This window comes from Lissotriton helveticus, chromosome 12, assembly GCF_964261635.1.
Source record: "Lissotriton helveticus chromosome 12, aLisHel1.1, whole genome shotgun sequence".
NCBI classification, from domain to species: domain Eukaryota; kingdom Metazoa; phylum Chordata; class Amphibia; order Caudata; family Salamandridae; genus Lissotriton; species Lissotriton helveticus.
The window spans coordinates 124742372-124886550 of NC_136073.1; the positions used below are offsets into that span (position 1 = coordinate 124742372).

Below are 144179 nucleotides of genomic sequence, written 5' to 3' on the forward strand. Positions count from 1 at the left end.
CCCCCGGCCTCAATCCCCCTGGAGGCCGTAGATCACCTCGGGATTGGGCTCAGGCCTCCTTACACCAAGCTCTGCCTCTGTTCCAGCACGCTCCGCTCCCCACAGGTCTTTATGTAGAACGTTGGCCTGGCCTCTGGACTCCGCTACTCTCGACAACTCCTCGCTCCCCGGAGCCACGGGGACCCCACGTCCTCTGTCGGGAGGCTCCAGAGACTCCTCGGGTTCACTGCTCTCAATTTCATGCTGATGCCCTGCTTTCTCGGGGGCGGAAGGAGGAAAAGGCGCGGCGAAGATGCAGCGACACGTCTCACTCCGTCGCCATCTTGGACACGCCCCACTCGACTTGGGTTTTGACACATTAAGGTACAGACCTGCTTAAACCTTTTGAAAGGGATAGTTTGAGTTATATATGTTGAATATTTGTTGTTTTTGTCTTGTTTGGTTTAGGTAAAGATTGGTTATTTTTCTAAACTGGTGGGGTGTCCATTTGTAGTGTTTTCACTGTGTTATTATGTGTGTTATGTACAAATGCTCTACACTTCGCCTCTGAGATAAGCCCAACTGCTTGTGCCAAGCTACCAAGGGGGTGAGCAGTGGTTATCCTGGGCGTGTAACTCCCTTACCCTGACTAGAAGGAAAGGCCCTATTTGGACAGGGTGCACACCACTGACACAAACTCTCTTGTGTGATTGCATTCTGTTGATTTCTTTTAGAGAAGAAGACAATTGTTATTTGCTGTTGTAATATATTTAGCTGTGAGCAGGTTGATGAAAAGCTGATTGTTGTTTGTTGTCTACATCACAAGGTGCTGCGATGTTATCAATTGTTGACCTGGAGCACAATTTGCAAGCGGAAAATTGCATTTGGGTTGAAAAATAATTGTATGCTTATTTGAAAATTAAATGCTTTAAAGTCGTATGAGATTTGTTTACAGGATATTTGCAAATACCTCTCGGAGGGGGAAAGAGGCCCCGCCAGAGGGTATCTGTTATATCCTCTTAAGTGTCTTTATCTGTAATCTCATTATATGGTAATACACGTTGGACTAGACACATGTATTTGGCTTGAACAGTGGCACATGATCACTGAGAAAGAAGGTGCATTAGCGTTTCCACTTTATGGTACATTTAATGTGATCATTGAAAATTTGAGGAGAATATTATATGAAATGAAACCACAACCTAAATCCACCAATTTAGAGTGCTTAATGCTTGGGAACCCGCAGACCATGCAAGCGAAAGGGAAACATATCAGGGTTGAATGAGGAAGGCAGTGCACACTTATACTGACGCAAGGTGGAATGCAGAGCAGAAATGCTGGACGATGGACATGATTGAAGGATTGGAATTATATCCCCTATTGGAAGCTGGAGAAGGGGCTGGTAAGAAAAGGAAGGGCAACATTAAGGAAGTGGGGAAAAGAGTGATGATGATGATAGCGATACTAGTGATAGTGTTTTAGATGCACTGATGTCTGAGCAACCACCTCCGTATAATGAGACTTGATATGGAGAAGATGAGGGAGATGCTGTCAGAGGTATTACAAGAGTGCGCACCTCACCAGTGAGTATAAGTTCTAATGTCATAGGTATTTCTCCTGAGCAGAAAGAACAGAGCATGAGGAGAACTATTACAGTAAATCAAAGAACGATGGGTGGAAACTCAGGGACTTGCGTTTCTGGGACTTCCACTGGTTGTGCTATTCCAGATGCACCTACAGTCCCTGTTACAATTGGTCCTGTGGTTTCTATATACAAACCTGCTTCAGGAGGAGATGAGGCACAGATTTAAGTCACCCCTACTCAACAGCTGATTTCAGAGGTTGTGCATGTGAGACAGAGGGTGGGAGAATTTGTTCCGTGAATCCCAATTAATGCAAGTTTTCCTTGTGCTACTAGTGCGGATCCACCTGTACATCAGGGTGGATTTGTACCTTTGAAGTCATTCCATGGGTTATCAGGCTTGAGTTTACTTACTTGAGAACTGCCTTTAAACATACAGAATAGCATTTCTAAAGTGGTGTCTAAACCTCCGTATGAACGTCCTCGTCTTAATGCCCAGGAATTGGAAGACCTTTTGAAAGTTTTAATGACACATTGAATGGTAGCGGAAATACAGAAGTGAGTCAGGGAACTCTACAGTCCACATTGAAAGAGAACTTGGTAGACATTGGAAATTAAAATTGGAATTAGATGAGATGATTACTGGGTGTCTTGCACTGGATTGAATAGAAACATATCAACAGAATTAACTTTTGTTCATGAGTAAGGTAATTACTAAAAGGGCAAATTATCTGATTTGGCTAAAAGGTAAAAGGTATGAGGTTGATTTGGAACGGACAAAGGCTTTGCAGAAGAGCCATTGGCCCACCTCTAATAATCAGGATCATATGTGAATACCGGGAATGAAAATGCATATTGAACGATTAATTCACAATATTAGAATTTGGAGTGAATTAGAGAAATGGGAGGTTAAAAGGTGCAAAAGGTGACTTCTAAAAATACGTCAGGAGTGCCCCCTCCGCTTTAAGGTGGAGAAAAGAGAGCCACAAGCTTCCCTTTGTGGGAGGTACCTACTGGAGGGTATGTCTATGTACCTTGGAGTAGGAGTGATCTTGCGGCATTTACTAATTAATTTCAAGATTGAGAGAGACACCTGTGGAGTGGATTTGCAAAAATATCAAAGGTTTTGTGGACTGATTTGAACACTTTGTTTGACATTGTGGTTCTGAGCGATTTATGGCTGGCATGTAAGATAGCCATAGAGTGGCCCAAAAAAGAGCCACCAAGAGATTCTGTGACTAATGGTCCTTCAATTATGGTGATGAGGAAGTACGACCAGGTAATGACATGGTTGGATTTCAAGGTGCCACCTCAAGATATTTATTGGGTGAAGATTGACCGTACACACAGGAACTGAAAGAGACAATTCATGCCTATTAACAGAGATGTTGCAGGCTTTCAAACTGTATAGTGGAATGGAGACATTGGAGCCTAAAGATATGGGACATTTTGTGTCCACGTTTGAGACCTGAGATAAGCATGATGATACAACAACATTCCATTTGCTGGCAAAACAAGTCTGTGGGTGAAATTTAGCGATGTGCTGAATATTGCAATCATGAAATTGAGATGAGGCAGACAGAACTGAAGGAAAAATTGATAATGGCACAAATGAAAGCTACACAGAGAGGAATACAAAATGTACTGTTTACGGGAAATGCCCCTCTGATGCAGGGAGCGTATCAGCAGAGAACTCCAGCGATGCAGGCTGGAGATGAATTTCAGTCACCAGGTAGAGGTCAAGATTTCCCTTTAAATACAAGTACTGGAATTGATGTGGCTACATTGAAGAAGTCAAATCTGTGTCATGGTTGCAACAGGTTGGGGCATTGAAAGCATAAATGTCATTTTAATCCTGCAAATGCTGCAGATCAGGGCCAGAAAATAGGGACTGGTTCACTTAAGAATAAACCTATGCAGCAACAAAATTTACCTAGAGTGAGATCTCTGAACTTAACCGTGCTACAAGCTTAATTGATGCAGGTTCCCCAAACCCCAATGACACAGCAAGTTACTGGTGGTCCTAGATTTTCCACAAATCATGCCCTTCCGTTGCTCCCATTTAATGCCTTGCGGATGTTGGTTCAGGCCCTCGTCTTGTCTCGGCTTGATTACGCGAATGCAGTCTTTTTGTGTGCTCCACAGGGAACCATTAAGAGATTACAGATTGCCCAGAATTGTGCGGCCCGTCTCTTGCTGAACATCCCTAAGTGGAATTCTGTTAAGTTGGCACTGGGTCTGCTGCACTGGCTCCCTATTCAAGAAAGAATCAGGTTCAAAGCCATGTGCATTGTCCATAAGTCAATCTCTGGTAATGGCCCCTCTTTGATGCAGCCCATGGTGCAACTTTATTGTGCCAAGAGACTATTAAGATCTAATGATAAGCGATTGCTCGTAGTCCCTAGGATTAAACAGGCCCGGTCTGGAGGCCGGCTGTTTTCCTATAATGCAGCCAAATTGTGGAATCAGCTCCCGGATGTCATCATTAACTGTGTATGTTCCACACTCTGTTGAGATTCTGTTGACCAGAACAAGGACACAGCATCTTACGAATACCAACTGACCCGGTATGAGCAGATCATACTGATGGGTGATAATGTAACTTTGAAAAGGTGCTCTGTGTTAAATCCTGCCCCTCTGTTGCCTCTCCCTGACACTGAAAACAAGGAAGGTGAAGTGGAGCATGATGCCCTCGATGTCACTGAACTATGCACCAAGCTTAGATCTGACATACAGGATGAACCACTATCCGAATCTGATTACAAATTGTTTGCGGATGGCTCATGTGTACGAGACCATGAAGGAAATTTGAGAGTTGCTCATTGAGTTCGTACTGTTTTGTGAGCGGTAGAAGCTGCTTCGTTACAAGGAGTATTCTCTGCACAAGTGACTGAATTGACTGCTCTTACTAGAGCATGTTGTGTATCAGTTCAGTTCAGTTGAGAGTGATTACATTTACAGATAGCCAGTATGGCTTTGGTTTGGTTCATGACTTCAGACAGCTATGGTCCCAAAGGGGATTTATGACATCATCAGGGTCCCCTATCCATTATGGCGAACAGGTGAGAATGAGAAGACTGTTGGAGGCTCTGCAATTGCATACACAAGTTGCAGTCATGAAATGTTCTGCATATTGCAAGGGAGATGATTATGTGACCATTGGCAACAGATATGCGGATGAGGTTGCAAGATACTGTGCTTACAATGCTTGTACATTCAATGGAGGGTATGTCTATGAAGGAACAGATGCGACCAATTACATAATTGTACTTACAATTGCTGATACCTGGGAAGAAGTTAAGCGCTTGCAAGAGGAAGCGACTGAGTCAGAGCAGCAGAGTTGGGTGAGTTCAGGTTGCTTTAAGAGGGATGAAGATGAAATTTGGGTTGCAGTGGTCGACAGACTTGTGTTGTCAAACAGTTTGTTGCCTCCAATGGCACAGCATTATAATGGCCGATACTTATAAGGAGGGATGCTATGGTGCAGTTGTGTTGGCTGATGTGATTTAACCCAAGTTTCAGGCTGATGTTTGAAGCGTTGTGTCACATTTGTGTTGTGTGCCAACAGAACAATGTAGGGAAAAGAGCTGCAGTGAGAGTGAGCCATATAGGGAGGTCAGGTGGTCACTTTAATACGATGCAGTTAGATTTTATAGAGATGCCTGTGTGTAATAGGCTAAGATATGTGCTGGGTGTTGTATGACTCTTTTCCCGATGGGTTTAGGTATATCCTACATGCAGATGTGATAGTCCCACAGTGGCTAAGTTGTTGTTGAGGGAGCTGATTCCTAGGTTTGCCTTCCTGAACTTTGTTGAAATCTGAAATAGCGAAGTATTAAAGATGTTGTGTGCTGCTCTGCAAATTGACCAAAAGCTGCATTATAGTTATCGACCTGAGGATTCAGGTTTGGTGGAACACTGAAATCTAGACTTGCCAAAGTGTGTGCTTCTACATCATTTAAATGTGTTGATGAGTCTGTGCAACAAACCTGATCGTAGGGCAGGAGTGTCTCCTCATGAGATCCTCTGGGGAAGGGCAATGATATTGCCAGCTGTACCTGCCAATGCACTGGTCAATATTACAGATGACTTGATATTGGACTACAGTATGGGACTCACTGACATGATGTGTTCTGTCTCTCACCAGGTTTAAGCTGCTACAGTTCCACCACATCAGTAGCAGTGCCATGACCTTAGTCCCAGAGACTTGGTCTTGGTGGAGAAGCATGTGCGGAAGTCTTGCTTGGAGCCTCATTGGCCTGGACCTAACAAGTCATTCTGATGGCTACAACCTCTGTGAAGTGTGGCGGTCTCCCTAACTGGATTCACACTGCCCACACTCTGAGGGTTCCATGTCCTCTTGACAAAATAACAGTGCCTCTACCAGAAGAGTCAGTGGTGGTCATGAAACCACGGGAAAAGGTTAGTCAAGCCATGGGGGAATAATCTGCAACTGAAATAGCACTTGATCAGTCTAATGAAGGTCTTAAAGAACTGGATGTTGAAGCTGATGAAGGAGAATGAAACCCAGTAGTTGTTGCAGAACCAGATTCAGACCCCGACGAAGGGCCAAGTGTTAGGGAACCCCGGGGGCTTGGGGGCAACAGAAAAACATTGGCCAAGAAGGCAGGAGAGAGGAAGACTGGTTCCACAAGGAGAAAGTGGTCTTCCTAGTATCCCATAAGAAACAGGATTTAGATCTGAATGAAGGAGGTGAAAAGTCAGTACTAAGAAGATCCAAGAGAGCGAGAGTACCAAGTGGCAGATACACATCTCCTTTATGGACATATTTCATTGCAAATGACAGGGAGACAGAGTTCTGGAAAATCTGGGATCACTGTGAAAAATCAGTTGAAACTACATTTTGATCTTACATTTGAACTTCCTTTATTGGCAAGACTGAGTGCATTGAAACATCTTATCTTGGATGTAACTGAATTTCCTCTTTTTGATGCAATTGAGTTTCCTGTCCTAGTTAATGAACTAAAACATTTAATTCTGGGACTGATAGTGAATGAAATTGAACCTTATCTTATCAAGTACACTGCATACTTTTATAGGGAATAAAGAAGAGTACAGAGACCAGAGGCATTGCTGAAGTAGCGTAGGGCTGAGGAAGCCTCGTGAAGACCTTGTATATATTTTGATATTATGTGGATATTGGTTTTGCTGTTTGTACAGGTGGAAATCGACAGAGAAAATTCTGCAGCTGCTATATTCTACCCAAGAGTTAGATTCCAATGTAGAAATGGAAGCCAATACCAATAATAATACTAATACTGATGGGCGTAGATGCATCATAACAGGCACATTAATAGACATAGTTGTTGTATTAATCATTGTACTCACTGGGCTATAGTCAGTCACATATAAGACAGCAGATGTTAGGCCTACTCTTGCCCCTACTGCATCACGTCTTAATGATAGAGAACAACAAGTGTGCGGAGTTTAGGAGATACATGTGGATGCATGCAGAGGGGATTATACTTCAAGTGTTTATTTTAGACTGCTTTATGAATATATAGACACTTTGGGCCAGATGTATGACTATGAGCAATAGTGACTCTCAATTTGTGAGAAGCGACAGGTGCTTGGGAAGACACTGGAAGTGGGTTTTCTGCTATACACAGGGGATTTGGCAATTTTAGGAAGTGGTCTTTTAGGTGTCATCTTGAAACCTTTCGTGATTGTCGTTTTTTGTGCAATATTGCTATTCATGATTTTTAAAGAATGCCAGTATGCACAGGTTTTCCGAGGAAGACAATGGCGAAGAGAAAGAGAGTGCATGTGGAATTGGAGGAAGGCCAGAGCAGCTACTACGATTACATAAGGCATTTAAAGGAGTTGTTGGAAATTGTCCTTTTTGCAGGGTGATCCTCAAACTTTTTACTTCTTCCTCCTATTTTTTCCTGACCTGTCTTTGTTCGTTTTAGGAGTTTGGGCACTTTACCTTTGCTGATCAGTGCTAAAGTGCATATGCTTTCCCTGTAAATTGTTATGATGGATTGATGTTTCCATGATTGACATATTTCATTTACTGGTAAGTCCCTAGTAGAGTGCACTCTGTGTGCCCAGGGCTTCTGAATCAACTGCTGCTAGTGGACCTACAGCACTGATTGTGCCACCCACATGAGCAGCCTGTAAATGTAACTCAGACATGCCACTGCAGTGTCTGTGCGCAGTTTGGTACTACCTTGTCGACCTGCCAAGTGCACCCTCTTGCCCGGCCCTAATCTTCCCTTTTTTTTTACATGTAAGCCCAATGTACCCCTGTGGGTAGGGTACAGTGTACGTAAAAGGTAGAACATGCATGTGACATGTGCTGATAGTGAAATACTGCCAATTTCACTATTTACAGGCTGTCTTTCCCATCGGATATAATGGGGAGTTTACTTATAACATGTTATTAGTATAACTGCCAATGGGACAAGATACGAAAATAGAGTTTAGTATGCCTGAACTCAGAATATAAAAATGCATCTTTTAGTAAAGATGATTTTTATATTGTGTGTTTGAAAATACCACCTTTAAAAAGTGGGTATTTTCCTGCTTAGCCATCCTCTGTGCCTGTGCTGGTTTGTGGATTGACTGTCTGGATTTTGAGTGACAGGGGCTGGGGATGTGCATTCTCTCAGACGGCCACCGGGGGGGTTGATGTGTGCCCTGCCTTTCCTGAATGAGTCAGGACTGGGCTAAATAGATCTGGGCTGCATTCAGAGTAGGGGAGGGGTTATCACTAGCACCTGAATAGGCCGGATCTGCATTTCGAATGGTGGGAGGAGATTTCCCTTGCACCTGAATAAGCCCTGCCTGCCTTATACCAGGCTGTCTCCACCTCCTGCCAGGAAGCTGCACCAGAGAGGACAGGACTGGTTTTGGCTGAGCACAGAGTCTCTCGGCACCAAGAGAACAATGAAATTTGCTGTATAAATAGTGTGGCCCAGACTCCAGTATTTTAGATGACTTCTGAGCTAAGGAACCTGCTAGGAAGAAGGGCTGGAAAAGCTGTCAGGAGGAATTGCCACTTTGCTGCGTGCTCTGCTGTGTTGGCCTGCTGCTTGCTGCTTCTATCTTGGGCAAGGAAAGGACTGGAGTGTACTTTTATAATCCTGCTGTTAGAGTTTTCTCCAAGGGCTTGAGGTAGAGCTTGCCTCCTGTTGGAAGTCTCAGGGATAGAAAAGACTTGAGAGAGAACTATTTTGGACCGTGAAGACTGCCAAGAAGAAGAGCTGGAGAAGCTGTGAGGAGGAACTACCACTTTCCTGAGTGCTTTGCTGTGTTGGCCTGCAGTGGCTGCTGCTGTCTTGGGCAGTGAAAGGACTGGACTGAACTTTCTGCAACTTCCTTTTTGTGAGTTTCTCCAAGGGCTTGAGGTAGAGCTTGCCCCCTGTTCAAGAAGTCTCCGGAGCAGCAAAGACTTCAAGTTCATCTGTTACCAGCACTGGGGACAGTGTGTTTTGTGCTACAACAAAGAAAAAGCAACCAGACTTAGTCAATGACGCTGCTGCCGACTCCGTGTCCTGAAGGCACCGCAGAGGGCACCGCCGCACTTTGCACCACAACCCTGATGTCACCTACGCTGCCACCTTATGCCTCTGCCGAGCTGCTGCTTGCGCCGCGACCTGTGGGCACTGCACTCCGCATCACCTTGCTTCATGCCGCCGCCCTGGTATCACCGAGGACATCACTCCACACCAACATTGATGCCCCTGCTTGCACCGTGGTTCGAGGGCCACGCTCGAATGTTACCAGATGCACCATCCTCATCCCGCACCACAGCTGGTGCCAGCCGATGACAGCGCCGCTTGCACAGTGACCCGTCTGCACCATGACAAGCACCGCATCACTTCGTACAGCAGCCCTGGTCTCACCAACGCTGCTGGATGACCGTCACTGAGCCTCTGTCTGCACCACGACCTGAGGGCACAGCACGCCGTACCTCTGCACTTCGCACTGCAGCCCTGATGCCTGCCAATGCCAGCGCTCTCGACTTCAACCGCGAGGAGTTTGATCTGCAACTGAGTGGCTTCAAGGGCCTGATGACTCCTGCACTGACCTCCGGAACTGACGCATGCGGACTTCGGCTCTTTGGGGCTCAGCGAGAGGTCGTCGGCACCCTACATTTCTAAATGTACTGTTTTACGGGTCTTCCCAAAACCGTAGCTGGCCCGCTGTTTGGATTGGTTGTTCACGACGCCATGATAGCCCCCGACGCAGTCATCGACTTCAAGGAACTGTATTTGAAGTCTATTTTGATTATTGAAGATTTCTGAGAACTGTATGGTGGATTTTAATCTTTTTTAGACTTGTTTTGGCTATATAAAAATAGTGAATATTTTTTTTAACTGGTGTGGTTTCCTTTTGTAGTGCTTTCACTGTATTACTGTACTTTACACATTACCTCTAAATTAAGCCTGACTGCTCGTGCCAAGCTACCAAGTTGGTGAACAGGGGTTATTTTAGGAGTACAACTCCCTTATCCTGACTAGAAGGAAGGGTCCCTACTTGCACAAAGGTACAAAACCTTGCCAACTAGAGACCCCCATTTCTAACAGGAGTCGAGATGGAAAATGATTAAAACCATAAGGTTTTGATTGGTCTCATCTGATAATCTGGAAAAGATCTGATCATTATCTGTGATGGCTTGGTTGCCATCAGAGGGGAGATTGGAGTAGGATAATTTTGCTCTACCCTTTTATATTGATATGGCGACATATATGCAGGTTGGTATTATGCCTATAACGTGGACAGTTGTTATTTCAAATAATAAAGGCGTATCCATGTTTGAAAGTACAATATGTATATGAATTATCTTGCATGTTACTGGTGCATTTTATATGTGTGCTGTACAATTTATATACTTTTGAAAGTAACCTGCTAAGTCAGCGTGACAGTGGGCCTTAATCCTACAGTTGGGACATTTAACATTGAATATGAAAGCTTTCTTAGATATGTTTTTATTCTTTCGCATGTGCAGATCAAAGCATTCTTAGTTAGTGAAGGAACATTGTATTTTAAAATAGTGAGGAAAGGAAGAACTGGCAAGGTCAATTAAAGGTAATAAAAATACAAGGGAGTGCTACCAGTTGGTGATATCTGTCGAAGGGATAATTTCAAGGACGACTCAGAAGCGGAGACTGGAAAATAGGAGTATCGTAGCAGGCGCTAAGACTCTTCATGGGAAATGGAAATAACAAGGTAGTTTGATGTGAGGTCATGTGTTTCGAACTTTCTGTGTGTTTCTTATTAGTGAACTTACTTGGAAGTTAAACAGATGCCTTTAGACTTTGAGAGGTACAGATCTCTCCTGACTTCTATTTGTGCGGCTTCAGGCTATACACAATCTATTGCTTAAGGGACTTCTACTGAGGTTCAGAAGCTGACACCTTTTCCTGCTTTGGTTCAATAGGGTTTCCCCAATTTTTTGTTTAGAGTAGGGAGAGGTAGATGCTGCAAACCTTTTCGAGGTATGGGGAGAAGGATCGAAACCATTCATCAACCTACCAGATTTTATTTTCAATCTTTTGCATTGCAATCACAGAGATTTTGATTTGTTCTTTGTTGCTAAGGGCCAATATTGTACCTTGATTTTGTCTTCCCCTAATAATCTTGTCATCTACTGTATGTTTTTTGTGATTGATTTGTTACTCTGGCTTTGAGTTTGTAATAAATCCTTTTTCAACTTTAATATACAGACTCCGACTTTCAATGTGTGGTCAAATTGGTCACACTCTCTTTGAGATTTAAAATTTACTGTAACCTCTTTTTCTGTCAGTCTACAACAAAGGTTCATCGACTTAAGGAAATTGAAAGGATTGGCCCAGAGCATTCACAAGTGCCTGTATTCTGCCTACAACAGTAGTCCTAATCCAGGGCAGCTTCTGCACAAGCAAACTGATCGGGCAGAAGGGATGGCAGCCTAGGATGGTCACCCTTGTTCATTGCTTCTGCGAGTGTCATGTCACATACTGTTAAATTCATTCACATTGCAAATACTCAGGGCCTGATTCACAAAGGGCTCCGCAATCCTGGGGGAGATTCTGTCCTGAGTGAGGAGACTCCTCCATGACTGCGGGGCCTCCAACAAGATTGCAAAGGTCCTTTGTGAATCAGGCCCTCACTGTTCACCTTGCTGGTTCAAAAGCATAACTTACAACACTAGTTTACATCAGGTTTCAGTGCTTAATTTGAGTCTGAGGTTGCAGGTGGGGCTCAATGGCATTCCTTTGGGGGATCTGCCCTGTTTTTTCTCTCATCAGATTTTTACCCAGTGCAAGAGAGAGAAAAAAACAAACTCTGGAAAGAAGGAGAAGAAGAAATATGGAAGACCTGTGACAAAATGTAAATGAAAAAGAACTTGAAAGAGTAAGATACAGAGGCAGCAAGTGTGTGGCAGTGGATGACAGAAGCACGAGGTGGAAATAAAACTACATGCAGCCTACATAGAGAAAAGGCAGAGTGTGCATGACTAGTTTGGTCGGTTCCATAGGGCCGACCAAACAGTCAGGGCCCACAACCTTGGGCAAGCCACTCCTCCACGACCTGACCAACCTCCCACCCTAACCAGACATGCCTTTCTGCTGTCTCACCGTGCGAGAAGCAGAAACATAAAATTGTATTTAAAATACCAGTTCACGTTTCTGCTTCTCGAACTGCGAGAAAGCAGTGAGGGGACGCTCCTCCGCCCTATAGGAGGAACTGCCCCTGGTCTCTAGTCTTAACACATTTTGAGTAAATAGAAAAAATACATATATGACATTATTTTACTGGGTGCATCATTCAATGTCAACCCTTTATAATTCTTTTGTGAGTCAAGGGGAGGTGTGGTAACTCCATGAAATGGCTCCAAATGGCTTCACCATATGTGACGGACACCTTTGGCTTGTGTTGACATTTTACCTAAAATCAATTTCTATTTTGGGACTAACAGATGCACTTTGACAAGTTCGGCCTGTCCATTACACTTAAGCTGGCTGCAATAGGGCGGATGGTGCTTGCTGGTTTGGGACTTAAACACTATATGTGACCTGCTGCTTCCATATTAGCATTAATAAAGGTAAACATATTTTTAAACTTGACTTTATCGCCATAGTAGATATGCTTGCAGGGCTAGATTTAGCACTGGTGGAGCATGGTGCAAAAATCTTTGTTGGTACCCTCCAGTAACTTACTTCTCTGCGGATTCCCCACTACCACCCTCATCTCTCCATAGCCCCTCCATCATATGTATTTAATTTATTTTCATGGTGTCAGAGCACTTTATATCACACATATTATGCAAGAAAATAAATCACGCGTGTGCAAATCAATGTATAGAAAATGTTACATGAAGGTGCCGGAGTCAGATGCTTGTCTGGAGAAGCACAAACTCAAGATTCAAAATGTAGCACATTGGTTGGGGTTGGCTTTACTGATAAGAATATATTTCTTTGCAGAGAAACCTTTCTTTTTTTAGCAACCTTCAGATAATAAAAGTCTGGGGAAAACTTAAGTTTCTAACCTGTGCCTCCCAGTGTGCATGCAGCTCTTTGATGCCGGTTCATTGCTCACTGTGCTGCATGAGGGATTGTAACTTATGAACCGTAAGTAACAAAAGGATCTCTGTAACAAAAGCAGTAACCCACTGACCTATCTACATAAAATACAATTCTGTGATCTGTAAGGTACACATGCTTTTCAGCAGGCACACTAGCCAGCTGCACTACTTTATGGTGAGTCAAAACTGTGACAAAACAAACCCCCATCTCTCTCCAGCAGGTACAACAGTTAACAGAGTTATCTTGACATTTTTATTATTGCATCAAAATTGCTGAACCACAAGGAACTCTGCAGCAGGTGCTTTGAACAGTGTAAGACATTTCAAAATACAGTGCCCCCCTCCCCTGAGCTCAGTGTGGTGGCACGAGTTGCACCGCGCTAAAGCCAGCCTTGTATATATATATCCCAGTCTCCTATATAAACAGGTATGGGCATTAACAGGAACGTCTACACTTTCTCATACTATCCCAATGGTCTCTTGACATTTCCAATTTATGATAATCCAATGTCTCAAAAGTTCCAGAGTGCAAGAGGGAAGGCGAATATGTTAAAAAGGAGCATAGATCATCACCTTGTATAAAAACTTCAGGAGTATTGCTGCTATTTTGAGGCCATTTTTCGACCATAATATTGCAATTGAGTATAATATCTGCACTTTACATCATTTTGTGGACATAGCACCCTGAGATAAGGTAGCACACATAAAGGTGCTGAAATGTCAACCATAAGCACCCTGAACACCACAGAAATTTCTAATTTCTCATACCCAAACTGAAAACGTGGCTGTGATGACTACATCAACCCAAACCACCTTCTGCTGGTTTCAGCCAAAACAACCCCAATCACAGCATCAGCCCAAACCCAATAAATATAGGCCCGTTCATAGCTCCTAATAAAACTACGCCAACAAAAAAACCCGCTGTTTTAGCTTCCACCTAAGCACTCCAAATGCAGGATAGGGCCAAACCAAAAACCCACAGGTTCCATCACAACTCCTACCATAACTATGCCTACCAACAAAGCCTAGTCTCACATTAACCCAACTAATGCCAATCACAATCCCAACGACTCCAACAACCATAACCCAGCTACCACAGCACTAACAGAAACCTTAGCTAGAACCACAACTGTAAGAGCAACCAAAAAGTCACAAAACACTTAAATACAGTCACAACAAACTCACCCACCACTACTGCAGTCAGAACGCTAACAACCCCAAACCCATCCACAAAACCTGTCACAGCTACTTCAAAAACCAATATCCAAACCACACTTCCATCCCAAATTACATTAACATCAAAAAATACAAGAATATATCAAACACATCTCACTGTTATTAAAATATTTAAATCGTTTTTAATGAATTGTTCTAAGATAAAACATACAGACTAAATACAGAAGGGAGAAGAGCAAATGCTTAATGGAATATGATGAAGCTGAGAGGGTATAGCACGATTTGCTATAGAGTTATAATGTCAAGATATCATAACGGCATAACATAATGACACTGATTCATAGGTACCCTCCCCCCAGAAACATATCATTGTCTGAACAGTGAAGGATGTATTTTATGGGACACACTTGTTTCAATTGGTCTTAAAGCTAACCTGTCTGAATGGAAAGACCTCTCTAAACTCTCAGTCCAAGCCTGGTGGGATTGGGCCCAATTTAATAGCGAGTGCGGATAATTCTCTAAACACCTACCTAAAAACCCCATGGAAGAAAAGCAAAAGATTTGCTCAAAGCTAGACTTGTACGTTGCCAATCATGGATTACCTTACCACCCAATACCCACACCCACCCCTAAACCCTAAAAACTCCTTTACCACCCATAAACCCTAAAAACACCCTTACCACCTAATACCCTTACACACCACCAAACCCTAGAATCACCCTTCCGGCCCAATGCCCTAACCCACCTTTAAACCCTACAAATACCCTTACCAACAAATACCCTTAACCACTCCTAAATCCTAAAAATTACCTCACCAGCCAATACCCTTACCCAACCCTAAACCCTAAAAACACACACACCACCTAGTACCCTTTAGCCACCCTAAAACACCCTTATCGCCCAATTGACTTACCGAACCCTTTAGGCTTAGCCTAAAGATACCCCTACCAACCAATACCCTCACTGATCACAATCCCTAAAAATGCCCTTACCACTCAACACCCTTACCCACCCATAAACCCTAAAAAATACCCTTCCCACCCAATACCCCTACCCACCCCTAAACCCTAAAAACAGCTTTACCACCCAATACCCTTACCAACCTCTAACCCCTAAAACACACTTATCACCCATAAACCCTAAAAACGCCCTTACCACCCAATATCCTTACCCACCACTTATCCCTGAAATCAATCAATCAAGGATTGGTAACGGGCACCTACTCACCTGTGAGGGTCTCAAGGCGCTGGGGGGAGGTGGAGAGCTATGGTCATTCAACAAGCCAGATCTTGAAGTCCTTCCTGAAATGGGGTAGCGTAGGAGATAGCCTGTGGTGGAGGGGTAGGGTGTTTCAGGTCTTGGCAGCAAGGAAGGAGAAGGTATTTCCTCCGGTTCGGTCTTGCGGACCCGTGGGACGGTGGGCAGGGCGAGCTGGGCAGAGCGGAGGTGCCTTTTGAGTGCATGAAAGGAGAAGAGGCTGTTCAGGTATGCTGGTTCGGCATTGTGGAGGGCCTTGTAAGCATAGTTGAGGAGTCTGAAGGTTATTCTTCTGTCTGCCAGGAGAAAGTGGGGTTTCCAGAGGTATTGAGTAATGTGGCTGCGCAGGGGGAGGTCGAAGACCGGTCTGGCTGCGCCGTTCTGGACATTCTGGAGCTTGCAGAGGTTTTTCTGGGTAACGCCAGCATAGAGTGCATTGCAGTAGTCGAGTCTGCTACTAATGAGCGCACGAGTGACGGTCTTTCTGGATTCGCTGGGGATCCTTCTGAGGGTCTTTCGCAGCAGACGGAGGGTATTGAAACAGGCCGATGAGACTGAGTTGATCTGGCGGTCCATAGTGAGTGATGCGTCTAGTATGATGCAGAGATTTTGCGCGTTGCCAGCCGGGGTGGGAGGAATTCCTAGTGCAGAGGACCACCAGGTATCATTCCATGTGGAAAAGGTGGATCTCAGGATGAGTTGAGCTTAAGGCAGCTATTCTTCATTCAGAAAGACCATCTGGGGGAGGTCGAAGACCGGTCTGGCTGCGCCGTTCTGGACATTCTGGAGCTTGCAGAGGTTTTTCTGGGTAACGCCAGCATAGAGTGCATTGCAGTAGTCGAGTCTGCTACTAATGAGCGCACGAGTGACGGTCTTTCTGGATTCGCTGGGGATCCTTCTGAGGGTCTTTCGCAGCAGACGGAGGGTATTGAAACAGGCCGATGAGACTGAGTTGATCTGGCGGTCCATAGTGAGTGATGCGTCTAGTATGATGCAGAGATTTTGCGCGTTGCCAGCCGGGGTGGGAGGAATTCCTAGTGCAGAGGACCACCAGGTATCATTCCATGTGGAAAAGGTGGATCTCAGGATGAGTTGAGCTTAAGGCAGCTATTCTTCATTCAGGTGGTGACGGCGCTCATTCCTCCTTGGAAGTTGTGCCTGGTTACATTGGGTTTGGTGATGAAGGAGAGGATCTGCTGTGTTTCTTAAGCGTAGGAGACGGTGTTGAGTCCGTGGTGCCTGACGATGGTTACAAGGGGGTCCATGTAGATGTTAAAGATGGTGGGGTTGAGAGAGGAGCCCTGGGGCACCGCTCACCCTTACCACCCAATGCCTTACCCACCCCTAAACCCTAAAAATTCCCTTCCCACCCAGTACCTGTACCCATCCCCAAAACCCTAAAAATACCATTACCATCCAATACCCTTACCCACCACAAACCCTAAAAGCATCCTTACCATCCAATACCCTAACCCACCCTTAAACCTTAAAAACACCCTTAACACCCAATTCCCACCCCCTAAACCTTAAAGATACCCTTACCAGTCAATACCCTTACCCACCCCAAACCCTAAAAATACCCTTACCATCTAATACCCCTACCTACCCTAAACCCTAAAAACACACTTCCCACCAATACCATTGCCGATCCCTCAATCCTAAAAATACCCTTACCCTTGGACTTGGCCCTTTTTGCAGGGTCATCTCTGCAATTTTTACCTTCCTCTTGTACTTTTTCTGACCTGTTGTGGGCTGTTTTATGACTTTGGGCACTTTACCACTGCTGATCAGTGCTAGATTGCATTTGTTCTCACCATTAAAAATTGATGTATGGATTAGTGACTCCGTGATTGGCTGGTTTGGTATACTTGTCAGGCCCTAGTACAGTGCACTGAGTGTGCCCAGGGCTTGTAAATCAAATGCTGCTGGTGGGCTTGCAGCACTGGTTGAGCCACCCACAAAAGCAGCCTGTCAATGTGTGTCTCAGGTCTGCCATTACAGAACCTGTGTGCAGTCTAGTACTGTCATGTTGACTGAGCACCCACTTGCCAGTCCCTAAACCTTCCATTTTCTGCATATTAGTCACCCCTATGGTAGGCCCAAGGGCAGGGTGCATTGTAGGTAAAAGGTAGGACATGTCCTAGTGTGTGTGGCATGTCCTAATAGTGAATTACAGCCATTTTTGTTTTTCACTATTACAAGGCAACCTGTTCCTCATAGGTCATAATGGACAGTTTGATTATAACATCTTATAATCCTAACTGACTCAGGGAACTAGGTATAAATTCAAGTTTAGTATGCCTGAATGATAAAATGCATTGTTTAGTAAAGTTGGTTTTTAACATTCTGTGTTTGAAAATACCATGTTTAGAAAGTAGGTATTTTCTTGTCTAACCATCCAAGCCTGCCTCTGCTAGGTTGTGTATTCCTTGTCTGGAGTTTGAGTGGAGGGCTGGGGTATTCCAGGGTGAGTCAGCACAGGCCTGAATAGAGAGATCTGCATGCAGATGGGAGGGAGGAGATGCACCTGGGACCTGAATAGGGCTGTGCCTTCTCTCCACAATGCTGACTCCGCCTCCTGTGGTGCGTCTGAAGTCCCTGGCCTGCACTGTGACAGGAAAGAAGGAGTCTTGTCAACAAAGTGCTCCAGGACTGGCCAGAACTGGTTTGACTAGGCGAAGGCCTCTCTGCCTTCAGAGAACAAAGGGAAAATTAATATAAAAGAGGGGACCCAGACCCCGGAACTTTAGATCACTTTTGGGAAACAAGAAGAAACCTTTGCTGAGGAGAGGAACCAGAGGAACTGAGGAAGAGACTATCCCTATGCTGAGTGCTGTCTGATGGATTGGCCTGCAGTGGTTGCCTGACTGCCAAAGAAAGGAGAAAGGACTTTGTGCTACTTTCATTCAACTTGTGAAGGATCACCAAGGGCTTGAGATAGAGCTTGCCTCCTGCTGAAGTCTCAGGGAAAACAGACTTCACCCACCAGCTCCCCAAGAGTTCTTTGGAAGCGCCTGCAGTTGTGTTGGGCTTTCTGAGGGACTGTGTGTCGCAAGGAGCTGGAAGAGCGACTCAAGGAGAAGAAGCGTGTCGCCAAACTGCCGCTGTTGCTTCACAACGCGAAAGCGCCTCGCATCACCGGAGAAGAGGATCGACATCGCACCAGACGCCACTGCATCATCGGAGAAGTGTGTCGCTGCCACAGCCACTGACGTCGCATCGCTGGGAAAGCATGTTGCCGCTGAAGTCGTCGCATCATTGCCGAAGCACCTCGCATCACCAGAGAAGAGGATCGACGTTGCATCAGACCCTGCCTCATCACCAGGAAGCGTGTTGCAAGGCCTGTCATGGCTCAGAAGAATCGTTGAGTCGCCGCACGGCCGTCAGGCGTGCATGCATCGTGTCGCATCAAGAAGAAGACGCTATTTTGTTTCATTGCACCGGATCTTCATCGTATCACAGCGCTGTTGGTCGCATTGACACGGAAGAGCAGTAAGAAACCGATGCATCACCTTCCCACGCCAAGAAGAACCGACGCATCCCCTGCATATCAGTAGGGACCCGACGCATCACCGTTCTTGCATGTAAGGAACCGATGCATCACCTTCCCTGCAACACTTTTGTTGTATAGCGTTAGCATCCAAAGGTACATTGAACTCAAAGTGTCGCATTTTACATCTTAAGAGAAGTAAGCTAATTCTACCATTTTTAAAGTACAGTATTGTGGATTTTTGTCGTTTATGGGCTTGTGTTAGGTCTGTATAAAAATACTTATTTTTATACTACAACTTGTGTGGTGTCCATCTGTAGTGGTGTCACAGGGTTACTGTATGTGTTCACAAATGCGTTACACGCTGCCTCTGAGATAAGCCTGTCTGCTTGTGCCGACAAACCCCTACCGACACCCTTAAAACTATACCCTATTATGTGTGTGTGTGCATATATATATATATATATATATATATATATATATATATATATATATATATATATATATATATATATATATATATATATATTACCTTAAATAGACTTACCATGTATTGTATTGTAATTGCATTTATATAGTGTTTTTAAAGGCATGCATGGTAAATTCATATGCGTGATAAAAGGTGCCTGGTAGAGGTACTGCTTGCTAATTCCCAGGTGTAAAGGCTGTCACCCCACCCCATATAACAACTTCCCTGCCCCCTCCTCCCCGGTCACTCTCTCTCCATCCATCATCCCCGCCCCTTCCTCTATTGTTTCTTCTTTCTGTCTCTTCCCTTGCCACCCTCTCATCGCTCTTTCCCCTTTTTTCTCCATATCTTGTTAGGACTCTGGGTAATGCACCGTTTAATTCTCTGCCAATGCTCTCATCCCAAACCCATCTCTGCAGCGCTGGCTGGCAGTAGCCCGGATGGCAGGTGCTTCTCAGAGCAGGACAGACGTCTCCCTCACGCCCTCCGCGCCTGCTGTGAGCCCAGGCGAGAGGCCTCTGTGCTCAGGGGCTCTCCGGCGCGGGTGCAGAGGATGCTGTCGGATGACTTCTCGAGAAAGCCACAACCGTCGGCCACCGCAGCTGTCAGCAAACACTTACACTGCAGCTCACAGCTGCAGCAGCAGCAACACCAAACCCCATCCCTGCTGCCAAGGCTGCCCTGCGTCCCATGCGAGGAGACATCGAAACGGACACAGGTAGGATGGGGAGTGGGCCCAGGGGGCGAAGGGCTTGGAGCCCGGAAGAGTGGGGGTTACTGAAAGTGTGGGGTATTGGTGTCTCCACGTCCTGCTGGAACTGGCAGGTACTGTATGTTTAAAAATATCTTGGGTGAATCAGCACAGTCACTTTAAAAGTATGTGTGGTGGGACTTTAAAAAAGAGCCTTTGTCAGGGTTACTCAGAGGAGCTTCCTTCACTGCTAAATGTTGTGATTTAAGTCACCCTGGGCACTAGAGCTGGCAGATTCGGTGTTTCGTGTCCCCTTTTCTGACAGTTTCTGGGGCAAACCGTAGCAAATCATGTCTTCTCGAGTACACTAGGACTTACAAAATGTGTTACAAGGTATTTGGGCAATCTCCCCCACGATGCTTTAGAGCATGGTGCAGGTTTAGTAGATTTGCTTTGCTGGTGTTCTGTTCATAGTTTATTGGTAGAATGCAGCACCCACTTTCCTGTATTTTCAGGATAGGGTGATGGTGCATGCAACAGCTCTCGTGATGCTATGAAGAGGATGCCTCATGTCCAGGCACTGTAACACAAGCAATGCTAGGAATGTATGTACTGCATGCTACCCTTCCTCCCAACTCCCATCCAGCTCTATTGGTATGGATAGGCTTGGGCCTTCCCAAGGCCTGGAATGAAACATGTCGGCTGTAAAAGAACCAAAAGCACGGAAACCAAGCACCAAGAGTAACCATTGATGATTCCGCCAATTCAAAGACAGCTTGTAACACATCCATGAATTCTAGTAACAGCAGAATACAGAATAGTGACATACGTTTTGTGCCTGACGATTATCTTAGCCATAACTTAATTCTGTGACTGTTTGATATTTTGGTCTTCGATATTTTTTGGGGCCAAAACCCTGGGACAGGGTGTTATTGACTAGATTCAGGCCAGATCAGGAGACAGCCCTCCTTTCTGATGGACCAGTTCGATCCCAAATGTATTCTGGTTTGTCCTTGTGATGGGCACTCCCTGCAACCACCGCAACACTTTGTTTTTTTGTAGGGTTTATTGTAGCTACACCAGAAGGTTTTAAATTCAGTTTCTGTCTCCAAACATATCTTGGCACTTTTATTTTTGGAGATGCTTTCCACATCTGAGGTATGTGTGGTTGTTTTTATGAAACATACTCTTTCTTCAGTGCAGGCAAACACTCTTGTTTTAGTTGTTCTGAATACTGCTGTTAATTTTGTGGTCCAGCCTGAAGGTTTCACTGACATTCATTCGGAGAGTGAGCCCTCTGTCTCCACATAGGTTTTTGTATTCTGTGATTGTTCTGTATTCTTTTCTGCTGGTTCGCTGTTCTGCCACTTTAGATTGTGTGTTACAGTAATAGCTTGACTGCTTATAGGAGGTCTATAAAGTGGTGCCTTGCTATAGTGTGTTATGATTTTGGATTAAACTTAGATGTGTTCCAGATATATATTTCCTATTCCCATGTGAACTAAAACTGCCCTAAAAATTTACATAAATTTCAACTAAATGCCTTGTTGGAGTCGAGTAATGTGCTGGCCCTAGTTTTTCGAACACTAGCGGCCACATGCATCAACCTATTTAGGAAGTGCAAACGGTGCGAATCGGTAAATTCGGCCGTTTGCGATTCCTAAATAAGTTTTTGGGATTCATCATACATTTTTGTGAAATTCGCTATTTTTAGTGATTTCCAAAAATGCGATTGCTTTTAAGGAATCGCAAATTTGCGATTCCTTAAAAGCAATGCATCATTGTTTTTCAAATTGCGAATTAGCAATTAGGGGGTGCAAATTACCACGAGGTTGAACCTCGTGGTAATTTGCGAAAAGTTATGAAAATGCTCAAAAATGCATTTTTTAAACTTTCATGTTACAGACACACATGTCCTTAGCAGATGTGTTTGTGAAACATGCACTTTAAAATACATTTAAGGGGTGCAGGGGAGGGTCCTTTGGACCCCCCTCTGCACCCTTGGAATGCATTAACAAATTGCGAATCGCATTTTCAAATTCGCAATTTGTAAATGCCTTCCCATTGACTCCTATGGGCCTTTTGGCCCATAGGAATCAATGGGATTTGCGAAATCGCAATTAGGAATTCGCATAATATTTGCGATTCGGTAAAAATTGCGATTTTTACCGAATCGCAAATATTATGCGAATAAAATGATGCATCCCATTTTGCGATTCCTTATTTGCGATTCCCTAAAATTCTCAAATAAGGAATCGCAAAACCTTACAATGATGCATGTGGCCGATGGCATATTAAACATAGCTATAGCATGGCTGTCTCTCAACCTGGGATGGAACAATGCTGGACAGAATTAACTAACTGTGTAACAACTTTAGCTAGCTTTAAGGCCAAGAATTAGAAAGTTCACCCGTTTTTGGAAAGTTGCTGGCACCCCATGCAGGCTAAATGGAAATACTTGAAAACTGGAACAAACCATCAGAGGTGAAGAATGCAGTTTCCCCTACTCTCACAGGTCCAAAGTCTAAAGCAGTAATGCACTGGATTCCCCGAGCTGTTTATCAGTTCAGCAACTTGAGGAAGTGGGTAAGTTTCAAATGTAACAAATCTTCTTAGATGGAAGACTTCTAGGAGGTTTGCTTTGTGCAACAATGCATCCTTTTTTAGCAATAGCTTCCCTACAAGTTCTAATGCAGTGAGCCAATGAAAGATCAGAGGCAGTCTTGATAGCAGAGTCTAAAGTTAGGTTATTATGTTGCTTTACCCACTTCTGTGTCCCAGTCTAGGGGCATTTAAATTGCTCCAAATACATCTTCTCTAGGATACACACTTTAGAGCATGTTCTGGGCTGAGCCGCTTATTGGCTAGGTCTTTAAAGTGATTATACAAAGCTCTAAGCAGTTCGCCATAAACTTTGCATCTGGACAGTAGCTATTTCTAGGCTTTCCTGGGTAAAAACTGCTCCATATGCTGTTGTACCGCAAGGATTGGCGGTGTGGTGGCTGCTTGTAATTTAAGCATTAGGTGTGGAGCTAAGTACTGAACATATCTTTCTGTAGACCACACCACACCTTGTGCTATTCTTTAGAAGTTCATAAAAAGCACAATTTGGGGTCCTCTCCAGCCATATATATTTTGTAACTCTATAGATGACATGTCACTAACACCCCTCAGTTGGGCCAGAATGTCCACCTGATTTCCCAAAGCAGAGACTTGACTAATTTCTTGTCATTGAGTCGATAGAGTTTGGTGCATATTCTCTCTCTTGCTGAGCAGTCGTTCCAAGGGCCTTCAGCCAGTTGACGAATTATGGGCTCTATTTATGTACTCCTAGGATCCTAAGTCTGACACCATTTTGTGGGGGGGGGGAGGAGTTATTAAAGCAATAGAGAAATACATTTTATTTTTAGAATCTTCAAATAAACTGACATTGCTCCATTATGTCTGGTAGAGTTTGTCTCAAGTCATCTTTAACTCCCAGTTGTTCTTCTGTCTTTTAGGTACCGTTTCTATTCACCTTCCAGGCCATTCTCTGAGAAATAAAATAAGCGAGGTTCAGGTACATATGAGACCAATTAAAGGAAGAAAACATTAAGAAGATTCCTCTCTGGTTTCTGTTTTCTTCTTTTCTTTTTTTTATTCTTCCCGTCATTACCTTTTTATGTTCAAATAAAGTGTCAACAACCAAATATATATATGTTTTGTGGAACATCACTAAATATATTACTGCATTCTTTATCAAGGAGAATAGGGCACTTTTTTCCATCTAACCTCAGGAAAGAAATGAGTGATTTTATAATTTCCAGGTTTTTCATTTCTGTAAAGGTTATGCAGTGTTTTAGCGCTATTGTACAGTGGATAAAGACGCCAGTCTCCAGTTGCCCTTGTCTCATTGCTAAGACTTATCTTTCCAGGTACACCTCCCTATCCTTTATGTGCACCATCTTCCAACTTCCCAAAAATGTACCTTGCCCAACCACAGTCTTGCTGGCCTGTGGCAGGAGGTCTGTCTACATCGGCACTGCAAGGCGTCCACCAATCCTCTGTCTACTTGTCTTTATGTTCAGTTGTTTCTTCTTGCCAGCCGCCTGCCTCCTCTTCCCTCTGTCCCATCCTGGTTCCACTTAGTGGCAGCGCCACTGGTCCTCTCGTCCTCCCATGGACCTACAGCCTCCTCCTCCTCTCTCTGGATCTTTCCATCCTACCTCTGTGGATCCATCCTCATTAGCCCTTCTTTCCTTTCTAATCTGCCCTCCTTTCCTCACCAACACTCCTCTAGTCTGCATTGTCTTTTTTTCCTTTCTGATGCTGGTGTCTTTTTTTTCTTCCACAGCCACCATCGGGACACAGTAAGAACCAAGACATCGTAGGACGTTGTAAACAGGAAAGTGAACCCTGCTACAAGAAGGTTTTTGCAAGAAAACGTGTGCCCCCTAATCCTGCTAAGGTGAAACCAATTTGCACATCTTCTATCTTTGTTCAGAAGTCTCCTTACAAAAATCAAATGCCAGAAAAATGTTGTTTCCCCATCATTGATGGGAGAATAGGGTCAAGCGTCTGAATAAATTGCCTGCCATAATAAAACGCTGCCAATATAAACTAAAATGGCACATGGGTAAGCACATGTTTAAAGACATTCTGAAATGTGAAGTTCTGAGAGTTAGTTGTGTAAATCAGAATCCAGTCATCAAGCTCAGGAAAGGTCTTCTGAAATAATCCAACAACAAATTTACATGCATCAGACCTTTCCAAACCTTCTTTCACACCAAGGATACCCAAATGTTTGCATTGTTGTCTGCTTTCCAAGTCTTCCACCTTTGCCTTTGTGCCTTTAATTTGTGTAGGTTCCCAGCTGCTGTCTCGTTTCAAAATTAGTTCCTCAGTTTCAGTTGCTGTTTTTCAATTTCATCAATCTGATTTATATCAGTGCTAATTGAGTCTACAATTGATTTTACAGAAGCTCGAGTATTCAAATTATCAGACATAAATTTTGCAAAATGAGATTCTGTCTCAGTTTTGTGAGCCAGAAGAAGATGATGTATCTCCCCCAAGGAAAGCTCTCTTTTTTATCAGCTCTCTGTTGATCAACCAGATTTATCAAAAGTAGCATCTTCTCTTTGAGTAGAATTAAACATATTCTCTTTGAACAGAGATTGTGTTTATGGGACAATACGAAGCTACTCCTCAGTTCTCACTGTTCCAACCACATTTGCTTTACTATAGACCAATTCTCATCTCACTTGCATATATTCTTAGCTGCCACAGTTTCTTATGGCCCTTATTACATTTTTAACTTGTCAGTCACCCTACTTTTATTTAAGTGGATGCACTTTTTAACACACCAGTGGTCAATTCTCCTTTTTTACAGAGCTAGAGAGTTCCAGTAGCTCCTGATTTCCAGCACATCGTTTTACTGTACTTAGTTCTTTATACTTCGGGGCAGATTTACAAGCCCCGTGCGCTACATTCGTGCCGCCATTGCGTCACTTTTGTGACACATCGGTGGCGTAAACGCTGCGCCACGTTGCACCCTATTTACAACGTGGCGCATCTAGGGAAATGCGTCACGTTGTAAAGCCCTGCGCCACATGAAACCTGCGTCAGGTTTCATGTGGGCGATCCGGCGCAGGGTGGGCGTTCCGGTGCAGGAATGCCTCAGAAAAGTGCCTGAGTGAAATCTACAAGATTTCACTCAGTCACTCTTCCGACCCCACTGCGTCAAAACCTTGCGCCTGCTTGAAGCAGGTGTAAGGCGTGACGCACCATGTTGAGGATAGGCCAGGTTGGAACAGTGCTGGAGGTGCGTCGCACCCTCGACACAACTCCAGCATTGCGCCAACCTTACGCCGGCAGATGCGACACGCATCTGTTTATCCTTGCGCCATGAAGCGGTGCATTGTAAATGCTGCGCATCTGTGGTGGTGCAAGGGCAAACCTGCGTCACGCATCTTTCCTGGCGCATCCCTGCTGATTTGCAGAGATGCGCCAGGAAACATAAATATGCCCCTTCGTATTGTGTTAAAGTGTTAATATTATCTCGTTTGATGCCTGTATTGGACCCTCCTCCACCTCCATCTCCATCATTTTGGTCCATTCCACCAATAACCCTTCATGAACTATTATCTTGATTAAATTAGTAGGCCCAAACTCTTGAAATTGATGACCATATCCCACAGACTTGGATTCTAGATCCTAATCTGTTATAGTTTGTATCTTGGTGTCAGAGATGTGTGACAAAAATTATGTTCAACTTATTTACAGATTCTTATCACTGTGCTCTATCGGAACACATCACCTTTAAGTCATTTTGCTCATCTTTAGTTCATGTTACCTCTGTTACAGGTTCAGTCCAATCATCACTGAATGAATTCAAATTAGTTGAATTTCTCATGAAATATGAAGAGTGTACACATCACTAGAGACAGCTGTAAGCTTTGCATTGTTAACATTATTGCTTGGGGGTTTCCAAAATGTTACTGTGTTGAATCAAACTTTAATCAATTTCTGGTGTCAGTTCCTATATCATCAACATCACACCAGTACTGCCTCCTCCAGTTTTGCACCCAATATGAACTCCACTAGAGGAGGAAGCTGCCCCTCTGAACCTGTCTGTTCTTTTTTGATGAAACAAGTCTCTCTAATTCAGCTGCATCGCCGTCTGCAGTCATGCTGTTAAAGCTCACCCAGCTCCTACTTTCCTGTGCTTCTGCCCCTCTTCTATCAAGAAGTCCAGGGTGATGAGAACGCCCTATTGAAAGTCGCACCCAAGGTAGCACCTTCTCATCTGACACCCTTTGCCGTCCCTTCTGCAATTCGAGAGTCCCTTGATTTCATCTTTGGTGGGTAGTACAGACCTGGCAACTTCGTGTCGCACCCTCAACACCAAGCACCACCAACGGCCACCATTATCGGCTTCAACTCTGCTGAGTTTGACAATACAACAACAAGTAGCACTGCAAAAGGGAGGACTTAAAATATGCATCTGTAGTGTTTACTGTTTTTAAGCCCATGGTATTCTAGATCATCAAATCTATATAGCAGCCAATTCTAGAAATCCATGAGACCGATATCACTTTCCTTCTCAGGATACAACAGGGATAGGAGACGCGATGTCAACTGACCACCGTCAACACCTGGACCCCAGCGTCCTCTGTTTTTCAACTTTACTATCTGTGACCAGAAAAAAATTGCACATTAGTCAAGAGGTAAATGTACTATATTCTTGGTCCCGCACACCTTTCCGTACGAGGGCATCTTTATTGATAGTGTTTTAGGTTCCCACAAACACTGACAATATATTCACAGGAGCTTCATTGTTTTTCAAGGCTGAGCTCACTAATGACACAAGTCGGTGACATGCAAGACCGGCGGACCCTGTGATGCAGGATTCCCCCAAAGGGTGGGTGAGTGCCCAGCGTCTTTTTAAAAGAGGAACATTGACTGATACTGAATTGTTTTAGGAGGGACTGTGGCACTATCGTCCGGGGTATGGCCTTTTAATTGATGAGTTAATGTTAGCATTTCACCCCCATTTTCCAAGAGTATTGGTCTATATTTGATTTAGTGATTGCAATGAAGGTCTCCCTTCTTCTCACAGTGTTTGATAAATGAGCTGGGAAGCCATGCTTCTGTGGTGAAGAGACACATGTCTTCTGTATACATTGGATTGGCTAGTAGCTTCAGGAGACAGGCATTGATCAAAACGCAATTTCGTAGAAGGGAGCTTGTTTGAAAAGACCATTGAAGAGTCTAGGTCCCGGTGGGAATGATTCTGCTCCATGGAGCAACTGCTGTTTGTGATTTTTTGGCTTCTTCTGGTGAACAAAGGAGTGTTTGAGAATGTGGATTGGGTCTCTCTTGCAGCTCTGAGAAGTACCTGGTTATTACGTAGGTTTGTCTTTATAGAAATGGAGTAGAGAAGTCACTGATAGTGGTTGAGATTACTGAGGCCAATGTAGAATGACTACTGGAAGAGCCTATGGGCAGGAGCGGAGACTCCTACAATCAATCAATCAATTAGGTTTCTTATAAAGTATCTCTACTCACCCGTTAGGGTCTCAAGGCGCTCAAGACTCCTTGCTAAGAGATGCCACCCCACAGGATCTGCCTGGTGTGGGTGGAGAGAGCTTTCTTCTGCACCTGCCAACCTTACCTCATGCTCCCATTTATTACTGCTAGATGAAGGTGGGAGCATTGATCTATTCAAAGCCAGACTAGGTGACTCAATTCAAATTGTCTTTATTTGATCTTCCGAGGATAGATCATAAAAGATACGCACAATAATAGATAAAAAAAACTACATTATAATCAACACGTTAAAAAAATAGCAGCCACATTTTTCTTTTAAAATTATAATCACAAATATCTTGATGTACAATGAATAAAATAACAGGGCAAGAAGGCTAATTTAGCGCAGATGAAGTGACGGTGCAACAGTACTGGATCCAAAAATAGTAGCAAATAAGTAAAGATTTATTGAAATTTGCATCAGTGATGATCATATAAAAATCATTTTCAGAGGGGTAATTGCTAAAAAGAGCACTAGAATACTTGTAAATAAATAGTGAGAATTAGTATCAACAATGAATATTTAAAAAGACAATTCAAATACAGTGATTGCCGTGTCTCTAAAGTGCTTTTGTATCAAAACCAAATGAACAATTACAGGAGTGGACCCGTTAACCCAGGTGAGACCAGGTAAAGTTTGCAACAAACAACGTCTCAGCTGGAAATCATTTAACAAAGGCAATTCAGAATAGTATTGTACATCACACAGGACAAGAGAGAAAGAAAGGGAGACCACAACGGGAATGGTAAAGCAAAACAAGTATTATTTGTAGGTAGTTGTGACAGCACTACAGTACAATTCAATATATGGTGACCATAACACACGAATTACCACAACAGCGCCAAAGTTCTGTGCTGGGTAGTCGATGGCGTTTCAACCTGATTAATTTCAGGTCATCATCGTTATCTTTCGCTTCAATAACGCCTCGCCCATATTCGATTTACTCACCCAGAGGCCAGGCAACCATATTGATTGATCCCTCTTGGCTGGACCTTTAGGCCACCCTGCATGACCTGTTATATGTATACTTCAGCACTATTGTTGAAACTAGTGACCATTGTCCTGATGATGACCTGAAATCAATCAGGTTGAAACGCCGTTGACTACCCAGCACAGAACTTTGGCGCTGTTTGTGGTCAATTTATTTATCCCAAATCAAAAATACTGACTGTATATATTTGTATTGTATTAAAGACCACATTGTTATTTGTTCTTACTTTTTCGCCGTTCACACTGTAATATTTTTACCCCTGTGTCACTCCGCCGTTCACTGTCACTAGGACGCCCAGTGCTCACTCGTGTGTTATGGTCACCATATATTGAATTGTACTGTAATGCTGTTACAACTACATACAAATATTACTTGTTTGGCTTTACCATTCCCGTTGTGGTCTCCCTTTATTTTTCTTTGTATCAAAACAGCATACTCTTTCTCTTGACTAAAGTGCACTTCAGAAAACTCGCAACTCGCAACTGCAAAGCAGGCGTTACAGTTATTGAGTTGCTGTAGATAATAAAGGGCCACTTTACACTTATAAAATGTATGTCTGCGCAGTAGCGGTAATAGGAACTTTCTAGTAAAAGGGAGATAAAATTGGCAGAAAAAGACAAAATGTAAAATAGTTTGACTCGATTGCTCATCACATGGACAGATGGCAACAGTTTCGGAAGAATATTGGCCTAGAGGGAAACATATTGATAGAGCGCGCGGGTCACCCGACCAATAATTTCGCCACTTCCGGCTTCGGGCCCATATATTTCAAATCACCATATACATTGATCGGATGACCTCACGGTCTGCTATCAAATATTTGGGGAGTTCCTTTCGTTATCCTTCAGCGTACCCGACTTACCATCCACCGATACGGGTACCTATGACCACAATGGATCAGGGAGCTAGCTGTAAAAGGAAAGGCAGCAAAATACAAACCCCACAAATAACATTCAATACTCTTCGTAAAATGACCACGGACAACTGGAAGTTTAAAGTCTTTATCTAATTTAATAAAATTCAGAGAGTATCAAATTCACAGTAATTAAGCAATCGATAATCAGAATAACAGAAAGTACATAGCTGAATAGCAAATAAGTCAGTGCAACCATTTATAAACTAATGGAACCAGGACACACTTAAATGAAGGATCAGGAATTAGAACGTTTAAGATGAATCACTAAAGATGGGATAGGCTTTGATTAGGACTAGTATTCTAGAATTATCTCAAAGAATATGAGACAGGAGTTCGGGACATTTATATAACTATAGGAGAGTCTATGGAGAGAGACACGCTATGCTTTAAGGCAAAAGTTCTTTAGACAGTTTAAGTAAGGAGGTTCTAGACCATATCAGGAAATGACAAACTGTAATGCAAAATATAATTTCTAACAGGTAGGGTAACATAGGAACACGTTATGAAACCAAAGCAAATAACTTTATGATTCAAAGGTTGCGGAAAAGCATGGAAAATTAACATATGCAAAGGTATGTCTTTATTGAAGCAAAAGACAGAAATTCAGAAAGGTGCAAGGTTCAGAGTTTTCAGAGTGATATTTACCTAGACTGGTGTGGAAACCAAACCCTGGCCACGGGTCAGTTAAGGACAGGAACCCCTCAAGGAAGGATACCCCTCAATGGACAGCAGGTGCAGAATGGACACCCAGGACAGGACAGGAAACCCTCAGATTAGGAATCAGGACAGGACCCTCAGGACAGGACCCTCAGGACAGGACCGGCACCCGCAGTTCGGAAGCAACGCCTGCACTCCACCCTCTCTGCAGCTATCGATCACGACCCCGATTGGGTCAGCGAACTCCCAGCAAAGTGCTCCGCCAGCACTTTAAGGTTTAGTAAAACCTTAGTCTATGGTCAATTTCGGACAGAGTGCTCCGCAGTACTCTGTATCTTCAGTCACCTATTGAGTGCGTTGGGTCAGTGACAGGTCAGCTAAACCAGACAAGTCGGACAATTTCCCTAGGTGAACCCGGGGTAGATATACTGTTTTGGGACGGTGTACCACCCCCCAATGTTGCAAAGTGTCAGAATCCCTCAATTTGGATTGGTCCTAAGGTAGGGTCTGGGTAACACACCAATCAGAGTAGACTATTTGGAGGCCTAATTTACATCTCTGGGCACCGCCTAGCAAGATTGGGGTTCCCATGAGAAAGCCGCACAGAATACAATGAAAGAATACATTTCGATACAATAGAACATAATCATGATGTTTCTGCTGGGTGAAGGTGCCCTTTCCCAGGATGGCTCTGGCATCAACCTTTCTTTGGCCTGAGTTCAATGCCATGGCTGCTTCTAGATTCTGCGCAGAAATACCCTCCAAGATGGACTCCCCAGCCCAGCACCCCTCCGAGTCGAGGATACATGAAAAGTAAGCGAAAACAAATTAAAACATAGAAGTGACGGTATAAAAACACATCATTGGTTTTGTACTTTAAACTTATCATTATAAAAATATACTATGCAGTTTAAATGTTAGCAACATATACACACTCACAAGAGCATCACCACGTTATTCACGAAAGCTGTGTATTACGCATGTGCACCCTTTCCCACCAAACTTATAACTACGTCAGGTCACGTGAGTGTGACTGACGCATGCGCAGAAGCCATTTACCAAGCGGCGGCCATGTTTAGGAACACGGATTAGTTGTATTAGAAATACACGTACGCAAGCTTCCTCTACTTCGTTCGAATATAAAATAAAAGATTAGTAAGACGTACACATTTTATTAATTGATTACACACGGGCGAGGTTCATGACTCGAGCAAGTCGCGATGCGAAGCTTGCTCTATCAATCCCCTCTTTGATGATATTTACTATCATCACAAAAATAATGGAACCAGATGCCAACTTCTTCACACTTTATACAACTCTATCTCTTCCAACAAGCGATTCAGCTTCTCTTTCTCATTTTTGGTAGGGTGAGAATTTTTCACCTTTTTGTATATCTGATTATTCATTTCCTTTAGTTCAAGCTCATCCACACTTCGTTTCACTCCTCTGGCATTCACTTGATGCTTTCTGGTGTGCTTACGGCTTTTGCAACAGACAAATATGAAAAATAGGATAAGACCTATAATTCCAATTGGCATCAGTACCTTGAACAATAAGCTTTTACCTAAACTAGCAAGCCAATGACCTACATTTGAGAGACCATCTACCAGTCTCTTCCAGGCACTGTCAACCTCGAGTGGTTTGAGTTCCTTTTCCAAATTAGTAATGTTTTTCACATATCTTTTGAGCTGCACACTTTTGTCCGGAATATAAGTGCAACAATGTTGCGCCTTCAACATCCGGCAGACTCCGCCCTCTTTTGCTAATAAGGTGTCAAGAGCAAGTCTGTTCTGCAAAACCATTGATCTGATCGCAACCATTTCGGTATTGACCAGCAGAAATCCATGAGCTGTGTCCGTAGACAACACATCCACTATAGTGGACAATTTGCAAATTCTGTGAGTGTTCAGAACCACTCCCACTCCAGGTATCAGTGCACTGAAAATACTACCCATTATTTCACCTACGCTTTCTCTTTTACTACGCACTAAGCCATTAGTATTTTCACTGCTTCCAGCAACTTCATTCACATGGTATATTTTCGGGAAGACAATGCCAAAATAGCAGCTTCCATACCAGTGATCCGGCAATTTGAAATAAGCCTTGTCTCCACATATATAATAAATTCCAGGAAACACAGGCTCTGACCCATTTTTGAAACCCCATCCTCCAATTACCTTGTAATTATGTTCACATTCACTGGAACCAATGAAAATGTTATTATAATAGCTAGTCTTCTCGCGGTGAAGACATAGCTTTCCTTTCCTTTCAAAATCCAGCAACAGAGCAGGTCCCGCCCCACCATTTGAGGTGCCTTCCATGTCCTCAGCCCATTTTGGCGTTTTCTGTCTTTCGTCATCTGCCTTTCTTTGTATTTTTATTCTCCTCTTCTCTGCCATGTTCAGGAACATCTTTTCCTGTTCTTTTCCTGTGCGTCACCTATGTCGATATTACCTATAGTCAGAAAGTATTCGCCCATGTAGCGAGTAACGTCACTTTAGGTATGTACAGGATTCATGTTCCCACGTATAGGAAGTTCAGAAAAGATCACGTCATTGTTAGAGTAATAGTACTGTAACGGTCCTCTTTTGTAAAATAAGCTTGCTAAAATGCTACAGGATATTCCGTATGTCAGCGGCAGGTGATGGTATGTCACACCTTCAGCTACAGAGGTAGGTAGCTTCATGCAGACATAGCAATCTTCAATTTCCATAGTCTCTACATAGTGTATTAACAAGTTTGCGAAAACATTTAAATGTGTCTTATTCTTAACTCCATGATAATGTAGTCCTCCCTCATCTGATGCTTCTAGGTCTCGTTTTGTTTGTTTGAGTGCTCTCTCATGTCTTGCTACACTCTGTGTTGTCAGTTCTTCATTGTCAGTATTTACAATCTCAGTAGGGTCAACATTAGTATTTTTGCTCACCGCAAAAGGAATAAAAACTGTTAGACCTATCCAAACTAATATCACTATCATTATACTACATACACATACCTTGCAGCATGTTTTGCAACAACTGCGACTAGGTCTACCATTCACGTTTGAATCAGACATTTTGGCTCAGAAGAAGTTTCTCGACCCCTCTTTGTCTCTTTGCACGAGTAGCTTACTTTGTGCAATTTCACGGTGGCTCGTCTTCTTCTTCGGCAGAGTACTCAGCGACTGGTTCTCCGTCGCTTTCGTCAGTTATATCAAGATCTTCAAATTCCTCCAAAACGAGCGTCCATTCAGGAGACTTGTACTTTTTGTTTTGTCTTTTTATTCGATCGCTCCTTCTTTTGGAAGTGTCTTCTGGTTGTTCTGCTATGCGAGAACTTCTCCTTTCTTCTGCACGTTTTTCTTCTACCGTTTTTATCCTCAGTCTCAATTTCTTTATGAATCCGGGCTCAATATGCTTTCTTTTCTTAAGTCTTTTAGTTGGCACTGGGACTTCGTTCTCTTCTCTTGCCCTTTTATTTTCACTAGTTCCAGGACTTGCATCTATTTCTTCTGCCTGGTTACTAATCTGGCCTTGTTCAGGAGAGTTTTGTTTTTGCTTATCAAATGTCTCTGCTTCTGTTTCCTGAACACGTTCTTCTAATCCTATCTGATCATGTTCGAGCACTTCGTTCCCTTGATTTTCTTCCGCTCGAATCTCTTTACTAGGTATAATCTGTCCCTTTTCGATATCAGGAGTCAGTGGAGGAGTATCGATCACTTGTTCTGTCCCTGTCTGACCTTCTCCTTCCTCAGTTTTGATGTGAATCTCAATAGTCTGAGGTTCTTCGCCTGTGCCTTGCTTTTCCTCTCTATTCCACTCTCTACCTTTCCAAATTCGTTCTCTTGTTCTGATTGGGTCTTCGGTGAGGTCAATCAAGGGTATCCACTCATCTGGCCATATGCTTGGCAGCTCGTCATCAGCTACTTCTGGACCAACTTCTGGGAACCCCTCAGCAGGCTGGACTCTTGGTAGCTCGTCATCAACTACTCCTGGACCAACGTCTGCGGACCCCTCAGCTTGACTGGTACTGGGCTGTACGTCGTCAGTTACTTCTGGTCTTGCTTCTGCAGGTCCCTCCACTGGACGGCCTCCTTCTCCAGGCTCCTCGTCTGGTAATACCTTCTGGGTGTGGCTGGCGTGGATCCAATGGGAAACACCTGCACACTTCACTGCTGTGGTCGTTACCAGGATCACTTGGCGCTTCTGTCCCCACCTTGGTTCCAGGCAGCTCGACCGAGTATGCTTCTTTATTTTGACCCAGTCCCCGGGAACCAGTTTGTGGAGAGGAGTCGTTGGATTGGCGACGGCGTCTTCTCCGATCTGGCGAGAGATATAACGCACTTGGTCACCTAATCTCTTGCAGTATTCAAGCACCAAATCATCAGTAATACTCAACAATTTGCTTCCTGGTACCCATGCTTGTCTCATCACTCTTCCCATCAGGATTTCATGAGGGCTCAGGCCTGTCTTCTGGTCTGGAATACTTCGGAGTCCCATCAGAACCAGAGGCAGGGCCTTTACCCAGGTCATGCCAGATGCATCACACAATTTCGCTAGTCTTGTTTTGATAGTCCCGTTTATTTGTTCCACTACTCCAGATGCCTCTGGATGATATGCACAGTGGAGTTTTTGCGAGATCCCAAATGCCTTACAGAGTTGGTCGATCACATCATTCTGAAAATGTCGGCCTCTATCTGATTCAATAGTGACTGGAACCCCAAATCTAGGTATCAGTTCTTTCAGTAAACACTTTGCTACTGTCAGTGCGTCACTTTGGGGAGTAGGGTAAGCTTCCACCCACTTTGAAAATAGGCAGACAATGACAAGGACATAACGCTTCCCCTCACAACGTGGCATGGTGATGAAATCAACCTGTATTCTCACAAAGGGACCCCCTGACCTCCCAATTTTCCCCAGTTCCACCATTGTTCTCTTGCCTGGATTCATCTGTTGACATGACAGGCACCTCTGGCAGAGGGACTCTGCTACTTTCCTGAATTTTTTACTGTACCAAGTCTGTTGGAATACCAGAATCATGGCGTCCCTACCAATGTGTGATCCCTCATGTATCAATCTCGCCATTGTGCCAAGCAAGTGTCTGGGTAACACAGGCATACCATTTGGGCCCAAGATGACACCATCCTCACGTCTTGGTCTACACCCTTCTTCCTTCCACTTCTCTCTCTCTTGCCAGGGTGCCGCCTGCTGCCATTCTCTCACTTCATCCCATGTAGGCACTTCTTCAAACACTCGAAGTTGGCAGCTGTTTCCGGGCCCCCCCCGTTTTGGATTTATGATATATCGATCCCTGGCGCATAATTGTGCCACTCGATCAGCAAAATCATTTCCCAAAGATACAGGGTCAAAGTCCTTCTTATGGGCAACACACTTGACCACTGCCAATTCCTTTGGTAATTGGATTGCCTCTAAAAGGTCTTGAACAACTTTTCCATTTCGAATAGGGGTACCTGATGAAGTCAGGAACTCCCTCTGTAGCCATAATTGGCCAAAGTCATGCACAACTCCAAAACAGTACTGACTGTCAGTATACACTGTTAGGCGTACGTTTTTCCCCAATTTGCAAGCTTTTATCATAGCGATCAATTCGGCTACTTGTGCAGACTTTACTTCAAATAAATAACCTGCTTCTACAATTTTGGTTAAGGAGACTACCGCATAGGCAGCACTCAGGCCTCCTTGTTCATGTCTTAGGCATGAACCATCCACAAACAATTCCATGTCATGTTTAGGCAAAGGTGTTTCTTTAATGTCTGGGCGTGGTTTTGTGCAAAATTCTGTTAAATCAATGCAGTTATGCTCATCTTCCTCCCCATCTTCCATATCCATTGAGTTGGGAAGCAGAGTTGCGGGGTTCAGAATGTTGCACCTGACAATTGTTATATTTGCAGCACCCACGAGAATCCTCTCGTATTTAGTCAGCCGACTAGGGGTGAGATACTGAGTTTTCGTTCTCGTTAGCAAAATTACCACTCCATGTGGAACATACACAGTTACAGGATGTCCCATGACAATGGATTCACTCTGCTCTAAACTTGTGCAAGTAGCAGCTACTGCTTTCAGACATCCTGGTAATCGAGTAGCCACTGGATCCAGGGTGGCAGAGAAATATGCCACTGGCCTTCTGGTTGTGCCATGTTCTTGGGTTAGGACTGACAACGCGCAATTATCGCGAGTGTCACAGAACAGGGCAAATTCCTTGGAATAGTCTGGCATTCCCAACGCAGGGGCTGTACACAGACAATCTCGCAATTTTGTGAAAGCTGTTAAGCTTTCATCATCCCATTCTACAATATCTGGTGTTCCTCTCTTGGTCATTTTTATCAAGGGCCTAGCTAGGCCTGCAAATCCCACAATCCATTGCCTGCAGTATCCTATCACTCCAAGGAACATTCTGATTTCTTTCTGAGTACGGGGTAACTGCATCTTTTGAATTATTCTCACTCTTTCTGATGTTACTTTCCTGATGCCTTTCTCTATCTGGTGCCCCAGATATTTCACTGATTTTGCACAGAACTGTAATTTTTCAGGGGCCACTTTATGTCCCTTCTCACTCAGGTGATTCAGTAGGGCAATGGTGTCAATCACACAGTCCTTATGACTTTTGGACGCCACCAAGAGGTCGTCAATGTATTGCACCAAGACAGAATTTCCAGGTAAGACCAAAGTTTCCAAGCATTTTTTCAAGATCTGATTAAAGATAGAGGGGCTCTCTGTGTACCCCTGGGGGACCCTGTTCCAGACATACACGTGACTGTTGAAAGCAAATGAGAAAAGAAATTTGCTGTCTGGATGCAAGGGAATGGAAAAGAATGCATGACATAGGTCTATCACAGTGAACCACTCAGCATCCCAGGGAATCTGGTACAGAATCACTGCTGGGTTCGGGACAATTGGGCAGCAGGGAACCACTATCTTGTTTACCTTTCTTAGGTCCTGAACTACTCTGTACTTGCCACTAGGCTTTTTGATGCCCATTATCGGTGAGTTGCATGGGCTACTCATTACTTCCTGTATGATGTTTCCTTCTAGCAATTTTTGTATTTTCAGGGCAACACCTGCTCTCACTTCTGCATTCATTCTGTAGGGTTTAGTATTAGGGTATACTGCATTGTCCTTTATTGCTATCTGTATGGGGTCTACGTTTTTCATTAATCCTACATCTTTTCCGGTAAAGTCCCATACCTCTGGCTTCACTGTTTCTTGGAGTTCTTTGGGCAAATCCTGCATAGCCATTCGTTTAATTTCTGAGTCGGGTCTGATTAACATTAATTTATAAATGCCATCTTCGTCTGGGGTCTGAATTTCAACACCCTTTGGTGTGCAAAAGATGGTACAGTTCATTTTGCACAGCAAATCACGTCCCAGTAAGTTCACTGGACTGGTGTCACAAACGACAAATCTATGCATTTCTTTAAAGTTTCCAATTGAGATCTCCATGGGCTCGGTAACAGGAGTACTAATCAATTGATTAGATACACCCACTACTTGGATGGCTTCTCCCGAGAGGGGTAGGTTTGGAACGTCCACTGTTCTCACAGTAGAACGGGTAGCGCCAGTGTCCAACAGAAAAGTGACATCATTTCCGTCAACCTTTCCTTCAATGTATGGCCCCGACTGGTCTACCGGTAAGGAGGCGCCAAGTACGCACTCCTCGTCCTCCCCTCTCAGGCCCCGTCAGTATTGGTCATCACAAAGGAAGGTATCATTTAGTAAATACTGCGAAGTTGCTGTATTTCTGTTCTCATTGCTTCCCCAGACTTCTACGTCATCACCCTGCGTGGATTTTCCCTTAAATACTTGCTTTGGTGCTCGGGGCAACTGAATCGTTTTTACCTGTTGTTGGGTCTTTCTTGGTCTTTCATTCTGCGTCTGTGGAGTTAAATCAGGTGTTTTGGAGTTATCATCCGGCAAATAGGGACACTCGTCTCGCCAGTGTCCAATTTCTCCGCACTGGTGGCAGGGAAATTTCTTCTTAGCCTCCTCCCTGCTCATTTTGGGCCGGGGCTTTCCTCCACCCCCTCCCCCAGGACCTTGGTTCTGAGTAGTTTTGGCCATTTTATTCAATTGTTTTTCCTGCTGTTCTGCGAGCTTCACTTGAGCCCACATAACCTTCTCCTTGAGAGCCTTTTTCTTTTCTGCCATCTCGTCCTCACAGTACTTTGCGTACCGTAGGACCTCATCCATCTTTTTAGTATGCCAACAGATTTTGTTATCTTTTATCTACTGACAAATTTCGGGTCTTAAACCATTTACAAACCTGTAAATAAAATGTGTCATATCCTTCATCTCGATGTTATCTATACCACTGTATGTTTTGAACACCTGCAACAGCCTTTCATAAAAGGAGTGCACTGTCTCGTCTCTTTCCTGCGTGGTTCTGTCTATCTTGGTCCAATCAGTTTCCTTTGCTGGCACTTTTAGTTTCAGATGCTGAATTACTTGTTCATATTTTCTCATCACTTCTTTCGATGGTTCCCCTGTTTTGTCATCTCTCAGATATTCCTCATTAGGCCAAGCTATGGCTATTTTACACTCGGTCCACAGATCTACCAGGACCACAATGTCAAAGAACCCATCCAGGTCTTTCCACAGGCATTTTTGCACCTTTACGAACCTTTCCACCTGCCTGTACCAGTCAACTGGCTTTTCGCGCAATTTCGGGAAATCGTTAGTAAAGGACACAATATCCTGTCTGGACCATGGAACGTGCACATACTTTCCACCTGGTACTTCGCGCATAGGGCATAACTGTTCTGGTTTCTCAGCTTCTTTTAGCAAGAATTCGGGAGTTGCCTGCCTAGACCTGGCCTCATCCTTTTTCTTGGCCCATCTGGCTTTCCACCTTTCCACATCTCCCCATTTTTCCAATACTGTCAATAATTCTTTGACCTGTGCTTTCTTCCCCGACATATTCAAGTTTTCCAAATCTTTGTCTGAGAAATCTGCCCTGTATGGTTTTCGCAGCGGTTTCGATCTTGAAATGTCTATTCCCATGCTAGCAGCCGTGTCTGTCAGTTTTTCAAGAAGTACTCTGGTACTTCGGGTGAGACTCTTACAGATAAACAGCATTTCGTCTTCAGAGTAGGTATTTAATCTGTCTAATCCTACGTTTCCTGCCATCAATTCCTCTATTTCTATTCTCAGCTTGTAGAGATCTAAAGGTTTCGTTGGGGACGCCTCTTTTTCCAATTCTTGACTCCATCTTTCGATTTCTTCAGGAGTCACCAATGTGACACTCTTCGTACCTGAGGTCGATTCCATCTGAATTTCCCTCGCGTTAAAAGGATTATGTCTTTTCTGTATCCTTTTTCCTGTATTTCTAATGGGCAGATCTAGCAGCGAGACCACCGACTCGCACTCACTTGTCTGGTCAAATATAATTAAGGGTTCTGGTCTGGTCGGTGCAATGACAGGAGTAATTACGGGAGGTTTCGGACTTCCTTGACGGTCCCCGTACAGCGGAACCACCGGTCCGATCGTTACTGGGATCGTCAAGGCTTCAGGACTTGCATTTAGCTGTGACATTTTCTGTATTATCTCAGCTCTCTGATTTCCTAGCGCTTCCAGCTCTTTCTCTTCTAATAACCTGTCCAAAGTGTTTCCATGTAACACCTGCGGGGTTAGAATGGGAGCATAACTCGGGGCAGTGGGATGTGTCTCACTTGGTCCTCCGCCATAATTAGGTTTCTGAAACAAACTTCCAGTGCCCAGAATTCTCGGATCTTCCTCACTCTGGGGCTGTAATAACGGCATTCCTGAACCCACGGACCTCACCTCACCTCCGTAAGGGGGACGAGGGCAAAAATCTCCTTCACGTGAATATCCCGTCTCCCCACCCACGGGTCTCCTGGGGTAAATACTTCTGGTTTCTACGGGTCCTAGATTCTCAGTATAAGGAGGAATTAGATAATCCCCTCCTACACTTGCGGACCTGACCTCCTCCCTTTGTAGGGGTCTCCGGGGAATATCTCCTGCACTCGAAGGTCGGTGTCCCTCATTATAAGGAGGCGGACTTCTCATGCATATGTCATCTAACAATTCGTCATCTGATTCTCCCAGGGGCCCCCAATGTTTGGTCTTTTCTGTTCTTTTCCCTCCCCCAGGAGGATCTTCTGCTGGCATCATGGGAAACAGTCCCTCAACAATCATACTCTGTCTCCATTGTTTCATCTTTTTGTCTCCGGTTTCTTGTTTCAGTTTTGGGTAATACTTTGTCAGCCCTTTGTCCATTCGGGGCTTTTCTCTTTGGAAAGCCTCAATCTCCCATTCCTCTAATGCCTCATACTGCGTTAGTCTCGGTCTGGGATGTAATTCATTCATTCGGGTTCTTAAATTAAATAGGATCCTACCATTAAAGGTACCTTCTAACGGAAAGGCCATTATTCCGTCGTCTTTTGTGTATTTCACCCAATTTTCTAACCACACACATGTATTGTACCCTCTGTCAAACATCATGAAAGAGGCGGGAGTATTTGGTGGTGGAATAACAATGCCCTCTCTAGTTTTAATCGGCTTGTCCTTTTTGAAGTAATTCTTTACCTTATTTACAAGGGACAATTTTCGCTTATTTCCGTACATAATGCCGTATCTATTAGCCTTCCACTGATCCCTTTCAAACCCTAGGTTTCTTGGATCGGGTCTAGTCTCTGGAGTATACGAGTGCCACATACGATTTCTACGCTTAACCTTTGTTTACAAAATTACCTCCAATCAGAATGCGTCTTGCAATTCCGTGCGACCAATGGGGTGCACGAGTTCAAATAATTTCGGCCAATGGGTGCGCGGCCTTTTTGCGAGATCGTTCTCACGCTTCGGCGCTCACCCCTCCTTCACAATTCCAGCCCCGCTACCCGCCCGCTGTTTCTACCAATCCCAGCGCGGATCGGAGTGACGTCAGAGACGCTTCGCGACTGACTCCCTCCCTTCACAAGGTAACGGAAACTTTCTTTCTTTCTAAAGTGCTTAGTACTTGGTTATTTTACAACAAATACACATTCGCCACAGTGCTCAAGTGTCTAGACAGGAAAGAGTTGTTTTACTGCAAGTAAACTACTTCCATTTACTTTTCACACGCTGCGGGTAGATCTCTTCCGCCTACCCTTCACTCTAGCATCAGTGAACCTGTTACTTCCCTAGACCCATCCACTCTTTCCGGGATATATCCGAGTCTAAGGTTTCCCAGCGGACCCCTTTGCTTTCACCCAAGCTCCGATGAACCTGCTACTCTTCCGATGTGACCCTTACTAGGTTACGCCACTATTGGAATTTTGCCAATGAACCTCGTTACTAACATTTATTCACGCATGTATTCAGAAAAAGCCCTAGTTAGTGCTTCCGGTTCTACCTAACCTGCACCTAACTTTCCTTGAGCCTGCGACCTCAAGGCAAATGGATTCTATTCACCACTTGCCATTCAATTCCCCGGGGATTTCCAAACAACGTATAACAATCACGAACGAATGGGTTAATACCTATATCAATATAACAATAAGAAAAACAGTTTAAAACATTTCATAATTTTTCAAAGCAAACATTTCAAGTGGGTGATCAGTCCTCCCGAAGTGCCTACTCTTGTAGCAGCATCAATATACTAGCAGCTACCGACTTGGCTTAGCCTAACTAGTCCTACCTAACCTTTAACTATTCCCTAACCATAACTCTGCTACCAGAAAATTACTGATAGAGCGCGCGGGTCACCCGACCAATAATTTCGCCACTTCCGGCTTCGGGCCCATATATTTCAAATCACCATATACATTGATCGGATGACCTCACGGTCTGCTATCAAATATTTGGGGAGTTCCTTTCGTTATCCTTCAGCGTACCCGACTTACCATCCACCGATACGGGTACCTATGACCACAATGGATCAGGGAGCTAGCTGTAAAAGGAAAGGCAGCAAAATACAAACCCCACAAATAACATTCAATACTCTTCGTAAAATGACCACGGACAACTGGAAGTTTAAAGTCTTTATCTAATTTAGTAAAATTCAGAGAGTATCAAATTCACAGTAATTAAGCAATCGATAATCAGAATAACAGAAAGTACATAGCTGAATAGCAAATAAGTCAGTGCAACCATTTATAAACTAATGGAACCAGGACACACTTAAATGAAGGTTCAGGAATTAGAACGTTTAAGATGAATCACTAAAGATGGGATAGGCTTTGATTAGGACTAGTATTCTAGAATTATCTCAAAGAATATGAGACAGGAGTTCGGGACATTTATATAACTATAGGAGAGTCTATGGAGAGAGACACGCTATGCTTTAAGGCAAAAGTTCTTTAGACAGTTTAAGTAAGGAGGTTCTAGACCATATCAGGAAATGACAAACTGTAATGCAAAATATAATTTCTAACAGGTAGGGTAACATAGGAACACGTTATGAAACCAAAGCAAATAACTTTATGATTCAATGGTTGCGGAAAAGCATGGAAAATTAACATATGCAAAGGTATGTCTTTATTGAAGCAAAAGACAGAAATTCAGAAAGGTGCAAGGTTCAGAGTTTTCAGAGTGATATTTACCTAGACTGGTGTGGAAACCAAACCCTGGCCACGGGTCAGTTAAGGACAGGAACCCCTCAAGGAAGGATACCCCTCAATGGACAGCAGGTGCAGAATGGACACCCAGGACAGGACAGGAAACCCTCAGATTAGGAATCAGGACAGGACCCTCAGGACAGGACCCTCAGGACAGGACCGGCACCCGCAGTTCGGAAGCAACGCCTGCGCTCCACCCTCTCTGCAGCTATCGATCACGACCCCGATTGGGTCAGCGAACTCCCAGCAAAGTGCTCCGCCAGCACTTTAAGGTTTAGTAAAACCTTAGTCTATGGTCAATTTCGGACAGAGTGCTCCGCAGTACTCTGTATCTTCAGTCACCTATTGAGTGCGTTGGGTCAGTGACAGGTCAGCTAAACCAGACAAGTCGGACAATTTCCCTAGGTGAACCCAGGGTAGATATACTGTTTTGGGACGGTGTACCACCCCCAAATGTTGCAAAGTGTCAGAATCCCTCAATTTGGATTGGTCCTAAGGTAGGGTCTGGGTAACACACCAATCAGAGTAGACTATTTGGAGGCCTAATTTACATCTCTGGGCACCGCCTAGCAAGATTGGGGTTCCCATGAGAAAGCCGCACAGAATACAATGAAAGAATACATTTCGATACAATAGAACATAATCATGATGTTTCTGCTGGGTGAAGGTGCCCTTTCCCAGGATGGCTCTGGCATTAACCTTTCTTTGGCCTGAGTTCAATGCCATGGCTGCTTCTAGATTCTGCGCAGAAATACCCTCCAAGATGGACTCCCCAGCCCAGCACCCCTCCGAGTCGAGGATACATGAAAAGTAAGCGAAAACAAATTAAAACATAGAAGTGACGGTATAAAAACACATCATTGGTTTTGTACTTTAAACTTATCATTATAAAAATATACTATGCAGTTTAAATGTTAGCAACATATACACACTCACAAGAGCATCACCACGTTATTCACGAAAGCTGTGTATTACGCATGCGCACCCTTTCCCACCAAACTTATAACTACGTCAGGTCACGTGAGTGTGACTGACGCATGCGCAGAAGCCATTTACCAAGCGGCGGCCATGTTTAGGAACACGGATTAGTTGTATTAGAAATACACGTACGCAAGCTTCCTCTACTTCGTTCGAATATAAAATAAAAGATTAGTAAGACGTACAAATTTTATTAATTGATTACACACGGGCGAGGTTCATGACTCGAGCAAGTCGCGATGCGAAGCTTGCTCTATCAATATCATCTAAATAAACGACCCCAACCTGAATCTTGTCAACAGGTTTCTTTCATAGACATTGGTCACAGATAATAGATACAGAGCAATTGATGGAGACGCTTGAATGAGGCAATAGTCTAACTGAGGGTTTAATCACTTCCGATAGTTCCCTGGAAGATTGCTTGTGCCTACGAAAACTATCCATATACCATTTTCTGTCCCCTTTACCAATTGTCTCTGGGTGCTCAAACAATGGGGCACAACCAAGTGCCGAAAAGCAAGTCTTAATATATTGGAGCCAAGGGATGAATAAGCCACGGGCACAACTTAAACAGTCTCTAATAACAGCCCGGTTAAAATCAGCTTCTTTGTTGAACCAGATTGAACACCAAATGGCTAAAGGGGCAGCATTAATTGTATCTTGGACATAGTCCATTCCTAGCTCCAGATGGAGGGAGAAATGTGGAGATGAGGGGGCCACCCCTAAAACTCGACAGCAGAATCTGTTCTCCTCTATCTGCATTGCGTGTGCATCCCTACAGCCCGAGATACCCATTCCATATGTTAAGATCGGCAGGCATTTGCGATTGTAGACCTCTAATATTGGACCAATGGGCTTTTTACCAAGCAAGAAAGTGGTGCCTACAGCTTGTGTATATCAGGTTATTCTATTTTTTACACATGTAAGCCACAAACAACCTTCGTCAAACTCCAGGCCTAGGTAAGGGAAAGAACTAACCCACTCCAGGAGTTTACCTTCTATGTTTAGACTACGGGTTTAAGTATTTTTTGGGCCTCATATCATTGTACAAGTTTTCTGGTAGTTTGGCTCCAAGCCCAGGTCCTTCATGAAACTGACATAGATGACAATAAGTTTTTTAAGACCATTCACAGTCTGTGCCAGAAGGACTGCATCATCAGCATATAGCAGCACGGGCACAGCCTTATTTTCCACATGTGGGAAGTCAGCCCCAACCGAAACTAAAGTGTTTTCCAAATCGTTTGTATAGAGAAGGAATAAGATTGGGGCAGTGGACATTGGCTGTTCAATTGCTCCGCTATTTCAGGATCAGGGGGAGGCCCAGGCCTTCTGCCTTAGATACCCATAAGATCTATTTGGTAAACTTCGACAATAACAACTTCTCATTGAAAGGGTGATTTCCAAGATCTTTTTGTAGTGATTGATATGCTTGCGGAGAGAGAGGCTCGGGTGGACTGCTCCCTTAAGTTGTTGCCTAGACCTGGCCTCATCCTTTTTCTTGGCCCATCTGGCTTTCCACCTTTCCACATCTCCCCATTTTTCCAATACTGTCAATAATTCTTTGACCTGTGCTTTCTTCCCCGACATATTCAAGTTTTCCAAATCTTTGTCTGAGAAATCTGCCCTGTATGGTTTTCGCAGCGGTTTCGATCTTGAAATGTCTATTCCCATGCTAGCAGCCGTGTCTGTCAGTTTTTCATGAAGTACTCTGGTACTTCGGGTGAGACTCTTACAGATAAACAGCATTTCGTCTTCAGAGTAGGTATTTAATCTGTCTAATCCTACGTTTCCTGCCATCAATTCCTCTATTTCTATTCTCAGCTTGTAGAGATCTAAAGGTTTCATTGGGGACGCCTGTTTTTCCAATTCTTGACTCCATCTTTCGATTTCTTCAGGAGTCACCAATGTGACACTCTTCGTACCTGAGGTCGATTCCATCTGAATTTCCCTCGCGTTAAAAGGATTATGTCTTTTCTGTATCCTTTTTCCTGTATTTCTAATGGGCAGATCTAGCAGCGAGACCTCCGACTCGTACTCACTTGTCTGGTCATCTATAATTAAGGGTTCTGGTCTGGTCGGTGCAATGACAGGAGTAATTACGGGAGGTTTCGGACTTCCTTGACGGTCCCCGTACAGCGGAACCACCGGTCCGATCGTTACTGGGATCGTCAAGTCTTCAGGACTTGCATTTAGCTGTGACATTTTCTGTATTATCTCAGCTCTCTGATTTCCTAGCGCTTCCCGCTCTTTCTCTTCTAATAACCTGTCCAAAGTGTTTCCATGTAACACCTGCGGGGTTAGAATGGGAGCATAACTCGGGGCAGTGGGATGTGTCTCACTTGGTCCTCCGCCATAATTAGGTTTCTGAAACAAACTTCCTGTGCCCAGAATTCTCGGATCTTCCTCACTCTGGGGCTGTAATAACGGCATTCCTGAACCCACGGACCTCACCTCACCTCCGTAAGGGGGACGAGGGCAAAAATCTCTTTCACGTTAATATCCCGTCTCCCCACCCACGGGTCTCCTGGGGTAAATACTTCTGGTTTCTACGGGTCCTAGATTCTCTGTATAAGGAGGAATTAGATAATCCCCTCCTACACTTGCGGACCTGACCTCCTCCCTTTGTAGGGGTCTCCGGGGAATATCTCCTGCACTCGAAGGTCGGTGTCCCTCATTATAAGGAGGCGGACTTCTCATGCATATGTCATCTAACAATTCGTCATCTGATTCTCCCAGGGGCCCCCAATGTTTGGTCTTTTCTGTTCTTTTCCCTCCCCCAGGAGGATCTTCTGCTGGCATCAACAATCATACTCTGTCTCCATTGTTTCATCTTTTTGTCTCTGGTTTCTTGTTTCAGTTTTGGGTAATACTTTGTCAGCCCTTTGTCCATTCGGGGCTTTTCTCTTTGGAAAGCCTCAATCTCCCATTCCTCTAATGCCTCATACTGCGTTAGTCTCGGTCTGGGATGTAATTCATTCATTCGGGTTCTTAAATTAAATAGGATCCTACCATTAAAGGTACCTTCTAACGGAAAGGCCATTATTCCGTCGTCTTTTGTGTATTTCACCCAATTTTCTAACCACACACATGTATTGTACCCTCTGTCAAACACCATGAAAGAGGCGGGAGTATTTGGTGGTGAAATAACAATGCCCTCTCTAGTTTTAATCGGCTTGTCCTTTTTGAAGTAATTCTTTACCTTATTTACAAGGGACAATTTTCGCTTATTTCCGTACATAATGCCGTATCTATTAGCCTTCCACTGATCCCTTTCAAACCCTAGGCTTCTTGGATCGGGTCTAGTCTCTGGAGTATACGAGTGCCACATACGATTTCTACGCTTAACCTTTGTTTACAAAATTACCACCAATCAGAATGCGTCTTGCAATTCCGTGCGACCAATGGGGTGCACGAGTTCAAATAATTTCGGCCAATGGGTGCGTGCCTTTTCGCGAGATCGTTCTCACGCTTCGGCGCTCACCCCTCCTTCACAATTCCAGCCCCGCTACCCGCCCGCTGTTTCTACCAATCCCAGCGCAGCTCGGAGTGACGTCAGAGACGCTTCGCGACTGACTCCCTCCCTTCACAAGGTAACGGAAACTTTCTTTCTTTCTAAAGTGCTTAGTACTTGGTTATTTTACAACGAATACACATTCGCCACAGTGCTCAAGTGTCTAGACAGGAAAGAGTTGTTTTACTGCAAGTAAACTACTTCCATTTACTTTTCACACGCTGCGGGTAGATCTCTTCCGCCTACCCTTCACTCTAGCATCAGTGAACCTGTTACTTCCCTAGACCCATCCACTCTTTCCGGGATATATCCGAGTCTAAGGTTTCCCAGCGGACCCCTTTGCTTTCACCCAAGCTCTGATGAACCTGCTACTCTTCCGATGTGACCCTTACTAGGTTACGCCACTATTGGAATTTTGCCAATGAACCTCGTTACTAACATTTATTCACACATGTATTCAGAAAAAGCCCTAGTTAGTGCTTCCGGTTCTACCTAACCTGCACCTAACTTTCCTTTAGCCTGCGACCTCAAGGCAAATGGATTCTATTCACCACTTGCCATTTAATTCCCCGGGGATTTCCAAACAACGTATAACAATCACGAACAAATGGGTTAATACATATATACAATATAACAATAAGAAAAACAGTTTAAAACATTTCATAATTTTTCAAAGCAAACATTTCAAGTGGGTGATCAGTCCTCCCGAAGTGCCTACTCTTGTAGCAGCATCAATATACTAGCAGCTACCGACTTGGTTTAGCCTAACTAGTCCTACCTAACCTTTAACTATTCCCTAACCATAACTCTGCTACCAGAAAATTACTGATAGAGCGCGCGGGTCACCCGACCAATAATTTCGCCACTTCCGGCTTCGGGCCCATATATTTCAAATCACCATATACATTGATCGGATGACCTCACGGTCTGCTATCAAATATTTGGGGAGTTCCTTTCGATATCCTTCAGCGTACCCGACTTACCATCCACCGATACGGGTACCTGTGACCACAATGGATCAGGGAGCTAGCTGTAAAAGGAAAGGCAGCAAAATACAAACCCCACAAATAACATTCAATACTCTTCGTAAAATGACCACGGACAACTGGAAGTTTAAAGTCTTTATCTAATTTAGTAAAATTCAGAGAGTATCAAATTCACAGTAATTAAGCAATCGATAATCAGAATAACAGAAAGTACATAGCTGAATAGCAAATAAGTCAGTGCAACCATTTATAAACTAATGGAACCAGGACACACTTAAATGAAGGATCAGGAATTAGAACGTTTAAGATGAATCACTAAAGATGGGATAGGCTTTGATTAGGACTAGTATTCTAGAATTATCTCAAAGAATATGAGACAGGAGTTCGGGACATTTATATAACTATAGGAGAGTCTATGGAGAGAGACACGCTATGCTTTAAGGCAAAAGTTCTTTAGACAGTTTAAGTAAGGAGGTTCTAGACCATATCAGGAAATGACAAACTGTAATGCAAAATATCATTTCTAACAGGTTGGGTAACATAGGAACACGTTATGAAACCAAAGCAAATAACTTTATGATTCAATGGTTGCGGAAAAGCATGGAAAATTAACATATGCAAAGGTATGTCTTTATTGAAGCAAAAGACAGAAATTCAGAAAGGTGCAAGGTTCAGAGTTTTCAGAGTGATATTTACCTAGACTGGTGTGGAAACCAAACCCTGGCCACGGGTCAGTTAAGGACAGGAACCCCTCAAGGAAGGATACCCCTCAATGGACAGCAGGTGCAGAATGGACACCCAGGACAGGACAGGAAACCCTCAGATTAGGAATCAGGACAGGACCCTCAGGACAGGACCCTCAGGACAGGACCGGCACCCGCAGTTCGGAAGCAACGCCTGCGCTCCACCCTCTCTGCAGCTATCGATCACGACCCCGATTGGGTCAGCGAACTCCCAGCAAAGTGCTCCGCCAGCACTTTAAGGTTTAGTAAAACCTTAGTCTATGGTCAATTTCGGACAGAGTGCTCCGCAGTACTCTGTATCTTCAGTCACCTATTGAGTGCGTTGGGTCAGTGACAGGTCAGCTAAACCAGACAAGTCGGACAATTTCCCTAGGTGAACCCAGGGTAGATATACTGTTTTGGGACGGTGTACCACCCCCCAATGTTGCAAAGTGTCAGAATCCCTCATTTTGGATTGGTCCTAAGGTAGGGTCTGGGTAACACACCAATCAGAGTAGACTATTTGGAGGCCTAATTTACATCTCTGGGCACCGCCTAGCAAGATTGGGGTTCCCATGAGAAAGCCGCACAGAATACAATGAAAGAATACATTTCGATACAATAGAACATAATCATGATGTTTCTGCTGGGTGAAGGTGCCCTTTCCCAGGATGGCTCTGGCATCAACCTTTCTTTGGCCTGAGTTCAATGCCATGGCTGCTTCTAGATTCTGCGCAGAAATACCCTCCAAGATGGACTCCCCAGCCCAGCACCCCTCCGAGTCGAGGATACATGAAAAGTAAGCGAAAACAAATTAAAACATAGAAGTGACGGTATAAAAACACATCATTGGTTTTGTACTTTAAACTTATCATTATAAAAATATACTATGCAGTTTAAATGTTAGCAACATATACACACTCACAAGAGCATCACCACGTTATTCACGAAAGCTGTGTATTACGCATGCGCACCCTTTCCCACCAAACTTATAACTACGTCAGGTCACGTGAGTGTGACTGACGCATGCGCAGAAGCCATTTACCAAGCGGCGGCCATGTTTAGGAACACGGATTAGTTGTATTAGAAATACACGTACGCAAGCTTCCTCTACTTCGTTCGAATATAAAATAAAAGATTAGTAAGACGTACAAATTTTATTAATTGATTACACACGGGCGAGGTTCATGACTCGAGCAAGTCGCGATGCGAAGCTTGCTCTATCAATATCATCTAAATAAACGACCCCAACCTGAATCTTGTCAACAGGTTTCTTTCATAGACATTGGTCACAGATAATAGATACAGAGCAATTGATGGAGACGCTTGAATGAGGCAATAGTCTAACTGAGGGTTTAATCACTTCCGATAGTTCCCTGGAAGATTGCTTGTGCCTACGAAAACTATCCATATACCATTTTCTGTCCCCTTTACCAATTGTCTCTGGGTGCTCAAACAATGGGGCACAACCAAGTGCCGAAAAGCAAGTTTTAATATATTGAAGCCAAGGGATGAATAGGCCACGGGCACAACTTAAACAGTCTCTAATAACAGCCCGGTTAAAATCAGCTTCTTTGTTGAACCAGATTGAACACCAAATGGCTAAAGGGGCAGCATTAATTGTATCTTGGACATAGTCCATACCTAGCTCCAGATGGAGGGAGAAATGCGGAGATGAGGGGCCACCCCTAAAACTCGACAGCAGAATCTGTTCTCCTCTATCTGCATTGCGTGTGCATCCCTACAGCCCGAGATACCCATTCCATATGTTAAGATCGGCAGGCATTTGCGATTGTAGACCTCTAATATTGGACCAATGGGCTTTTTACCAAGCAAGAAAGTGGTGCCTACAGCTTGTGTATATCAGGTTATTCTATTTTTTACACATGTAAGCCACAAACAACCTTCGTCAAACTCCAGGCCTAGGTAAGGGAAAGAACTAACCCACTCTAGGAGTTTACCTTCTATGTTTAGACTACGGGTTTAAGTATTTTTTGGGCCTCATATCATTGTACAAGTTTTCTGGTAGTTTGGCTCCAAGCCCAGGTCCTTCATGAAACTGACATAGATGACAATAAGTTTTTTAAGACCATTCACAGTCTGTGCCAGAAGGACTGCATCATCAGCATATAGCAGCACGGGCACAGCCTTATTTTCCACATGTGGGAAGTCAGCCCCAACCGAAACTAAAGTGTTTTCCAAATCGTTTGTGTAGAGAAGGAATAAGATTGGGGCAGTGGACATTGGCTGTTCAATTGCTCCGCTATTTCAGGATCAGGGGGAGGCCCAGGCCTTCTGCCTCAGATACCCATAAGATCTATTTGGTAAACTTCGACAATAACAACTTCTCATTGAAAGGGTGATTTCCAAGGTCTTTTTGTAGTGATTGATATGCTTGCGGAGAGAGAGGCTCGGGTGGAGTGCTCCCTTAAGTTGTTGGTGGCGGGGTATTTTAATGCCAAATTGGGGCACCCTCTGCCTCTTTCTCTTACAACCTTGGATCTATTTTCTCGAGAGTCTGACTTTAATGTGATGGACGCTAGGGGGCGGACCTTATTCTGCCATCAGGCAGAATGGGTCATGGTCAATAAGGTTCCTAGCTCTATCAACCAATATATTTCAAGCTTCATATGGGGGGGGGTGCAGGGAGCACCATTGACTACATTTTTGCCGCCTATAGTATGTCCTCAACTATTAAGAACTCTGAGGTCCTTATTCCGACCTATAGTAACCACAATCCCATTAATGCCAAGATAGTGCTACCACATATGCAACATAAGCCTAAGCCACTGCCTTCCCAGACCCTATTTACTAAGGACGCAGGGTGTAGGGTGGTATGGCAAACCACGAACATGAACAGCATTATATCTCAGGTGATTTGCAATAGTACTGCCCTGGTGAATAGCTGTAATAGCATACCCTGCGATCCCACTAGCATCCTAATTGACTTCACCTCTTAGCTAAGATTAAAATGCTGCTGTCTAGACCCATTGCCCTGCTGTGTCACCATGTTAAATCATAATCATGGTTTGATGATGCCTGTATAGCAGCCAATAACATTCTATGTAGGGCCCTAAAGCAAATCCCAAGAGACCAGCATGCGATCAAGGAAAGTAGAAAGTTATACCAGCATGCCATTAAAAGAAGAAAATCGGTTATGAAGGAGGAGAACTGGGAGTCTATTGTGGGTATAGATAAACAATAAAGAGAGCAAGGGTTTTAGGGGCCTGTCCCGTCCCCAAATGTAGTATGAAAAATCAATGTGGACTAGCCCACTGTATGCTTAGAATATGTGCTGTTATTCTAGGTCACTTGTAAATACGGCCTTGTGGCTGGACCCAATTGGTCTTGTTTATAAACCCCTCACACACCAACCTGGTTGGTGTCATGCTTCATCATCGGGGTCCAACCAGGCAGCCGAGTGCCGCCTGGTTGTGCTTCCACACCTGACTACAGCGGAGCGGGTGTCGTGCAATTGTGTGATGTGGATGTAGGTGAGGGTTAAAATATACCTCTGGGGATCCTTACCTACTGTTTTATTCTTGGCGGCCCAGGGTATCACTTATAAATATGTGATGCAACTATAAATAGTAAAAATATTACTCTGAGTTGGCTTATGTGTTGCGGTCTACATGTTTCAGTCCCTTAAACAATTGGCCGGGACTTTCGTCAGGACCAGGAGAAACGTGAAGTGAGTGAGATAGATAATGACTTTATTGCATGATTAATTAAAACCTTCGCAAACAAGTATTAATTCGCAAGATACAGCTTCACATCTAAAAGATGCTAAAAGATTACAAATGTATTGTAATTCAATAAAATTATAAAGGAATAAAAGCTAATAGATAAGATAGTTCTTCCTGATTAAAAAGATAGATCAGCATAAAGCTTGTACTCGTGGATGGATTCACCCCTTGAAATGATGTTTGTGGAGAATACAAAGTCGTTGAGCTCGAAGTCAGCCTGTACTGTCTGCTGGCAGATTGGCAACCAAGGAAGTATTCGTAGGTCATAATCAGAGCACTAATAGAGGTAGTTGTTGTACTTGACTCACAAGAAGACCGATAACTTGTGGGTCTTCCAGACTTAACTTTGCGTTTGCTTCCCTCATAAACCGAACAAGGCTGCAAGACAGGCGGATGTTGCTGCCCTCGAAACAGGCCTTTACCGCCTCCCTACAAGATCGAACCTGACCTGCAATCAGGAGCTGTTTTAAAAACTGTCTCCTTTCTGCTCTCAAGCCATTGCAGATGCATAGTAGATGTATTATGTCTTCGTTTAGATCTCCACACAGTCTGCAGCAATTAGAGGAGATTGTACGTTTCCATGGAGGAAGGTGGGACTTTGCTGGTAAGATTCCCAGCCTCAGATGAAGGAACCGTTCTTTTGTTGTTTTTGCAAAACCTGCTCCTAAGTAAAGTTGGGGCTTTGTTGACATGCTGCTCTGAATTACGAACCAGCCGTGGGCCCCCCTGCTAAGGGCTGCTTTATCTTCTGCGAGAGATACAATCTTTACTGATTTGTTTACCAGGACCTCAAAGCTTTTCTGGGATAAGCGAGAGTCCCATAGGTCCTGTAAAGCTAGCAGTTTGATTGCTGAATGAAGGCAATTCATTGCTGGGCTATCTTTTCTCTTTGAGATTTCCAACCACAGGTGTGAATTCAGTGTGCCCGGCTCGGCCCCCTTTATTTTGAACCAGCATTTGGCATAGGCCCCTTTCCGTGAGATTTCCTGTATTAGCAGTCCAAATTCTAATCTTATTTGTGCTGGTGAGGTAAATTGCGGAAGATTGAATATTATTCTTAGGGCCTTAGCCACCACTATGTTCAGGGTGACCTCATCTCTTCTTCTCATTGCTTCACTTCCGTAAGTTATGGAGGGTAGGAGCCGTGCTCGAAGCACTTCTAGCAAAGGGAGAAGGCTAGGGCCGGTTATTTTTTGCTTGATGTTTTTTAAAGCGACTGCAATACAGTCCCTCTGCCTTTGATAGATGCTTTCTGTTTGGAAAATGAGCCATTTCTCTCAAATATCAAGTACTTGTGATCTTCTGTAGGGACCAGCAGCCGATTATTCATTGACCATCGTGGATAGGTTTTGTTAGGACCTTGGTTTAGTACCATTACTTTAGATTTTTCCAGGTTTATGGTCAGCCCATTTTTTTCAGCGAAGGTACTTGTGATGTTTATCAGATGCTGGAGGCCGATTGGAGTACGGCTGATTAGTAGGAGTTCATCTGCGTACAAGAGGTTCGATAGAGTTAGGCCCCCCAGGTTCAGGGCATGATGGTTGCAGTTGTCCAGCTCAGTGGAAAGGTCGGAAACAAAGAGGTTGAACAAGGTTGGGGCCAGGACACAACCCTGCTTCAACCCTTTGGTAGTAGGATTTTTCTAGACAGGGTATCTCCCGCTCCAATTTTAATCTGGACCCAAGTTTCAGAGTGAAGCAGGATTAGCTGGTTTAGAAGATTTGTAGGAATTCCCCACCTCGCTAGTTTGGCCCAAAGTATCCCCCTGTCGATGCTGTCAAAAGCTGCCTTGTTATCGATAAAGCAGACGACTAGCGATTTATTGATTTTTTGGGCGGCGTCAGACAGAAGAGAAAGGGCGAGAATATTTGTTGAAGTCCCCAGACCTTCCTGAAAACCAATTTGATTGATGGGTATTAGGTTTTTTTTCTGAGCCCAAACTGTAAGTTCATTTAGTAAGAGCCCTGCATAGAATTTGGCTTCAATGTCGATTAAAGCGATGAGCCTATAGTTTTTTGGGTCTGACGTGGCGCCCTTTTTGTGGATAGGAGAAATGATTGATCCTTTCCAGGAGTCAGGAATTCTCTCACTTTCTAGGATGTTATTATAAAGGGGGAAGAGTGCTTTAACCCAGTACATCGAATCCTGTTTAAAGATGATTGGCGGAAGACCGTTGGGGCCTGGAGCTCCATCTTTGCGTCCTTTCTTGATTCTGCCCCCGAGCTGCTTAGTTGTGAAGACGATGGGAAGGACCGGTCCTTCAAGTCTGGATTGTTGTTGGTCCCTTTGGAGCTCCAGTAGGGCTTCCGCAGATTCAGCAGCTTCTGAGTTGAAGTGATTCAGTGGGAACTTTGCCCAGATGTCCTCAGTTATATACAAGCTAGTTCCTAGAGCGGATGGATTCTCTACGATTCGGATGGTCTGCCAAAACCAGGCGCTGTTGTTGTTTTTGGCGTCGTATGTCAGTTTAGCCCATGTTGATTCGTCCCTTTCTTTTTTGGCAAGCCAAATTATTTTCTTCTTGCGTGCTATAAGACTCCTTAATTCGGACTGGATGTTCTCAACTGGGCCGTTTGTACGGAGACTGCGCATTGCCCTGTTGATGTTGTTTTTTAACTCCCTTAATTCGGCATCCTGGTGTCGTGAGAGGTGGAAAGTTTCGCTTTGTGCCTGATTGCACGAGGCGACCCCGTTTTTTTTGGTCTTACTAGTCCATCTCTTGACTCGTTTTCTGGCATGGTTGGATTGAAGCTGTCCATGAAGTTCTCCCATGCTTTTAAGTGGCTGGTGCTTGACAGCTTACTTTCCTCCCACCTTTTTTTCGCGAGGGCCTGGAGTTGTTCTGGATCGCGGGTGTTACATTTGATTCTCCGGTGATTTGCTGTTGTCATTAAATTTGTGACCTCCATTGGGTAAGTGGTTGCTGTTCCATGAGCATCAAGGGTAAACTCTTGGGGCTGGTGGTCGCTGCAGTCCTGATTTCGGATCGTAAACCCTTTTATTAGGCCAAAAGTCGATAAAGACATGAAAGTGTAGTCGATTGCGGTATTACATTGGGCAATGTGGAAGGTGGCAGTCGGTGGTCGGTCTCCTGCGAAACGACCATTTAATGCAACCAAAGATAAATTCGTCAGCTCGGTTAGGAGGCCCCTCGAGATTTTAGATGACTTGCCCCATCTGCAGGCATCCTGGTTTGGGATACCCCATGCTGCATGGCATTCTGCTGCAGGACTATCCAGGTCAATCACTCCTGTAAGGAACATGTTAAAGTCCCCCGAGACAATAAAATTTGAAGATCGTTCCGCAGTGATGAGTTTTGTCAATTCAGTTACTAAGGCATTTACACCTGATCTTTTATTATGAGGATGAATATAGGAATTAACAATTGTTAAGACTTCTTTATTTCTGCGGCTTAAAATTTGAAACTGTATTGTTTTTATTCCATTTGTTGCGGTATTTATGCTTGATAGCTCCTTCACTGAGTTTATCGATTTAATTGAAGCGTAGGTTATGAGCCCGCCTTTCAAATGATAAAATTTTGAGTTTCTAGTCCCTGAGAGATGGTATGATTTGAAGGCTTGTAAGTGAAAAGGCTCTCCCAGCCATGTTTCCTGTAATAGGATTATATCGAATTGCTGAAGATACAATAATAATCCTTTATCGGACGTTTTGGCACCAAAGCCGTTTATGTTCCAGGAGCATATTTTTTTTTTAAGTTAGTGACAAAAGTGGTGCTACAGGTGAAGGTCTCCAACACATGCGCTAAGGTGTGTGGAACAAGTGAGAATTAAAAAACTTTAAAAGGGTGTCTATTTACTTACAGACACTTGCTCATTGCGAGAAAAATCTTCGCAATAGCATTCTGCTCCAGAGTTTCAGGGCGCTGGGGAGAGGTATTCCCGGTACCTATTTGGTTGGGAAGGATCCTCTGCGAGTAACCTAGTTCGGGTGCCTCAGCGTCCCGGCTCATGAGGGACCCGAACTAGGTTACTATAGCGAAGATTTTTCTCGCAATGACCATCACCTGTGGCACCACTTTTGCCACTCACTTCACGTTTCTCCTGGTCTTGACGAAAGTCCCGGCCAATTGTTTAAGGGACTGAAACATGTAGACCGCAACACATAAGCCAACTCAGAGTAATATTTTTACTATTTATAGTTGCACCACATATTTTTAAGTGATACCCTGGGCCGCCAAGAATAAAACAGTAGGTAAGGATCCCCAGAGGTATATTTTAACCCTCACCTTCATCCGCATCACACAATTGCACGACACCCGCTCCGCTGTAGTCAGGCATGGAAGCACAACCAGGCGGCACTCGGCTGCCTGGTTGGACCCCGATGATGAAGCATGACAACAACCAGGTTGGTGTGTGGGGGGTTTATAAACAAGACCAATTGGGTCCCACCACAAGGCCGTATTTACAAGTGACCTAGAATAACAGCACATATTCTAAGCATACAGTGAGCTAGTCCACATTGATTTTTCAGTCTATTGTGGATGCCTGCAATTCTAAAGACCCACAAGCCTTCTGGAAAGCAGTACGGTCTGTCCTATTCCCATCTCACCAACTGATAAAGTAACCGTCCACATTTCGGCTGAGGCATGGGTGGTGCACTACGCTGGGTTGTATTCCTCTGATTGCAGGGCTGACGATGCACCAGCTTAGATGACTACAACGTGTTCAAACCTTGCTTTTAATGAAGATGAAGGTTATTAGAGCAATTGTTAATAGCAGATGCAAGAATGCCCCGGGGCCGGATTGCATTCCACTTGATTTATTTAAGGAAGACTCAGGGGCATATTATCAAGACAGGCGATAAAATTATCGCCACTTTAGCGGCAGAAAACTGCCGCTAAAGCAGCAATAATGGGCTTGCTAATATGCTCTATGGAATTCCAATTGAAGACCATGTTAGATGTGAAGACATCTAACATGGGCTTCAATATGAATTCCATAGAGCATATTCTCAAGCCCATTATCGCCGATTTAGTGGCAGTATTCTGCTGCTAAAGCGGCGATAATTTTATCGCCTGTCTTGATAATATGCCCCTCAGTGTTCTGGACACCGGTCCTTACTTTAGTTTTTAATTCTGCTTGCAGCGAGGGAGTGCCAATGTCAAGGCATTCATCTGTAATTGCGCCTGTGTTTAAAAAAACAGATATGCACAATGTTAAATGCTATTGCCTGATATCTCATTTGGACTCTTCCATTAAAATTATTGGGAGAGTCGTTTTGGACCGCTCACTGCACTGGAATAATGCCAACAGCACACTAGCCAGTATGGGTTCAGAAAGGGGCTCGGCACAATTGAACAGGGCCTTAATCTCCACCTCATTGTGGCAACATATAAATATGCCAAGGGCGCTTCCACTCACTTGCCATTTATGGATCTGTCAAGTGCATTGCCCCCCGCTCTATGTTTGTGGGATATCTTAGAAAACATGGGTATTGATACAGGTCCGGTTATATTCTTAAGGCATCTCCATCATGTCCTTTCTCCTTCAGTAGGTTTGTTGATGCTGGTGAACGTACAGAGCCATTCAGCATCAAGCGCTGGGTGTGCAAAGACTAGGTGACTCATTTTAAAGGGACCTGGAGCAGAACAGATACATCATTTCCAATATCTGTATCACTCATCTCAATTCACAGCAGAGGTTATGGAAACCTACCAGTGAAAGAATCCGGAGAACAAAGTGAAACATTATGCCTTTCAAGAGTCTCCCAAACTCTTAGCGAAAGAAGGAGGTGTGCCACCAACAGTGCTGAGCTATCTTTTCCTGGAGCTCTTAGCTCTTACATATGAAGATTAGGGATTAGGACCAGGCAGGCGCAAGGGTCTGTCTCTGTCAACCACCCAGTCAGAGCACTGGAAAACACAAGCACTAGTGCATGGAGTACACAGCTGACAAGTTACATATGACACGTGACTCACATTAGGACATGGAGACACAGCTATGCACCCTCTAACCCAAAGACAAAGCCCTCCCAGGCTTGGTGGAAGGTCGCACGACCCGTCCTCTTGAAGAAGCACCTCCACTTAGACAACTCTCAAACAGCAAACAGCAGCCTTGATACTGACTACAACCAAGAAGCCAATGAAACTAGCTGCAGATGTGCTAGCCAAACAATGTAACTATACACACAGCTGAATTGCACCTCGAGTACCGTGGACATATGCACAGAGTAAGGTTCCTAAGACATCCTCTTGTGCAAGGCACACTCAGGTGAGTTAAGGAAGGAGTTGGCCAAACAGGTAGCCTTCACTGCTTCCTTAATTGCAAAATTGGAGGTAGATTGAAAGCATGGGGTCTTTTGTTAGGCTGTCTGGTGCCATACACTGTCAACAAGCAGGTGTGTATAGGTGTGTATGCCTATATCTTCTTTGTTGCAATTCTGGGATTATACTCGACCCGATTATGGCCCTTGGAGGGGTCGGCGGCTACCCATGGTGGACAGTTCGTAGCCCAAGCAGCCTGGCTTCTTCAGAGTGGCGACCTCGAAGAGGATGCCAGTGGTAGGGGTGAAGTGGATGCCAGAGTAGATACCTCAGGATGTAGGTGGCGTCACTTTTCCTCTGGTCTGTGACCCAGATTTATGCAGAAGTCTGGGGCATGTAAAAAGCAGGGGTGGTTTAAGTGCAGTGGTTCTTGGTGAATTAAACAATCGTGCACTTGAAATAGCGCTTTACAGAGCGCTTGTAACCCACTCAATGCAGGCGCTATCTATGAAATGATCGCGCAGGATGGGGGGGCGCCCACCACACCTCACAAATTGTGTTAGAGTGATCAGTACGTTCCATTCCTGTCTTCAAAGCTCAGCGAGGCGCGAACACTCTGGTCACACATGTGACACACACTTCTGGGGCCTGTGAAAGTTGTTATCACCCCTAACATGATTGGAGGAGGTGTTTTCGTGCTGCCTATGGTAGAAAAATACAACACCACAACACTAATACCCCACCCCGCTTAAAAGCAGGGAGTGAAAATGACTCTTTTTTATTAACAACACCAACGTTTACATTGTAGTAATTGGAACAATCCGATTTGAACTTTTTAATTAATAGTGCACCCAGAGCTTCGAAGAGTCGAAATAATTAGCATTTTACGGTCAGATTTCTTCTAATGTCTAGTTAGTTTTTGAGTCAATGAGACACATATAATCGTCTTTTAATTGTCACTCTTTGATGATGGACGGTGTGCTATGAGTTAGCATGGTTGTATGACGTTACAACGCATACTTTTACAACGCACACCTTTACAACGCAACATCCATTACAAGGCATTCCATTACAACGCATGCCATTACAATTTTTTTTTAAAAACTACCTTTACAACGCATTCCATTACAACGCATACTACCTTTACAACGCATACCATTACAACGCATAACATTACATTGCATGTATGGTAAGTATTCGATATTGTAGGGGTAAAAATTACTATTATAACTCCAGGGGCGTGCAACAGTAGGGTAAGTGTTGGATAGTTTATGGGTAAAAATTACTATTCTAACTCCAGGGGGTGCAACAGTAGGGTAAGTGTTGGATGGTAATGGTATGCGTGGTAATGGTATGCGTTGTAATGACTGCGTTGTAATGACATGCGTTGTAATGGTATGCGTTGTATTGTCATGGGTTGTAATGGTTGCGTTGTAATGGCATGCCATGTAATGGATGTTGCGTTGTAAAAGTTTCGTTGTAATGTTAGTGCGTTGTAAAAGTTGCGTTGTAAAGGTTGTTTCCCGTTAGCATTGATGCCAGAGGTACCACAGTGTGAGATTAGAATAACCCTCCCTCTCTCCTCGCCAGTCTCCACTGAGCAGGGAATAAAGCACAGGGGATTGGTTTGTTAAAGAACAATGGGGCATAAAATGAGAAGAAAATGCGATAAATATCGCTATGCACGCTCAGTGCGATTTTAATTATTGCTGTATTTTATCGCCCGGTTAATGCGTTATTAACAACACTCATCACCCAGGCAATAAAAATCTAGTGATAGTCAGCGAAATGCGGGAATATCTCTGGAAAACCAGCGATATTCCTGCAGCGATAGGGAATTCCTAGTTGATAGCTCATGGTGGTCGTAGCCTGAGAATTTACCCCCTTTACACATATAGCTAAGTCTGAAATTGATCAGACGTTAGTTTACAGCGATAAGCAGGGTTAGCGTGGGTTTCAATATCGCAATGGATGTCAGGGCATGGGCTTGTTAATACCGCAATGTGCGGATTACGAGTTTTTCCCTGTTGTGTTGCCCGGGAATGCCCTCTTTACATCTCATTAGCGATGCGTGGCACGGCATAACTGGAACTGGTGCTAAGACAAGGAAAAACACGCTAGCGTGTCCTTGCTAATACTGTAATGGAATTATCGCCGCTGTTCGGCTGAAAACGGCAGCAAAAGCGGCGAAAATGGGCTTGATAATATGCCCCTACATCTTTTATTGTCAGATTTGTATGAACAGCACAGATAAAGGTGTTTGGTCATCTTAAGGCAACATTTACACTTTTTACATTTAAGGAATACCTAAAGCCTTGCCTCCCCCCACCTCTCTCAACACTACCCTTCTATCAAGGTCAATACGTCTTTATTTCGAAATAAAATTCATAAAAGACAACATACAATACATAAATATTAATAAAACAGCATTCATGAGACCTAATATTTAAAAAGTTATTAAACAATCCATAAAGACATTCCAGAAAAAAAGACCTTCATACATTATTATTTGATTTAAAACGTATGCATTTTCCTAGTACGAATCAACCATGCCCCTCCAAGAAACTTGGCCACACAGACCACAACGAACTCAGATCTGATGTTAGGAAACTTCCTCAGGGCTTCAAGGTGTCCCCCACCATTCAATCTGTTACACAGGGGTTTCAACCATCTTAGTCGTGGAGCTCGATAGGCTGGGCAGGCAAAAAAAAGATGGCCAATACTTTCCACATGTTCTGGGCACCAAGGACATTTGTTGTTTACATTCCCCGCCCACTTTACAGTGAAGGAATTAATGGGGAGAGTCCCTACACGAAACTGAGGGTATAGTTTCCAATCTAAGGTTTTACATATCATGTCCCAATACGGCTCCAGAAAAGGTGTCAATTTGTGGGTCAGAAAATGTCCTGTTAGGTTAGTGTCTGATGAATGGGTAACTGCAATTGATTTAACCGATGCCCAGAATTGGTCTTTAAAATCTTGTTTTGAGGGGAAGATAGTACCCTCCGGATTGATCCACAGCTCAGGAAGGCCCATTACATGCAAAACGTGTTTGACTTCCCTGAGCCAGGGGATTCTATGGGCACCCCACAGTGATTTTACCTCCTCCAATTCTTTGGCAAAAAGGCTGAGCTCTGGGGTCGTCCAAAGCCGTCGCCAAAGTGCTACCAAACGAAACCGGGCCATCTCATTTAGGGGTTTACAGCCTAGATCTAACAACAGTGGCTTGATAGGTGTGGACTGGGGAAGCCCTACCAAATTACGCAAGAACTTATTCTGGGCTGTGACCAGAATAGACAAATCCTTGTAGCCCCAAATATCATCCCCGTACAGGGAGGCTGCATTGATCTTGGCTTCATATATCTTTAATACAGGGGTAATACGTTTAGTCAGGGATTTCTTCTGTTTCTGTAACAGACAACCCGTGAGACGAACAAATTTAAGATTTAATGCCTCAATCTGGGGTTTCCAGCTAAGTTGGTAATCAAGGGTCACGCCCAGGTAAGTCATTGCCTTCACCTGTTCGATCAAGACACCGTTCAGGCTTACAGAGCTTTTGATGGGAGTTTTGTTGCTAAAAACCATAAATTTGGTTTTATCTACATTAATCTGTAGATCATTTATCCTACAAAACTCTGCAAACCTATTCAGGGCTGTTTGCAACCCACTACGGGTTTTAGAAAGAAGCAGGGTGTCGTCTGCAAAGATTAGCATCGGGTATTTAGACCCACCCAGTGAAGGTGCATCAGTCTGAAAGTTGGTGAAATATTTGACAACCTGGTTAATGAAGAGGAGAAACAGGGTGGGGGCCCACACGCATCCCTGGCGCACCCCACATTTTACCGGGAAGCTGTCGGTCACCTGGCCCTGTTTACCCCACCTCACCCGGGCAAAGTTGTCCTCGTATAATCTCACAACTATTTCAAGAAGATCAGCGGGTAGGCCCATGAGTCTTAGAGAATCCCATAGTTTCGCTCGTGGCACCAAATCAAAAGCCGACTTAAGGTCCACAAATGCGGCGTAGATAACCCCTCCACCCAAAATAAACACCTTCCAATAAAGCATAGTGAATCTAAACACCTGGTCTATGGTACTAGTGCCCAGTCTAAACCCAGCTTGCATGGGGGATAGTATGTTTTCCTGCTCTATCCATCCCTGAATTCTTGCAAGAACCATTCTAGAGACTATTTTTTGGAGTGAGTCGAACGATCCCCTTTTTTAAATATTGGCAAAATCTCCGCCCCTTTCCAAGATTGTGGGATCCTGGCTCCTGATGAAATTGCATTGGCTAGCATAGTTATGTATGGGACCCATACATCAAAGTTCGATTTAAAGAGATCTGCTGGAATAGCATCCGGTCCTGGTGCTTTCCCTGACTGGACAGAACCAAGAGCATGCTCGGTATCTGAAAATGAAAAGGTGGGTGCAGTTCCACTATTATAAGGTGGAATCCCCGGTGCGGGCTCGTTTGGGATATCAAGCACGACATTTGGGTCATTAAATTGAGCAGTGAAGAAACCCACCCAATCCAGAGCAGAGACATGATTAACGGGTATTTGGGAATCCGGATCCCTGCCCCACTTGACAGTCTCCCAAAACTTTGTTTGGTTAGACGATTTACACGCCAGGAGTAGTTCTGACCAGTAAGAGTCATCCCATTCCCTCTTCGCTTTCCATAGAACCTGTTTGTAAATTAACCTAGCATTCTTGATGTCATTAGAGATCCTCGATTTAACAGCTACTATTAATTTGCTCTGTGCATCCCTGCAACTCTTATTGTACCACCTTTTACAAACTTTAACTTCCTTAGTGTTCTGTGGCTTTGTAAGCAGGCCTTTTAGTTCCATGAAGCACTTTTCGTGTAAGTTAATAATTGGGGAGTCGTCCCCGCTGGGGGAAGGTAGATCCACCATCTTACCCGTTGTTCTTAGGACCACCGCCTCTATTTCTTTAATAAGCAGAGGATCAGCTAGGACCTTAGGCCATTTAACCCGTCTTCTGTTGTTACACAAAATAATCTCAGACGTCGGGCAAGTTGTTGCAGGATGTCCATCGACCAAACCGGGTACCCTAAGGCCCAATGAGAGGGGGTTATGATCGCTCTCTGGCCTTACCACTAGCTCCATATCCATCACGAATGGCCAAAAATCTACTTTTACCAGTAAGTAGTCGATTCGACTCATGCTAGTCCCATTGTCGAAGGTTGGATTGCCAGACTTATCAGAGGGAGTGCGACCGTTCACTGCCCTCAACCCCCACTCCATACAAAATCCCAACCAGTGAAGGGCCGCCTCAGTACCCCTAACACCCCTATCTATACTTAGAGGGGGAATGTTCCAAACAATGTCCTCATCAGCTCCCACATCTTCAGCCAGACTAAGAATGGGTTCGAATGAGCAGTTCAAATCCCCTGCCACCAAGATAAAACTGTCACGGCTTAACTTCCTAAGAAGCCAATCTAGGTCATTCAAAACCGGTTGTTTGCGGCCACCTTGATTGCCTCGGGCATAGATGTTTATTAATACGATATTCTCGTTATTGCCCTTACTAAGGTTAATACACAGTAGGTCTTTATTATCTACCTTGATTTCCGTAGAATGGTATCCCAAGGAGTCTCTAATCCACACCACCAAGCCTCCGGAGGCTCTACCCTTTGGGCCCTGTATAGCAGGCTTGAAGTGGTTCAGATATCCTGCTCTAAAGAGGGGAATAGTAGCCCAGGTTTCCTGGAGAATAACAATGTCATAAGAGTCGATAAAATCGACCCAGTCATCATTATCCAAACGGCCCCTTAACCCAGCTATGTTCCAGGAAACCACCTTAAACGATCCCACTAGATCTCTGATAGGTATTACCTCAGGTAAGCTTACATCTTCCATCCTAGTCTCAATGAAACTAATTGCAGGGCTTGGGACAGATTGTGATCCTTCAGAGGGAGCAACACTATCAACACGTGCTTCTAGTGGGGTAGAGACAATGAGCCTATTTACAGGGCTTGTGACAAATCGTGATCCTTCTGTAGGAGCAACACTATCTGCGCATACTTCTAAAGGGGTAGAAACAGAAATCACAGGGATGGAGATGGGTTCAGGATTATGAGCTGGAACATTTACCCTCCGAAGTCAATCAACCTCATCCAAACATATTAGAAGTGGGAACCCCTTCCCACCAACCATTTTGACCCTGCCAGCCTTCCCTTTGCCCACCCCGCATAGTATTTTGGACTTTTGACCAGTTCCCTCCTAGGTTTGTATGTTGCCGTGGGGGGTAAAAGAAGGTAAGTGGTTTGACAATAATACCAGAATTATCGCCACGTGCATCCCATGAACATACATGTTGAGCTGTGCGTGGATCTGCGAAGGAGACAACAATACAGTCACCCAGGATGGACTTAAATGAGGGGCCTACCCAAGGTACCCTACGAACCATTAAGACATTACTTCTTAGGTGGTTCGGTAATTGTCTATTTGCATTGAGCCAATAAATAACCTTGTTTTTTAGTGACCAATGGTTCTCTTGAGTTTGTGGCTCCAAAACAGGCACACCTGCCAACACTACAACGTAAAGGCCTGGCATCTGGTGGTAAATCTATAAAGCCCCCACGGAAATTATGTCTGTTTCCATTTCTAGGTCCCTGGGAATAGGCACGTGGGTTCACACTCTTATTTGGTTGTTGGACAATAACCTTAGAACCCAATTTTGTAGGTACTGTGCCTTGTGGAGGGCAGGGGATTGGGACGGTAGATTGAGGACTAGTAACTATAAGGTTACAATCCTTTGTGCGGGGTTTGGGTATAGGTTTGGGTTTAGGCAGGGGCGGGACCGGTGTAATTACAGCTGGGGCCTGTGGGATGCTCTCATCTCCCTATAGGGATTTTGCCTCCATCTGCTTTAGGCTAAGACTAGCTAGAGTGACAATTGTCTTATCCATTTCTAACAGGTTGTTTTCTATACGAGAGAGTCTGAGTTCCAGGGGGGATAACAGCTTTTTCAAAGTGTCCCATACAATTTTAAGGAAATCTTCGTCGCCCTCTTGTTGCTTACCAGACTCACCTAGCGATCCCTCAAGAGCCCCCTCAACGGGATTTGGGAGCGTCTCCCCCGTTATTGTATCTAAATCTACACTGTCTATACTAATACCATTTTCCACACTGGTTGGGCAGGTGTTAGCCTGCGGAGCATCAGTACCTGCTCTATTTAAAGCCAGGAGACGACGGTTATTAAAGAAATGTGCCCTAGCAATTTTGGCCTTTTTTCCGGGCATAAGCTGATTTAGCAAGGCGTTTCCTTATGTGTGCAACATCTCTTTTATTAACACTTGCTGGGTGCTTTGACATCTCAAATTTTTGTGGGATACCTAAGTCTGCTCCAGGTGTTTTTGGGAACAAAATCTGAGTGGGCTTAGGAGATATCGACATAGGAATAAATGGTAGCTCCAAGGGGGGGGGTTGATGAAGGGTGATGAATATCCGCCTTTACTATCAAAGGCCGGGGACCAGACAGGCGTTCAGGAGTTTTTACAGAGGCAATGTTACCTAGGGATGATTTTTGGGAGAATACTAGGTCCTGAGATAGTCTTCGTGCTGCTTCTAACTCTACTGATACTCTATGTTGCATTTTACTGATTTCATGATCAATGGCCGTGTTAGTCTTGATAATGAAATCATCAAGGGTCCCGTTGGGTTTTTTCCCTCCCTTAGCAGTTTTGCTACGACTACCCCGTGAACACATGATTTTTTTTTTTTTTTTTGAAGACCTTTATTTGCATCAATAGGATAAACATGTGTGGGCCTACAACCATCCGGCCGGCCACGAGTCAAAGACGATCAAAAGTCATAATAAGCGGCACAAGGCCAGCCGGCAGGCAGGCAAACATATTTAAACAATGCTAGGAATGGGATAAGCGACAGTAACGGCCCAATATCAGGATCAATGAGGTCCATTTTATAATAAGGGGACAAGGCTCATGGCAGACTCAAAAATACGGGAAAAACCAATAAACAGGAGTACACCCTTGCCAAAACGGGAAGAGGGGGGGGAGGAGGATGTAAAGACACGAGTCGATCGTAGCACAAAACAAACGCAAAATATAGTGGATAAGCATACAAGTACTACCAGCATCTCATGCCCCCCACCCAATAACACGCTAACAAAGGCAAGGGGAGCGGTTAGACTGTACGAACGGAACCTATTTCTCTCCATACGAGCCTGGGAAAAAAGGGGGGGGGGGAGGGGGAAGGGGAGAGGGGGAGGGAAAAGGGGAAAAATAGGGGGGGAAACAGAGGGGAGGAAACCAAGAAGGGCAAGAACAGGGGAAAGGAAAGAAGGAGGAACAAAGAAAAAGAAATATAAAAGGAGAAACACAATCGTGCAAGATGGGCGCCACCCCGGGCCAGGCATCCCTCGGCTAATAGTACAGAGGAAAGTGGAGAGCTGGCGAGAAGAAGGGTATGGCAGTTGCGACGGAGCATCGAAACTGATAAAAGTGGCACAGCAACAGACCCCAACCCACTCATGCCAGAGAAGCGAGGACAGAAGCGGCACCGCTATAAAGGGATAGAAAAGGGCCATAGAACCAAAAAGAAAACATCTGAAAGACCCCGCCCACCCGTCCCACCCCGCACCCCTGCAGAAGGCTACGGCCTACCCTCCAAACAGCGTGCCTGTCGCCCTAATCCGAAACCCGAAATATAGTAAAGAAAGAAAGTAGAATAAGGAGACAAAAAGAGGAGGAGAGGGAATATGAAACAAAAAATAAAATGTGAGGGAGGAGCCAGAGGATATGAACAAACACATTCGGCTACGACCCTCCCCCGATCAACAAATGAATAAGTGTCAAATCAGTACTACACCTTCACATACAGCAGAAACCCGCAGGGAGGGGGAAATTTTAACGTTTCACAATGTCGAGAATACAAGCATCAGTGCAACGGGCAGGTAAACCAGCAAACTATCATGTTGTGCAACTTACCCCCAACCCTTCCTAACCACGAAACCAACCCAAGAAAGGATAATATGGAGCGGACCACCCAGCACAGAATAATCGTAATGTTGACCAGAGTTACGGCAGTGATGTGGGTTAGGGAAAGCCACCGTACGGAGGGAATACAAAAAGTCAATAAAGCAAGTCAATTGTAGCAGCAACGACAGGGCAGGCAAAAGCAAGCCGGAGTCCAGGTGCGCAGTTCGACAATACAAAGGTACCCCTCCGAGACAAAAGTTCGAATCCATCGAAGCGGGAGCAAACAGCGGCCCACCATAATTCCCAGTTGTCCGGGAAGGAGCAGGTCTCCGCGTCGCGTGGAAGTCCTCGAAGTCCGGGCGGTGAGAAAGCAGAGGTTCAAAAGCCACCGGCCCATCAAGCGGCCGAAGAACAACAGCAGCAACTCCTGGCGCAGCCGAAGGGGGCGAAGCAATGGAGGCATCAGGACGATAGGGGTGCATGAAAGAGCGGCGACCCAAAATGGCGGCGGGCCGCATGGGGTCGGTAGAAGCACCGGGGGCCAAGACAGCGCACAAGGACATCAAGGCGTCCAGGACATCTCCGGTCGTGGGCACTCGAGTACACGCCCAGGTCTCCGCACAATCCGGCCAGCAAGGAGCGTCGGTGCAGAGCGGATCGCCCCCCATGTTGTTGGTAGCCATCTTGTGAGTTTCGCCGCCCCACACTCCACCGTGGGCCCCCAAACAGTTTCCAAATGTAGGACTTTACAGACCTCCGGAGGCTCCCAATAACGGCCTCACCGGCTCAGAACGGGCAGGCGCTCGATGGGGGTGGGGGGGCCCCTCCGAACAGTGGCAGGCCCCACGGCGAGAGCCAGGCGCGGGGTCCAGGGCTGCCGGACAGGACAAAGGCGAAGGGACCCCTTCACACAGTCAGCCCCCGACACATCTCGTCCCCCTCCAGCCGCACGGTCCATAAATCGGGGCCGGTTCAGGATCGCCGGGGCATACACACAACGGTTCCCACCAGTGGCTCACTCTCGCGGCCGGGGCCAGCAATCTCTGCACCGGCGGTCGGGTCCCACAGGCGAGGTCCCGGTCTCGAGCGCCCGGAGGCCCCAATCTCACCGAGGGCACAGCTGCGGACCCACAGCACGCAGGAGCCTCCGGACCAGACGGTGAGTAAGAGTGGGTCTTTAAATTCCAAAATCTGTAGTGAAGTGTCGTCGCAGTACAGGATATGTTGCAGGATATTCGAGGTTGGCCGGAGGGCCGACGGAGCCGAGCTAAAAGGCGGCCATTACGCTCTCGAGCTAGGCTCCTCCCCCCCGTGAACACATGATTAATGCAACGACAAAATACAATTACAAACTGTGAGTATAGCAGCAATTTTGACAAGGGGGTGGCCCAGTCCAGTCCTCTCTGTCCTCGAACGGCCTCAAACGGCCCGCTCTTAGCCCGGTCTTCGCCCCGAGCTGCGTCCCGCGCTGCGGGAGGATGAACCTTAGATATAGGGAACGTAATGGGCGGGGGGCGGGACAACAGGGAGAGCGGACCGGAAGGTGTCACTCGGTCACGCAGGGACTCCTGGGATATGGAGTCCCCGCAACGCTCGCAGCCCCGCTGTCTGCCTCAGCCCAGTACCAGAACTGCTCCCTCACAGTCTAGCAAGCAGCTCCTCTCACTCCTGGCGATGCGGCACCCGCGAAGCGGGTGCGGCGAGGTCCAAGGTCCGGTGCAAAAACAGTGGAGAAATGGGCAAGTCCTCCTCCAGCCAGCAAGCTCCTCACGGTAAGAGCTTGGTTTAAAAAGCGGTCCCACAAATGGCGAGGCAATGGGGGTTTAAAAAGCCTCCAGTGGGCGGGGGGCGGGACAACAGGGAGAGCGGACCGGAAGGTGTCACTCGGTCACGCAGGGATTCCTGGGGTATGGAGTCCCCGCAACGCTCGCAGCCCCGCTGTCTGCCTCAGCCCAGTACCAGAACTGCTCCCTCACAGTCTAGCAAGCAGCCCCTCTCACTCCTGGCGATGCGGCACCCGCGAAGTGGGTGCGGCGAGGTCCAAGGTCCGGTGCAAAAACAGTGGAGAAACGGGCAAGTCCTCCTCCAGCCAGCAAGCTCCTCACGGTAAGAGCTTGGTTTAAAAAGCGGTCCCTTCTATCTAAATGACACATTTTGGGGCAGATTTACATGCCCCTTGTGCCACTTTTGCGTCACTTTTCCCATGTTAAAAATTACGCAAAAGTGGTGCAAGGGGCTTGGAAATCTGCCCCTTTATCTGTTGTTCATTACAGGAGAGCAACAGACCTCTCAATAAATCTTTATTCGGATGATGAAATATCCATAAAAGAATCACACAGATAGAAATTTACAAAAATCTTCATAAAAATATTTATATATAAAATGTATACAAGGTGATCTCATGACATGTTGAAGTTGAATATACAAAACACAGCACACCAAGCTCTAAGTTGGGGAACCGGGTTTGCGTCTCGGCAGGGACGCTCAACATCCTGTGATTGTGGGCAAATCACATTATCTCCTTGTGCTTGATAAAATGACTGTGTCTGTCTGTAACGCAACTGGTGCTCATGTAAAGCGCTCTGATACCTTCAGGTCGATTTCGCACTATATAAAACTACCCCAAAAAATAGCCTACGAATATAAAAACATTATCAGAAGCTCCTGATAGGAGATAAATAATTGACATATAGCAACAGACGTAGGTTGCTCTCCAAGGTATTCTAATAGTGTTTCAATATAATGTAGTGATAGTGCAATAGCAAAGACAGGTGGGAACTCTGGAGCGTCACAGATGTCAGGAAAACAGCAGAGAATGCAAAATAGGTGGGTCTTTTATAACACTTTCTACAAATTTCATATGTACTATTATTCAAAGGGTGAGCTGGATGTTGACTGTCTTCCCAATGACCTTAGCTGGGAACAGAAGCAGGGAGATGGGCCTGAAGTTTTTCAGTTTGCTTGGGTCCGCTGTGGGTTTCTTCAGTAGGGCATTGATCTCGGCGTCTTTCCATCTCTCAGGGAAGGTCGCGGTCTCGAAGGAGAGGTTGATGATGTTGCGTAGGTGGGGTGTGATGGAGCTGCCGGCTTTGTTGAAGATGTGGTGTGGAAAAGGGTCAGACGGTGAGCCGGAGTGGAATGTGCCCATGGTCTTGATTGTGTCTTCGATGCTCACGTTCGCCCAGGTTGTCAGGGGGTTGTAGTCGGTGGGGTGTGGTGGTTCCTTCGTGTTGGGGCCTGTAGGGGTTGTCCGGGGGTTGAAGCTGTTGTGGATATCAGCGATATTGCAGTGGAAGAAGGTGGCGAGGGAGTCGCACAGGGCTTGTGACGGCGGGATGGCGTTGGCGTTGGAGCTGGGGTTGGAGAGTTCCTTCACGACGTTGACGAGTTCCTTGCTGTTGTGTGCATTGTTGTTGAGGCGGTCTTTGAAGGAGGTCCTCTTGGCGATCCTGATGAGGTGGTGGTGGTTGCGGATGGCGTCTTTGAGGGCTGCGCGGCTGCCGAGCGACTTCTGGCTATGCCATATGTTCTCCAACTTCCGGCAGGTGCGCTTGGACGCTAGGAGTTCCGGGGTGAACCAGTTGGCTCTCTTGCTAATGTCTTTGAGGGTTTATTTTTTCAGCAGGGCAAAGGTGTTGGCGCAGTCATCCATCCATCGTCTGAGGGTGCATGTGCCATCGTCGGGGTTGGTCGGTGGGTTGAGTGCGAGGTTTGTCTATAGTTCTACTTCGGTGATTTTGCCCCAGCAGCGACGGGGGATATGTAGGGTGCGGTGATGCGCGACTGGTTTCCGGAAAGTGAAGTGGATGTAGTGGTGGTCGGTCCAGGTGGGTTCGGAGACGTGGCTGAAGGAGACGTGTGGGCTTGAGGAGAAGATGGTGTCGAGCGTGTGTCCGGGAATGTGGGTCGGCGACGTGACGAGCTGTTCCAGTCCGAGGTTGGCGAGGTTGTCTATCAGGGTGGAGGAGTGGATGTTGTTGTTCTCCAGATGGAAGTTCAGGTCTCCGAGGAGGATGTAGTTGGTGGAGGTCAGTGCGTGCGTGCTGATGAAGTCGGCGATGGTGTCGCAGAATTGTGGTCGGGGTCCGGGTGGTCTGTAGATGAGGGTGCCTCTTAGGGTGGTCTTTGGGTCCATGTGGAGCTGGAAGTGCATGTGTTCGGCGTTGCTGAGAATGTCGTCGGTGTTTGTTGAGACCCTGATGGTCTTCTTGTGGACAATGGCAATTCCTCCTCCGACTCCGTTGATGCGGTCTCTGCGGGCGATCTTGTATCCGTCGGGGATGGCTATTGCGATGTCTGGGGAGGAGGCTTCGTTCATCCAGGTCTCGGTCAGGAAAGCGACGTCTGGAGACGCAGTGTCGAGTAGGAACCAGAGCTTGACGGCGTGTTTGCGTGAGGAGCGGGTGTTAATCAGAATGCAACAGAGCTGGTTGTGTTTTGTCGTGGCGAGTTTTTCTGCATCTTCAATGCAGGAGAAGCTGCAATTCTGCAGGCAAAGGGACTGTTGGCGCACTTTGGGGTGGCCCAGCAGCAGGTGGGGGTTCGTCCTGGGTTGAGAGCGATGAGGGTGCTGGCATCGTATCGGAACAATTGGTTCTGTCGGATATGTGTCAATTTCTTTGCTATATTGTGAATATACTAATTCTTTATAAACTTCACGCAGTCCTCATTTGCGGTATGGTACGTAAGGACACACACAACAATTTTCACTCTTTGAAAAAGTTCTTCTTATTATGGAAATTTTACACATATAAATCAATTTATGAAAAGTGGCTGTCAAGGACAATGAAAGCAAAGTATCACATACGGAGTGAAATATTTAGTGACAAGTGATGGTCGGGCTATACATGAATAAGTGAAGATGACGTATTTACAATTATAGAAAAACATAGAATTTCATCAGTCCATATTTGAAAACTTTAGGTCACAACAATCATAATATTTTCTTTTTTCGTGTTGTGGCTTAAGATGGACGGATTGACAAAAGTAACGTCGACGTTTCGACCCTAGACGTTAGTGCAGAATTATTTGCATCTGGGGCGGGTCTTCATCAGGACAATAAGAGAGCGACAGCCTGAGGACGTGGACAGCTAGAGGATTCTTCAGAAGCCGTTGCGGTGTCAGCGACACCCAGTTTGGAGATATCCTGACTTGGAAGTTTCTTTGTAATGTCCTTGACAGCCACTTTTTATAAATTGATTTATACGTGTAAAATTTCCATAATAAGAAGAACTTCTTCAAAAAGTTAAAATTGTTGTGTGTGTCCTTACGTACCATACCGCAAATGTGGACTGAGTAAAGTATATAAAGAATTAGTATATTCACAATATAGCAAAGAAATTGACACATATCCGACAGAACCAATTCTTCTTATTTAAATTTGATACCCAGGTTCTGAGGGTCACTGGGATACCCCATTATCTCTAATGGCATAGTATCGGAGGCGGTAATCATGGTTGGTGAGGGGTCAGGGGTTCTGGCGCTGGCTTCGGCGCGCCCGCTGCGCACGTCTGCTACGCGTCCGGCCCCCTTTTATGTGGAGGTGGGATGGGGCAGCAGCGGAGGGAACTGCGGCGGGTAGAGGGGAACCGAAGGGAAAAAGAGCACCAAGGAGCAGCAGGCAACTGGGCACTGCGGCACTCAAGCGCCGGCGGCGCTGCAGCGGGGGGGAGCGACCTACCAGGCACGGTCAAGGTTCGCTCTCCTCACCGCGCCACGGCCGCCATTTTATGGAGAGGTGGGAGGGAGGAGCAGCTGGGAGGCGGGAGGCAGGTGGGTGGGGCGTGCGAATGGGCGCGGGGGGGCGGAGCTGCAGGGGCAGAAGTGGCGGGAACTGCAGCGGGGAACCGAAGGGAAAAAGAGCACCAAGGAGCAGCAGGCAACCGGGCATAGGGGCATTCAAGTGCTGGCGGTGTTGCAGCGGGGGGGGGGCGACCTACCAGGCAACGCCAGAATGCATTAATCTTGTTGTTCTAAGGAAATGAATCAGGAGGCCTCTATGTTTACTCATTGCTTTTTTTATTGCTTTTTAATAAAAAGAAACAAACATGTATACACAAAGAAAAATATTGTTCATGTAGTGATTTGTCTGGGCTGCCCTAGTCTCCCCTAGTCTTTCTGACTGCGTTGGAACCCTTAGCTATTGTAATCCTCACCTCGATGAACAACATGGGCATATCCTTCCCAGCCGGTAACCTTAAGTTAATGCTATATGCAGCTGACATTATATTGACTTTATCTGCACCTATAACTTTGATTCTGGTCTTAATGTCAATAGTTTCAGATTTATCTCAGTTTCTAGGCTCTAAAACGAACTGGAGCCATAGCAAAGCCCCCCCCAATTACAAAATATACAACACCTCAGCCCTGGTTTTGAGGACCTTGACTTGGTTACAATAGAGACTCGCATCCAAGAATGTACTAAAGGTCTACCAGTTATTTATAAACATCAGCTGACTCATGGTGATGAGGATAATCCAAATATAGGCAAATACATCAGTGTGAGGTCCCAGGGCCATAGATCTCTGGACCAACATGACTTCTTGAATTTGCATGCACTTATCTGGCACAATAATGACATGCTCATAGCGGACAACTGAAGGACTGGCCTGCATTGATTTACAAAGTCGTATCAACCATTAGTCATTCGACATCAGAAGATTCACTGAAATCCCGTAAGGGTCTGTACATTGAATTACAGCTGGATATTGATCAGCATTCGTGCAATCTGCAACGCAGATCTAGTATAATCAGGAAGCTGTGTAACCAACAACTTTCGCTGGAGACTACCACTCTGCATACTTAACTAGTAATGTGGGTGATCTAAAGGAAATTGGTCTCTGTGCTTTATTAGACTTTGACTTAGGAAATGTATTTAAAGATCACTGCCAGACACCTACACAAACAGCAACCAAGACTTCAGAAGCAATATACGGAAGGGGGGGGGTGAGATTTATTTGCCAATTATGACAGATCTTTGTGATGTTCATTTGAAATGTATTTATTACAAAATTGGTCAATGCTGGCACTGGTCAAACAAGCGCCCACCACAAATTTCTGGAGGTGCCTTCCTGCTGATGGGGACATGGTACATATCATTTTGTCCTGTCTGGTACTGCAACCCTTCTGTGTCTCTGGAGACAGCTCAGAACACACGTGAGCTGTAGATTGCCCTGTCTGTGGAACCTGCTCTTATACTTGACATACAGGAGATCCAAGGATTAATGATCACAAGAAGTGGTGTTTTGATTCTGCTCCAGCAGTCGCCTCAGTGTGTGTCTTACAAAACTGGAATTCTCACTTGTGGCCTTCCTTTGAAGAACGGGCAGAAGCCATAACAAGGATTGCAGTCCATGAACTCTTGATGTGTAAATTAAAAATCAACAAAAAATGTTGGAAGATATCTGGGGACCGTATGTAAACGATGGTCACCATGTGAAGGGAGCATTAAAAGTGTTTATTTGATTACCTATGCCAAATGATACAGGTTCAGATGCATCAATACCCCATTTTGCGATTCCCTAATTGCAAATCATTGCGATTTGCAAGTAGGAATTGCAAAACAGCATGCATTAAAGTATTTTGAACACTTTCTTCAATTCCTAGGGGATTGCAAATTACCTACCTCATGAATATTAATGAGGTAGGTCGCAATTTGAGACCCCCTAGGAATCGCAATGTCACAGGGATGGTGGCCTGCTGGGGTCAGCAGACCACCATGTCCATGATTGCTTTTAAATAAATATGTATTAAACATAAGGATCCACCCTTATAAGCATGGGTCAAAGTGTCCTCTCAGAAATAGTGTTTCTCCTATGTTCTGGGAAAGCACACAGCTTTGTTAAAATACCCCATACCCACCAAAAGGACCCTTGGTGGCATGCTTCATCATCGGGGTCTTCTTGCCCTCCTGCAGGATGGGGCGTGCTGCGACCTACGACTAAGCGGGAGCACTGATTTCAAACAATGCTATGTGTGATGTAGGAGTGCGAGTGGAAGAGTCATAAGTGGTAACGTGAACGTGATAAATGATTAAAAAATACCTGGCTATGTGGAACAGTAAACTTTAATGTTTCTATAAGCTGGTATTATTAAAAAATGAGGAATAAGCTGATTTATTATGCTTAAATGGGCAATGCTTCCTTTGCCGACATGTTTTGAAGCCCTCCCCTGGCTTCTCAGCCGGACCTAGACAGATCTCTACAACGCTCTAAATGTTGGTGGTAGATAACTATATTTATACAAAAGTTTGTGCGTATCTCAATTAACATGCACTTTTAGATACTGTACCCTAATAGGTATTTTATCTTGTTATGGATCTGGAAGACAAAGAACATGATTAAAATATTTCATAACACAGTTACCCCACACCCTCTGTGATGGCAATCTGCAAAAAAAGTGACATATTTAACCAAGTTGTGATATATTTCTCTATAAGTGCTGTATTGTTGCGGCTGTGTAGACAATACATGACGCACAACATATAACATAAACCACACACTCTATAACTGGAAACTGAGGCTCTGATGTGAACCGCAGTATATGCATCTATGTAGCCAAAACATTGTGCATTTTTTTTATAGTGAAATCAAGAATATTCATCTTGTCATATTTGGCTCCTTTTACGTACATTTTTAATGCCCATTCAATGTCCCATGAGCCAGCTGAACAGGAGGGGAGGAGCACCTGTAGTCAAACACTGTTGAAAGGGAGAACAAAAACTCAGAATGGCTATTTTTTAGTTGCCTTCGTAAAAGCATCCATTTCTGCGGGTGTGCGGCTATGCCGTACTCATATCATCAAGGTCACTACCTCGCCTGGATACTACCTCACTGTGGCTACGCGGACCACTGAGTCGGCGTGAGATTGTTTTTAAGCTCTGTTTGTTTCTGCAATTGCGCGTGGAAACAGTAAATGTTTGTAACACTAGAGTTCTAAAACCCAAGATGGCTGCCAATTTTCGGTACCATTGTGGATGGACTTTGTGTACACTCCTGTTCAGCAGGCTCATGGGCACAGGATGGGCATTAAAAATGTACGTAAAAGGAGCTGACTATGACAAGATGAATATTCTTGGGTTCACTATAAAAAATGTACAATGTTATGGCTACATGGATGCATTTTACAACAACAAAAGAGCGCGAGTGACATTGTACCAAATTAAAGAAACACACAGTGTAAAAACTAAATTATATGTGTGGTCAAAGAACTGGGAGAAAGGGAGAGAAGAAAACACTATTTTCTAAAAGAACCCCCACTCACCCTAGTGGTGACATGCTTCATCATGGGGTTCACCGCAGGAGGGACCGAATATCCCCCCGTGTGCTTCGACGCCTGCGATTGCAGCGGAGCAGGTATTACAAAGTGTAAAGTGATAAATGTGATCAGTGATGAAAGGATGGTGTAATAAAAGATCACAGCTGGACCCTAACAACTTTATTAAAGGGACAGTTGTTCACATTAAAAACAGTGAGATCACTTGGTGGTTTATATTAGAACCCCAGTGACCCGGTGTGTATGGTCTACATGTTTCTGCTGTTTGTAGCTAATTTAGCTCAGCTTTCTTCAGGACCAGAATAACAATAAAAAAAACGTCCTCCGGGGGTTCACGCTCGCTAAGGCGTGCCCACTCCGTTAGGACAGATGAGAAAAGACCAAGAAATAATACTCTCCTTGGTTAACTCACGGTTTTACCCACAACCAGTACTCCTGCAATTTGCCTGGATACAATCTGTGAAACAATTTGAAAAAACACATGCATATTAGGTGTGCCTATACCAGTTTTTAAATGACCTGCAATTCGAACCTATATCAATATGGGGTCATCTTGACTCTTATTAGATCTTCTAATCTAATGGTATATAAGCTATAACTAAGCTTTATGACTGCCTATCTTTATTAGAGGCATGTAATTAATTAGAGTCAATTCTCACGTTTAAAAGCACCGGATGCCTAACCCATAAAATTCCGTTGCAAATAACCCCCTCTCAAGGATTATAAAGACGAAAACCAGACAAACCATTGGAGAATAAAAGGTCAATCAAAATGCACTTACTCCGTTTCGAAAGTAAGCGTGCCACATGGACTTTCAGTGTAGCAAATTCTTCACGTCCTGTTCTATCTGTAAGAACAAACCAAACGGAACGGGTTGCCACAAAACCGCCCAACCATAATGCTACATAATTGTCACAGCCATAACATTCAACACGCAGTAGAACAACCCTGCGCTTACTTCTTATGGGACGACTCGCCGCCTGGAACCTAGTACTTGGTTCCACTGACGTCCGGATCTTACTCGCAAATGCGCCGTTCCTGTATTTAGAAACTGTGTTGTTGGTACATGGCTGCATTCACTGCGGTTCACATCAGAGCCTCAGTTTCCAATTATAGAGTGTGTAGTTTATGTTATATGTTGTGCATCATGTATTATCTACACCGCCGCAACAACACAGTGCGTATAGAGAAATATATCACAACTTGGTTAAATATATCATGTTTTTTTACAGATTGCCATCACAGAGGTTGTGGGGTAACTGCGTTAAGGAATATTTTAACCGTGTTCTTGTTCTTCCAGACCCATAACAAGAGAAAATACCTATTAGGGTACAGTATCTAAAAGTGCATGTTAATTGAGATACGCACAAACATTTGTATAACTATAGTCATCTACCACCAACATTTAGAGTGTTGAAGGGATCTGTCTCGGTCCTAATGAGAAGCCAGAGGAGGGCTTTGAATAATGTCGACAAAGTACTGCTCATTGAAGCATAATACCTCCGCTTATTCCCCATTTTTTTTATAATACCAGCTTATAGGAACATTAAAGTTTACTCTTCCGCATAGCCAGGTATTTTCTAATCATTTATCACATTCACATAACGACTTCTGACCCTTCCACTCGCACTCCTACACCACACATAGCATTGTTTGAAATCAGTGCTCCCGCGTAGTCGTAGGTCGCAGCACACCCCGTCCCGCAGCGGAGCGGGAAGAACCCGATGATGAAGTATGCCACCAAGGGACCTTTTGGTGGGTGAGGGGTATTTTAACAAAGCTGTGTATTTTCCCAGAACCTAGGAGACACACTATTTCTAAAAGGACACTTTTACCCAAGCTTATATGGGTGGATCCTTATGTTTAGAGGAGGATGTATCCACCTCTTATGCTCTTGTAGCACTACCACTTTACTCCCCCTTTTGTTTTTTGCTTTTTAAATAAAGCAAACTTTTTTTCTGTTAAGCGGCCATTTTCCTTAAAGGAAAACTGGATGCTTTACAAAAATAAAAATGAAAAGCTTTCCTTTAATTTTTTAAGGACATGCAGTAGTCCATGGGACCATTGCCTGCTCTTAAAAATGATTTTACAAACATTCACAAAAGAGATGGGGTCCCTTGGGGACTCCTTCCCATTTGCGAATGGGTAACCACCTACTTGAAGTAGATGGTAATATGCAAATGTTTTGCAACCGCATTTTGGTCACAGAACATTCCTACATAACGATGCGATTCGGTATTATTAGGGAGGGACGCCCTAAACACGCCCCTTCCTAATAGCGAATCACACCCCATTTTGCGATTCGTTGAATTGTAAAATTGGGTTTCCTGCATTTGAAAAGCATTTTTTGTGTTCGCTAATGTGCCGAATCGGCCCGTTTGAAATGACAAAAATGCTTGATGCATGTGCCCCACAGTCTCTCCATCAACTTTCTTTCTTATCTTTCCGCACCCAAGTCTTTACACTTTGTAATTTGAACAGAATTCCCAGCAAGATGTTCCTGCGATCATGCCTGGGGCCTGGACACTCCCCTGTTCACCACCCATTACGATTTATGCATGCTGCAAAGGCCTGGAGAACTGGCACTCAAAAGACTGGCCATTGAAGTTTGCTCTCACTTTCGAACAAGACAGTTGTGAGTGAAGTAGACACAAACTGTTGTACATCCACTAGTGGCTGTTTCAATTTAGAGATGATTGAAAATAGAATGTGTTCAGGTTAAATTTCCACTCAATTCCCCTTTAGCTGCAGGTGGTAGAATGGAGCGAAAATGGTAATTAAATAGATATGGAAAAAATTTTGGACCAACACCTGACCCAAATGCACTAATTCTGCATGGATTACTGTGGGACGTCAGGATCCCACATACGGTCGTGCACGTTCACAAGCATCCCACTTTTTTACACACTGCAATTTTGATTTTCCCTGAGACCTGCAGTGTGTAGACCGGCAGCAGACCCTGAGGTATGTGAACCTGCCGCAGGCTACTAGAATAGTCAGGTCAACCAACCTCCTACTCATTTTCATGAGATGCCCTAATGCGCGTCACGTTTGTTGATGTGTACGCAAGGACTTCGGGGCATATTACCAAAGGTGGCAATATTGAATTATTGCCGCTTTAGCGGCCGTTTTTGGCCGCTAAGCGACGATAATTCCATCGCCCTATTACCAAGCTGTCGCTAACACCAGTTAGCGACAGCTTGTAGGCGATAGCGAGCGGTTTGGGGCCCGCTTTGCATGTCAGAACTATTTATCGCTAATGACATACAAAGTGGGCGTACCCAACCAGTTAGCGACTGAAAGCAGTTGGTAACCTCGCTATCGCCTATTACCAAGAAAGGAAAAGCGATGTAAATATTCGCGCTAAGCGCGAATATCGCCAAACGCTAACGCCTGCAAATGCCAGTTCTTAGCTATGTTATCCAATGGGAGGTGGATAACATAGCTAACAGCATTTGCACGCTAATGTGTGAACACCGCTGGTCTTCCAGCGATATTCACACTAACACCTGCAATATTATCGCTTTTGAGATGAACGTTGGTAATAGGTAATCTCAGCGATAATATTGGGCGAAGCGCAGCGCTAAAAAAAACTAACGCTAAGCTCAGTTAGCGATAAATATCGCTAACTGTTGGTAATATGCCCCTGCATTTTTAGTAATCACCCACAGAGTGAGTATCTCTGGAGTATGTGGATCATAGACACGAAACAAACCTGTACTTCTTTTAAAATAGGCTGGCAAAATGGTTATTTCCCTTGAATTGCGTCATTTGTGCCATTGTGCTGGGCCCCGCCAAAACAGGAAGAAACAACTGCCTACATGCACCATGTGTGAGGGTGTCCTCAAAGAAAGACCTGTGTTTTTACATGACATGTTCACATCTGTATATTTCTAATTTAATATTGGAAGAATAATTTGTATCTGCACAAAATAATTTGGCAAATTCCAGTTGGAGATTACCTGTTGGTGAGTCAATGAGGAAAGAGGAATACAAAATGTTTATGTTGAATCAAATTTATATGGACAAAGGTGGAACAGACCCCATAAAAAAACGTATGATGCTGTCTTTATATGTGTATATATTTATACAGAACTGCACATGCAGGAACATATATAACAGCCATCTAAAGTATTAAGGCATCCATGCATTAACAAAAACAACCGAATACCATTGTTGGGTCTCTGCTAGCCAAGATCTATTCATTGTTCAAAACTTAAAAGTACAATTAACCTATACGGGCTTTCAGTCACCCCTCTTCGTCCATCAGTCTGTTATGGTGTCATTGACATTTTCTTCCATTCCACACACTACAGCATACAGCATGGGGCGGAAGGTCAGCCAAATTAAATCAGTTGGCTAACTGCACTGTGAGTGATGGCATACTGTCCTTTAACAAGGAGCAGATCCACACATAAATTAGTTACTTTAAGCACCAGGGACCACTGTGGCAATGTGTGCTTTTTGAGACAAAAATAATATGTTTACTTAGAGACACTGTTTTTATTGTTTTTTTTTTTTATATTGATGAAGGTTTGGCAGCTTTCCCAACAAAAAACTTCGTAAAAAACATGACAAAACAAAACAAGCATTGACAAAGTCAGAAGTCTGGTGGCAAACTCCACACCTATTGGCTCAGGTTTAGATTTGCCATGTCTTTTCAGAAGGGGACCAACCACAGTCAAATCAGCCTCGGTCCTGGTAAATAATCCGGCCCAAACGGCTAGGTCAGGTGCCCGCTGAACGGGAATACTAGCAATCCCTCGCGAGTAGGGACCTACATTTGAGCAAACCCACACCAATTAACGCATCACAAAGTGGGGGATAAGTAATGGGTTTCATTAATTTGAACCACTGACCAACACATTTTGTGCATTCGGTGGCATCTTTTTAGGTCAAGCCTGGGCAGCGCATGCGCTTCTCGGCGAGGTATGCTGAATTGAGGTAGGGGTTTGATGCTCAGCCCACTCTCTGCCCGCATTTTTCATTGTCTTATGTCATTGTCCACTGTAAACAGTGGCTGTTGATTGGTCTAAAGGCTTAGTAGTCCCTCCTTAGTACCACCATGTCTCATTTGTAACCTCCCATGGCGACATGTGTTGTTGCTCCCTAAGCTGTAATTACAGCCTACTCACACTATTTTATCAAATACCTTTGTCCTGCCTGCAAGAAGGAAACTCTCTCCTAACGCTTTTATACATTTTTATAGCAGCAATGCTATAGGTCTAGCATTTGTGAGTGTTTAAGCTATTGGCATTGTATATTAGAATGCCCTTTATTTATCTGTTTTAAAAACAACACATAAATAAAAGGTAATGTCATTTACAATGCAATAGCTCAAACTCTCATAAATGCGAGTCCTATTGCATGCTTGTTTTAGCTGCTCTGTGCCACTTCATAAGCAGACAGACCTTTTTGTGGGTTGTAACCCTGCCAGCGGCAGATTTACTGCATCAACTGGGACTCAGCAGATTTTATATAAGGGGACTCACCACAGTTAAGCCCTTACTGGGTTTTTAGAGTCTGGCTACAGATAGCTTTAGCTGTCTGCAAGACCCTGATGTTGCAGCAACCCACAACACACAACAACACATCATACTATAAAACATACATTACACTGAAAGGGGCTCCTGGATGCACCTCCTCGGCAATTGGCTGTTGCCCGGCATTTCACGGATATCTAAATTTCTCTGAAGTTGGAGTTTGCACCACAAACATATACTCACACACACATCATTGATCTGAACTATCCCAGTATCTACCAAGTAAATTGAATGCAAATGTCATTTACTGAACTGGAATAAAAAGTGAAATAACTTAAAAAAGTCTAATATTCAATGAACAACACACTGAAAATTGGAAAATGACATAAAAATGACTGATCATGTGCGATGCGCTTCTTCATATGAAATCTTACCAATACCAAGGTGCCTAATACTAGCAATTTGCTGTACCAACGGATGTGTCTTTTCTTTTTTTCAGGGCAATTTAAGATTTTTGTCTATTGCATGGTACCTGAGATGACAACCAATACCACCGTCCAGGAACTTACATTCATCTTCGTTGGGTCTTATACCATGATCTTCTGCCTGGGCTTGATACTCAACATCGTGGCGCTATGCATCTTCTGCTGGGGCACCAGGATACATTCCTTGACCACCACGTACATGAAGAACTTGGCATTCTCTGATCTCCTGCTCATTTTCTCCCTTCCCCTGCGGATTCATTATTACAGCACCAATGCTGAACTTCCACAGAGGATATGTGATATTATGGGGGTGATTTTGTTGGTGAACATGTACGCAAGTATATTTTTCTTGACCTGTATTAGCTGGGACAGATGTATGGCTGTCTGTTTCCCCATTAACCCTCGAATAAAGAGCCTGAGGAAGAGGGCCAAATGCATTTGTTTTGGTGTCTGGACTTTGACAGTTGGGGCCAGCATTCCAGCGTACTTCCTTGGGACTGTGAGCAACGACACCCAAAAAAATTCTTGTTTCGAAAGCCGACCTCTGCACGTTACCCAATATGGTTCTGTGTTTTCATCCTTGACAATCGGCTTTGCCATCCCACTTACCATCATGGCAATTTGTTCTTGGGCACTCATACGGGCCATTAAGAAGAGTGTGGTTGCCCAAATGGAACTTGTTGACAGCAAGAAAATTCGGAACATGATTGTGACCAACTTGACCATCTTCTTACTGTGCTTCCTGCCCTACCATAGCGTGCTGCTACTCTACCTGATCGAGAAGGAGCCAAGCAAGCTGGATTTTGCTTATAGATGCACAATGTTGGTTGCCTGCTTTAACACCATTCTGGACCCCCTTGCCTATTACTTTGCTACAGAGACATTCCAGAAGACAGTGGTCATTGACAACCTACGCAAGGTTTTTATCTTTAACAGTGATAATACAGATACCCAATTTCATTCCTAAATAACATCTGAAGCCTAGTACGGGCTAGGGCCAATTCTTGGGAGAAAGGATCCTCGTCTCTGCAAGGTCTTGCCAAGAGACAATTGGAGAGAAGATGGTTGGAAAACCAAGAAAATCTTCAAGGAATTCATTTACAGTTCATAAATCCAAGCTGAAAGTGGAACAAAACTGGAGCTTGTTGCACAAGACATTACCTTGGTAGATGGAAATGTTTCCTGGATCTGTTTTGATTGGAGAACCTTTAACCCTAGTCTTTTGGTGAATTCTCACTTTGAGTCACGATTTTAAACGTGAATGGAAGAAGGAATTGTCCAAAGTATTAAGTACATGGGTGACACAGCAGATAATACTCAGGATTTAACTTCTAGCACTAGGCAGAAAAGTGCCACATTCACCCTACTCTGAGCAATGGGAAGGTCATGCCAGTTAATTTTCAGAGGAATGATTTCTAACTTTTCAATGCTGATTGCTGATTTGTTAGGCAAACATTGACACTGTTACCTAGGACACATGGGCAAATAACCGAAATTGGCACATAGTGAGGAAAAGGCATTGTCTACCTGAGTATTAGTGAATGTGCAACTCACCCTTGGGAGGGGCATAGGTGACAAGGAAGAAATAAAGGAATATTGCACTTTCAAAGGGAAGGACACAGCCCTTTCCCCACCACCAATACAAAAGAAGGATGGGATATATTGACTAACTCCACATGGAAGGTCAGGGAGCAATGGATAGCCCCAAAGTGGGAGAGCTGGAGAACCCCTCAAGAGAAAGGGAGTAATACATGTCCACAGATGGAGAAAATAGAGTCTGCCTCAGAAAAAGAAAGAGTCGATAATTTCCTCAGTGAGATAAAAGGACATATTTATTTTAACATGTTACATAACTTGGATTCAAAATCCAGGACCTGTTGAGGGTGTTTATAAAGCTTCAAATCTTAATGAAACAACATAAGAAGTCCATGCCAATACGATTGTTATTTTTGGAATGTTTCTATATATTAAAACCCAATTTGCCTCATGTAGTTCATTAAATATTCAAATTCACCTTTTTAAAAAGAAGTTGGATAAGTAATTGGGATGGGTGACTACGCACCTCCAGGAATAATTACAACCCATGTCAAGGTGGATCCTAGAAAGTGACTAAATTAACCTGAGTTTAATCCCCTGGTAGCATGGCACAGAGCAGACAGGCTTAACTTAGAGAAATGTGTAAATGATCTATGCAGAACCAAAACAGAAATAAAGTCGCAATGCATAACGATAAAAATCCAAACCCAAATTTGAAAAATAAAGTAGTTTAATCCCCTGGTAGCTATGGCACAGAGCAGACAGGCTTAACTTAGAGAAATGTGTAAATGATCTATGCAGAACCAAAACAGAAATAAAGTCGCAATGCAAAACAATAAAAATCCAAACCCAAATTTGAAAAATAAAGTAACATTTAATAAACAAACTAACACCAAAATGACAAAAAAGTCTAAAAAGACGAACCATTGATCTGAATTGTTAACGTTTTAAGTATAAATAGCACTAAAAAGCACAAAGTGCCAATGTGAGTCAATTGCTGCAGTAGACTGGGACCTAGGCGCAATTGGAGGATGACCGCGATCGATCGTGAGTGAATACACTAAAAAGGTTGATCCTGGTCAAAGATTTTACCTTCTGACTCAGTCTTATAAGTCTCATTCCACCACAGGCGTACATTTCTAAAGTCCACGTGACCTCAGGGGAGGCACTTAGAGACTCAGAGGCTATCAGGGAGAGGCCAACAGCAGGGTCTAGTCCTGGTCTAGTTGCTACTGGTAAGCTGTGTATTTCCAGGAAAAGGCCTCCTGCAGCTTTTTGTCTCCTTGTAGCCACGCAGCAAGTTAGCCAACTGACCATTGGAATTCACATAGTTGTCCTGGGTAAGAGAGGGAGCAGTCTCAGTCCTTCAGGGCTCCTCTCATGACACAAACAGCAGGCCCAGTCCTCTGATCTTCAGCAGGTCCAGAACTTATTCTGAAGTGAGCACCTGGAGGTACCACATTTGTACAGTTGTACCAGCTAGGGAGATGAGGTGACTCCTGTACACACCTTGGCCAAAGAGGCAAAAGTACCTGGGACCATCCATGCCCACTTTGTCAGTTGTTCCAGTTTGCATTACTGCACACTGGCCCAAAATGAAATGTGTAGGTCATTTTGAAGATGGCAATAGTATTTTGCTACACTAAACTTGGTCCCTGAGGGCTGGGGGGTGTGTGTGGTGAGTGTACTATGGTAATCTTAGCTTCCTCCTACATCTAGCATTACAATCCAGTTTGGGTAAGGTACTGTACACACAACAAACCCAGAGACTGGGCAAGTGATGGGACTACTATGATCTGTCCTCCGTGATGGCCACAAACCCTGGAAATATTAAGTTATCCCTGTAATGGATTGCTTTATGAGGTGGGAGGGGGTTTGGGGGGCTCATTTATGATGCAATATTTTTTTTCTTGTACTGTTGCAGCTTTATTAAGACCAATGCAATGTGTTTATCAAAAATAAAAAAAACTGAGACAGAAAGTCTGTTAGGACAAAAGCAATTCATCAACCAGCCAGTGGATTCACAAGAATTGTCTTGGTATCCTGTTCTTTCCCTTTAGAATTTGCCCCAAGTATTATATGGAAACCCAGAGTATGAAGTCTGGTAGGGTAAAACCAGAGTTCTTCAGCAACCTGACCGGGGATCCACAATAATTGCCTTGGCATCCAATTCTCTCCCTTTCAAGTGCCTCCCAAGTATTATATGTGGGTCAACAGACATTTCAAGCAGGATTTGACACAGACTCTCAAGAGGAGGCCCACAGCCCCCTTTACATATTCTATTAAACTCAGAGGAGCCATCTCTGTACATTTAGGCCACTCTATTATTTGCTCCTGGGTGGTATTTGACACAATTTACACACCTGTTCAAGAATGATAGCTGGCTAGAAGCAGCTGGAGAACTAATGCAAATTAACCTACCTGAACATCAGGAATGAAAAATGTAAGTTTCTAAAGGTTACATGTTCTTATAATATATTATAAATCCAACCACACCATTGAATTGAACTTGTATTAACTATTAAAATAGTTGAGTAATTATTTGTGTAGCTTGTGCCATTCCTGAGATGCAGTATTATTATTTTAATCTGCACTCTGGTTTTCTGCATAGGACCTGTAGGTCTGCCACTGTGAAAGGAGGTTTTTGGACCTTGCCACTGTAGGGACATGGTAGGATAAATGGTGTGCATGTCTCACTTTTAAATACCATACACCCGGCATTGTGGGCTGCAAGGCGTATGTTGGGGTGCCTTAATTATATTTAAAAAGGAGGTGTCAGGATGCAGGTTTTAAACTGCAGCAGTCAGGCCACAATGATAGGCCTGAAGTTATGCTTGGTCTGCCACTACAGTATGGGTAGATGCTGCTCTTTATTAGTGGTATTTAAGTTCCAAGACCTGTGTATACTTTGTACCATAAATTAGGGATTTATAGACAAGGTTAATTATTCCTCTTTCTCTTGTCAAACTTGTATAAAGCATGGTAGCGATATCCGCTGTGCTTCACCAACTTATCAGAACATACAGCTGATTGTTGATATGTACATCCGCGGTGAGAGATTTTTTCATTAACTTTTGGGGACACTTCCATTTTCAGATTCTATGTTTTTAGCGTTGAACATTCTATAGACTTGTGCCCATTCCATCTTTTTATGGATAAAGAGATGGACACTATTTATATCGAACGCTACATTTTTATTTGTGATTGAACAATACCATAGCCATTACTGTTTGAAGATTTACCATTATGTAGTTTGATTACAGAACTAGTTTCCAGTGTGATGACTCTGTGCCTGTATTTTACCATAGTCATTTGCCCGCATAGTTTTACAACTATTGTTCTGGTTTCTAGAATGTAGTGCAGTCTTATTTTGTTTTAACCAAATATTTGGTACCGTTTACATGTGGTACTTTTTTTTAACACTTAGTTATAAATGTGTGAAATACTGACATAGGTGTTCTTGATACCATATAAGATGCTTTGTATTTTCGGGTACATATTGTACTCTGCATTTGTTTCCCTCATTCTCTTTCTCCTAATTATAAAATTAGTGCCATTAAATAACATTAGTGTAACTGAAGGTGATACGCATTGTTATATGAAAAGGTTTTGCACTTTTTATTGCTTTATGGAGATTTTTATGTTTTATTTTCTCCCGATATATTTCCTTACAGACACTTGTGAGAATGTACTGGTTATTTGAGGTGTAGTAATCCATAATTGAAAGCGGTCATTTTCTTGAACATCGCAGCCTTAAATTAATGATCTTCATATATATTAACAATAGTAAGTTGCTGAATCTTGGAAAATAATTCCTTCACGTCCAAATGTTGTTTGGCTGATATGCCATATTTCCTTAAATTAATAGAATATCTCCTCTTTCAGAATGGTGCGAATTTGTTGCACTTTGGTTACTTTTCGACAAGCCTTTGATGAGTTCTACAACATATACTACTACAAGGTGATATGCTAATATTTGTTTGGCTTATTTTTTAAGTTTATTCAGTCTAATGTGGGTTTCAATGTGATACCAGTCAGTCAGTCAATAAACTTTATTTCGGCCATAGGCCATAAAAGCGGTACAAAGATAAAACAACAATAAAATGGTCTGACATAGAAAACTAAACATTAGCATTATAAAATAAGGGGTTGAGATGTGACTGAGTAGTAACAATAAAGTCCTTTAAAATGGTGTTATAATGTAAATAAAAGTTGGTCACAAGCAGTTCTAATTCTTGAAAAATAGCATTAGATACGAGCATGGAAAGCTGGATTTATTAATCTGATCACTTGCCGGTCCCCTCCAATTGTTGTGAGAATAAAAACCGCCCAGGCGTTGTGAACAGGATCAGGCGCCTTAAGCTTGGCCCTTCCTTGACACCACATGTAGAATAGGAATCTGGAAGTCACAAATACCATCAAGGGGAAGGAGTCGTATTTTAGGATACGGGTCGCTTCCTGGTAATTTCTGATGCCTACATTTTTGCAGAGTTGGATGATCCATTTGGCTCTTGCGTTGGCGTAGGAAGGGCAGAAAAGTAAAACGTGTAGATCGGATTCTACACTAGCAGAACAGCCTGGGCAGCCCTTAAGTGTGGAATTTGCACCTGCCCATTTGTTTGTAATGTGATACCACTTTTGGGTGTATTTGCTTATGTTCTCTCTTTTGTTTTTTGGGTTCTGTCTTTTCAAACACTGGGCATTGATTGCTTTATTCGGTCAACTTTCTAATGATATTTGGGTGATGTTTTTGATGGTGGCCCTGTGTTTATACAAAAATATTTTTTCTTTTTTAGTCTGACATTTTAAAGTGATTTTCTGGATGACAAGATATTGGCATTTTAAAGCATATCTGTTTGTTCTTAACAGCCCTGAAGAAGTATTTCTAGACAAAACACATATTGGCTGTATTATCTAATTGGACATCAAATAGGAAATGGCCAATTGTAGCTCATGTGTCTTCCATTGTCTGTTTGAACTGCTCATACCTTGCCTTGAATTGTGTACATTTGATACACTGGTGTTGTACTGTGGGCACATATATTAGGTTAGCACATAGTTTTGTGATCTCTGTTCTGCATCATACTTGGTACATCATTATTGATCTCTGCATTTAAAAAATATTTTTGTATATCAGTACATTGGAATAAACTTAGTTACATTGCCTGTAAACAAACAATTTTGGTTGATTTGTTCATCTGGAGGGCTTCAGATGAGTATAGAATGTTATATTTGGCAGTCACTGATGTAATTTACATATCTTACACTTTTTTGCCTCAGGAGTGAAGTCTGTGATAGCACCCACCATTAGAACTGATTGATAGCGGCTATACACTGGGGCTGGAATTGAGCGGGTGTTTTTTCCACTGCTGGAATTTATAATATTTGTCAATTAGACCATGTTTAAAGGGGGGACACGGGCACTTTACTACTGGTTATGGGTAAAGTGCAAAGAGTTCTAAAGGCAGCAAAAATATAGGATCCGGCAGAAGGCAAAAAATCCGGGGTGACCATACAGAACATTGGATTTTCCACAACCTTGTTACAATATACTTATCCAAAGTATGTATACAAATTCCTTATATATCCTAAAATAATATCTTAATATTGAAAAATCATTCATAATTTGCTATCATTTTTTATTTTTGTGGATTGCATTCACAAAGTTCTAGCTAGCAAAGCAATGTAGTCCATTGATAAACTTTAAAGCTCTCCTCTGTCAGAGGCATTACACACAAAAGATTTACTTCCTTCACTAAAGACAGAACCTTTGCTAAAGCTGATCACTCTACTAGCTCCTGTTGCAATATATCTCTTCCATAGTCATTCATTTAAACAATGGGACAGGCTGAGCAGGAGGATGGCAGTGCAGTGGTTAATGTGAGCAGGGCAGTATACCAATCTGATATCCCTGTTCCGCCTCATGGCCCTGCCCTGCAGGGGTGCCTGGGAGAACCTGAAGCTTATAAACAAATCCTGGGGCTTCCTGCAGGTTGAGATCCGGTGAATCCCTGGGATACACCCTACACAGATGTGAAAGCACAGATATTCAAAGGAAAACTAAAGGGCATAGGGCTGACCTAGAGCTTACTATTGTGCGCCAGGTGGTGGGGATGGGGGGAGGCTCATGTCCCATTCACTATGGAGTTCCTGAGGTTTTCCTTCATAGTGAGAGCCATTTATGACAGGCTGGGAGGGGACAATTTAAGTTCACAGAATAGCTACTGCCAGATCAAAACTGTAGACCCATTTACCACCTTATTGCCCTACTGACAAGCCATCTAACCATGTCTGGATCGGACGACAAATATTACTACACTCTTTGACATGGTTGGTCCTTGACGGGTCCTTCCAGCATCAGAAGTGGAGAGTTTGCCAATTTTCACATCCATGGATCCACCTCTGGACTACCAAGTTGCAGCCCGGGAGCAGATGGTGGAACTTTGGAATTTTGAACTCCTGCCAAGGTTTAAATGACAACATAAAATCCCATTCTGAGCTAGACCATTCAGGAGAACGTCGTGTGGATATAGAAATTGAGCTTTAGCATTAGCCTGCTCTGTCCCCCCATTCATATCATCTGTACAATCCCAATGCCTCACAAATACTTTTGCTCTGGTATACTCCATGTTTGTCAAAAGTAAACACATGGGATATGGCCGTGGGTTTGCTGTCTGGTGGGCATGGCCAGAAACCATGCATAAAAGAAGTTGGCTGCATGATGGTTTAGTCTTAGGCCAGTGACCAAGCTGTGCTATGGTCAGTGGCGTTGCCTGACTAGTGGGTCTAGTGTACGTTTTGGTGACAAGCTTGTCCTGTAGCCGACACCAGCTGCACATAGAGGAAAGCTGGGCACCGCGGGGGTTGGTTGTACTGTAGGTTAGGAGCAGGTCCGTGTCCTGTGACCAACCCAAGCTGCCCTTCCCCGAAACCTGTTTGCGGGGCAGGGTGGTTTCATAGCAGGTTGGCTGCAGGGCCTGGAGACATGCAATACCGTAGAGCTAACCTCTTATGCACATGACTGAAGGTTATGCACAGTGGAGGTTAGCTGCACAGTGGTTTGAAATAGTGAAATATAATAACATGGAAGTTGGATTCAGTGCCTCCTGGGAGGCCATTATCACCCGGAGGCTTGAGCTCTGGTGGGTTTTTGGGCCCTTTTTGCTTGTAAAGCATCTGGTAGTCTTGGTGATATTGGCCTTGTAGTCATTGCAGAATAGACTGAGTATAGGTCTAACATGCACAATCTGCCAATATGGAATGCAGTAGAGGGGGTGACATGCTAAACAAGGTCTGCAACAGCAGAAAATACAAGCTGCATTTTTTGTGTGGTTTAACTTTGCAGTCAGATTAGGAAGATGTTTGAAGGTCAATGTTTGTGTGTGGCATTGTTGTGGTCGGGACTGAAGTGGAGTAGAGGTTGCACAGAAACTCTGAAGTCTGTTCCGAGCATGTACAATTTGAGTTTCTTAAGAAATGTAACATTGGGAAGGGATTTTCTGTGCTGCTAGGAATCCCTCGGCGTCAGGGAGAGGATATGTTAACTTCGAGTGATGCAGAGATGATGGTCACCCGAGTGATAGGGTGTGAAATAACACAATATACACTTCAGAGGTGGCTAGGTTGATTGTGAACTGAGGCACACATTTAATTGTATATTGCTACCAATAAGGAAGGGGAAATCTAAGCCATGCATGAACCCATTACTTAGAGGAAATACAAGGAAAACATATATCATTTGTTTTGTTAAAGAGGCGAAGTTTTTTAGACCTTTTTTTGGACATTAAGGGCCAGAAGAGTCACGAATCTTTTGCCTTCGCAAATGGCCGATTCGCAGAATCGACCATTTGCGAACGCAAAAAAATGCTCTTCCGATGCAGCAAACTCAATTTTTTGATTCGGTAACCTGTTACCATATAGCAAAATTGGTTTGCGATTCGCTATTAGGAAGGGGCGTGTTTAGGGCGTCCCTTCCTAATACCGAATCGCATCAGTATGCATCGGTTTCCTTTAAGGAAAACAGGCTGCTTTACAAAAAAAAGATTGCTTTATTTAAAAGCAATCACAGACATTGTGGTCTGCTATCCCCAGCAGGTCACCTTCCCCATGATTTTGGCGATTCCTAGGGGGTCTCAAATTGCAACCTACTTCATTCATATTCATGAGGTAGGTTATTTGCGATCCGCTGGGAAATGTAGAAAGTGCTAAACACACTGTCATGCATTCCATTTTGCGATTTTCTAATTGCAAATCGCAGAGATTCGCAATTAGGAAATCGGAAAATGGTTTGTTGATACATCTGGCCCCAAATATATAGCATGCAGTGAGCAGGAGCATTATACTGAAAAACGGAATCCCAGAATTACAAGAAAGGTGCACACAAAGAGTAACAATAGGATGTAGTTGAAGGAGGATAAATGAATTGATTTATCTTTAATCAATTGCTTGGATGTTGGACGCATTCACTGCCCTGGAGAAGGTGCAGTTTAGCCAATTGATGGGCCAAGAGAGGAAAAAAGATTGTTTGTGAATCTAAAAGGGGTTAAGAAGAAGAATGTGATTCCAGCAGAAGGAGAGCTTCAGCAGGGGGGAGTTCCACTAGGCCAAGGGAGACCTTTTGGAGGCTATCATCCAATTCTAATGGACCGAGGACCCACCAGCCTCAGCCGCAGTAGAAAACCAGCAACCACTGGTTTACGGTTGCCTTCAATGACTGGAGCTCGAGTAGAGTAAGATAGGGGCTGAACAAGGAAAGAGAAAGACTGACCTAAAGTTGGAAGAATAAATGAGAACGGTGGAGACAGAGGTAGACAAGTGGGTGCTTCAGCAGCAGCTGCAAAAGAGGTGATGGTGCTGGCAACCTGTCCTGAGATTCACCTTCAGACTGTGAGTGATGGTGAAAGGTGAGATTAAGATTAGAGAGATGGCTGGGTGGGTTTAAAGAGCCTTCTTGCATGTTTATAATGCAGTATTACCAAGGGACTGTGATGGACTGATGTTACATGTGAGATTGGAAACCACATCCTGTGAGATGTTTAAAATGGCTTGTTCTGGGCAGGAAGGAAGTCATGTATTGGTTATTTGAGCGAAATGCTGCTCCCACGCTTCGTTTGGTATTTCAGTACAGTAATATAAAAGCAGGCTAGTAGCAGTCTCAATTCGATCGAAGGAATGCTCTTTTCGCAAAATGGCAAAAAAAGTTAAATATTTCACTTTACAAATAAATGTAATTCTTAGAACTGGCTATTTCTGGTAGGCTAAGGCTGACGCCAAAGCCAGGCAGAAACCACCATTCTAGTCAGGGCAAGGGAGTCACACGCCAAGATAAACCCTGCTCACCCCCTTGGTAGCTTGGCACGAGCAGTAAGGCTAAACTCGGAGGCAATGTGTAAAGCATTTGCGCCAGCACACAACAGCAACAACATCCTAGGCACACCACAAAAGGAACTCCATACAACGTTATATAAAAATAACTTTTGTATTGTCAAAACACATCAGATAGAAGTCACACATGTACATTGTGCCAACTGGCACGGGCAATATTCACAAGGGATTATGTACAGGACAGGGCCCCATGGGCCACTGTCAGAATCAACACTTTTAGAAATAGCACTTCTAGAACTTAGAATATGTATAGCTCAAAATAACAGTTATAAATCACAACCCGTAACTACTGGTAACAGGTAAGTACCACCTATGCAACCCTAACCACCTTAGGAGAATGTCACGCAGGGAACCAGGACCTCACTAGGACTACCTGTACTAGAAAGAACAACTACCTAAGTATCACAATACAATTAGGGGTATAAGCAAGAACACATTACACAGGATGCATCACAACATTCAGAGGTGCAGGGAAGGAAAAACACATGATGCATAAAACAACACATTCAGAGGTGTAAAATCAAGGGAGACACATGATGCATAGAAACATTCAGAGGTGCCAGAACACAACTCCATAGCACAAAAACACATGATGCCCAAAAACATTCAGAGGTGTAAGATCAAGGTGCGTAATCATATTAAATGCATTACATTTCCTAGCACCACATCACATTGCGCAAAACTCACATTAGGCAATTACCATCACATAGATAATCACATTGCGCCTAAATAAAATCACATACCAGCCCCCGTCTAATAAAGGGACTAAAGAGCCCTGTGTCCAGAATGTCAGGGCACGCTGCCAATGCAGCGCCAGTCAGGGGTGCGCCACCGGCGCAAAACCTAAATGTTGCAGGTGCCCACTACTTGCTGGGCACCTGGGAACAATCACAAGACCTAAACGGTGCAGCTGCCCACTAATTGCTGGGCAGCTGGGAGTCAAAACTGCGACAGGGTCCTCACTGACCCTAGAACAGAACTGCGCCAACTGTTGTAGCCACACAGGCTCTGAAAACACTCGTGTCATATTGCGCAGAACGTTGGAGCCACACAGGCTCTTAAACTGGTGGGGAGAAACACAGCGTGGGAGCCTCGGGGCTCCGACCACCTGACTGTGTCCCTCAAGAGCCTCTCAGGGCTCGCAAAACAATGGCCCCTCGAGCCTCGCTGGGCTCATAAATCAAATATGGGCGGAAGCCTCTTGGGGCTCGAAGAACAGAAAATGCCCCCAGAGCCCTAGTGGCTCTAAATCAATCATGTGGGAAGGGAGCCTCTCATGCTCAACGAATATGCCCCCACGAGCCTCTCACAGACTCGTAAACGCGGTGGGGCGGCCCACTGCCATCCGGGGCCGCCCTGACTCAGTGCCTCTAAACCGGCACCAACAGCAGCCGCACGGAGCCCCCCCGGCCCTTCCTACTCACCGGGCTGTCTATTGTGCGGGGCTCCTCGGGCTGCTCCTCTGCTGGCGGTGGGGCGGCTCTCTCTGATGGGCGGCGGGGCTCTCCATGACACCGGAGCCCTGCCGGCGCCTGCAGCCGCGACTCTTCTTCTCTCGGGGCTCCCTCTCGGTCACGGGAGCCCCACAGCGGCCGCCTCCATCTTCTTCTCCGGTCTCCCTCTGGGCACGGGAGACCGGCAACACAGGCAAAGGCTTCCCTCAGGCAGGGGGAAGCGGAAAACACGTCCTCCCGGTCCCGCCCACAACCAGGCGGCGGGCCGGACCTCTTCTTCCGGTGTTTCCTCCGGGCTGTGGCGGTGATTCCAAGGGGCACAAAGAGGGGTGGGCACCATCGGTTGCAACAATAAAAGTAGAAACGGGGTGAGCACCCGTTAGATAATTCAATAAATACGGGCAAAGTCGCAGGGTAGGCACCTGCCAATCCTCACGCAAAATGCGTGACGGCGACTGTAAAGGATACACGATGATTCTGCAGGAGCGTCAGGAATCCGAAGTATAGTCCACAGCCTTCCCCTGCAGCCTTCCGACTCTATCAAGCACTAGAGCACAGGAGGCAGGACAGGGGAAAACAGGGAGACAAAACAAGGAAAGGTTGGGGGTAACAATTGGGTGTTGAGGGTCTTCAGCCTGGTCGTCTCAACCTTCTTGTGGGCTTGGCAACAAGAGAGACTGTAATGCAAAAGAGTAATATTCTTGAATCTGAATAGGACAATCACATTCGCAATTATACAACATAACCTTTCATACCTAGCTGGTTGTATTGTTGTATAGCTCCTATATATCCTTATATTGTGTTAAGTTAGCATAGGTACATTTAAGATTTAAACGCCATTTTTCCTTTCTTGCAACTTCTGCACACGACCCTTAATTGTTGACTTAGCTTTCAACCTAGTGGTTTGCCGTGGTGTATGTGAGAATAATATGTTATTGCTCTGATATCAGTTTTGTTTAATAAACCATGTCTGCACGGAGAGTGCTGAAGTTTCAGGAGCAACACGATAAGTAATTGTTATGAGGTCTGATCTCCACGCCTTCATAGTCATAACACAAGTGCAGCCTTAGCCAACTTGGGCTTGAGGCGGGATTGATATTGCTTTGCACGAGAATTTGTTAACACACTTGATGCGGTGCACATGCAGAGAGAGCTGGTGTATGCTGATGTGATTCCTTCATGCTAGGACACTAAGGTATGGGCCCGCCCTAAAACAACCCAAAGAGACCTTCTTAGCTAATAATATAATATATGTGTTAGGGAGGGTGAGATATAAGTGTTGTTAACTCTTATTCATTACAGCATGTTAACATGCTGTCACCATTCGCTTTTTATGTCTTAGTAACTATGCTGATAATTTTGCTACTGATAATAAGTATACTTGTATTATCTAAGATACTGCGCCTGAGAAGACGGCATTAGTAAATAAACATTTCAAATGCACATGTGTCTTCTTTACTCCATGTTCTGGTTTGTAATGATAATATAACGAAAGAGTGTTCATGAGTCCCACGTACCCTGAGGTACTGTAAGTTCATGTTCTGGTTTGTCTAAACATTGGAAGTTTGATATGTCCAATGAGACACTGTAGCTAGCTCGGTAAGGGGTGAGTTGGTTGCTAAGGTAAGTTTTGGGACACCCTAATTTGCCGAGGTTCCACTCCTCTGTGCACAGTTCTGTGTGAGTACAGAAACCCTGCGACATGGCGCCCAACGTTTTCGGTGGTCTTATATCATGACACTCGAGTAGTTTATCGTTCATGCCTTAACCCCTTCACATCCGTTTCCGGAAAACGGGGTGTCGGTGAAACCTACCTATTTTTTGAAATAGGTCTTTATTCAAGCTTGATTCTTTCTTAAACGGTTTCTTTGAATTACTACCCAGTTGTGCTACAAAGTATTCTTTGTGTTTTCTTGTTTCCAGTGTTGTCATGGCGGCGGTGGCTATTGCGCAGCATAGTCGCGTAGCGGTTCGCAACCATCTTCAGACGTACCAGGTCCCAGTAGATGGGATGGCTGTGATTTTCGTGGTATGTGCAGATCCGGCGTTTCCTTACGAGTTGTTTTACTCTTGGGTTACGTTTCCGGCTGTGGACGCTAATTCTGGTTTGTTCCACTCCTACACCACCTCGGATGTCCCGGCAGAGTATACGCCGTACAGGGCATTGGAAATACCTATTGATCATTGGCAGCATCGAGTTTGGTTTGATGGCGCCCTCCCCCACTCTTTGTCCGCAGCGAGGTTAGGTCCGCTCTCAATTCCAGGTACGAATTGGCCTGCGTTGGGTGGCTTTACCCCGCACCCGAATCACGGGGCTTGTACCCTAGCAGAAATTCGCAGGCTACATGTTGTTTCCATTTCCGTGATTCGTGCTTTAGTGCAATACATCGGTCGACATCTTCCTGGTGGTCCCCAGGGGGGTGCGGCCGCTCCCGTGGATCGAGGCGGAATGCGTCTCAATCCAGTGATGGTTAATTCGGTTTTTGGTGCGCGTCCAGTTGACAACGATGACTTCCCATTCTGGCTAGCAGAGAAGTTTGATCAACTTGAGGCGGTTTTTCCGAATTCTACTCCTGCTGATAAACATAGAATGTTAACGATTACTCTACCGAAGGATATAACTCCTGAACTTGTTGACTGTGAAAGCTGGTAAAAAACATTTGCGGCAGTTTATACAAGGTGCTTCGGCACCCCGTCTATGACTGCCCTGCCTGAAATCATTAGACGTGTTCAGAATGATCACGGTCCAGAGGCAGCGGTTGAATTGGGTATGCGCCTGTGTGGTTCTTTTGAGATTGTAAGTGATCTCATTCTCTCCAATGTTAAAGGAGATGCAGTTAACTTTCAGGTGTCGAATGCTTTGGCTGCTCTGCCCGATGCCGACAAACCCCGCCAGTTAGCAAAGATTGTGGTGGCCGCTTATAAGACAATTGGCCGCACAAGTAGAGGTCTGAAATATTTTCCAGTAAAGGAGAAAAAACAACCTCAGGGACAATCTGCAGTGACAGATGTCCAGCCCAAGTCCAAAAAACAAAATTGGCCTAAGAAACAGACACAGGGGAAGAAGAATACACAGACTCAGGATTCTTTCCCTGCAGTACAAGCACCTGCGCCGACAGAAAAAGTTTATGATTTGCGCGATCGCGCGATGATTAAATCACCTGATCGATTTCAGGGTTCTGATCAACGCTCTCCTCGTTCCTTTCAGGAAACATCGGCCCCGAAGACCGGTGGAGGAGGAGGGGGTGGACGTGGACGTGGTGGCCAACAAGGACGTGGTCAGTCCCGCCAGACGGACGGCGCAGTGAAGCAGGAGGATTCTACGCCTAAGCGTCCGCAGTTTGCGAAAAAGAAAGTCGCAGCCTTAACAGCGCATAGATATGCCACAGATAGTGAGAACGCGGCTTCGGAATCTGACGTGGGCTCTGACCTTGCTGGACAGCGCGGCGGAGATTACCATAGTCAGAGAGGCGCTCCGTCCACTACTGAGGGTGACAGCGACTGAAGTGTTTGTTGTAATAGAAACAGCCGATACGAGATTAGCTCCCCCTGAAAGACTTTTTGAAATTGTCCTGTTAATTGAAGGTGACATACAGCGTACTGTCAGAGGGGTGTTTTGGGAGAACCTTTCGTCTACGTACGACATTTTGCTTTCCGAGGCTGACTGGCCCCCACCTTTTGTGCTCGCAGCGCCGCGAGGGGAGGAGGTAATCCTTCCCAGTTTCGCGCACACTGTCTCGACTGAGCATGCGCAGCATTTTGCAGAAGAGTGGGCTCGGGCTCTTGCACCGGCTCTCTACCGCAACCAATGTGGTTGGGACAAATTGTCCCCTTGCCACGAAATTCCTTTGCGGTCTGAGCCGCAGCCTCAGCCTCAATATCCCATACGGCGTGAAGCTAAAGCAGCCGTCGCAGAAATCCTTGAACAATTGGAATATCAGGGAGTTATTGAAACGTGTGTGTCACCAATGAATAATCCCCTTTTTACTGTGACCAAACCTGACGGATCCTATCGTTTGGTATTGGATTACCGGCATTTGAACTCGCATTGCCGTAACTGTGCAGTACAGAATACTCACGGCTCTGCCCTAGTGGATAGTCTAGTGCGTAAGCGCTTCAAGACAACGCTTGACATTTCCAATGGTTTTTATGCCCACAGACTGGATGACTTTAGCTCCCAGTGGACAAGTTTTACGTCCGCTGGGGTGCAAAAACGCTTCCGGCGACTCCCAATGGGCTACAAAAATAGTCCTGGAGTCTTCACCTCCAGAATAGTCACTCTGTTGGAGGGAATCGATCCAGATGCATGTTCTTATGTAGATGATATTTATCTCACAGACGACGAGATTTGGATGCATCTGTGTCGAGTGAATTCCATAATTTGTACCTTTGCTGATATGGGTTACAAATTTAATTTTGCCAAATCGCACATTGCAGAACACACGGTGTTGTTCCTCGGCTATGAGCTGAACAATGAAGGTAGAGGTTTGGCTCCTCACTTCTTGGAGAAATGCGCACAATTGCGCGCTCCTACAACACTGAAAAAATTACAGTCTTTGCTGGGTTTTTTGAATTTCGGCAGAACTTACATTCCGGAATATGCCCAGCGTATCAAGCCGTTGTATAATTTGATACAACCAACTTTCTCAAAATCATGCTGGCTGCCTGAGCATTCAGCCATTTTGCAATCCTTGCAGGCTGATCTGCTCGCTTCTAAATATTTACTGACTCGTGATAACCACACCAACCTAGTAATAAGAATAATTCCTGGGACGGTGGGTTTCACATACCTCACTTTTAATGAAGGTGACACAGTACCTATTGCTTACAAGTCGCACTTGTACACTTCGGCTGAGTTGCGGTTTCCCACAGTGGAAAAGGTTTTAACTGCTGTACAGATGGCAATTCTTAAGGAACGAGCACTGTCTCAGGGGAAACGCATGCTAGTGGTAACACCCTGTCCTCATTTGGAGGCAGTCACGAAAGCCAGTGTACCAAATTCAAAAGCTTTGCACCCTCGGTGGATTCAGTGGGCTGCGTCATTGTCATCCACGGATGTCATGTTTATTTTTGACGCCTCCTTACGGGCGCAAGAGTACTTGCAGTATGAATTCGTTCATCCTGCTCCTCTGGCTATGCGACCTTTGGAGGACTTCCATTGCATCATTTACACTGATGGGTCGGCGCAGGTTGCGCATGGCTCTAAACATGCCTACGTTTCCGCATGCGCCATTGTGGTCGGTGCTATGTTGAACGATGAGTTCATTTCCAGGGAGGTGCACACGATGCCCCTGGGCGATTGCACCGCACAATTGGCAGAGCTTCGTGCTCTATTACTAGCGTTAGAGTACGCGGATCCAAGTGTTACAACTCTGATTGTAAGTGATTCTTACTACTGTGTTCAGTCTTACAATGAAAACTTGTTCTTTTGGATTCAAAATGATTTTCATGATTCCAAGGGTAGCACAATAAAACATAAAATGATCTGGGTTCGAGTGGCAGAGCTTAAGGCTAAGTTGCCACTCGTTTTTGTTATTCATACTCTCGGTCATCAGCGCGTAGGAGTTCACGCTGTTGGCAACTCGCTTGCTGATGAAGCAGCGAAATCAGCAGTATCTACATACTTAGTTGCAGCAGTTACTAGGTCTAAAACCAAGATTGATAGCGACATCTTGGCAGCGATTGCTGCCTCTGAGAAGGGAAGTAAACATCCTGCGGGATTCCCTTCGAAGTATAAATACCACTTAAGTCCCGAAAAGGTTCCTTTTGTGACAATTCCTGATGTTGGGGAACGGCTGATTCCCAACTCGGATCGCAGAGCAGACTTGATTACAGCGGCTCATGAAGGTGTGGCGTCTGCGCATGCGGGCGTCTCGGCCACTGTAACTCAATTACAACTACGTTTCTGGTGGCGGGGACTGTACAAACAGACGCGTGATTATGTCCTTCTGTGTGACATATGCCAGCAGATTAAACCTTCCACTGCTACGCGTCCGCCACAGACTCAGTTGTGCATTTCTAATAAACCGCTAGGCTGTGTTTATTTAGATCACTGCGGTCCTTTTTCATCTGATACTGCATATAAGTACATCTTAGTAGCAGTTGACTCATGCACACGCTTTGTGTGGGTATGGCCACATCGCAGCGCTGATTCACGGACTGTCATTAGAGATTTGCGTATCTTTATAGGGATTTTTGCCTGTGGTACCTTCCATTCGGATCAGGGTCCAGCTTTCGCCTCTAAGGCGTATAAGGATGCCATGACTTCGATGGGGGTCCAAGTCAAGTTTTCGTCACCCTACAGACCTGAGGGTAATAGTGTAGTTGAACGAATGAACCGTGATTTAAAGCAATCTTTGACAGCCCGAGTTATAGGCACTGGCAGAAACTGGCTGGCTCACCTCTATGGCGTGCAGCGTGCTCTTAATAATCTCCCTAGAAGGTCTCTGGGTGGGCGGACCCCATACGAGATGCTCTTTGGCATCAAGATGTACGTCCCTGACCTTGACGGTCTAGACTTGGTGGTTCGCGCCACTTGCTTTGACGCAGATGAACATTGCAATGTTTTACAGAATCTACAAAAGACCAGAGACAGTCTTGCAAAGGAACATTTGCCCTCCACGTCGGATGATGCGTTGCAGATCCCGGTAGCTGGCTGGTTACCTCAAGTTGGCGAACTGGTTCGGGAGAAGATCGATAACAAGAAAGAATTTGGTCCTTCCTATCGAGCTCCGGTTCCCGTCCTTGGAGTGAAGGGCACAAGAACAGTCATTTTACCACCACTTCCTGGTCGTAAGGAAAACAGGTTTATTTCAATTGACAATGTCAAGATACACAGAGTGGCCGATTCTTCTTAGCATGACACCGGCTGTTTCCTGTCCTTCCATTGTGAGAAATTCAGTTATGCCCACTGCTTCTAATATTGAACCTGAAGTGGCCATCGAATTACCTGCTGTTTCCAGTCCATTATTAAATAATTTACCCGGAACTAACGTTGATGAGTTGGACTATACATACCCCACTGATTTGTCCATGCCTGACCTGCAAGCTCGTTTAGCCACGGAATCCATATTTTCATTTGACTCTGCTTCCCTTGCCTCGAAAAAACCCTCTCAAATTGCAGTATATGCTAGCCTGTTTAAAAAACATTTTTTGATACCTCCTTGGACATACATTTGGCTGGTCCTTTTTTCGGTTTACCTTTTTATGTCAATTGGTTTTGTGTTTTATTTTTTTCGAATTATGAATGGACACTATGTCGAGGAGAGAACTTGCATTACTCATTTAAATGGAACTTTGGCCCCACTTTCCTCTTCACATTCTACACACAGATTAAAAAGAGACTTGACTTTGGTTAACATCACAGCATGGCCTGTTCTGGATGGAATCGCGTGGGATGCAGTTCGTTTTCAGATTCATGGCCCAACGGAAGTCGTTAATGTTCCTAATGTACTAAGAGTGAATATGGGGGATGTGGTGAAACAAAACATTCGGTCTGATGATTGGGATGTTAATGCTGTGGAAAGTTTGTTTTCTGATTTGAAATACTATGCTGCTTTTGATGCTGAGGATTTATATTTAGAATCTGCTAATTATGGTGAATTGTTCTGTTACCGACATTATGGCAATCACTTCTTACACAAAACATCTTCCCGAAGGGATGCTGTTAATTTTACTCAGTGGGAACATTGCCCGGCACCTACACAAGGGAGTTCAGAAACGTTTCTTAAAAAGTATACTTATTTCACTGACTTTAATCAGTCCAATCCCGAGTCCTTTTATTTTAAATTTCACAAACAGCCACTGTCCAAGGTTAGACTTACCGATACAAAATTGTTGTATTCGAAGGCCTTCCTAGATCAATTAGTTACTGGGGGCTATGAATTATGGAAGGAAACAATAGACCTTAAATCGGTTTGGGGTTCAAGGTCCTGGCAGGTACGAGGCACTGAGGCTTTGCACCGTGCATGTCTCATCCCGAATCATATGTTGTTTTTAAATGAAACCATTTCCCAGACCACATGCTTTGGATTGGCTACATCTAAAAGGTTAAACACCCCGTCTTTCCCGGAGTTGGAGGAATATGAGGATTGGAGTAATTTTACTCAATTGTCCATTAAAGATATACAGGCTCTGCTTCTTAATTCCTCCTTTAACATTTCCAGTATGAATCCTAAGGGTTGGCTGCTTTGGCACCGTAGTGCTGATTCTTGCCAAAAAAGATTTTTAAATATAACTGACGGTTTTAAGACTGTTAGATCTGATCCCCGGTTTGATTTGAGTCATACTGTCACCTCTTACTCTGTGGGCAAGTTGTGTCAAGCTTGGCTGAAACATTCAACTTTACCTGCGGTTAAGTATCACCTTTCCAAACTGAATGCAGACGTGGATTTGAATGATTTCATTAAAGGCCCAGCTAGTGGCAGGTCGAAAAGGTGGTTATATGGGGTTTACAATGAAATTTGGAAACTGTCACAGATTGAGGCTGCTTCACGCCTTAGGGCTATTGATCAGGCGAATCTTGAGAAAGTGCTTGCAGTTGTTGACAATAGCATTAACGTGCTTTCCTCTAGAATTTACACATTAGATAATATTGTGTCGTCTGTTGTTGATATTGTGCATGATGAAGTGTCAGTATTATACCATGGTCAAAATCAATTACGGTCAATCATGCAGTTTGCATGGACACTTCAGACTCTGAAAATGGGTAAAGTTCCCTGGGGATACATGAACGTTTTCTCTTTATTTGCACCGTTTAATTTGACAGACAAACAACGCTTGCTTTCAATGCGTGATGCTTCCTTTTCTATGCTACATATTGAAAGGTTGGAATCTTTACCTTTTTCTGTGGCAGAAGCCACTGCTGCTACGTGGCTTATCCACGGTTTAATAACACTGCCTTTTGCTTTATATAAGTTTTCAAATTGTATGAAATATGTGCCAATAGGTCGTTTTGAACCCTTAGGTAGCGGTTTTCTTCATGAGGTCTGGTCACTCCCATACACATACAGATGTTTCAAGGATGAACAGGAAGTTTATCTAACAGGGGATGAGTGTACTGAGACGCCAGATCATTCTTTAATGTGCAGACACATACAGTTACACGGTTCATGTAACAAGGACCGACCGAATATGGCTTGCGTTTTACAGGGCACGCCAGTTCCTGCTATCATCCCCACGTTTAAATTGTTAGAGAATGGTAGTTATTTAATGCTCAATAATGAAAACTGTTGTGGGTTAATTAAAGGTATAGCTTTCATAGTAACAGTAAGTGAGCGAGTTATTTGCTGCAGAAATGTTCTTTATCCTCCCACACGTGAACATAGGGAGTCTTCCATTTGGCCACAGATACCGACCTTGGGAGCAGAATTCAGCGGCATGGCTAGAATAAGAGCTCTATTGTCCCAGAAAGAGGTGGCCTTGAGCTCGGCCCGTGAAACTTTCGTGCTTCACATTGCTAACACCCGTACGGAGGTTCAGGCTCTTTTAAATACTGATTTGCCTTTGCATTTCGGAGCCATGGTTCGTTCTATCTTTAACGCATCCTCCACAACGGGCCTAGCACATTTTTTTAAAGTTGTTAGCAGTGGTCTCGTGACTTCCTTTGAGAAGATTTTTGGAGTCATCCCTGCCTTCTTCCATTCTATTTTTTCATCCTTGTTTGGAGGATTCCCGTTTTTCCTTGCATTAGCGGCTGGCGCTTTGGTGGTTTTCTGCCTTTTTAAATATGGATGCCCTTCCTGTGCAAGACCACGCGCAAGTGCTACTGACGCGGTTTCGCAACCGCATGCTTGATTATTATGGCACACTGCCGTTGGCGACTCTAAGCACGGCGTTTGGATTATCTTTTCGGTTCTCCTATTTTACCTGTGTCCAGCCTGTATTTCGCTGCCTGACCTGTGATTTCCTTTGGGCCATTGATTTGTGTCTCTGCGGACCGATTTCTTCTGACGTCGATTTTGATCAACTGATGAGTCCTATCATTGCTCACGAGTTGGTTTGTTCTGACGAAAGGATTATGGCCTTGGCGGTGGCACATGGACTAATGGGTCCCTGGGATGTGTTGTCGGCAGCGCAAAATTTCTTGGAACGAAGTTTTCTTGAAAACCCACCGAGCTGTCCTCTGATGGTTATAGAGGATCCGGTGCTGGGAGATCACGTATGTTCCTTTCATCTTTTAAATTGGATGGCTGAACTGTTTTCGGATGAGGACAGTGACTTCCTCCTGGAGGCTGTTGCAGCTTACTTTTCATATACAGTCTTATCATAAACACTGTCTCAAATTGACATGCTGATTGATAGCATTTCCTTGATTTTATTGACTTTTGGTCAAGACATTTTATTTTTGCTTGCCTATTGGCTTGAGCCACATTATACTTGTGGGCTATTTTTTAGCATTAGTTTTTATAATTGAATTTTTATTCATGCTCGTTTATTGTTGGATTCTGCTCTCATGTGATGGCACTTCTGTTATCTTATTTAGTCCGTTCTCGGATCATGGGGGGGTGTTGTATAGCTCCTATATATCCTTATATCGTGTTAAGTTAGCATAGGTACATTTAAGATTTAAACGCCATTTTTCCTTTCTTGCAACTTCTGCACACGACCCTTAATTGTTGACTTAGCTTTCAACCTAGTGGTTTGCCGTGGTGTATGTGAGAATAATATGTTATTGCTCTGATATCAGTTTTGTTTAATAAACCATGTCTGCACGGAGAGTGCTGAAGTTTCAGGAGCAACACGATAAGTAATTGTTATGAGGTCTGATCTCCACGCCTTCATAGTCATAACACAAGTGCAGCCTTAGCCAACTTGGGCTTGAGGTGGGATTGATATTGCTTTGCACGAGAATTTGTTAACACACTTGATGCGGTGCACATGCAGAGAGAGCTGGTGTATGCTGATGTGATTCCTTCATGCTAGGACACTAAGGTATGGGCCCGCCCTAAAACAACCCAAAGAGACCTTCTTAGCTAATAATATAATATATGTGTTAGGGAGGGTGAGATATAAGTGTTGTTAACTCTTATTCATTACAGCATGTTAACATGCTGTCACCATTCGCTTTTTATGTCTTAGTAACTATGCTGATAATTTTGCTACTGATAATAAGTATACTTGTATTATCTAAGATACTGCGCCTGAGAAGACGGCATTAGTAAATAAACATTTCAAATGCACATGTGTCTTCTTTACTCCATGTTCTGGTTTGTAATGATAATATAACGAAAGAGTGTTCATGAGTCCCACGTACCCTGAGGTACTGTAAGTTCATGTTCTGGTTTGTCTAAACATTGGAAGTTTGATATGTCCAATGAGACACTGTAGCTAGCTCGGTAAGGGGTGAGTTGGTTGCTAAGGTAAGTTTTGGGACACCCTAATTTGCCGAGGTTCCACTCCTCTGTGCACAGTTCTGTGTGAGTACAGAAACCCTGCGACAGTATGTTAATGTCCCTGAACGGATATGGGATAACCTCTGGAAATGGATATAGCTGGAGCTGCAGTGAAGAAGGCAAAACACTCATAAGTCTAATGACTCTATATATTCTTGTGTTATGAGCGACTAAAAAAGTATCCTGCTCACTCTGGTCTTTTGTCTTAACTGCCACGAAGCACACCCCAAAGGTATGATTGAATACAAGAACTCGGTTGCCAATATCCTTGATAGAGGTAACAACATCTACAAATAACAAAACAGGAAATCAAAACACTACAATACAGTTTTCCTTATACTAATACAATGTGCAGCGCAATAATGCGCTGTTACCGTGATTCTGGAACGTGTAGCTGTAGCCCAATCCTCACTGGTCCACGCAAGATACCAAGTCCAAATAGGTGAAATATCACAAGAGCTGAATGACCCCAAGGAAAACGAAGTCAGAAGGGACGGGCAGGGGAAACACAAAGTAAAGAAAGACCCTAACTGACTAATGTTAGAACACCGGTAACAACCCGGCCGCCAGCGGAGAAGAACCCGGCTGACAGCGGAGCACCCCGGTATAGAAGAAAGGAAGGGGGAAGGTTTGCCCGGCCTGTCAGCGGAGCACAAGCCCGGCCGACAAGCGGAGCAGAAATGAGGCCAACAGAAGGGAGAGGATGCCCGGCTCGTCAGCGGAGCACAAGCCCGGCTGACAAGCGGAGCAGAACTGAGGCCAACGGAAGGGAGAGGAATCCCGCCGGATGGCGGAGATAAACCCGGCCGCCGGGCGAGATACCAGAACACTGGAAAAGCAATAAAAAACGGGAAATGACACGGAGTGTGTCAAAATGCACAAGCGCGGTTGCAAGGCGCTTGGCAAACACGAGAGAACGGCTGCGTAGGCTCAGAAACAAACCAACGGAGCCGAGGACACTCTCGAGCAGGAAGAACGCCAGTACGGAGAAACGGAAGTCAGGCACAGGAAGTCAGGCAGCAAACGGACCCAACGGAGCTAGACGCAAGAACGTGAAGCGTCGCTCCCTGGGTCAAGGAATCCTAAATAGTGCACAGTTAAAGGGACAGTGCACTGGGAGGGGGCTTGAGGCATGACAGTACACTCCCCCCACAACAACCCCCACCCGGTTTCGGCTTGTCAGGCTATCTTTTATGGAACGCCCTTAACAGTCGAGGTGCATGGACATTAGAAGAGGGTTCCCATGTACGCTCTTCTACACCGTATCCCTTCCAATGAACCAGATACTGAACCGTACCCCTCACTCTCCGGGAATCCAGGATAGTCTCGACCTCATATTCCTCAGAGTCCTGCAGAGTTAACGGAGTAGGTTTTATCGGCAGTTTAGTCCCTGGTTCAACCGGCTTTAGTAGGGAAACATGGAATACCGGATGAATCCTGAATGAAGGTGGAAGCTGCAATCTTATGGCAACAGGATTGATTATTTTTTCCACCTTATAGGGGCCTATGTATTTGGGATTGAACTTGCGTGGACCCCCAAGAGCAATGTATTTAGTGGAGAGCCAAACCTCGTCCCCTGGTGTGTATATGGGTTCTAATCTTCTGTGTAGATTTGCCCCTTCTGTGTATCTCACCTTGGCCATCTCCAGATTTTCTAATGCCGTCCTCTGTATCTCAAGCAACATCTCTACTCTATCTGCAGCAGCAGGGGTTGAACAATCTGTGGAACAACCGGAGGGCAGCAATTTAGGGTGATAACCATACAAGCAAAAGAATGGTGAGACTTTGATGGAGGAGTGTGTGCTGTTGTTATATGAGATTTCTGCTACCCAAACTAACTCATCCCAATCCACTTGAGACAGCAACACCTGATTCCTTATGTATTGCTCAAAACACTGATTTACTCTCTCCGTCTGCCCATCTGACTGGGGATGGTGACTTGAGGATAGACGAACATCTATCTGGAGCAAAGAACACAAACTCTTCCAGAACCGTGACACAAATTGGGCTCCTCTGTCGGAGACCAAGGCAGAAGGAAAACCATGAAGTCGCACTATGTGTTGCATGAATATGGAGGCTAACTCAACTGCTGTGGGTAAACGCTGTAATGGGACAAAATGGGCCATTTTGGTGAACATATCCACCACCACCAGCAACGTATTGTTCTTTGCTTTAGTGATCGGTAGTTCCACTATAAAATCAAGGGACACCGTATGCCATGGACCGGGAGGGGAAGGTAATGGCAGAAGAAGGCCTACAGGGTTGAGGCGAGAAACCTTAGTTTGTGCACACACGTAGCATGTCTTAACAAAGTGTTCTATGTCTGCCAACATAGTAGGCCACCAGTAACGGTCACGCACAGTGCTAATGGTCTTCTTAATCCCTGGATGACCTGCTATTGGATGTGTGTGATACCACTGCATGACTTGTTCCTGTAGGTTCTTTGTCGGTATAACCACTCCCCCTTGTACACACACAAGGGCTCCCTTCTTAGACGTGTCTTGTGAACCCACTATAGTCTGCATGTCTGCTGATGCTTGACTACACCTGACCTGTAACAGGAATTCATCCTCTGACCTAGTTCCTCCTACAATATTCTTTCTAGGGATAATCAGTGTAGGATCGATGGGATCTGTAGGGGTTTCGAATCCCAAACGTGATAGAGCATCTGCCTTCCCGTTACGTCTGCCTGGTCTGTACTGGACAGTGAAGTCGAACTCACTAAAGAACTGAGACCAACGCAGTTGCCTCATGGAAAGTGCCTTTGCTGACTTGAGATATTGGAGGTTGCGATGGTCGGTGTATACCACTGCGGGATGTCTAGCACCTAGGAGATACTGTCGCCACTCTTCGAATGCCTTCTTAATAGCTAGGAGTTCCTTATCCCCTACCGCATAATTGTATTCAGCAGGGGAGAGCTTGTGAGAATAATAGGCCACCGGATGGCACTCACCGGACACGGCATCTGCCTGAGATAGAACACCTCCCACTGCCACTTGAGAAGCGTCTACCTCCACCACAAAGGGCAGAGCGGGGTCGGGATGATGTAGCACCGGGGCACTGGTGAAAGCGTCCTTTAGCAACTGGAATGATCGCTCTGCCTCACAGGACCAGACGAAAGGAACCCCCTTTTTTAACAACGATGTAATGGGTGACACCAAGTCAGAGAAATTGCGAATGAATCTCCTATAGAAATTGGCCAGCTCTACAAAACTCTGGACTTCTTTGATTGTACGCAGAGCCGGCCATGCCAGAACAGCCTCCACCTTGGAGGGATCCATGCGCAGGCCTCGAGGAGAAACAATATATCCTAAAAAAGGGACCTCTTGAGTGTGAAAAGTACATTTTTCCAACTTACAATACAATCGATTGTCTAGTAAACGTTCCAATACGTTACGTACATGCTGTTGGTGTATCTCCAAAGTAGAGGAAAATATCAGCAGATCATCAATGTAGGCAATTACATAATCATCAAGAATGTCTTTCAAAACTTCATTTATGAAGAATTGAAATGCCGCCGGGGCATTACAGAGCCCAAAGGGCATTACAAGGTACTCGAAGAGACCATACTTGGTGCAGAACGCCGTCTTCCACTCGTCTCCCTCCTTGACTCGGACCAGATGATAAGCGCCCCGCAAGTCCAACTTGGTGAAGTACTGGGCATTGCGAATTCTATCAAGGAGGGAGGCTATAAGAGGAAGAGGATAACGGTTCTTGATAGTCACTTCATTGAGCTTCCTGTAGTCGATACAACATCGCAGGCCCCCTTCCCGTTTAGGAATGAAAAACAATGAAGAAGAGGCCGGGGATCGCGATGGTCTGATGAATCCCTTCTCAAGCATAGAGTCGAGATATTCACGTAAGTATACGTTCTCCTTTTCAGTGAGTGCATACACTCTGCTACAGGGTATTCTGGCTCCTGCCTCGAGATCAATACGGCAGTCGTAGACTCGGTGTGGCGGAAGAACCTCTGCTTCCTGTACATCAAAAACTGCCTGCAATTTGTGGTAGCAGGGTGGTAGAACAGGACAGACCTCAGTATTTTCCGTGGCTGTGTGTGTCTCTCTCTTAGTAACCCCTACCACAGGCCCCGGAACTACAGGAGGAAAGGATATAGTGGAAGTTTCCCAATTGATGTCAGGGTTTTGCATTCTTAACCATGGAATACCCAGAAGCACCGGGAACTGTGGAGAACTGATTAAGTCAAAAGTTAAGTCTTCATGATGATCAGGTGCTATAACCATGTGCATTGGGTTGGTGTGATGTGTAACTGGACCAGAAAGAAGGGGACTGCCATCGATGGTAGTGACATTACTGGCGATCTCCTTTTCAGTGCTGGTTATCATGTTCTCCCTAGCCCATTCTCTGTCCATGTAATTACCAGAAGCCCCAGAGTCCACCATTATCAAAACGTGTAAACCCAGAGTGCCTTGTGTGAGATATGCGGATATGTATAAATGATTAGTAGGAGTGTATGTATAATCGGAAGAAGAGACTGTTAGTCCAGACCTACCTGAGTTCCTCGTCTCCCAAGAACTCAGGCTGACTAGTTTCCCGACAACTTGGACTGAGTGGGTTTAACTGGGCATTCTCTTAGGAAATGTCCCGCTTTCCCACAATATAAACATAGCCGAAGCGTTCTTCTCCTCTGTCTTTCCTCGGAAGTCAGAGGTCCTCGGACTATGCCTATCTGCATGGGTTCACTGTCTTCCGTGGCTTTTTCTGGGGCACTCTTTTTCTCCTTCAGAGCAACATACCGATACTCATGCTTCCCTTTCTCCTTCTTTCGTTCATGCAATCGATGGTCTATCTTCACTACCAAATCAATGAGAGCGGTACAGGAGGTAGGGAGATCGACTATCTGGGACAAGGCGTCTTTCAGTTCCTCCCGCAACCCCCTGTAGAACATGGTACTGCGTTTTTCCTCCGGCCAGTCGGACTCAATCACCAACCGGCGAAATTTGGTAATATAAGCTACCAGATCCTGAGTACCCTGTTTCAGTTCTAATAATTCTGTATCGGCAGAATGTGTATACATGTGTCGATCGAAGAGTTTACGAAATTCCCGTCGAAATGCTGCATAATTATGTAAGAGGGGGTCATCTCTGTCTACTAAGGGAATAGCCCAATCAGCTGCAGAACCACTGAGGTAAGATATTACAAAGGCTACCTTAGCCTGATCAGAGGGAAAACATTGGGCCTTGCAGGAGAAGTGTAGTTGACATTGACTAAGGAAAGCTGCGCATCGCTCTGCTTCTCCTGCAAAACGCTCTGGGGGTGCCAGAGGTATCGAAGGCGGAGTGGTCACCTGCACAACCGATGTCCCTCCTCCTGTAGCACCAGAAGTATGCTGTCTCTGCAGGGTGTCCATTCTGGCCATCAATGTCTGAGGCTCAACCTGCAGATTTCCCAACATACCTGCCACATCAGCCAGTGTGACCGCTTCGAGATCCATGACGCTCAGGCAGAACGAACCTCTTGGGCTTCACGTTCTGTAAAGGATACACGATGATTCTGCAGGAGCGTCAGGAATCCGAAGTATAGTCCACAGCCTTCCCCTGCAGCCTTCCGACTCTATCAAGCACTAGAGCACAGGAGGCAGGACAGGGGAAAACAGGGAGACAAAACAAGGAAAGGTTGGGGTAACAATTGGGTGTTGAGGGTCTTCAGCCTGGTCGTCTCAACCTTCTTGTGGGCTTGGCAACAAGAGAGACTGTAATGCAAAAGAGTAATATTCTTGAATCTGAATAGGACAATCACATTCGCAATTATACAACATAACCTTTCATACCTAGCTGGTTGTATGTTAATGTCCCTGAACGGATATGGGATAACCTCTGGAAATGGATATAGCTGGAGCTGCAGTGAAGAAGGCAAAACACTCATAAGTCTAATGACTCTATATATTCTTGTGTTATGAGCGACTAAAAAAGTATCCTGCTCACTCTGGTCTTTTGTCTTAACTGCCACGAAGCACACCCCAAAGGTATGATTGAATACAAGAACTCGGTTGCCAATATCCTTGATAGAGGGAACAACATCTACAAATAACAAAACAGGAAATCAAAACACTACAATACAGTTTTCCTTATACTAATACAATGTGCAGCGCAATAATGCGCTGTTACCGTGATTCTGGAACGTGTAGCTGTAGCCCAATCCTCACTGGTCCACGCAAGATACCAAGTCCAAATAGGTGAAATATCACAAGAGCTGAATGACCCCAAGGAAAACGAAGTCAGAAGGGACGGGCAGGGGAAACACAAAGTAAAGAAAGACCCTAACTGACTAATGTTAGAACACCGGTAACAACCCGGCCGCCAGCGGAGAAGAACCCGGCTGACAGCGGAGCACCCCGGTATAGAAGAAAGGAAGGGGGAAGGTTTGCCCGGCCTGTCAGCGGAGCACAAGCCCGGCCGACAAGCGGAGCAGAAATGAGGCCAACAGAAGGGAGAGGATGCCCGGCTCGTCAGCGGAGCACAAGCCCGGCTGACAAGCGGAGCAGAACTGAGGCCAACGGAAGGGAGAGGAATCCCGCCGGATGGCGGAGATAAACCCGGCCGCCGGGCGAGATACCAGAACACTGGAAAAGCAATAAAAAACGGGAAATGACACGGAGTGTGTCAAAATGCACAAGCGCGGTAGCAAGGCGCTTGGCAAACACGAGAGAACGGCTGCGTAGGCTCAGAAACAAACCAACGGAGCCGAGGACACTCTCGAGCAGGAAGAATGCCAGTACGGAGAAACGGAAGTCAGGCACAGGAAGTCAGGCAGCAAACGGACCCAACGGAGCTAGACGCAAGAACGTGAAGCGTCGCTCCCTGGGTCAAGGAATCCTAAATAGTGCACAGTTAAAGGGACAGTGCACTGGAAGGGGGCTTGAGGCATGACAGCGACACGCTCGCACTTCAGCAAAAAGCGCTCTCAATCGCTATGGGACCAAAATAAAGCGCTCTCCCAGCGCTATAAGCAATACAGCAGCCCCCATGAGTGAAGGGGGCAGGAGAGCCAGGCAAAGGGTTCCAAGTCCATCAAAGTCCTTCAGCAAAGTGAAGCAAAGGGGACCCAGTAAAAAGGTCTCCAGAGTCCAGGACATCAGCAGTCCATCAGGTATTCAGGGGCTGGGCAGGGCCCAGGGATTCCCCTGGGCCCAAGCAGCAGCACGCCCCTGGCAGGATTCAAGTAAGAAACAAGAACATTTTTAGAGTGTCACAGCACCCTTTTTATACCCCAAATCCTTTGTCTAAAGGGTGCAGGCAGTGTGAGAACTAACTAGAACTGGTTATAGGGAATTCCTTTCACTGACCAGGCCAGGGACATCAGACGCACCCCAGGGGGTGGAGCCAGCATTGTGTGGGGAAAACCCAGCCTCATTCAGGACCCTCAAACCAGACGGTCAATCCACAAGCAGGCCCAGGCTCACTCCTCCTCTCACATCAGCATGCTAAACACTCCATTCACCACCGGGGCAGACCCTCCCAGACTCTTGGATCCAGGCTCACCAGCCAGCCTCAGCCAATCACACGCCAGACACAAATTACACAAATATGCCAACTTCTAAAAGTGGCACTTCTACACTAGACACAATCATGCCGCATATACCATTGCGCCGCATTCAATCTCACGAGTTTGCACATACCAAACTCGACCCTGCACTCCCCACACATCAGGAACTACCATGGGCATACATATTCCCCATTCATTCCTATGGGAGGGCAGGTCCCTCACCACACATACACAGAGAGCTCACGCACTTTACACTGTACCACAGTGAAAAAGTGCGCAGAGGCCTAAAATCACCAACACCAGGTCACAGAAACAGGCTAGGAAAAAGCAAAAAGTTTCGGGGTGAACCTGCCAAAAAGGGCCAGGTCCAACACAACCCCCTTCCAGCCAAAACGCAGGGTAGACCAATCACTCCACTGATGGGATTCCCTGCTTTGGGCGACAAAACAAGAACACGGGCCCGCACGGCAGGGACATCCTCCGGTTTTTCGCCACTCTGAACCCACATGTACTTCTCTCAACAAGAGCTCTCTGGCACAACTAGGATACCCCACTGGTACTCTCTAGTCATCCACGGCCAGGACCAGGCTCTAGGCCATCCAAATGTCACAGGTCCTAACCACTTCACAGAGTGGGGGGCAGTAACCCCTGGCACACAATAGCCATTCTCCACTCTCCCTCTCAGGGTAGCTACAACTACCACTGATCCTTCAACCTAGGGACCATACCCTCAGGCTGACCAGAGGTCACGGGCAAGAATGCCCTACCTCTACTTCTGGGGTTCCGCACCCTCACAGGGAAGTACCCACCAGAACACATCTCTCCTACCAGATCAGGACCTCACTCCATCACTGGTCTACCACCTGGGATCTGGAAACTATTTCACTTCAGAGGTACAAAGCACACAGCACAGTTCCTCTTCAAGCAGGTGGGGGGACACAGCACACAGCAAAGTCCCCTTTCCTCCACCTTAGCGGAAACAACAAACTGCAGGTGAGCCCCAGATCACACAGCAAGGGCAGCCCCCTCAGTCTCTTCAGCTGATCCACTTTGGTAGAGATTCCTCTTGACCTGGACGCTTCCTAATCTCCCAACCTAGGATCTAAACCCTCAGGTTGCACCGGGGTCAGAAGTAAGGACACCGTCCCTCTGCACCCCCTTCCAGAGTTCTGCACCCTCCCACCTTGGAGCGGTACCCCTGGAAGCCAACAACCGGTCAGGACACTGATTACAGATGCCCTTCCCTCCAGGTCAGGCTGAACCTGAACCTGGCCTCCCCCCTCCTCGGGGAATGACCTCCAGAGGCCCCACAAATGGTCAAGCACTCTAGACGGTCAAATGCCCAGCGAACCAGGAATTCTACACCCTCCACTTAGAAGCGGTACTTCTCAACACCAGGACCGCCGGAGTTCTGGTTACAGACACTCCCCGTCCTTTAGACACAGGAAGATCCTCCTCAAATGACTTGTAAGTACAGCCTAGGTCACTGACCTGGCGCTCCCTTAGGGAACCCTCCAGGCCCTGAGATAGGGTTTCGGGCCAACGTGGGACACACCGTCCCACACTCACTCCGCCTCCACTGAGACAGGACATGAGCCCCTACACCCCTACCATCCTACTGGGACCTAGCTGGGCTACACATGAACCTCTTCACCTACACAGGATCATCAGATACACAAGCCACTACTTTTAGAATCACTCCCTAATGCCTCTGCAAGACATCTAGCACACCGCCAGACGTCCACCTTCTTGTTCAGTGCCTTTGCAGGACCTCGTGCACACCACCAGAGGTACACCTCCTGTACAAGCTCCTTTAAAAAAAACTCACACCAACTCCTCCAGTTCAAGACACCACTCATCCACACACTCCCCCTCCAGACTGGTGAGACAGTTCCTCACTGCCTCTGACTCTCAACCTGTACCCCTCTTACTGAGCACCAGGCACCATACTCTGGAACTGGGAATGGGGCTTCACGCACTGGACACATTTTAGCTGGCACCACTGGATCCTCCCATACTGGGGAATCCAGACACACACACTACACTCAGGGGATAACCACCCTCCCGAGCTAGCCATTTCTCCTCCACACTCCCTCTCTTCCATCTACCCACACAGGGACAGGAACAGGGATTGGCCACTGGACCCAGCAAGGGATTCCTAATCTATGGGAACCTCCCCCTCTACTGGCGTCCCGCCCTGTCATTTTCTCTCATCTGCCACTAAACATAAAGCGCAGGAACACCATTTGAAAATGACACTCTTAAAGGAAAAACAAAATCACAAACAATAATCACAAACATGTGACTATCTAAAAAATGCAGAGTTTTGTAATGTAGCCAGCTGTCGCTGTGGCACTGCGCAAACACAAGTCCTAATCCGCACCGCTGACCAACAATGTTAAAACTGGCTATTTCTGGTAGGCTAAGGCTGACGCCAAAGCCAGGCAGAAACCACCATTCTAGTCAGGGCAAGGGAGTCACACGCCAAGATAACCCCTGCTCACCCCCTTGGTAGCTTGGCACGAGCAGTAAGGCTACACTCGGAGGCAATGTGTAAAGCATTTGCGCCAGCACACAACAGCAACAACATCCTAGGCACACCACAAAAGGAACTCCACACAAGGTTATATAAAAATAACTTTTGTATTGTCAAAACACATCAGATAGAAGTCACACATGTACATTAGGCCAACTGGCACGGGCAATATTCACAAGGGATTATGTACAGGACAGGGCCACATGGGCCACTGTCAGAATCAACACTTTTAGAAATAGCACTTCTAGAACTTAGAATAAGTATAGCACAAAATAACAGTTATAAATCACAACCAGTAACTACTGGTAACAGGTAAGTACCACCTACGCAACCCTAACCACCTTAGGAGAATGTCACACAGGGAACCAGGACCTCACTAGGACCACCTGTACTAGAAAGAACAACCACCTAAGTATCACAATACAATTAGGGGTATAAGCAAGAACACATTACACATGATGCATCACAACATTCAGAGGTGCAGGGAAGGAAAAACACATGATGCATAAAACAACACATTCGGAGGTGTAAAATCAAGGGAGACACATGATGCATAGAAACATTCAGAGGTGCCAGAACACAACTCCATAGCGCAAAAACACATGATGCCCAAAAACATTCAGAGGTGTAAGATCAAGGTGCGTAATCATATTAAATGCATTATATTTCCTAGCACCACATCACATTGCGCAAAACTCACATTAGGCAATTACCATCACATAGATAATCACATTGCGCCTAAATAAAATCACATACCAGCCCCCATCTAATAAAGGGACTAAAGAGCCCTGTGTCCAGAATGTTAGGGCGCGCTGCCAATGCAGCGCCAGTCAGGGGTGCGCCACCGGCGCAAAACCTAAACGTTGCAGGTGCCCACTACTTGCTGGGCACCTGGGAACAATCACAAGACCTAAACGGTGCAGCTGCCCACTAATTGCTGGGCAGCTGGGAGTCAAAACTGCGACAGGGTCCTCACTGACCCTAGAACAGAACTGCGCCAACTGTTAGAGCCACACAGGCTCTGAAAACACTCGTGTCACATTGCGCAGAACGTTGGAGCCACACAGGCTCTTAAACTGGTGGGGATAAACACAGCGTGGGAGCCTCGGGGCTCCGACCACCTGACTGTGTCCTTCAAGAGCCTCTCAGGGCTCGCAAAACAATGTCCCCTCGAGCCTCGCTGGGCTCATAAATCAAATATGGGCGGAAGCCTCTCGGGGCTCGAAGAACAGAAAATGCCCCCAGAGCCCTAGTGGCTCTAAATCAATCATGTGGGAAGGGAGCCTCTCATGCTCAACGAATATGCCCCCACGAGCCTCTCACAGACTCGTAAACGCGATCCGGGGCCGCCCTGACTCAGTGCCTCTAAACCGGCACCAACAGCAGCCGCACGGAGCCCCCCCGGCCCTTCCTACTCACCGGGCTGTCTCTTGTGCGGGGCTCCTCGGGCTGCTCCTCTGCTGGCAGTGGGGCGGCTCTCTCTGATGGGCGGCGGGGCTCTCCATGACACCGGAGCCCTGCCGGCGCCTGCAGCCGCGACTCTTCTTCTATCGGGGCTCCCTCTCGGTCACGGGAGCCCCACAGCGGCCGCCTCCATCTTCTTCTCCGGTCTCCCTCTGGGCACGGGAGACCGGCAACACAGGCAAGGGCTTCCCTCAGGCAGGGGGAAGCGGAAAACACGTCCTCCCGGCCCCGCCCACAACCAGGCCTCAGGCCGGACCTCTTCTTCCGGTGTTTCCTCCGGGCTGTGGCAGTGATTCCGAGGGGCACAAAGAGGGGTGGGCACCCTCGGTTGCAACAATAAAAGTAGAAACGGGGTGAGCACCCGTTAGATAATTCAATAAATACGGGCAAAGTCGCAGGGTAGGCACCTGCCGATCCTCACGCAAAATGCGTGATGAAGACACGCTCGCACTTCAGCATAAATAGGTCTCAAGCGCAATGGGCCAAAAATAAAGCGCTCTCCCAGCGCTATAAGCAATACAGCAGCCCCCATGAGTGAAGGGGGCAGGAGAGCCAGGCAAAGGGGTCCAAGTCCATCAAGGTCCTTCAGCAAAGTGAAGCAAAGGGGACCCAGTAAAAAAGTCTCCAGAGTCCAGGACATCAGCAGTCCATCATGTATTCAGGGGCTGGGCAGGGCCCAGGGATTCCCCTGGGCCCAAGCAGCAGCACGCCCCTGGCAGGATTCAAGTCAGAAACAAGAACATTTTTAGAGTGTCACAGCACCCTTTTTATACCCAAAATCCTTTGTCTAAAGGGTGCAGGCAGGGTGAGAACCAGCTAGAACTGGTTATAGGGAATTCCTTTCACTGACCAGGCTAGGGACATCAGACGCACCCCAGGGGGTGGAGCCAGCATTGTGTGGGGAAAACCCAGCCTCATTCAGGACCCTCAAATCAGACGGTCAATCCACAAGCAGGCCCAGGCTCACTCCTCCCCTCACATCAGCATGCTAAACACTCCATTCACCACCGGGGAAGACCCTCCCAGACTCTCGGAGCCAGGCTCACCAGCCAGCCTCAGCCAATCACACGCCAGACACAAATTACACAAATATGCCAACTTCTAAAAGTGGCACTTCTACACTAGACACAATCATGCCGCATATACCATTGCGCAGCATTAAATCTCACGAGTTCGCACATACCAAACTCCACCCTGCACTCCCCACACATCAGGAACTCCCATGGGCATACATATTCCCCATTCATTCCTATGGGAGGGCTGGTCCCTCACCACACATACACAGAGAGCTCACGCACTTTACACTGTACCACAGTGAAAAAGTGCGGAGAGGCCTAAAATCACCAACACCAGGTCACAGAAACAGGCTAGGAAAAAGCAAAGAGTTTCGGGGTGAACCTGCCAAAAAGGGCCAGGTCCAACAGTAATGTGAGTAAAGTCAACTACATCTACCATAATACTTTGCTGGGGAACTTGTACACAATGTGAGAGTGTTAAACGCTCCCTGTCAGAGCTCAACCTGACCCTTGAGTTACCAGTGGCGGACAGTAATTTTAGCAGGGACGGGGTTCACACACGCACACATGCACACTCCCTCACACGTGCGCACACACACCCAATCGCAACACTAACTTGGAAATACACTCACATCAAAAACCATAACATTTAGTTTCACTGCTGCTCTCTGGGATGGAATCCTCGGCAGTCCGAGGAGGGTCCCAGTGCGAAGATTACACCCGACTGCAGACGCAAAGATACTACTCGTCACTTACATTTGCGCATTCAGAAAGTCATAAACATAGGCATAGATTCATCAAGCTAATAACCGCTTGCGAAGGGGCAGATTCTCAGAATCTGCCCCTTTGCGACCGGTATTTTTGCATTTGGGATGCATCATCCCAAATGCAAAAATCGCAATTTAAGAAATCTCAAAATTGTGATTACTTAAATTGCTATTGCATTTAAGAAATCTCAAATTGAGATTCCTTAAATGCAATGCATTAAAGTAAAAAAATTAGCGATTTCGCTAATAGGGGGAGCAAATTACCATGTAGTTGAACTTCATGGTAATTTGCAAAAACTTAGAAAAATGCACTAAAATGCAATTTCCAAAGTTCCATTTTACACACAAACATGCCCTTAGGGCATGTGTGTGTGCAAGATGTACCCATATGCAGATTTCAGGGGTGCAACAGGGTGTCCTTTTGACACCCTGGCACCCTTGAAATTGCAATCTCAATTTGCGATTCTCTAATTGAGAATCGCAAATTGAGATTGTCTTCCCATTCATTCCTATAGGCCTCTAGGCCCGTAGGAATGATAGGGGAGGTTTTCCTTAATTGCGACTCGCAATTTGCGAGTCGCAATTAAGGAATTTTAAGAAATCGCTATTTTTTTAGCAAGTTCTTCATGCATAGCCTTTTGCCATTCCTTATTGCCGAATCCTTATTTTTCGCTAATAAGGAATCGCAAAATGGATGATTGATATATCTATAGGATAGACTTTTGGGGGCATATGTATGAAGCCCATTTCCCGTTCGAAAACGGGCCGATTCTCAGAATACATATGCCTCTTGATCCAAGTTTAGATTTGTGAATCAGGCACACGGTGTAGAGGACAGATGAGATGTCAAGAATTAGGATGTTATTTCTGCTTTGGTGAATAGATTTTGGTAGGAAAAGGGTAAATAAATGTGTCAAAATTCCTAATGCCAAATTTATTGCCCTCATTTCCTAGAGCCAATCAACTTGGTTGCCCCAACCAAGCAAGAGTCTTAAGGCTTTTGCTTTTACACAGAGAAACTGATCATTTTCAGGATGAAACTCTGCAGACCACTGCAGTGTTCGGGAAACGGCCTCTACAACGAAGCCGTTTCCACGAAATCCTTAACCACGCATGCAGTACCACGCATGCGTGGTTAACACGAAAGCCTTTACCACGCATACCTTTACTACGAGGTTTGTAGTAAAGGCATATGTGGTAAAGGTAAAAAGTAAAAAAAGGGGGGCTTAGGGGGTCTCCCCCCCAAAAAAATCTCACCTGAAGTCACGTCGGGTTATGTATTTAATCAGCGTCGTTTAAGAGAAATCGGAAAATAAACTTCCGCTTTCTCTTAACGACGTATGACGTCACCACGCAAGCATCCGAGGTAAAGGTTATGCGTGGAAAACGAATTCCGTTGTAACGCATGCGTGGTAAAGGCATGCGTTGCAATGGAATTCGTTGTAACGTCATATATTCTGTTATAGTCGCACGACGAACACGAGAAAGAAAACTTAGCACCCACGCACACTCTTTTAAGCAGATACTGCCTGACTAGTGGCACGTCTGTCGCGCGCAAAGGGTGCCTTGTTTCGCTTCCCTTTTTGCAGGACCGCCAGCTATTAAAGCTTTTAAGCGCTTGAGGTTTTGTAGGTTTTCTCTCCATCAACAAACTTTACTTGGGACTGCCCGAAGTTTAGGAACGCTGGAAGGCACCTTTCTTGCCTTGAGGAGCCTAGATCTTTTAACCAAACACAGTTCTTTTTTTTCTAGGAATGCTCCTTCTATTTAATCTATTTGTAGAGGGAATAGTGCTCTGCCTAAAAGTGATTTTGGTTCTCCCTCTAGGGGGTGTATCTGCGTTGATATGTTTCAATAGCTGTCTGTTAAACAGAGCTTTATTTGTGAAATAGAAATAAATACAGGGGCCCAAAGTTTTTTCCTAGGAGCCTGCCGCGGGCGCTCTTGAATGCTGGGGTGCACAATACCGAGCCACTCTAGAAATGATTCGCCCTTATGCCTCTTTCTTCCACCACCCTACACTTCCTTTCTCTAGCTCATTGTGCAGTTTCTTCTCATTTCGTTGTCACTATTTTCCGGTCTTGCTCATTTGTCATCTGACCAATTTTTTCCATTTCCGGCCTTTCTCTCTCTAGCTCTGAGTCAGAGATGATGACGAAGAACAAATCCGGGCCCCTAAAAATGAATGTTGGTGCCCACCACCTGCCACCACCTCCACAAACTAACCTCAGCACTAAATTACAGAAATCCATATTTTCTATTCAACCACCTGCCACCACCTCCACAAACTAACCACATCACTTAATTACAGAAATCCATGTTTTCTATTCAGGTAGTGTCATCCATTCAAGGAAGAGTGTTACCCAGAACCCTGATGGTAGAGTCTCTTTCAAGAAGGATGAAACTCCAGTACAGTCAGATACCTTGTCAATATCCTAGTTTTATTGTAGTTGTATTTATATAGCGTTTACTACCCCTGAGGGGGTGTTGAAGTGCTTTTCGGCGAGTAGCACGCTACTCCGGGACCCAAAGGAGATACAAGTCGAATAGTCAGTCATTAGCCAAGGACAATCGCTGTAAGTGGGTTCAACACCACTTTTGACATCGTATTGTTTATAATCTCAGTGACTTCATTAAAATCTTGTAAACACAGCCATTGGGGCAGGAAAAGTTAAACGAGTAGTAAGAGCAGCAAAACTGTTTCTGGCTCATACATCAGAAACAAATATCACCACTAGTAATGATGACACCACACATCGGGAAATGGAATGCCTTTGAAGCAGTCATTATGGATATTTAAATACTGCATATTCATTTTGGTTTATCAATATTTTACTTGTATTTGGTTGATATGTAGTATATACTCAATTCAATAAAGTCTTTTTAACAGTAACAGTTGTTTGTTCCATTTGAAGGAATGTACAAGAAAGAAAGGAACAAAACCTGGGGGGTAATTGCATTAGTGAAGTACATTGAGGTCAACAGGGTCCCAAGGGGTCGAAGGGTTTTCACAATGTCCACCCACCCTAAAACCAAAACAGAGTGACTGGAAGAATGGGGGCAAAATAACATGCAATGTGACTGAAACGTGATGAAAATACTGATCAAACATGCTAAAATAGATCTAGATGAAGCACATAAAAATATTGAGGAAATTGAACTCAAAATATCCTCTAATACAAACAAAGAGTAAGTAAGTAAGTAAGTAAGTAATATTTTATTGTTTGGTTAATTAAAACATTTACAATTTCCATATATATATATAAAAAAATAAAAATAAAGAAGAGATAACAAAACTCGGAAGGAAATGGGAACACGACTAAATAAATATGATGAAGAGATACAAGAACGCAAAAAGAGAAAAATGCTCGCAAGACGAAATGGATTACATACAAGGCAGGATTTTACAGTTTTCTAAAAGATCTGGAGGCATATTATCTAGGGCAGAATCGCCGCTTTAGTAGCACTTTTTGCCGCTAAAGCGGCGATATTCTTATCGCCCTATTAACAAGGCAGCGCTAACATGCATCAGCGCATGTTAGCAGCTGATTTCGTAACGCATCTCATGACAGCGATAGATATCACTAATGAGATGCAAAGTAGGCGTTCCCTCCTAAGACAATATGTGAAATGCTCGCAAAACCAACATCGCTGTATCAACAACGCTGCCCCTGAACAGTAAAGCGATAACAAAACGCGTGCTAAGCCCCCATTATCGCATGATTCCAACGCCTGAAAAAAACATGACTTAGCAGTATTGCCTATGGGAGGTGGATTGTTTGGTTAGGAACACCGTCCCCTATTAACAAGCATTTCATTAGCGCTGTGAAATCATTGCAGGATTTCACACGTGTTCCAGCGCTGCAACAGAAATTCTTTATAAATGACATCACTATCTACTACCACACTTACCAATCAAAACCAGGCCCATAAGAAACAACTGAGCAGCTGAAACATGAGGCAAATGGATCTAATATGTTGTTATTAAACTCTTTTCAATAAACAAGACCAGCTTGTCATTTTAAAGGTTTATTTTAAAATTCTCAAAATTGCATAAATTCAATTAGCTTTTTATTAATATCAGCATTTATTTTTAATAAGTAAGCTTTATTGCATAAATCATTGGCTCAAAAACTGACAGTTTAACTCAGCATGAAATAATGAATTAAAGAAAACATAGCCCTAGACCCTAAGTTAGCTTTCTGACCTGAAAGGGAAAATAAATGAATAAACAGTTGAATGCTTACAAGTCCATGGGAAATCGAACAGCACTTCGCCCTCAGGAATCAGTCAGCCCCGATCCCTTCAGGAGGTCAATTTTTATACCCTATTTGCTCGCTAACTAAAATGTAATTCTTTCTAAAAGTTCAGCACTCTGATTGGTTGCTGTCTGTCAGTCCACCAAAATCACTACGTCCAGGGTGTGAGCGTCACCGTGCCATTGTCCATTGACATAGAGTGACATCAGTTTCCGAGTGTCTTTGCAACAAATTAAAAAGTTGCTCCTCTGACTTCCACCAGAGCTCGGCAAAATCATCCCTGCCATTTCCTCGGCCTTGAGAAAAGAACATCCTGAGCAGTCCGTGAACAAGTTCCATTGTCAGAGGAACCACTGTTTTTTTTCAAATGTCAGAGCCACAGTCTTTTCAACGAAATAAGCAAAATAAAACTCTCCATGGAAAGTTTCCAAGATGACTGCACTTGGCTCCAACTCTGCTCACGTACAGGCCGACCAACTTCTCTTCAGAATCAGAACCAAAGCTAGGCCTCAAATCACTTTTAGGCCTATTATTTAAACAAACACAAAAAGAATGATTAATTCAGGTAAAACAAACCCTTCTGTTACCCACCCTACCCTGCTAGTGATTAACCCATCAATAAATGACAACTAGCAGAAGCAAACAAATAAAGCCATATAGTCCAGCTTTATGAATCTGAAAGAATTAAAAGATGATTAAATGATACACAGACAGACAATCACAACATATAACAAACATATAAGCACATATAATAAAGCACATGCCATGAATGATCAGCTGCATTTTAATAGTGACAAAGACAATAGGACAAACATGACAAACAAAACAATGTTAATCATGTGTTACAAAACAGATTTGCAAATGCAACAAAAGCACATGTAATTAGTTCCCGCGTGTTCATGTGTGGTGCAAACTTAATCTAGGTTGGATTAATCAAATATGTGGCACACAACATTAGTATTTTTATTCAATGTTATGGAAGTATGATTTTGCGAGTTCAAATAAAATTAATTTCAAACCTCGCTCCATCAACTCCCTCATCTGGTGATTAACTAATCACCACACCATACCTAAAATTTAGCAAAATTTTATTTCAAAGAAAATGGTTCAATTTCATTCTGTTAGTATTTCTAAAAGCTAGTTTCAGCAGAATCTTTGCAACTCTCATATTGAGCCGTGCGCATCTCCTCAAGCTCAATTTCCTTCTCTTGTTCTTTCTTTAATTTGTAAATCCTTCTCTTTTCCTTCATTTGCTTCTTTCTTTTGTGTATCATACAACTGATCTTTGTCAAAATTATTACAAAAATTATTACAAACAAAGGTGTTAGAATCTTGCCAAGAATTGAACTACCAATTTCTTGAAACTAGGTTTTGATTGCTTCAAATCTTTTTGAAAGACGTTCTGAAAAATCATTCTCTTCTAGGGGAACTATCTCCGAATGCATCTCTGTGATGTTTCTAATGTACATTTCGATATTCTTACTTTCGTCTGGTATGTAGGTACAGCAGTGCTGTACATGTAAAATGCCACAGACTCCTCCCTCTTTTGCTAGGAGTATGTGTAATGCAAGGCGATTTTGCATCACCATAGATCTAGTCGAAATAACCTCAACATCTAATAACTGGAAACCACCTGCAGTGTCAGTGGACAATCTGTCAACAATTGTGGACAATTTTCTTATTCTTCCTGCGTTCAGGGTTATACCAACTATGGGTATCACTGCTTCAAAAATATCTCCCAAAATCTCAGTGAAACTTTCTCTTTTGAATCTATTTGCATGATTACTAATTTCAAAAGAACCCTCTGCATTTCTGTAAACATGAAAAACCTTTGGGAAAACAAGCCCAACAAAACATGTCCCATACCAGTGGTCTGGGAGATTATAATAGGCTTTATCTCCACAAATAAAATAAATCCCAGGAAAAATTGGATCTTTACCACCTTTAAATCCCCATCCTCCCATGATCTGATAAGTATCTTCACAGTTGCTAGCTCCTACAAAATAATTATCAAAAAGTGTGTTGTCTCTTCTAATGCAAAGCTTACCACTAATTGGTTTATCTATGTGAATTGCAACATTATCAAAGGATTTGCCATTCAATTTCTCATCCTCCTTCTGCCAGAACTTCGATTTGGTCTGTTTGACCATCTCGTTTCTCTTATAAATTGCCCTTCTCTCCTCAACAAGGTTCAGGAAATTCTTTTCCTCAGCCCTCAATTTACAAGTTAGATTATTTCTATAAGCATATTCATAGGTGAGCTCATTAGTAACTAGGAAAAATTCCCTCATCTGTTTAGCTTGCTTGTGTTTATTTAAAGCATTCTCTATTTTCAGGTTAGCAAAGATTTCATCATAATTTGAATAATAATATTCCAGGCGACCAGTTTGATAAAACAAGCTAGCTATCACACTGCAAGTTATGCCATAAGTAAGAGGAAGCATATTGTATGTCACTCCCTCAGAAACAGAAGCAGGCAATTTTACACAAATATAGCAGTCTTTGACTCCCATAACCTTAACATATTCTCCCAAAAGCCTTGAAAATATATTGCTAGAAAAATCACCAACAGATCTATCTTGATGAATATCAGGTCTGGGATCAATTATCTTGTTAGCTTTGTTTGTTGCACCATGTTTGTCTTGACTAACTGAAGCTTTGCTTGTCATGTTAACCTTGTGCCCTTCTTTATCAATCCCAAAAGGAAAAATAACAGCTAAAACTAACAAGAGCAGAATTAACATGAGCACACACACCAGAGTCATCTTACAGCATCTCTTGAAGATTGAACATTTAGTAGTACTATGTGTCATAGCATAAGGCATTTTTTTTTCAAAAATGGAAAACAAAAATTTTCAATATTTTTCTTTCTAAAGTAACTAAACACCCCCCTTTAAAAATTATTATTTTTTTTTATTTTTTTTTTTTTCAAACCCCTCTAACAAGTTTTCTTCGACCTTGTGTCACAAGTTTTTCTTTAATCTTCGACCTAATGTCTCCTAACACAATTTCTTCAGCCTTATGCCAGTGACCTAAACTAAACTTAAATTCCAAATTCTAACATATTAGTATCTCAATCGTTGTCACTGTTTTCCTCTACTTCTTCCTGACTACTGCTACTTATTTCAATTATAGGTGGCACAATTATATAAGTCCATTCAGGTGACTTATATTTTTGATTTGGTTTCAGTACTCTCTTTGTCCTTCTAGAAACCACTTCTATTTTTCTTCCTTTCTCTACTTTCCCTTCAGGATCTCCTTGACTTGAGATCTCATTTACTTGCTCCTTTGACTTTTTCACTAATCTGACCTTTAACCCTTTGTTTTCTGTTGGCCAGCTATCTCCTTTTCTCAGAATTTTTCTTTTTGGCTCAGTCACATTACATTCCGATTTCCACGACCTCTTCAGTTTTTCTTTTAAAGAATTTGGATCACTATCTCCAGAGTCACTGTCAGAAAGTTGAACCTCTGACCCGGTATCTTCTCTAATCAGCGACTTCACTCTGTTAGGAACATCACTTTTTCTTCCGTCACTGGTACTTGGTAATTCGTCCTCTTCAATCACCTTCAACTTCCCAGATCCAGAATTTTCGTTCCTGCTTTCAGAGTTCGTCTGCCTTTCGATACTCTCCAGGTCTTTATTCTGAACTTGATTAGACTCTTTTATTGTCTCTCTCTCTCCTTTTCTTTCTTTGTCAGATTCAACAATTATCAGATCATCATCACCTTCAGAACTGATTTCAATGATTTCCAAATTCTTTCTAATCAAATCTCCATTCGCAGTCTGTTCTTCCAGATGTCGACCTCCTTGTCGATCTTCAGTATCTGGAATTACCTCTGCTTCTTCTTCAGAATCTGAATCATCTGTCGTGTCACTCTCTTCATCAGAGTTATCAGGTGTAGGTATCGGAATGGTGTGACTTGGATGTATCCACCTCTTCAATCCTCTACACTTCACTGCATTTGTTGTTACAAGTATCACCTGTCTAGGTTTCTGCCACTTCGGCACCAAACAGTTTCTTCTCCGGTGAACTTTTGTTCTAACCCAATCTCCAGGTCTCAAATCATGTGTCTGTACTTTGTCCTTTGATTGTACCTCAGTTCCCACCTGATTAGACACAGAAGTTACTATGTCAGACACATTTTTACAGTATTCCAAAACAGCACTGTCATTTATGCTCAACAATTTTCCCACTGGTACAAAAGCTTGTCTCATGACTCTACCCAAGATAATCTCATGAGGACTCAAACCTGTCTTTTTATCAGGAATACTTCTCAAAATCATTAGAACAAGTGGAAGAGCATCTGTCCACTTCATGCCTGTATCAAGACACATTTTCCCAATTCTGTTCTTAATTGTTCCATTAATCTGCTCAACCACCCCAGATGCCTCTGGTCTGTATGCACAGTGTATCTTCTGCTCAATGTCCAATGCCTCACATATCAGTTTCATAAGTTTGTTATCAAAATGGCTTCCTCCATCACTCTCAATAGTGACTGGAAAACCGTACCTCGGGATAATTTCTCTGAGCAGCAGTTTTGGAAAGGGGCGACCGCTAGGTCCCCCCGAACGTATGGATGGGGGTCCGAACCTCCCGGGAAGCCATTTTAGGCGGGGTGGGCGTGGCCCGGCTGGTATGCCCAAAGCGGTGTAGCCGGAGCGCGCCTTCCCCCCGCCCGAGAGGGGTTGTCCTAGACACCTTGAAGGAAGACCACGCCCAGTAGGCGTATCGGGGACGGGTACACGCCCTCCCGCAGAAGGATAAAGGAGCGGGAACCCTGAAGATCGTCCTCTTGTTCCTCGGATCGGAAGGCTGCACCCACTCGTTGCTCGTGAGCCCTCGACGGAACAAGCAGCAATTTTGAACGTGGTAATCCTGTTTTTTCTCTTTCAGTTTCGACACGGATTTCAGGACCTCGTGGATCGACCAAAGGCGGAGGACTCGAAACCATGCCTAGCAAGCAAGCAGGAAAGGGTTCCGAGACGGAGAAGATGTTACGCCTATTGTCGAACCGGATGGCTTGTATGGACCGAAAGCTCGGTCAAGTCCAATCGCTCGGTAGAGGTTTGGCGGAGGTAAAGAAGCAGTTGGCTGCAATGAACGACCCAGGTCAGCCGAAAAAGGTAATAGGCCCGGCCTTGCCGGGCGTGGTTCCCGGGTTAAGAGGGAAGCGGGTCAAAGAAAGGGCAGTCTCGGGGGGTGTCCCGGCACCAGAGGTGCCGCCCATCGTCCCCCTAGTACCGGCTGGTAACCCGGTTCAGGAACCAGTTTTAGGCCAGCCTATCCCAGTGGTGATCACCTCGACCGAGGATGATGAAATGCCCCCAGAATTGGCCGCACAGTTGACCGCATGGCTGAAAACAAAGGTGGGGGGCACAGCGACCCCGGGAGATCCGGCCTAAGAGGCCAGAGTGTTAATGAAGCAGTTGCGGCAATCGAGAGATGTCGCAAGGGCGAGTGTTCCTCTTGTTCCCCCACAGGTGGCGCCAGGAGTACCAGCAGCTGGTCAAGAGAAGGCGACGGCAGCAATAGCCGATCCGGGTAAGCTCGCATTGCCAATGGTGGGGGAGGGCTCGATACCCTCCAGGCGGGAAAAAGTTGCACAGCACGTTCCCTTGGCCACGAAAGAGTTAATATGGGGAGACAAGTATGTCAACATGTTTTCATTGTTAACGGACCATCGTGAGATGGAGTATGCTAAAACGCAGAAAGATCTGTGACACCCTAGTGTATGGCGCGCCAAGATGGCCGAGTTCAGGGTGGAAGAGACAGTGACGAATTGGGTTAAGGCCTTCTCTATATTTACCGCAGTTATGGGGGAACGTAAACCTGATGTTATGACTGAGTTGGTTTGCTATCAGAATCGCATTATGGATTTTTATTCAATGTACGAGGGGGAAGAATGGAAAGGCTATGACATGAAGTTCCGTAAAGCAAAAGAATTTGATGCTTCTCTGTCTTGGGATTGTTTGGACTCGGTGTCATGGCACAAGCAACTTCTGCCAGGGGCGACAGGTACGTCCTCGCCAGGCGGGAGCGGGTCCGGAGTTGTCCGCCAAAAGCCCGGGGTGCCCTTTCGAGCAGGCACAGGTGGGGGCTATCAGCCTAGAGTTGGCGGGAAGGGCGGACAAGGAGGAGTCTGTTGGGGCTTCAATCGAGGCAATTGTAACAGACCACAGGGGACATGCAAGTTTAAGCATGTGTGTGCCGGCTGTGGGAATTCCTCACACCCGGAAAGTGCTTGTAGATCAAAGAATGTCGGGGCGGGTGGAAAAGGAGGACCTAAGCAGGAGTGAGGTGGACCTTTGTGACCGATTGCCTACACCCGTTGATCTAATGGTTATGATTCCGTGGTTAAACAAGTACCCTGATCATGTGTCCGCTGGGGTGTTGAGGAAGGGTTTTTTACATGGCTTCCACATCCCGGTGGGGGAAGTTCGGGGGAACTCCTTTTGTAGAAATCAGTTATCGGTACGGCACAACCCAGGCGTGGCAGAAAGGAAAATATCTAAAGAAGTCAGTTTAGGACGAGGGGCTGGCCCCTTTTCCTGCCCGCCGGTGGCCGATTTCATATGTTCCCCGTTAGGGGTGGTCCCGAAGAAAGATCCGGGGGAGTTTAGACTCATACATAACCTTTCTGCTCCCAGGGGTTCCTCTGTGAATGATGCCATAGACCCAGAAGTTTGTTCGGTACGATACGCATCGTTCGACGATGCCGTGGCCATTTTGAACCACCTCGGACCCGGGGCGCTGATGGCGAAATGTGATATCGAATCAGCATTCCGGTTGCTTCCGGTGCACCCGCAGGATCAGCGCCTGCTAGGTTTTGCATTTCAGGGAAATTATTACATGGATAAATGCATGCCCATGGGTTGTTCCATTTCATGTGCATATTTTGAGATGTTTAGCTGTTTTTTGGAATGGGCATTTACAGAGGCCACAGGGCATAGACATGTTATGCATTATCTCGATGATTTTCTGTTTTTGGGGGCAGCCGATGATATGAATTGCGCACAGGCGCTGTATGATTTCTGCATCCTCATGAATGAATTCGGTGTCCCATTGGCACCAGGTAAGACGATCGGACCATCTACTTCACTGGAGTTTCTGGGTATTGAGCTCGATTCTGTGGAAGGGTGTTTCCGACTACCAGTAGACAAAGTGACCAAGTTCCGGGCTTCCTTGATGCAATGCCTGAGTGGGGAGAAAGTGACCCTGCACCAGTTACAACGAACAGTGGGTCAGCTTAATTTTGCCCTGAGGGTGATTCCTATGGCCCGCCCGTTTTCGCGCTCTATCGCGCAGGCTATGGGTGGTCTCAAAGAGGCTCACCACCGTACGAGACTGTCTGGAGAGGTTCGCCAGGATATGCGGATTTGGTTGGCATTTCTGGCGGACTTCAACGGTCGAGTCGTCTGGAGTTCCCTGCCAGAGTCTTCGGTGGAATTAGGTCTATGGACCGACTCGGCTGGGAGTGTGGGTTTTGGCGCCATCTTAGGTGATCGATGGTCGGCACAAACATGGCCAACATGGTGGCACTCCGACGGCCTCACAGGTAACATTGGGTTCCTGGAGTTATTCCCCATTTGGGTGGCTCTGATGACATGGGCTGATGATTTCAGGGGCCGCTCAGTGGTGTTTTGGTCCGACAATATGACTGTCGTAGATTGCATTAACCAACAGGCAGCACGCTGCAAAATGATTTTGAGATTGTTGAAAGAGATTGTGCTGCTGTGCATGAGATTGAATGTACTGTTCAGGGCAAAACATGTGCCAGGTGTACTGAATCTTGCGGCTGATGCACTCTCTCGTTCACGTATGCAGGCATTCAGGGGTTATCTGCCCACAGCAGACTTAGAGGCAGCACCATTCCCAGAAGCAATGTGGCTTATCGGTGCCTCGGATTACAAGACCTCGTGGCAGCGAGTCTAGCCCCCAGGACAAGGAAAGCATACGAAGGAGCGTTTCGTTCTTATTGCACATATTTGGGTCCTGTAGGGAGTCTGCATTGGGGTCAGGAGGAGTCCTTCCTGGGGTACCTGGTTGCACTACACAGGGAGGGCCGATCAGTGGCTACGGCCGGTAGGCATAGGGCGGCCATTTCCTTCATGGCCCAGGTACACGGCATAAAAGATCCTACAGGTTCTTTTTTGGTGAAGAAAGCCCTTCGCGGCTGGCAGCGCCTTGAGGGTTGCAAGAGAGATACGAGGCACCCGATCGGCTTAGACAGACTGTCTCTGCTTTTAGCAAAGCTGGATGAGACGTGTTCCTCCCATTACGAAGCAGTTCTGTTCCGGGCAGCGTTCACATTGGCATTCCATGGGGCCATGAGGGTGAGCGAACTTGTCGCAAGGAACAAGAGAGATATGGAGGGAGGTTTGTGCAGGGATCACATCCAGATAAGGGGTGATTCGATGGTGATCATGATAGCCAGGTCCAAGACTGACCAGGGGGCTATGGGAGATAGTGTGGTCGTGCAGCGCAAGCGTGGGTCCCCCGTCTGCCCGTTGAAGTGTGTGGAAGACTATTTGGCGCTAAGAGCGGCCACTTGGGGGGGGAGCTTGCTACGGAGACCTCATACGGGAACTCGGACGACCCTTAAGATGGCGTCGAGTAGAAAGGGGGCCCCCACCACGACAAGGGAAGTTACAGTTGGCAATGAGGGTAGAGCCCTCTGCGCATGCGCCGCTCACACGGTGAGGGCGGGAGTTTGGTAGTAGGGATCTGACACCGGTTAAGACCTTGCCGTTGGCCCTTAATGCTAGGATGTACAATTTGAATTAGAGTGTATGCATTTTCAGGATGTTAGCCAAAAGTACATGACTGCATCGAAATGTAATAAATGTCAAATTGTACATAATGCATAATGATGAAACTTTTAATTTAATGTTTTAAATTTTGTTTCATATTTTAATAAATACGGCCGGGAGGGTGACTCCCTCCCGTCTTCCAAAAAAGTCAACTATTGTCCGACTTCCCATCCTTGGGGATGTGTGTTGGGAGGGGGTGGCGGGCATCCCGGCCATATGGAAAGGGGCGACCGCTAGGTCCCCCCGAACGTATGGATGGGGGCCCGAACCTCCCGGGAAGCCATTTTGGGCGGGGTGGGCGTGGCCCGGCTGGTATGCCCAAAGCGGTGTAGCCGGAGCGCGCCTTCCCCCCGCCCGAGAGGGGTTGTCCTAGACACCTTGAAGGAAGACCACGCCCAGTAGGCGTATCGGGGACGGGTACACGCCCTCCCGCAGAAGGATAAAGGAGCGGGAACCCTGAAGATCGTCCTCTTGTTCCTCGGATCGGAAGGCTGCACCCACTCGTTGCTCGTGAGCCCTCGACGGAACAAGCAGCAATTTTGACCCACCCACCAGCCCCTGATAGCAAATGTTTGGAGGAAATAAAGTTTTCTGAGTGATGAAAGTATAGGCCTTTTCCTTTTCCTTGGTAGAGTGAATAAAGGAATGTTGAGAATGTATATGGTTTGCATTGGAGAATTTCTTCTTGCAGGAATGATGAGTAATAGCAGTAAGATGATGTGGAATTTTTTCCTTTTAGTAGATAAACAACTGTCGTATTTATTTTTTGGGCGGTAAGGTCATGATCGGTGAGCAGGAATTTAAAGGTCCCTAGAGTGGGGCGCCACCCACAATGGATGGGAGCGCCCGGGGGAAGACGGCCATTGGCCCCTTCCACGGGGAGGCAGCACCCACTAAGGATGGGGCGCCTAGGGTGAGATGGCCATGGGCCCCTCCCAGGGGGGGAGGCGGTTAAATGCCCCTCCTGACTAATTTCCCGGGGGCCGGATATCCGCGACGGCGGGTAGAGAGTATGGGGTGGGGGGGGAGAGTCCACGCTGTCCTTCCTACGGAGACCTCATACGGGAACTCGGACGACCCTTAAGATGGCGTCGAGTAGAAAGGGGGCCCCCACCACGACAAGGGAAGTTACAGTTGGCAATGAGTGTAGAGCCCTCTGCGTATGCGCCGCTCACACGGTGAGGGCGGGAGTTTGGTAGTAGGGATCTGACACCGGTTAAGACCTTGCCGTTGGCCCTTAATGCTAGGATGTACAATTTGAATTAGAGTGTATGCATTTTCAGGATGTTAGCCAAAAGTACATGACTGCATCGAAATGTAATAAATGTCAAATTGTACATAATGCATAATGATGAAACTTTTAATTTAATGTTTTAAATTTTGTTTCATATTTTAATAAATACGGCCGGGAGGGTGACTCCCTCCCGTCTTCCAAAAAAGTCAACTATTGTCCGACTTCCCATCCTTGGGGATATGTGTTGGGAGGGGGTGGCGGGCATCCCGGCCATATGCTACTGTAACTGAATCACAATGTCGTGTAGGAAATGCTTCTACCCATCTTGAAAATAAACAAACAATTACCAGAACGTATTTCAAGCAGTTGTGTATGGGCATTTCAATGAAATCCATCTGTAACCTGGTGAAAGGGCCACCCTCCCTGTGATGTATTCCTATAGGTTCTGTATCGATCCCCCTATTCCTGACCCTATTCTGGTTAACAAGTTAACTAGCAGCCATCCCGTGATGCAGAAAACCCCCATGATGAAGAAACCGTTATCTGATTAAGCCACACTACGGCACAGGAACGTGTTATCTGATTAGGTCATAACGCTTGCCATCTAATTAGACAAGCGATATTCCTCCAGCCCCTGATAAGGCATACGGAGTTCTCAAAACAAATCAAACCTATGACAACCTGGGAAAAACCCTGCGGCCATTGTTTTGATTTCACAGAGAACTTCAGCAAAAGAATGTGCTAACGACCAGGTCATATGACATCCTTATTGACGTATCTATGTCCATCCTTACGTCAATCTCGGCACCTTACAGGTATAAATATTACCTATATTGCCCTATGCAAACACACGCGGTGGTGACGAGATCGGAGCAGCCAGACTTGCCGAAGCCCAGAGCAGAGCAGACCCCACTGGCGCAGCCCCGCCTTCCTGACGCGCTGAGAACGAGACGCTGCTTTCTCCTGCCGAGAAATCCAGCTCCGGCGCTTCCGGGTAGCCCTCGCAGGCAGCCTGGAATATCGAGACCAGAGACGAGAGATACCATCCCTCATTCATCCTAAATTCCAGGTACAGAACTGAATAACCCCTCGCAGAGAATTCTTTAGTCAGTCACTTGGCAAAACAAACTTAACTTAAACTGCTACTTTCTACTCCCGCCCACGTATTAGGCTTAGGTCAGGTACATTTGGGGTAGGCGTAGTTAGAAACACCAGTTGAGTACGATTAGTCAAATGTATATGTGTATGTATCTATTTTATCCATTTTAAACCATCATATGGCTTAGAAACCATATCAATGTTTTTACAGTATTATTTTATACTTCTGCTTTTAATGTATGCACTTTACTTAACCATAAGTATTGCAATAATATCGATCCATTTCTCTTGTATGAGAAAAGAGACTGATCAATAAATAACATCTTTTATTGAACACGCCCGTCTCTTCCTTTTCTCTACAATCTGGTGAGACTAAGAATGCACGTACTGACTGAGTAAAATAAGTCGTCTTTTGTTTTCACACGACTCTAGAGATACACTCTTGATTAGGGGAGAGCAAAGTTGTCATGTTCTATGGTTGTCAGAAACTAAATCCCTTCTTGTCTATCCAGGGAGGTTCAACTCCTCCTTGCCTATTCGAGAAAGTTTCTAGTGAACTCTGAGCTAGCTGGCAAACCCAAAACTTTAAGTCTAATATCGACAGTAGTAGACCTAGTTAACGTCTGGTCTAGGCCTATACTATTGAAGGTATTATTCCAATGCGCAGAGCCTATTGGGATAATAGGAACTACACTACATGGCGCCCAACGCGTTTGGATAGGCGATAAAACTAACGTATGACATTTAGAGTAACTCAGTCGTGCTTTTTCACTCAGACCCCTTTTTCCCATAATACTCCAAAGACGTCTGGAGTGGGTGAAAGGTAATATCCGCCAGACCTCGCAGGAGGAAACTCCTATGTATGGTTCTTGGTTTAGTCAACGTTGAAGGATACACTGTTCCAAAATATTGTGCATCTAATCTTTGTTTCCATAAGAACCTGATCTGCAAACAAACTAAATAACATTCTGGACAGTACAATGTCAGACAATGAAGGAGAAAGAGAGGCAGTTAGAATAGTAACTGAACTCGCAGCAGCTGATAATGCACTGCAAGACGCTGACCCGGATATAATACTCATCGCGGTCAACATAAGAAAATCTATAACTTTAAAACGTATAGAAAATGGACTGACACCTAGAGGTGGCACAGTCATATTCGTAATTGAGGCACACGAATATCGGCAGACAGAGGTATTCTATTCATGGATACACTTTCCAGCAACAAATGCTGTAACAAAGGTCTTCCACTATTACAAAACAGAGGAACCTCCTAATGAGTACACTCCTTTCGAGGAGGTGGAAGTACCACTTAAATTTCAAGAGCATCTGCTCTTATTTAATGGCGCCCTAAAACATAATAATCACATCACCAGGCTCGGTCCCTTAGGTAGACCAGGAGCAACGTGGCCGGTTCTAGCCGGATACACACCACATCCAGACATCAATGGGATGTCTGCAGCAGAGCTTTTAACACAGCTAAAACAATTAATAAAATTACATAGACAATTAGTCCAATATGTGATGCGGACTTCAACAATCCAACCAGCAATTAAAATTCCACAGCTGACCCCTCATCAGGGGAACACAAATAAAATTACACCACAGAACATACAATCCTGCCTAGGTAAAGTACCAGCTAAACGGGAACAAATACCATTCTGGTTAGCACAAAAAATCACCCAAATAGAGGCGGTGTTTCCAGACACCACCCCGTTAGAAAAACACAGGATTCTGACTATCTGTCTTCCGATGGGAATTGCCCCACACGTGGAGGACTGTGACACTTGGGGTACAGTCTTTGCTTCCATCTACACAAAAACGCATGGTGTTCCATCCATTTCGGTAATACCAGATGTGCTAAAACAAATTCAAGACGAATACGGTCCAGAACCCGCTTTAACTCTTGGTATGAAATTACTAAAAGACTTCAAGCAGGTCTCGGCTATATTATTAGCCAACATAAAGGGAGAAGCAGCAAACGTGGCGATCCGCCAGAGGGTAAAAGAGACAGATATAGCAGACCAACCAGCTGAAATTGCCAGAATTATAGAAAAATCCTATGAGGAACTAGGTAGAGATAGTTTAGGTGGAATACCAGTAAAACCGCAACTGATTGAAAGTCCTGAAAAAATATTTTTTAATAATAATTCAACATCACAAAAAAAGAGCTGGGATGGAAACCAACAATCCAATCCTAAAGAAAAGAAATTCCAGTCCAGAGGAAGGTCTCCTCGGCGGAGAGAAAGGTCTCCAAACCAAGGACACAGGTCTCCCCAAAGTGACCCCTCTGGGAAAAGATATAACCTTAGAAATAGGGATAATATAAAGAAGCCTGATAGATATCAAGACATTGATACATGTCCCTCTCAATCTTTTCAGACTTCCTCGCAGAAATCGGAAAGAAGAGGACGATCAGAACAAAGAGAAGAGCACGCCAAGTCCAAAGACAAGGAACCTGCTCATCTAAAAAAGAAATTACAATTTCCAAAAAAGAAGGTAGCCAGTATCAAGGTAGTTAACAATGCCGAGAATACTGAGGACACAACTGAAAAACGGAGAATGGGCTCAGACAATGCTAGACAGCGCAGCAGAAGTGAGCATAGCTCGCAAAGTCCTTATGAATCATCTGGAGACAGTGGACACGAATGAATATCTTCAAGTGGAAACTGCAGACACCAGAGTTAGCAAACCTCACAAAATATATGAAATAACTTTACGTATAGAAGGGGATAAGACTAGAAAAATAAGGGGACTCTTTTGGGATAATCTCTCCAAGGGCTATGACATCCTTCTAGCTGAAAAAGACTGGCCACCAGAGTTTGTCAGGGACTGCCCTCATGGCGAAGAAATAATTATGCCTGCCTTCTCAAACCATATCCCAATTCATAAAAAATATACACTTGCCAGAAAGTGGGCAGTAGCTCTAGCTCCTGCTTTATATAAAAATCATGTAGGATGGGATGAGGACTCTCCTCCTCACAAAATCCAGTTAAAATCACAACCTACTGCACAAAGACAGTACCCAATTAAGCAAGAAGCTAAAAAACAGGTAAAAGAAATACTAGATCAACTAGAATACCAGGGGGTGATTGAAACTTGCACCTCACAAATGAACAACCCTTTGTTTCCGGTCTCCAAACCAGACAATTCATATCGTCTAGTTTTGGATTACCGACACCTTAACTCATGTTGCAAAACTTTTGCAGTGCAAAACTCGCATAGTGCTGCACTAATGAATAACATAGTGCGCAAAAAATACAAAACAACATTAGACATCTCTAATGGATTCTTTTGTCAAAACATAGCACCAGAGAGCAGATATTTGTCTGCGTTCTCAATAAATGGCATTCAAAAACAATTCTGTCGGTTAGCCCAGGGGTACAAGAATAGCCCAGGGGTATTCTCAGCGAGAGTAACAGAATTACTACAAACATACGATGACGAAGCATTATCTTATGTCGATGACATATACCTAACAGATGATGACTTGGATACTCACTTGAAGAGAGTGAACACCATAATACTTGGGTTCGCAGCAGAGGGTTACAAATTCAACTTTAAAAAATCCAGAATTGCCCATCTAACAGTCCTGTTCTTAGGATATGAATTATCAAGTGAAGGCAAAAGCCTGGCTGACAATTTCCTAGAGAAATGTGCCGTACTCCAAGCACCTAGAACACTAAAAAACCTACAGTCAATTCTAGGCTTCCTAAATTTCGGAAGAACATACATTGCAAATTACACAGAAAGGGTCAAACCCCTTTATGATCTAATAAAACCAGATTTTAAAAGAACCAATTGGACTCAAATACACACAGAAATTCTGAGATCCTTACAAACAGACATGTTAATTAAAACAAAATTAGAAACATGTGATAACACACGCAATCTTGTGATTCGAGTCATCCCAGGAAGATGCGGATTCACATACCTGACCTCTAATGAGGGAGAAAAGGTACCAATTGCATTCAAATCACACTTGTACACAGAAGCTGAAAAGAAGTTCAGCATTAAAGAAAACATTGTTCATGCAGTTCAAACCGCAATAGCTAGAGAAAAAGATAAAGCTGACGGTAGACATATCACAATCAGAACAGCAGAATCAGCCTTTGAGGCATTAACAACACTGTGTAATTTACCAACAACAACATTGAATCCGGAATGGATACAATGGGTGAATTCCATTACAACGGACAAAGTATACTACTACTTTGATCCAGAACTAGAGGAACTGAAAAATCTAGAATATGAAAGAACATTCCCTCTGCCAATCGACATTCTGCCCTTACGACAATACGCCTGTGTAATCTATACAGACGGACATGCTCAACCCTCCGTTTGGGGAGAACAAGCATACAACCCCACATGTGAGATTACAAAAGAAGTGTGGCGCGGAGGTAATCTAAGACCTCTATTAACAAAAACACACTCAGTAGAAACTAATTCAGAACAACAGACTGAAATAATAGCATTGAAAATGGCGCTAGATAATGCGGATCGCGAATTCCCGACACTTATAGTGTCCGATTCATATTACTGCGTCAAATCATATAACAACGATTTGCAGACATGGATTCAAAACGGTTACAAAGATGACACAGGTGCAAAAATAAAGCAAAAACTGCTTTGGGAACAAATAGTTCTGTTACAAAAAGAACTACCAAAGACTCACGTGATACATACACTGAGTCATCAGCGTGATGGCGTTCACGTTGCAGGGAATTCATTGGCTGAGACAGCCACAGCGGTAGCAACTAAATCGGCTTCCGTAGCTCGAAAAAAGCGAACAGTGAAGTATATTGACGGTGAAACAGTGCTGGCGGTGAAAACGTCATCAAAAGGCGACTGCTCAGCGCTACCGATCAACTATCCACTCAATTATACACACATAATCGATGCAAACTCCGTCCCTTTTGCTCGAATCCCTGGAGTGGGGGATAGAGTAATTCCAAACATGGACAGGAGAACCTTGTTAATTGCAGACGCACATATGGGCGAGGGTCTCAGACACCTCAAACTAAAAGATTCTCTGGAAGAATTATAATCAAGGTACTGGTGGCCAGGCATGAGCCTGCATCATACCATTTTTGTAAAGAACTGCCCAAACTGTAACAGAAATCGCAGTGGGGAGAGAAACGGTGTAATACCATGGCGTTTCACTCCAGAAAGAATCAACAGTAAAAAGCAAAGCGTCCGATTAACATTTACAGGCTAGTTTCCACTTATAATGTAGATCCTCAGCACTCGGCTGACGTCTGGACTGTTATACAAAGATTTCCGAGTCTAAATGGCATATACGCTAGGAGCATGCTACGTTTGAACATTGTTTTCACTTTAGCCTTAAGCCTGAGGGGAAACATGGCCAAATGAGCATAGCATAGCGGGATTCTTCTCACTTCCTTCCTGAGGGATACGGGATGGTGTAAAGAAAAAACCAAGGCATAAAGCTATCTATAACGGAAAGGATATTAGGTTCGGGAGCTGGGTGGGTCAAACATCTAATAAGTGTCCAATGTAGTCTAAATAACCTGCCAAGAAATTCTCTGAAGGGATTCAGTCCGTACAAATTATTATTTGGAACTAGGATGTTAGTCTTAGACCTCGACAGTCAGACTTCAGTGGTGAAGGAAAAAAGCTTTGATATCAAAGATCGTTTGGCTATTTTGCAGGACTTAAACGAAACAAGAAAAGACCTGAGCAACATAAAGTTGAAACAGCAGCCAACAACCACTGAAGAACCACCACCTGTCCCAGCAAGACCTGTCTGGATTCAGAGAAAAGATCGCGGTAAAGAAGGAATTTGGGCCTTCTTACAGAAAAGCAGTTCCTGTCTTGTCTGTCAACGGGACAAGATCAGTTGTACTACCGCCGCTTGCTGGTAAAAAGGAGAACCGAGTTGTATCCATCGACCTGGTAAAACCACAATCATGTGGCCGATAGCAAACAGTAGGCCAAGTGGACTCCCGATAAGTAGTAGAACACCAAGATTTGCTACAAACACAGAGGTTCAATCTAAGAGGCTAATCACATTCGAAACGCCTACAGAAGAACAACAAGGACTATGCAACAATGCAATGGAACTTAGACCTCTGAAAACCCAAATAAAAACATTTAGCAGAGACACACCAATCTACAATGAAGTAACAAACGAATAAGCAAGAAACAGCAATCATGAAGCAATTGGAACAATTGACAGAACTGCATCCGGCTACTTCATAAACTTCGATGATTCCTCTGAAGGCTTCAGTGAATCAAAAACACAGCCATCAACAAAAACCTTTAAAGATAAAGTTAAAGAACTTTTGAAACAACTGAAAGAAACATCTCTGATTTCTCCATGGATTGAATTTTGGGTGGGTTTTGGTGCATTTATCCTCATACTTTGGCTCATCATGGTACTAACTTTGGGACGCTTCATTGAGGGAAAATATGCTAAAATGGACACAGCAAGTCAGAAAATCAACTTGATCCTCAAACCACACACATCTTCACACGTCGAGAAAAGAGAACTTTCTTCAGTCAACTTCACAGCCAATCCTATACCGGGTGGGGTAGCATGGGACAACACTGACTACGAAATTTATGGTCCGGTTGAAATCCTGAAATATCCACACCAAATTAAGATCTCGTTGAGTGACTTTGTAAAACCAAGCTCATTTGCTGATGATTGGGACTTTGAAAGTATAAATAATATGATGTCTGACTTAGTGATGTCTGCTAAATTTACCAAACATGATTATTTGCAGGGTTCGACTAATTATGATAGTATGTACTGTTACAACCACTATGGTAACCATTTTCTACATAGATCTGCACAACCTAGAAATGTTTTAAATTATAATCAATGGGAACATTGTGCAACCCCTCAAAAAGAAAGCTCAAGAACCTTTTATGACAAATATTCATACTTCTCAGGTTTTAACACAAGTAATGCTGAAACATTTTATTTCAAATTGTCAAATAAGACAGGGACAAAGACCATGATAACGAACACGAAATTGATATATTCAGACTCATTTTTTGAACGAATGAATACTTTTGGTTTTGATTATTGGGACAAAAATGTTGAAGTAAAAAGTGTTTGGGGTACAAAAGAATGGCAAGTACAGGGTATAGAATCTTTGTTTAGAGCCTGCATGATCCCAGAACAAATTATATTTTTAAATGACACTGTTCAACAAACTACCTGTCTTGGCCTAGCCAAAATCAAAGACTTAAATAAACCGTCTATTCCAAAACCAACAATGAACAGCAATAGCTCTACAGATGAAGAGATAGACGTAAATTATGTATTAAACCAAAACAGAACACATCCAGATTGGAAAAAGTGGTTGATCTGGCCCACAGATACTAATAACTGTCAAGACAGATTCCTGAACAAAACACAGGGGTTCAAATTGACCAGGCCAGACCCTAGATATTCCCAAAGACAACACCCAGGGATAATAACCACCTACAGTGTGGGAAAATTATGCCTTCAATGGCTACAAACTTCCACACTGGCAGAAATTAAGCAACACCTAACTTTACTTACTGATGGTGCTGACTTGCGTGATTTCATTATGGGACCGCGCAAACAGCGTCAAAAACGTTTCATAGCAGCCTCTGTATATGCAGCATACAACGAGGCCTAGAAGGTAACTCAAATTGAGACAGCAGAAAGAATACGGGAAATTGACCGTATTAATTTGGAAAAATCACTTTCTGTAGTGGACAATGGGTTAATGACTGTCCTCCAGAATTTTTTCTTTGGACAGCATTGTGTCTTCAGCAATCGACATATTATCGCAAGACTTACTGTTGTTACAACACGGTCAGTCTCAATTGCGTTCTATTGTACAACTTGGCTGGACGTTACAAAATCTGCGTTCAGGCTATGTGCCTTGGCGTCTAATCAACACAACGTCACTATTCAATATCTTTAACCTTACTGATAAACAAATCAGTAAGGCACAAAAGGGTGCTGATTATACAATCCTGAGCATTG

General features: G+C 44.7%; 1 protein-coding gene across 2 annotated transcripts; it reads left to right on the forward strand.

The window, feature by feature from the left end:
- The first annotated feature begins 19768 nt into the window (after window positions 1-19768).
- LOC144798620 (lysophosphatidic acid receptor 6-like) lies at window positions 19769-87247 on the forward strand. 2 transcript variants are annotated; one of them, XM_078669578.1, is made up of 4 exons: window positions 19769-20207; window positions 23681-23739; window positions 24514-24627; window positions 83746-87247. In XM_078669578.1, exons 1-4 carry the CDS (start codon window positions 20180-20182, stop codon window positions 83785-83787), a joined length of 243 nt encoding a protein of 80 aa, XP_078525704.1. In that variant the 5' UTR covers window positions 19769-20179; the 3' UTR covers window positions 83788-87247. The 2 variants fall into 2 exon arrangements, with proteins under 2 accessions (XP_078525704.1, XP_078525703.1); XM_078669577.1 differs by lacking the exons at window positions 19769-20207; window positions 23681-23739 and having other exon boundaries at window positions 24511-24627.
- Window positions 87248-144179: the final 56932 nt, after the last annotated feature.

Excerpts from the sequence above, each read along its gene's own strand:
- LOC144798620 (XM_078669577.1), top strand. The coding sequence starts at position 83,772 with ATGGTACCTGAGATGACAACCAATACCACCGTCCAGGAACTTACATTC.